Source organism: Anomaloglossus baeobatrachus, chromosome 9 (genome assembly GCF_048569485.1).
Source record: "Anomaloglossus baeobatrachus isolate aAnoBae1 chromosome 9, aAnoBae1.hap1, whole genome shotgun sequence".
NCBI lineage: Eukaryota > Metazoa > Chordata > Amphibia > Anura > Aromobatidae > Anomaloglossus > Anomaloglossus baeobatrachus.
The window spans coordinates 43,660,901-43,805,079 of record NC_134361.1 but is presented as its reverse complement, the minus strand read 5'-3'; the positions used below and the strand labels follow the sequence as shown (position 1 = coordinate 43,805,079).

Below are 144,179 nucleotides of genomic sequence, written 5' to 3'. Positions count from 1 at the left end.
TCTCCTGACTGGCAGGTCCGGGGGCGGGAACGAACGGAAGCAGGCCGCAAAAGCCGGGGACTCGAGTTATCAGCGCGGCCGCCGTAAAAGCGCGGGCCGCGCTGAAGTCCCCGGCGCACCACAAGTGCCAGCCGCGCCGCAGTCCCAGCGGCCGGCGCGACCGTTTCCCGCTAGTGTGCCTGCTTCAGCGAAGCTGAATGAGGCCTGGCACAAGCGCCGTAGCGCTGATGTCCCCCGGCGCACTACAACACCCAGCAAGCTGCGGTGTGAGCGCCTGCACGGGGACACAGAGTACCTTGAGGATGCAGGGCCATGTCCCTGATGTACTCCGCTCCATCCAGCATCTTCTCCAGGGGCTGTAGATGGAGCACGGTCTCAGTGCCTGGAGACCGGTAAATCCCACTTCACCCAGAGCCCTGTAAAAAGGGATGGGGAAGGAATCAGCATGTGGGCTCCTGCCGCCGTACCCGCAATGGGTACCTCAACCTTACAAACACCTCCGACATACAGTGGGGTGAGAAGGGAGCATGCTGGGGACACTATATGTGTCCTCTTTTCTTCCATCCGATATAGTCAGCAGCTGCTGCTGACTAAAAACAATGGAGCTATGCGTGCGTGTCTGACCTCCTTGCGCACAAAGCTAAAACTGAGGAATCTGTACTCCTACGGGAGGGTGTATAGCCAGAAGGGGAGGGGCCTTACACTTTTAAGTGTAGTTCTTTGTGCGGCCTCCAGAGGGCAGTAGCTATACACCCACTGTCTGGGTCTCCCAATTAGGAGCGAAAAAGAAAAGGAATTTACGGTAAGTAAACAAAATTCCCTTCTTCTTTGTCGCTCCTTATTGGGAGACCCAGACAATTGGGACGTCCAAAAGCAGTCCCTGGGTGGGTAAATAATACCTAATAGAGCCGTAACGGCTCCGTCCTACAGGTGGGCAACTGCCGCCTGAAGGACTCGCCTACCTAGGCTGGCATCTGCCGAAGCATAGGTATGCACCTGATAGTGCTTCGTGAAAGTGTGCAGGCTTGACCAGGTAGCTGCCTGACACACCTGCTGAGCCGTAGCCTGGTGTCGCAAGGCCCAGGACGCTCCCACGGCCCTGGTAGAATGGGCCTTCAGTCCTGAGGGAACCGGAAGCCCCGAGGAACGGTAAGCTTCGAGAATTGGTTCCTTGATCCACCGAGCCAGGGTTGACTTGGAAGCTTGTGTCCCTTTACGCTGACCAGCGACAAGGACAAAGAGTGCATCCGAGCGGCGCAGGGGCGCCGTTCGAGAAATGTAGATCTTGGCGGACGTAGGTTTCCTAGCCTGTCTCATAGTGGCAATGACCTCTTGAGATAATCCTGAAGACGCTAGGATCCAGGACTCAATGGCCACACAGTCAGGTTGAGGGACGCAGAATTCAGATGGAAAAACGGCCCTTGAGACAGCAAATCTGGTCGGTCTGGCAGTGCCCACGGTTGGCCGACCGTGAGATGCCACAGATCCGGGTACCACGACCTCCTCGGCCAGTCTGGAGCGACGAGGATGACGCGGCGGCAGTCGGCCCTGATCTTGCGTAACACTCTGGGCAACAGTGCCAGAGGAGGAACACATAAGGAAGCCGAAACTGCGACCAATCCTGAACTAAGGCGTCTGCCGCCAGAGCTCTGTGATCTTGAGATCGAGCCATGAATGTTGGGACCTTGTTGTTGTGCCGTGACGCCATTAGGTCGACGTCCGGCATCCCCCAGCGGCAACAGATCTCCTGAAACACGTCCGGGTGAATGGACCATTCCCCTGCGTCCATGCCCTGGCGACTGAGAAAGTCTGCTTCCCAGTTTTCTACGCCCGGGATGTGAACTGCGGATATGGTGGATGCTGTGCCTTCCACCCACAGCAGAATCCGCCGGACTTCCTGGAAGGCTTGCCGACTGCGTGTCCCTCCTTGGTGGTTGATGTAAGCCACCGCTGTGGAGTTGTCCGACTGAATTCGGATCTGCTTGCCTTCCAGCCACTGCTGGAACGCTTTTAGGGCAAGATACACTGTCCTGATCTCCAGAACATTGATCTGAAGTGAGGACTCTTGCTGAGTCCACGTACCCTGAGCCCTGTGGTGGAGAAAAACTGCTCCCCACCCTGACAGACTCGCGTCCGTCGTGACCACCGCCCAGGATGGGGGTAGGAAGGATTTCCCCTTCGATAATGAAGTGGGAAGAAGCCACCACCGAAGGGAAGCTTTGGTTGCCTGAGAGAGGGAAACGTTCCTGTCTAGGGACGTCGGCATCCTGTCCCACTTGCGTAGGATGTCCCATTGAATTGGACGCAGGTGAAACTGCGCGAAAGGGACTGCTTCCATTGCTGCCGCCATCTTCCCCAGGAAGTGCATGAGGCGCCTCAAGGGGTGTGACCGACCTTGAAGGAGAGATTGCACCCCTGTCTGTAGTGAACGCTGTTTGTCCAGCGGAAGCTTCACTATTGCTGGAAGAGTATGAAACTCCATGCCAAGATATGTCAGCGATTGGACCGGTGTCAGATTTGACTTTGGAAAATTGATAATCCACCCGAAACTCTGGAGAATCTCCAGAGTAACGTTGAGGCTGTGTTGGCATGCCTCTTGAGAGGGTGCCTTGACCAGCAGATCGTCTAAGTAAGGTATCACTGAGTGACCCTGAGAGGGGAGGACCGCAACTACTGTAGCCATGACCTTGGTGAAAACCCTTGGGGCTGTCGCCAGGCCGAACGGCAGTGCCGCGAACTGAAGGTGTTCGTCTCCTATGGCGAAGCGCAAGAAGCGCTGATGCTCTGGAGCAATTGGTACGTGGAGATAAGCATCCTTGATATCGATCGATGCTAGGAAATCTCCTTGGGACATTGAGGCGATGACGGAGCGGAGGGATTCCATCCGGAACCGCCTGGTCCTTACGTGTTTGTTGAGCAGTTTTAGGTCCAAAACAGGACGGAAGGACCCGTCCTTCTTTGGAACCACAAACAGGTTGGAGTAGAAACCGTGGCCCTGTTGCTGAAGAGGAACCGGGACCACCACTCCTTCTGCCTTCAGAATGCCCACCGCCTGCAGAAGAGCCTCGGCTCGCTCGGGAGGCGGAGATGTTCTGAAGAATCGAGACGGAGGACGAAAGCTGAACTCTATCCTGTAACCGTGAGACAAAATGTCTCTCACCCAACGGTCTTTTACTTGTGGCAGCCAGGTGTCGCAAAAGCGGGAGAGCCTGCCACCGACCGAGGATGCGGTGTGAGGAGGCCGTAAGTCATGAGGAAGCCGCCTTAGTAGCGGCACCTCCGGCGGTCTTTTTAGGGCGTGATTTAGACCGCCATGCGTCGGAATTCCTCTGATCCTTCTGAGGCCTTTTGGACGAGGAGAATTGGGACCTGCCCGCACCCCGAAGGACCGAAACCTCGACTGTCCCCTCCTCTGTTGGGGTGTTTTTGGTTTGGCCTGGGGTAAGGATGTTTCCTTTCCCTTGGATTGTTTGATGATTTCATCCAATCTCTCACCAAACAAACGGTCGCCAGAAAATGGCAATCCAGTTAAGCACTTTTTGGAAGCCGAATCTGCCTTCCATTCCCGCAGCCACAAGGCCCTGCGTATTGCCACCGAATTGTCGGCTGCAACCGCCGTACGGCTCGCAGAGTCCAGGACAGCATTAATAGCGTAGGACGCAAATGCCGACGTTTGAGAGGTTATAGACGCCACCTGCGGCACAGACGTACGTGTGAGTGCGTCGATTTGCGCCTGACCAGCTGAGATAGCTTGGAGTGCCCATACGGCTGCGAATGCTGGAGCAAAAGACGCGCCGATAGCTTCATAGATGGATTTCAACCAGAGCTCCATCTGTCTGTCAGTGGCATCCTTGAGTGAAGCTCCATCTTCCACTGCAACTATGGATCTAGCCGCAAGTCTGGAGATTGGAGGATCCACCTTGGGACACTGAGTCCAGCCCTTGACCACGTCAGGGGGGAAAGGGTAACGTGTATCCTTAAGGCGCTTGGAAAAACGCTTATCTGGACAAGCTCGGTGTTTCTGGACTGCCTCTCTGAAGTCAGAGTGGTCCAGAAACATACTCTTTGTACGCTTGGGAAACCTGAAACGGAATTTCTCCTGCTGAGAAGCTGACTCCTCCACTGGAGGAGCTGAGGGAGAAATATCCAACATTTCAATGATGGACGCAATAAGATCATTCACTATGGCGTCCCCATCAGGAGTATCAAGGTTGAGAGCGGCTTCAGGATCAGAATCCTGATCAGCTACCTCCGCTTCATCATACAGAGAGTCCTCTCGCTGAGACCCTGAACATTGTGATGATGTCGAGGGGATATCATAGCGAGCTCGCTTAATCGGTCTGGGGCTGCGGTCCGTGTCAGAGACCTCACCCTGGGATCCATGAGACACCCCGGGAGGACATTGCTGTTCCAACTGAGGGGGACCAGGGGGCAATGATTCCACAGTGCCCCTGGCTTGAGATGCCGGCCTGGACTGCAAGGCTTCTAATATCTTAGCCATAGTATCAGAAAGTCTTTCAGTAAAAACTGCAAACTCCGTCCCTGTCACCTGGACAGTGTTAACAGGTGGTTCTCCCTGGGCCGCCCTTAGCAGAGGCTCCGGCAGAGAAAGTGCCACAGGGGCCGAGCATTGCACACAATGAGGGTCAGTGGAACCTGCCGGCAGTATAGCCGTACATGCTGCACAGGCAGCATAGTAAGTCTGTGCTTTGGCACCCTTGCTATTTGTGGACGACATGCTGTTGTCTCCTCTGAGCAATACAGGAGGGTATATAGACAAAAATCAACAGTGCACCATACAGTGTAAAGTATAGTCTATAATCATGTAATCTATAAGTACACTTCTGCACTAGTGGGGCCAGCACCACAGGTGCTGCTTACCACCTTCGCAAATCGGTTGTGTGGGCACCAGAAATCCTGCCTGGGTCTCCCTGAGCTTGTCTCTCCTCTCCAGCGTTAGCAGAGCTGAGAGGAATGGCTGCCGGCGTCCTGAGGAGAGGAGGGAGCCGTGGGCGTGACCCAGAAAAGTGCGGGAACTGGTGCCCCACTGTGCAGAGTGAGGGGGGTGGAGTATGCAAAGCTGCCGTCCTGTACAGCATTCCGCCCTTCCCCTGACTGGCAGGGCTGGGGGCGGGAAGAAAACGAGACTAGGCCGCAAAAGCCGGGGACTCGAGTTATAAGCGCGGCCGCCGTATAAGCGCGGTCGGCGCGGAAGTCCCCGGCGCACTAACAGTCCCAGCCGCGCCGTAGTGATAACCATGGCAGCGGCGGTCAGCGCGGCAGTCCCCCTACACGAACACACTCAGCGACGCTGAAGTGTGTAATGGCACAAACGCAGTCAGCGCTGCTGTCCCCGGTGCACTAGCACACCCAGCAATGCTGGAGTGTTGCTGTGCGCGGTCCCCACGGGGACACAGAGTACCTCAAAGTAGCAGGGCCATGTCCCTGAACGATACTCGGCTCCTATCCAGCATGGTCCTCAGGAGCTGTGGATGGAGCACGGTCTCCTGTGCCTGGAGACCGAAAGGATCCCACTTCACCCAGAGCCCTAAATGAGGGATGGGGAAGGAAAGCAGCATGTGGGCTCCAGCCTCCGTACCCGCAATGGATACCTCAACCTTAACAACACCGCCGACAAGAGTGGGGTGAGAAGGGAGCATGCTGGGGGCCCTGTTATGGGCCCTCTTTTCTTCCATCCGACATAGTCAGCAGCTGCTGCTGACTAAGCTGTGGAGCTATGCGTGTATGTCTGACCTCCTTCGCACAAAGCATAAAAACTGATGAGCCCGTAGCAGTACGGGGGGTGTATAGGCTGAAGGGGAGGGGCTTTACACTTTTAGTGTAATACTTTGTGTGGCCTCCGGAGGCATAAGCTATACACCCAATTGTCTGGGTCTCCCAATAAGGAGCGACAAAGAAAGTTAGCATAAACCACAGATTCGGGGAGGAGGGGACCTGTACCTGACCTCAGGAGGGGTGGTGCCTCCTCCCCGGACCTACGGAGGCTGTGTAATGTTCCAGCCATTTAAAATGACTGAAACATTGAAATCCAGCCCTGGCCAGTGCAGCTATAGCACTGGCCATTGGCTGGAGCTGGGTGACCTCACTGGATCACCCTCCCCCAGCTCCAGTAGCTCTGATTGGAGAGATCGGCCTTGTGACCGCTCTCTCCAATCACAGTTGACCTGTTGCCGGTGACCGCCCCATCAGCTTCACTTGTCGGCCCTGCAGCACGCCAGCACAGTGAGTGTATACAGTGCAATGGCAGGGCGACAAGATCCGGTCCCATGCTGTTATGTGACCGGAGCATGGGACTCGGAAGTTGCCGCGCTGTCATTGCACTGTATGAAACCGGCCTCCCGATCCGCCGCTGCCCTCCGCGATCTGCCACCCGATCTGCTGCCCGCACCCCCACCCCTAGTATCTGGTGCCCTCACCCTCACCCCCACACCTCCCGATCCGCCGCCGCCGCCCTCCATCTGCCACAGTGCCACCACGCCCCCCGATCTGCTGCCCGGCCCCTTTCCCTCGTGATCGGCTGCTCGTCCCCTCACCTCCGTGATGTGCTGCCAGCCCCCTCCACTCGAGATCGGCTGCCCGCTTCCTCCTCCGTTATGTGCTGCCCGGCCCCGCCCCCTCTCCGTTATGTGCTGCCCGGCCCCGCCCCCTCTCCGTTATGTGCTGCCCGGCCCCGCCCCCTCTCCGTTATGTGCTGCCCGGCCCCGCCCCCTCTCCGTTATGTGCTGCCCGGCCCCTCTCCGTTATGTGCTGCCCGGCCCCGCCCCCTCTCCGTTATGTGCTGCCCGGCCCCGCCCCCTCTCCTCCGTTATGTGCTGCCCGGCACTGCCCCCTCTCCTCCGTTATGTGCTGCGCGCCCCCTCTCAGTTATGTGCTGCCCGTCCCCTCCCCTCCGTTATATGCTGCGCGCCCCCTCTCCTTTGTTATGTGCTGCTCGCCCCCTCACCTCCGTGATGTGCTGCCCACTCCCCCCCACCTCTCACCCCCGTGATCGGCTACTTGCCCCCTCCCCTGTCACCCCCGTGATGTGCGCTCCCTCCCCTGTCACCCCCGTGATGTGCGCTCCCTCCCCTGTCACCCCCGTGATGTGCGCTCCCTCCCCTGTCACCCCCGTGATGTGCGCTCCCTCCCCTGTCACCCCCGTGATGTGCGCTCCCTCCCCTGTCACCCCCGTGATGTGCGCTCCCTCCCCTGTCACCCCCGTGATGTGCGCTCCCTCCCCTGTCACCCCCGTGATGTGCGCTCCCTCCCCTGTCACCCCCGTGATGTGCGCTCCCTCACCTGTCACCGCCGTGATCTGTGCTCCCTCACCTGTCACCCCCGTGATCTGTACTTCCTCACCTGTCACCCCCGTGATGTGCGCTCCCTCACCTGTCACCCCCGTGATGTGCGCTCCCTCACCTGTCACCCCCGTGATGTGCGCTCCCTCACCTGTCACCCCCGTGATCTGCTGTCCGCTCTCCCTCACCTCTCACCCCCGTGATCTTTGCTCTGCTCACCTGTCTCCTCCGTGATCTGCGCTGCGCTCCCTCGCCCACCTCTCACCCTCCCCGATCTGCTGCCTCCTTCATCTCCTGTGATCCAGCTGCCTAGATCCATCCTGTAGGGTAACTATCCCCAATCTCACCTCCCACTCCCCTTCCCCCCCATCCCCCCATCCTCTGCAGCTCCTGCATCCACTGCGCCCTCTCCCATCCGCCCCCACCCTATCCCAGCCGCCGTCTCACAATCACAGATGCTCCCTTTATATGCCGCTTCCCCCCCCATCTGCCGCCGCCCCATCTGCCGCCCCCCCCCCCCCCCCCATCTGCCGCTGTTTTTTTTTTCTATGCCATGGGGGTCTAGTTTCCAAAATGGGGTCACATGTGGGGGAGCTCCACTGTTTTGGCACCACAGGGGGTCTCCAAGCACAGCATGGAATACGCTAATTATCCCAGACAATTTTGCGTTTGAAACGTCAAATGACGCTCCTTGCCTTCCGAGCCCTGCTGCGCGCCCAAACATTTGAATTCCACCACATATGAGGTGTCTGTGTACTCAGGAGAAATTGCACAATACATTTTATGGTGCAATTTTTCCTGATACCCTTGTGAAAAAAAAAGCTACCTGGTTGAAGTAACAATTTTGTGGTAAAATTTTTTTTTTATTATTTTCACGGCTCAATACTATTAACTTTTGTGAAGCCCCCAGAGGTTCAAAGTGCTCAATAAACATCTAGATAAATTCCATGAGGGGTCTAGTTTCCAAAATGGGGTCACATGTGGGGGAGCTCCACTGTTTCGGCACCTCAGGGGCTCTCCAAACGCAACATGGTGCAGCTAACGATTCCAGCTAATTTTCTGTTCAAATCCGGGCTGAGAGTCTAGACACCGGGGGGTCTACCTTTGGGGAAAGAGCCCACTCCTTGACCACCTCTGGTGGAAAGGGAAAACGGTCATCAGAACCACGCTTTGGGAAGCGTTTGTCAGGACAGGCCCTGGGCTTAGTCACAGTGGCCTGAAAACTGGAGTGGTTAAAGAACACACTCCTTGCTCTCTTAGGTGAGGTAAACTGGTGTTTTTCTACCAGAGAGGGTTGTTCCTCTGATACTGGTGGATTGAGGTCCAGTACGGAATTAATGGACGCAATCAAATCACTAACATCTGCATCACCTTTGGTTAGATCAATGGGGCACATGGAGGTAGCGTCCGAGCCCACAGTAAAGGCATCCTCCTCGCCCTGCGATTCAGCTCGTGAATCAGAGCCGTGGGACGAGGAAGGAGAGGAGTCCCTGCGTCTCCGTTTAGGAGGACGGGGTCTAAGCTCTGTGAGCTCTGCTGAGCGAGCCGTAGCAGCAGGGGCACCCTGTGACGGGGGCTGATGCATGCTCAGCAGAGTCCGGGACAACTGTCCCATGGAGTCGGCAAAGGACTGGGAGATAGACTTAGAGAAGGATTCTACCCAAGCCGGGGGTTCAGCCACCGGAGCCGGAGCAGCCGGAGGGGTCACTGGGAGTGAGACTCCAGGCTGAGGCACCACCATGTTAGAGCAGGCATCACAATGTGGATATGTGCTCGGTTCAGGCAGTACGAGCTTACATGCAGTGCATATTGAGTACAGCCTTGCTCCTTGTGTGAGACATGCTGCTGAAGTGGGGATTCTGAGCTAGAAGGGGCCCCAGAGAGTATATAAGCAGGTCCACAACCGGAGGTTGTGGCTTACCAGACCGTTTGTGTGCCCTCCAGATCCCACAGGCCGGACCCCCAGAGAGATGCTGCAGGCAGCTCCGATCAGTGTGAGAACGCTGATAAAATGGCGCCGGAGCGAGGAGAGGGGGCGGGGCCAGCTCTAAGAGCGGGAACTGGAGGGCAAATGAGGTATACAGGGGAGGGAATCTTTCCTCAGAGAGGAGTGTCCCTTCCCTGTGCCGAACAGCCGCTGGGCGGAGCCGCACTGTCCCTCTGCCTGATTGGCATGCAGGGGCAGTGAAAACGAAAGTAGGCCTCAGATGAAGCCGGGGCCTAAATTTAACAATGCGGCCGGCGCGCAGGCACCATCGGCGCGGTTCTCCGGTGAAAACCAGAGAACCGGCCGGAAATGTCAGCATAGTTACACAGCACACTCTCCCCAACAATAAAGTATAAGGGACCCCCCGATAACCACGTCTCATATACTTAGATTGTGAGACGCAGGGCCAGGTCCCTGAGGGATGAGTGCTCCGTCCGGCAGGATCCAAAAGGGGCTGCGGATGGAGACCGGTCTCCTGCAAGGCAGGAAGAACCGTGCTGGCTCCCACTTCAAGCCAGAGCCCGAGGGGATGGTGAAGGAGCGCGGCATGAAGGGCTCCAGCCCTGAAATCAACCTTAACAACACCGCCGACACAGTGGGGTGAGAAGGGACATGCCGGGAGTCCAGGCTTGGACCCGCTTTTCTTCAAACTCTTTCCAAAAATCAAAATCAGATGAGAATGCATGTGTGGATGTGTGCCTCCTGAACACAAAGCATTGAACTGGCTATATTTGGTTATCCAGGGGGTGTATATGCTCGGAGGGAGGAGCTACACTTTTTAGTGTAGTACTTTGTGTGTCCTCCGGAGGCAGAAGCTATACACCCATGGTCTGGGTCTCCCATAAGGAACGATGAAGAAAGTCAAATGGCGCTCCTTCCCTTCCGAGTCCTGCCGTGCGCCCAAACAGTGGTTTTTCGCCACATATAAGGTATCTGCGTGCTCAGTAGAAATTGCCCAACAAATTTTGGGGGTTCATTTAATCCTGCTACCCTTGTGAATATGCAATATTTGAGGCTAAATTAACATTTTTGTTGCAAAAAGTAAAATGTTCATTTTTTCCTTCCACATTGCTTTAGTCACTGTGAAGCACCTGAAGGGTTAATAAGCATCTTGAATGTGGTTTTGAGTAGCCTGAGGGGTGCCGTTTTTGGAATGGTGTCACTTTTGGGTGTTTTGTGTCATGTAGACCTTTCAAAATCGCTTCAAATGTGATGTGGTCCCTAAAAAAAGTGGCTTTGTAAATTTTGTTGTAAAAATGAGAAATTGCTCATAAACTTTGAACCCCTATAACTTCCTTAAATTTTTTTTTTTTCCCCCAAAATTGTTGTGATGTAAAGTAGACATGTGGGAAATGTTATTTATTAATTATTTTGTGTCATATGTCTCGTTGGTTTTAGAGCATAAAAATTCAAAGTTTGAAAATTACAAAATTTTCAAAATTTTCGCGAAATTTCCGTTTTTTTCACAAAGAAACGCAAAAAATATCGGCCTAAATTTACCACTAACATAAAGCCCAATATGTCACGAAAAAACAATCTGAGAATCACCGGGATCCGCTGAAGCGTTCCAGAGTTATAACCTCATAAAGTGACACTGGTCAAAATTGCAAAAAATGGCCTGGTCTTTAGGGTCAAAATAGGCTTGGGGCTGAAGGGGTTAAAGGATTATTCTCATCTTCATAGATGGATATTGTAAAAAAAGAGAATTTTGTTTACTTACCGTAAATTCTTTTTCTTATAGTTCCGACATGGGAGACCCAGACCATGGGTGTATAGCTTCTGCCTCCGGAGGACACACAAAGTACTACACTAAAAGTGTAGCTCCTCCCTCCGAGCATATACACCCCCCCTGATGACAAATCCAACCAGTTTAGTGCAAAAGCTGAAGGAGGACATCCACCCATAAGTAGAGATAGAGTCAAACCCGGAAGAACCGGAACCTCTGTCTACAACAACAGCCGGTGAAAAACACACGGAACAAGAAAGCTGCCAACAGGCAACAGGGAGGGTGCTGGGTCTCCCATGTCGGAACTATAAGAAAAAGAATTTACGGTAAGTAAACAAAATTCTCTTTTTCTTCATCGTTCCTTATGGGAGACCCAGACCATGGGACGTCTCAAAGCAGTCCATGGGTGGGAAATAAACAGAAACTAAGAAGTAGGCAAAACCTAACTTCACAAATGGGCGACAGCCGCCCGAAGGACGCGTCTGCCCAAGCTCGCATCTGCCGAAGCATGAGCATGCACTTGGTAGTGCTTCGAAAAGGTGTGCAGACTAGACCAAGTGGCAGCCTGACAGACCAGCTGAGCCGTAGCCTGGTGCCTGAAGGCCCAAGAGGCACCGACAGCTCTGGTCGAGTGCGCCTTAATCCCCGGCGGGGGAGGCACCTGAGAACATTGGTAGACATCGGATATGGCCGACCTAATCCAACGAGCTAGGGTCGGTTTAGAAGCCGAGAGACCCTTGCGCTGACCTGTGGTCAGCACCAAAAGAGAGGTGCACCGCCTAAGAACAGCGGTGCGTGACACATAGATTCGGAGCGTCCGCACCAGATCCAGAGTAAGCAACGCTTTCTCAAAGCGATGCACAGGGGCCGGACAAAGGGAAGGCAATGAAATGTCCTGGTTAAGGTGGAAAGGAGACACCACCTTAGGGAGAAAGTCCGGAGTCGGACGGAGAACCACCTTGTCTTGGTGAAAAACCAAAAAGGGTGATCCCGAAGAGAGCGCAGCCAAATCAGAGACTCTTCTGAGAGAAATTATGGCCACCAGAAAGACCACTTTCTGTGAAAGACGAAACAACGAAACCTCCCTAAGAGGCTCAAAGGGGGGTTTCTGTAAGGCCGTGAGGACCAGATTAAGGTCTCAGGGATCCAGAGGCCGCCGGTAAGGCGGATGATGTGAGATGCGCCCTGCATGAAGGTGCGCACCTGAGCCAGCCGAGCGAGACGCCGCTGGAACAACACTGACAGAGCCGGGACCTGTCCCTTGAGGGAATAGAGGGACAGTCCTAGCTGCAGACAGGACTGTAGAAAGGACAGGATGGTCGGCAAGGAAAAACGGCCAAGGAGCATGGCCGGAAGAACGACACCAGGACAGGAAAATTCTCCAAGTCCTGTGGTAAATCCTGGCCGAGGAAGACTTCCGAACCTGAGTCATAGTGAAGATGACCTCGGAAGGAATGCCTGAAGCCGTAAGGATCCAGGGCTCAAGAGCCACGCCGTCAATCTGAGAGCCGCAGAATTCTGGCGGAAAACGGACCCTGTGAGAGAAGGTCTGGGCGGTCCGGGAGATGCCACGGCACCTCTACGGACAGACGGAGCAGGTCTGGGAACCAAGCTCGCCTGGGCCAGTCTGGGGCGATGAGTACGACCCGACGGCCCTCCATTCTGATCTTGCGCAGGACTCTGGGCAAGAGAGCTAGAGGGGGACCATTAGATCCACTTCCGAAGTGCCCCATTTGCGGCAGATTGACCGGAACACTGCCGGATGCAGGGCCCACTCGCCGCTGTACACGGTTTGAGGCTGAGATAATCTGCCTCCCAGTTTTCTACGCCTGGGATGTGGACTGCGGATATGGCGGACTTGGAGTCCTCCATCCACTGAAGGATGCGTTGAATTTTCAACAGGGCTAGGCGGCTGCGAGTCCCACCCTGGGGATTGATGTAGGCAACTGCTGTCGCGTTGTCTGACTGGACTCGAATGTGCTTGCCCGCCGACAGGTGGTGAAAAACTACGAGAGCTAGGAGTACAGCCCTGATTTCCAGCACATTGATCGAGAGGGCTGATTCGGACGGAGTCCAAGTGCCCTGTGCTCGGTGGTGGAGAAACACTGCTCCCCAGCCGGATAGACTGGCATCCGTGGTGAGAATCACCCAGGACGGGGCCAGAAAGGAGCGTCCCTGGGACAGAGAGAGGGGCCGAAACCACCACTAAAGAGAGCTCCTGGTCTGTGGCGACAGAGCCACCAGCCTGTGCAAGGAAGAGGTCCCTTGTCCCAACAGCGGAGAATGTCCAGCTGCAGGGGACGCAGATGGAACTGGCAAAGGGAACCGCTTCCATTGACGCCACCATCTGACCCAGCACCTGCATGAGGTGCCTGATGGAATGACGGCGGAGCCTCAGCAGAGAGCGAACCGCCAGATGAAAGGACTGCTGTTTGACTAAGGGCAACTTCACAAGTGCCAGCAGAGTCTCGAATTGCATCCCTAGGTACGTAAGTTCCTGGGTCGGGGTCAGAGTGGACTTGCAAGCGTGGCGAGAGTGAGCGAGACACTCCGCTGAGAGTGAGCGAGACACTCCGCTGACAGTCTGCACTGGATGAAGCCTTGACTAGAAGGTCGTCCAGGTAAGGAATCACTACCAACCCCTGGAGGTGCAGAACCGCAACCACTGCTGCCATGACCTTGGCGAATACACGAGGGGCCGTGGCTAACCCGAAGGGGAGAGCCACGAATTGGAAATGTTCCTCTCCGATTACAAAACGTAGCCAACGCTGGTGTGAAACTGCGATTGGCACATGCAGATAGACATCTCTGATGTCGATGGATGCTAAGAAATCTCCTTGGGTCATTGACTGATCGCAGAGATTCCATGCAAAAATGCCGCACCTGAACATGCTTGTTGAGAAGCTTGAGAACCAGGTCGGAAAGTACCGCCCTTTTCGGGGACTAAGAAGAGATTTGAGTAGAAATCTCAGAACCGTTCCCAGTCGGGAACTGGTACAATTACTCCAGTGGCCTGCAAGAATGCCACGGCCTGTGAGAAGGCGGCGGCCTTGGAGCAGGGGGGAGTTAACAGAAAAAATCTGTTTGGCGGGCTGGATAGAATGCTATTCTGTAGCCGTGGGAGATGGTAACCCACACCCACTGATCGAAGACGTGTTGAAACCACACGTCGCCCAAGAGGGAGAGCCTGCCACCGACCAAGGACGTTACTGGCGCGGCCAGATAATCAAGAGGCTGCCTTGGTGGCAGCAGCTCCAGCGGACTTCTGAGGACGCGGCTTCATGCGCCAGTTGGTTTACGGACCTTGGCTGAGTTAGTGGACGAGGCCGAGGGCTTAGAGGACGACCAGTTAGAGGAACGAAAGGAACGAAACCTCGACTGGTTCCTGCCCTGGACAGGTTTCCTGGGTTTGTGGCATGGAAGTACTCTTCCTGCCAAAAGCTTCCTTAATAATTTCATCCAGTTGTTCACCGAATAGACTGGTCCCCGAAAGGGAGTCCAGCAAGGAACTTCTTAAGAAGCATCTGCCTTCCACTCTCGAAGCCACAGGAGCCTGCGGATAGCGAGGGAAGTAGCCGAGGCCACCGCAGTGCGGTGACAGTCTCCAGCATGGCAGACATGGCATAGGATGAAAAAACTGAAGCCTGGAAGTTAAGGCAACCATTTCGGGCATAAAGTCCCTAGTGAGGGAATGCATCTCCTCCAGAGAAGCAGAGATGGCTTTGAGAGCCCGCACTGCTGCAAAAGATGGGGAGAACGAGGCCCCTGCCGCCTCATATATAGATTTGGCCAGAAGGACAACCTGGCGGACAGTGGGATCCTTAGAGAGGTGCCGTCAGCCACTGATACAACTGTCCGGGCTGAAAGTCCAGACAACGGAGGGTCCACCCTTGGTGAATGAGCCCACTCCTTAACCACCACTGGTGGAAGGGGGAAACAGTCATCAGAACCACGCTTTGGGAAGCGTCTGTCAGGACAGGCTCTGGGCTTGGTCACAGTGGCCTGAAAACTGGAGTGGATAAGGAACACACTGCTTGTTTTCTTAGGCAAGGTATACTGATGCTTTTCTGCCAGAGAGGGGAGCTCCCCTGATACAGGCGGATTGAGGTCCAGTACAAATATAATGGACGCAATCAAATCATTAGCATCTGCGTCACTTTCGGACAGATCAATGGGGTACATGGAGAAGCGTCCGAGCCCCCAGTAAAGGCATCCTCCTTGTCCTGCGAGTCGGCTCGTGAACCAGAGCCGCGGGGCGAGGAAGGAAAGGGGACCCTGCGTCTCCATTTTAGGAGGACGGGGTCTGAGACCAGATGAAGAATCCTCTGTGAGCTTTGCTGAGCGAGTCGTAGCAGCAGAAGCGCCCTGGGAAGGGGGCTGATGCATGCTCAGCAGTGTACGGGACAGCTGTCCCCTGGAGAGAGGGATTCTACCCAAGCCGGGGGTTCAGCCACCAGAGCCGGAGCAGCCGGAGGGACCACTGGGGATGAGCCTCCAGGCTGAGGCACCACTATGTTAGAGCAGGCATCACAATGTGGTTATGTGCTCGGTACAGACAGTACGAGTCTACATGCGGTGCATATTAAAAACAGCCTTGCAGCTTTGCTCTGATGTGAGACATGCTGCAGAAGTGGGGGCTCTGTCCAGAATGACCCCCAGCAGTGTATATAAACAGAGTATATAAGCAGCAGCACAACCAGAGGTTGTGGCTTGCCAGACCGTTTAACATAGGGACATCTCTGTGCCCTCCAGATCCCCCAGCCCAGGCCCCCATTTGTCACAATATGGTTATGCATACATTGAGAACGCTGAGAAAATGGCACCGTGAGCGAGGAGAGGGGGCGGGGCCTACTCTGAGAGCTGGATCCGGAGGGCCAATGAGGTATACAGGGGAGGGAAGCTTTCCTCAGTGAGGAGTGTCCGTTCCCTGTGCTGAACAGCCGCTGGGCGGAGCCACACTGTCCCTCTGCATGACTGACATGCAGGGGCAGTGAAATCGAAACTAGGCCTCAGGCGAAGCCGGGGCCTAGATTTAAACATGCGGCCAGCGCGCAGGCACCATCGGCGCGGTTCTCCAGTGAAAACTGGAGAACCGGCCGGAAATGTTAACACAGACATATAACACACTCTCCCCCACAAATAAAGTACAAGGGACCCCTGGAAAGACCACTTTCTGTGGTAATAACGTCTCAGTACTTAGCTTGTGAGACGCAGGTGCCAGGTCCCTGGGGGGTGATCGCTCCGTCCGGCAGGATCCTGAAAGGGCTGCGGATGGAGACCGGTCTCCTGCAAAGCAGTGAGAACCGTGATGGCTCCCACTTCAACCCAGAGCCTCAGGGGATGGTGAAGGAGCGCGGCACGAAAGGGCTCCAGCCCTGAAATCAACCTTAACAGCACCGCCGACACAGTGGGGTGAGAAGGGACATGCCGGGAGTCCAGATTGGACCCGCTTTTCTTCCAAATCTTTGAAATCAAAAATCAAAATTCAGAGAATGCATGTGTGTGTGTGACCTCCTGAACACAAAGCATTGAACTGGTTGGATTTGTCATCCGGGGGGGTGTATATGCTCGGAGGGAGGAGCTACACTTTTAGTGTAGTACTTTGTGTGTCCTCCGGAGGCAGAAGCTATACACCCATGGTCTGGGTCTCCCATAAGGAATGATGAAGAAACAAGCATTTTTGCAATTTACTGCTTAAGCCTAAGACACACGGCATGAAAATCGGTGCGAGTGGAGTGCGATAAAACATCACATTCCACTCGGACCAATATTAGCCTATGTGCCCGCACCCATGAGCAATTATTTTCTCAGCCCTAATCGGACCGAGAAAACAATTGCAGCATGCTGCGGGTGCAATGCGATCCAGGTTTCTCTCACACCCATTCAAGTCTATGGGGCGCGAGAAAAAAAACAAAAAAACGCACTGCACTCGCAGAACACCAGTGTACCGTGAGTGCAGGGCAAGAATAGCCAGCAACGAAGGAGAGAGGGCGGGAAATCCCTCCCTCCCCTCCTCAGTGCTGGTCCGCCCCTCTGCAGCGCCTGCCCATCCCTCCTCAGTGTTGACCCGCCCCCCGCAGCTGAGGTCCGCTCGCACGATCGAACCTCAGTTGTAGTGACACTCACATGACACTCGGCTCCCGCTGTGCTGCCAGTGTGAGCCGGGTGTCATGCGAGGGGATCGCAGTAATCCCCGTGCGTCCCCGGCCTTATTGAAGTTTTCGGTTGTTCTTGAGATATTAACATTTTTTCAGTTTGTTGCCTTGGAGACCGACCACCGCTGCTGCCTTGTTTGTAAGCACTGTGCTGAAGCTGGACAGGGTTACAAGGTAACAGTGATGTCCATTTTCAAAATAGTGCTTATAAGCGCAATAGAAAAGAGCTTTGTAAATACGGCGCATGTTCTACTGTCTAGCAGCAGTGGTCGGTCTCCAAGGCAACGAGATGTAAACAAAAGAAAAAAGTGAATATCTCAAGAACGGCTGAAAATTTTAATAAACAGTAAATTGCAAAAGTGCTTGTATTTACAAGTACTATCCAATAATAATTTATAAAAATGGGAAAAAAAAACCTTTAAAAGCATGCGATATAAGAATTGAAAAAATAAGTCAACTTACCCAGACCAAGCGTACTTAGCCAAACCCAACCAGGGGCTGTCAGTGGACGCCACAGTCCTCGGGATGACCAGCATCTCTCGTCCACTCTCATAACATCGCTGTGGGAAAGTAACCAGAATCTATGAGACCCCCATTCTCATTCTAAAGGGTCTGTTACTATGTTTCTGTATAGCTCGATCCCATAAAGCTCAGAAGACCGTGACCTTGTTACTCCTACTGAGCAGTCACAGATGTCTCTCTCCTCCGCGCTGCCCACACTTTCCTGTATTTCGCTTTACGCTCTCCTGCACTCACCTTGCATATTAAAACTTTGTTGTTATACTCATGGGCGTAATGACACAGGCCATCTGCTTGGTGGGGAAGGCCGTCCTTCAGATGGTTCATCCTGTTCTTGCATCGAGACCTGTGGGATATAAATAATATAATATATTTGCCATGAACGGAGGAGGCAGCGATGAGACCCGAGATGTTTAATCGTTTTGTCTTGTTAATTAGAAACAGCGGCTTCCGTGTCTGCGGGTGGGATGAGATACAAAGCGGAAAAGTGTCGTATAATCATTAAGAAAAGATAAACTAATTAATTATCTGTCTTACAAACTTATACCTTGAATTAAAGCCCCTCATACAGTGGTCCAGCCCACAATTCTCACCAAAACCCTGCAGTGCTCGCTCTGCCTCTCTGCCCAGTGCTTCTGGATCCTCCTATGGGAGAGCCGCTACCAGACATTAAAAAAGGATCTAAAATTGGACATTGTGGATCCTAAAAGTGAACCTGTCTCCAGATTTGGCCCCTATAAGCTGCGGCCACCACCAGTGGATTCTTATATACAGCTTTCCAGAATACTGTATATAAGAGCCCAGGCCAATATGTATAACCAAAATAATACTCACCTAGGGGGCAGTCCGGTCCGATGGGGTCACTGCTCTCCGGTCCGTTGCCTCCTCTCTGCGGCGATTGAAGTCTTCCTCCTTTTGAGGCCCATGTGCATGATGCATCCTACGTCATCCACACAGGCCGGCATTGCAGTCCAGTGTAGGTGCACTATGATCAAAATACTGCAATGTGCTTGCACCAGGAAAGGTTACAGACCACCTATGCGCACTACAATACTTTGACCAACCCTAAGCAGGGCAGATCAAAGTGCACCTGCGCGGGACCGCAATGCCGGCCTGTGTGGAGGACGTTGGACATGTCATCCACACTGGGCTCGGTAAAAAGAAGACAGCGATTGCAGAAGAGAGGAGGTGCCGGTCCAGAGAGCAGCAACACCTATCGGACCGGAGAGAGGAGGACCAGAGAGCAGCAACACCCATCGGACTGGAGAGAGGATGTGTCGGACCAGAGAGCACCAACCCCCATCAGACCGGAGAGAGGAGGTGCCAGACCAGAAAGCACCAACACCCATCGGACCGGAGAGAGGAGGTGCCAGACCAGAAAGCACCAACACCCATCGGACCGGAGAGAGGAGGTGCCAGACCAGAAAGCACCAACACCCATCGGACCGGAGAGAGGAGGTGCCAGACCAGAAAGCACCAACACCCATCGGACCGGAGAGAGGAGGTGCCAGACCAGAGAGCACCAACACCTATCGGACCGGAGAGAGCATGCACCGGACCAGAGAGCAGCGACACTCATCGAACCTAACATAGGAGGCGCCGGATCTGACCACCCCTTAGATGAGTATTATAAAAGTGTTTTTTTACGTTCTACAGAGCGACCTGGGCTCTTATATACAGTATTCTAGAACGCTGGAAATAAGACCTCACTGGTGGTGGCCACATCTTATAGGGGCCAAATCTCGTGACAGGTTCACTTTAACCCCTGACAATTAATAGTCCGATGCCCCCGCATACATTACACTGTCAGCCGTCTCGCCTATACATAGAAGCATTCGCTCTGCCCAGAGCTTGTATTCTCTATGAGAGCCGCTCTCTGGGGGCGACTTATTTCTAGAGAACGAAAGGATTGTAAATCCAAAAACAGACTTGTTGGATCCTTATCTACCCCGTTATCATCTGCTTCTGTCAGGAGGAGACGTCCCACCCAACAACACTCAACCTCACCTACAGACCTTAAAAGGGGTTTTCTGCAAGGAATTGAACTACTAGAAAATAAATAATTTAGTATATTACTTGCCTATTAAAGGGTTTTTTTGCACTTTAAAAGAAAGCAAAAAAAAAAAAAAAACACAAAAAAACAACCTACCCCCTACGATAACTTGCAGATGAGCGGGGGTCTCATGATCCTGAGAACAGGGTTCTGAAATGCACCATGTGAGCCACCATGCCATTCATTCTCTATAGGACTCTGTTCAAGTTTTTTCTAGGAGTCCTATAGAGAATGAATGAATGAATGAATGAATGAATAGGGGGTGCACATGAACTCCACTACAATGGGGCAGTTCAGAGCCCATGATGGATAGGGAATAACAGCTGCAATGTCGCTTTGATAGGGGTTAATACAGCCTGTGGTTCGCTGCTGGTGGTTTTTGCACAGTTTTGACAGCTCGTTTCTTTGGCTTCATGTTATTATCCCTGGTGTTCTACGTTGCTTAAAATGGCCCATTATATTTGGACCATGCGCTCAAAACTATGCACAGATTTCTTTTTGCAATATCAGAGTGCGTTTTTGGACTACAGACGAGCCAGCTGCATTCACACGTTTTGATGATTATTAACAATTGTTGCAAAAATATTGTAGTTTAATTGCAAAAAAAATAAAAAAAGCACCACGGCCGCAACGTGTGAATGCAGGCTTAGGGGTACTTTACACACTACGACATCGCAGGTGCGATGTCTGTGGGGTCATATCGAAAGTGACGCACATCCAGCGTCGCAGTCGATATCGTAGTGTGTGAACCCTTTTTGATACGATTAACAAGCGCAAAAGCGTCGTAATCGTATCATCGGTGTATTCTCCGACATTTCCATAATGCCGCTGCAGCGACGGTACGATGTTGTTCCTCGTTCCTGCGGCAGCACACATCGCTGTGTGAGAAGCCGCAGGAGCGAGGAACATCTCCTACCTGCGTCACCGCGGCTCACGCCAGCTATGCGGAAGGAAGGAGGTGGGCAGGATGTTTACGTCCCGCTTATCTCCGCCCCTCTGTTTCTATTGGCTGCCTGCCGTGTGACGTCACTGTGACGCCGCACGACCCGCCCCCTTAGGAAGGAGGCGGGTCGCCGGCCAGAGCGACGTCACAGGGAAGGTGAGTGCACGTGAAGCTGCCGTAGCGATAATGTTCCCTACGGCAGCTATCACAAGATATCGCATCTGCGACGGGGGCGGGGACTATCGCGCTCAGCATCGTAAGCATCGGCTAGCGATGTTGCAGCGTGCAAAGTACCCCTGAGTGTCATACACAAATCAATTAAAATTAACAACAGTAAAACTAGATATTAATGATACGTCAGGGTCTTAGCTGGACACATAGAAGGATCATCATAGGCTAATCTGTGTCCTAATACATATATAATAATATTCCCAGCTGATGCATAGAATTACCGGCAGCTCAGACAACGCAAAGAACATGTGAAGTATTCATCTGGGAAGAAAGAGGTGATATGAACCTGCTCGTCTGGAATATCTCCTGAGAAACGCTCACTGAGACTCTGCAAAGAAAACACACAGGTGTTACCATCCTAGACATATACACAAAATATGCTGGAAATATGTGGATACACCACCAAGTGTCCCGACCCATGCCCTGCCTGGTGATGGGCCCATGGCTGCTGCATAGAGAAGGGCAGGTAGATTTGTGGTCTATCAGGAGGGTTAGTAGTCTCCGGCGTCCCGACCCATGCCCTGCCTGGTGAGGGGCCCATGGCGGCTGCATTGAGCTGAGCAGGTAGATTTGTGGTCTATCAAGCAGGTTAGTAGTCTCCGGCGTCCCGACCCATGCCCTGCCTGGTGACGGGCCCATGGCCGCTGCATAGAGATGGGCAGGTAGATTTGTGGTCTATCAGGCAGGTTAGTAGCCTCCGGCATCCCGACCCATGCCCTGCCTGGTGACGGGCCTATGGCCGCTGCATAGAGCTGGGCAGGTTGATTTGTGGTCTATCAAGCAGGTTAGTAGTCTCTGGCGTCCCGACCCATGCCCTGCCTGGTGACGGGCCTATGGCCGCTGCATAGAGCTGGGCAGGTAGATTTGTGGTCTATCAGGCAGGTTAGTAGTCTCCGGCGTCCCGACCCATGCCCTGCCTGGTGACGGGCCCATGGCGGCTGCATAGAGCTGAGCAGGTAGATTTGTGGTCTATCAGGCAGGTTAGTAGTCTCTGGCATCCCAACCCATGCTCTGCCTGGTGACGGGCCCATGGCCGCTGCATAGAGATGGGCAGGTAGATTTGTAGTCTATCAGGCAGGTTAGTAGTCTCCAGCCGCTGGGCAGGAGGCTTACAAACGTCTTACCTTCCAGGATCCCTTGTGCGGCTTTTTATCAGCCACGACGCCATCTTCATGGCATGTCACATAGATGTAAAGCACCAACCTGGCTAATCGAAAGACGCCCCGGGGGATCAAAGAAGGTAACAGATTAGCGAGCCCCCCAGCCGGTGGCTACTGACCTGACTGGTACACCGGAGTACTATAAATTGATCCGGCCATCTCTGCCACCGCAGCCAATTTAAGAATGAATGAAGTGGTTGCCACACAGGAGAATGGTTCTCTCCATTCACTTCTATGTGAGTTATGAAAACAGTCATGCACATTTGGTCAACTAATTCCCGTAGAAGCCAAAGGAGAAAGTGCACAAAAAAACCTCTCAGGCATCCACTATCCATTTTGATGCACCCTTGGTGCGGAGATGGAAGCAGGTGCCAGGAATGCACCCATATTGTACCACCACAATAATCTGGGGAAGCACACAGGGTCTTTTTTTCTCACAGATTGCTATTGAATATCCCTAACCACGGCATTGTTAATTGTAAACTAGGATGTCAACGTGTGATATCAAGATGTATAAAACAAATGGAAAATAATAGGATTGTATGATCAGACTACACAAGTAGACTGTAGTCTGTAACCATGGAAACAGATAACTCTGCAGAGGAGCTGTAAACAAAAAAGGCAGATTTTCAATTACCGTATTTTGTGGTTTAAAAGACGGACTTTTTTCCCCCAAAAACTGGAGGAAAAATGGGGGTGCGTCTTACAAACGGCTTACTGGGGCGGCAGTGGTGGCGCAGGGTTGGCGATACTGCGGGCTCGGAGGGAATGTCACTGCAGTGGAGCAGCTCAGGAGGGTCAGTGTGCGGCAGCGGAGGGTCGCCGATACTGCGGGCTCGTGGGGTGTTGTGGCGGCAGGCACCATTCATCTGCCGGCGGACTGCAGGCTGCTTTGAATCGCCGGCTGTTGACACGATGGACTTCAAGAAAATTGCCGTAGAGGCCAATCTGTGAACGCACCGCCCCATTTTCTTGCAGTCCATCGTGTCAACAGCCGGTGATTCAATGGATCCTGCAGTCCGCCGGCAGATCAACAGTGCTCGCCTCCGCGACACTCCATGAGCGCGCAGTATCGCCGACCCTCCACTGCCGCACACGGACCCTCTTGAGCCGCAACATCTCTCCTCCGAGCCCAGCGGCAGATCAATGGCGCCCACTGCTGTCACACCCCACAAGCCCGCACTATCACTGACCTTCCTGAGCCGCGACATCGCCTACCCTGCCTCCTATAACCTTCCTGAGCTGCTCCACAACCGCCGCTCCCCCCTGGTGAGCTAATATAAGAGGCACTAGGATCAAATTTGGGGTGCGTCTTATAAAACGGAAAATATGGTAATAGTATACTATACAGTATTTTATTTTGGATATTTTTGAAATTGATAGTTGCAGAGTTGGAATAGGCCGTGACCACATCATCAGGCATTACTACCACATTATACCTGCAAGGCCGTGAACACGTGGGCCAGGGGCCTGGATGAACGCGTCGATGTATCCAACACCTGCTTCTTGATGGTTTCTTTTAACTGGGAGAAGTCAGTAGGCGGAACCACAGTCTTCAATCCCACATAGTGGATTGAGCTGAAGGCCTCCGGAGGGGTCCCCAGATCGTGGAATCTCTTCAGAAGGTCGGCCTCCGCCTGTCCATGGACTTTGCTTCCTTTGGAAAACAATATAAATATATATAAGTCACCGGTCTAAACTACAGATAGTAGATCGCCAATAAAAAGTACAGAAGCTTCTCACCGTGACCCAGCACATTTGTCCGTATCGTCTCATGGAAAATAAGAAGAGCTGGGCCAAGACTAGACAAAGTGACTTCCAGACCGCAGCGACTCGATAAGGCTTTCAGCTCCGGGGTAAAGAACTTCAGGTAAGCCTTGGAAGCATTCCCGAGAAACTGGAACATATCATTGTGTAGCCTCTCGGCCCGCGTTCTGTAGATCACCAGATCGGACACGGCCAGGACCTTCAGAAGAAGACGCAGCCTTTGGTTCTGTTTATCAGTGGCCCCAAGAAGACCCTCAGTGTCCAGCAGGACCAGAGACAAGGCCGGGTAATATGCAGCCCACACGCCGATGGTGCACGAGTCCTGAGACGGGGACGTTCTGAAGACCTCCAGACCCCCAAAAAACATGTGGTTGAGTGTGTGGGATTTCCCATCTCCAGTGTTGCCAAAAATACTGAGAACTTTTACAGGTTCTTGAGGACTACACCCAAGTTTGGAGATCAGGTCCGACACATCTTTTACCTTAAAGGCAGAAAAAAAAGACAACATTCCAATTATATTACCGGAGACAACAGCAGACGTACGTCCTGTTGACGGATCCAATTATCGGCACATGTAATGCATCATATCATTCAGTGACAGAGGCGAAACTTGAAGCTCCTGGGCTGGAATACCACCAAGCTGTAAAACCAGGGCCTTCCTATCTTCCCCTAAAGCACCAGCACCTCTAATTATTGGATCCATTTATTTATTTTTTGTATGAAGGCTATTTTCAATGAAACCTTTCATTTAATGGGGTCACTGTCCGAAGCTGCAATTAAAAAAAACAAACAGTGCTTAACTCCCTCTCCCCGGGTCCAGCGGCACTGAGCTTTACTCCGGCTCCCAATACAGCTTTGACAGCACTGCAGCCAATCAGTGAGCTCAGCGGCGCTACCCGAAATGACGGCACAAGCCACCCAACCGCTGAGCTCAATGATTGGCTGCAGCACTGTCGAGGTGACATCAGCGCTTCAGACAGTAAAAGACACCAGGAACAGTGGCGGAGTTTCAGTACTGGACCTGGGGAGTGTGAGTAGGGCACAGATAGTCCAGAGAGTTTGATTGTCTGTTCTCTATGGGTGAGGGCTCGTTACAATCTAGTTTTCGGTATCGGGGCAGTAGATCTCTGGGTATGATATGAGTATTAATCAGCGCTGATATGCTGTGGGATACCTCTAACCCCAGACAGTTTTCCCGCAGGCTCAGCCCAAATGAGTCACAAGAATAAAAATAACCAATATCCTAATTGTGAGCTATAATCAGACAGGAACAAAAAAAAAAAAAAAACTGTCCTATTTTCTTAATGACACACTTAGAGGTTTCTGCGCCAATCCTTTTTCTCCATATAGCATTACAGGGGCGTGATTTTCGCTTTTCGAAAACTGAGCTCCAAATCCCCAACAGAGGAGTAAATGATAAAATCCTGGCTGCCTGCAGCGGCCACTAGAGGGAGCAGTTTACTGCCCATGAGGCTATAATTCTATTTAACCCCTTCAGGTGACACAGTTTCGGTGGTGCTGTTCTGGTTCTGTACACTGCGCACAGCTGATCAGTGGGAGCAAAAGAGGTCAATCCAGCAGCGGTCCAACACTGATGACCACATAGGTCATCAATATCTAAAATCTGCTAAACTATTTTAATCTCATAGAAAACCTTTATTAATTACCTCTGCGGTGTCATTTAAAAAATAAAAACCACCACACTACAATTTTTAAAAATTTTAGGGTTTTGAAGCTTTGGGGGTTATTTGCAGGCAGTGGGGGCTGTGGATGAACTTTATCAGGAAAAGAAGAGGGCATAGTAGAAGTACAGAAGAAAGTACAGGGGCGGGGGAGGGGATGCTGGGGCAGGTACGGGGATAGGGGGAGGGAGAGCTGTGGCAGGAATGGAAGGTGCTGCATGGCAAGTATGGGGGGTAGGGGCGCAGAAGAAGGTGCAGGAGGGCGCTTAAGAGGATGCGAGAGGGAGCTGAAGAGGGCGCTGAAGAGGGCACAAGGGGTGCTGTGGTAGGTATGGGGGGGGAATTTTGATAGCTACAGGGAGAAAGGGGGGGGAAAGACTGTGGTAGGTATACAGGGGAATTGTGTAGGTATACGGGGGTGCGCTGTGGCAGGTATACGGGAGGGGGGCGGGGGGGTTGGACGCTGCGGCAGGTACGGGGGGCGCTGCGGCAGGTACGGGGGGGGCGCTGTGGCAGGTACGGGGGGGGCGCTGTGGCAGGTATAGGGGGGGGGGCGCTGTGGCAGGTATAGGGGGGGACGCTGTGGCAGGTATAGGGGGGGCGCTGTGGCAGGTATAGGGGGGACGCTGTGGCAGGTATAGGGGGACGCTGTGGCAGGTATAGGGGGACGCTGTGGCAGGTATAGGGGGACGCTGTGGCAGGTATAGGGGGACGCTGTGGCAGGTATAGGGGGGGCGCTGTAGCAGGTATAGGGGGGGCGCTGTGGCAGGTATAGGGGGGCGCTGTGGTAGGTATAGGGGGGCGCTGTGGCAGGTACGGGGGGGGCGCTGTGGCAGGTACGGGGGGGGCGCTGTGGCAGGTACGGGGGGGGCGCTGTGGCAGGTATAGGGGGGGGGGCGCTGTGGCAGGTATAGGGGGGGACGCTGTGGCAGGTATAGGGGGGGGCGCTGTGGCAGGTATAGGGGGGGGCGCTGTGGCAGGTATAGGGGGGGGCGCTGTGGCAGGTATAGGGGGGGGCGCTGTGGCAGGTATAGGGGGACGCTGTGGCAGGTATAGGGGGACGCTGTGGCAGGTATAGGGGGACGCTGTGGCAGGTATAGGGGGGGCGCTGTGGCAGGTATAGGGGGGGCGATGTGGCAGGTATGGGGGGGGCGCTGTGGTAGGTATAGGGGGGGCGCTGTGGCAGGTATGGGGGGGGCGCTGTGGTAGGTATAGGGGGGGCGCTGTGGCAGGTATGGGGGGGGCGCTGTGGCAGGTATGGGGGGGGGGGGGCGCTGTGGCAGGTACAGGGGGCGCTGTCTCGTGACTGCCGCTGCTGACTGCTCTGCCCTGTGGCCTCTGTTCTATGTATACACAATGATCACACAGAAGTCTCCTCCTACCTGCAAGTTCTCGTTGTCGTCTACCAGTAAGACGCTGCCGTCCTCCTCCTCAGCTCGGTCACTCTTTATGGTCAGGGGATTCTCCAGGAGAACGGCAGACATGATCCTGACCGGCAGAGACGAGACACTACCCGGCGCGGCCCGCGGACATTGCACCGGGGACTTTCACTTTCAGTGTTTACAAAACATAACAGAGCGCTGCAGTGCCACCCAGCGGCCCGGCCGCGGTACTGCAAGACGGGCGCTCACGTGGTGCAGGAAGCTCCGGCCTGCGGGGAGTGATTTCTTGTAGAGCTTTATTATATATTTTACAAATACTGAATATTGTCTGCAGTGTAATGTCTGTGTCTGACCCTCAGCTGCAGTGTTAATGTCTGTGTCTGACCCTCAGCTGCAGTGTTAATGTCTGTGTCTGACCCTCAGCTGCAGTGTAATGTCTGTGTCTGACCCTCAGCTGCAGTGTAATGTCTATGTCTGACCCTCAGCTGCTGTGTAATGTCTGTGTCTGACCCTCAGCTGCAGTGTAATGTCTGTGTCTGACCCTCAGCTGCAGTGTAATGTCTGTGTCTGACCCTCAGCTGCAGTGTAATGTCTATGTCTGACCCTCAGCTGCTGTGTAATGTCTGTGTCTGACCCTCAGCTGCAGTGTAATGTCTGTGTCTGACCCTCAGCTGCAGTGTAATGTCTGTGTCTGACCCTCAGCCACGTCCTGTGAGGCTTTTATCTGTAAATACAGTGACAAGAAATAGTAGAGAATGTCTCCAGACAGTAGGGGGCACAAGAGAGACCATTTTATACTTTCTGTTTTCAGACAGCTGTAAAATGCGATAATGACAGGCCAATATCTTATTATTATTATTATTATTATTATTGATCATAATTGAAATTTTTTTTTTTTTACATTTATCACAAACTTTGGGCATAAAGAGGTCGCACAATTACAACTTATTACCTATCCTGTGGATCTGGTCAGCGGGGGTCCGACTTCTCAGACCACATGCGCATTCTGTTTGGTTTATGTACATTTTCCAAAAGAAATAAATGCGAAGAATTACATGAAGAACACCAATTATTTATTTATTTGTTTTAGGTATGCTGCATTTTTTGGGGAGAGGAAAATAATAATTATATATATATATATATATATATATATATATAGATATACATATATATATGCACATATATAAAGCTGAGTGTATGTATGTGCGTGTCCACTAATGAAATCCACACCGTCGCATTTACAATCACAAAATTTTGCACAGACGCCCCATGTGACTCAGGAATGTCATAGACTATGTTTTAATGGGATAATTTAACCCCGCGCTTTACATTTATTCTCAAAAAAACCTGCCTCAATTAAAGTGAATGAGCTGGGAGCTACAGGTCATTAATAGGAGCTGTTATTGGTTGCAATAGGAAGAAAGGAAATTGTTAGTATAAGAAGCTTATGTGTGAGGTAATATGATGTCGGTGGAGAGACAGACAGACAGCTCTTTGGTCTTCCCCATAGTGGAGTTTGGAGTGTGACTGTTTTGAGGTTGTGGACAGGTGTCTTTTATACTGATAACAAGTTCAAACAGGTGCCATTACTACAGGTAATGAGTGGAGGACAGAGGAGCTTCTTAAGGGCTCGTTCGCACGTTATGTAATTGCATGCATTTATGCTGCGTATTGCACTGCAGCATAAATGCATGCGTCCTGCGTCCCCTGTACAATCTATGTATATTGTGCATGAGACGTGCGCACAATGCTTTTTTGAACGCAGCGATTTGGATGGCAAAATTTTGACCCAAATCCGTGTGTACAAAAACGCAGCATGTCAATTAATTTGTGCGCTTTGGATGCTGCTCCCACTCTGTCTATGGTGGGGGCAGCAGCCATAGCGCATGAAATCGGCATTTATTCTGCTGAAACACTGCATCCATTATGCAGTGTTTCTGCGGAGATTTGAAGCGCACATGTGCTGTCAAATTGCTGCAGAAATTTCAGCAGGTACGTGCAAACATAGCCTAAAGAAGAAGTTACAGGTCTGTGAGAGCCAGAAATCTTGCATGTTTTTAGGTGACTAAATACTTATTTTTCACCATAATTTGCAAAAAAAATCTTGCCAAATCAGACACGGTGATTTTCTGGATTTGTTTTCTCATTTTGTCTCTCATAGTTCTGGTCACCTATGATGTCAATTACGGGCCAATCTCATCTTTATAAGTGTGAGAACTTGCACAATTGGTGGCTGACTTGCACATAGCTGCCCTCACTTGCGCCGGTGAGCTAAACGCGCAGGCGCAAGATTATGGGCGGGTACGAGCATGGCGCTGGTGACGTCGGCGCTGTGCATGACCTCACCAGCGCCATGCTTGTACCCGCCCATAATCTCGGGCCTGCGCATTTAGCTTACTGGCGCAAGCGAGGACAGCTGTGTTTTCTGCTCTGGCCGCGATATGGCAGAGCGAACTGCGCCTGCGCGAGCCGACCTAACTGCACAGGCGCGAGATTTGAAAATGCGACGAGGAGGATGACAGAGGGCGTCATCCCGTCAATTAAGGAAGGAGGACGTCGATCAGCGGCAGGAGGGGGGAAAGGAGCAGAAAATGAGCCCGCCCATCTGACCAACCAAGGTAATTAGCATACCTAACGGCCAAGATTAAGGCCATGTGCCCACAGGACGCTCGTACCTGTGGATATATTCGCAGGTACGGCCGCATGTTTCCCGCAGCTGCCCGCCGGCAGCCGCAGCTATTTTTAGCTGTGGGTTTCCAGCGGAATAGCTGCGGGAAACATGCGGAGTTTCACGCGATTTACCTGCAGACGTCCCGGCCTCTATCTCCATAGCGGAGGGCCGGGATCTCCGCAAGTAAATCCGCATGAATAATTGACATGCAGTTAGGTGCGGCTGAGGGATCTCCGCAGGAGATTCCGCAGCTGCACTTTCCGCAGTGTGGACACAGACACTCCACATGTCCCATAGGGTAACATGGGGAGTGCCTGTACATGCTAGAACCTGCGGATTTATCTGGAAAATCCAGAAAAATCCGCAGGTTTTCCGCGGCAAACTCCGCAGCAAAAAGCTCCCGTGGGCACATGGCCTTATAAAGTTATTTTTGGGGTCTGGAAGGGGAGTCAGGGCCAAGGTGCAGCTTCATACAATGCAGCCCAGGAGCTGCAGAAGGGGATGCTTTTAGTTTAATAGGGAAAAATCTGGTGACAGGTTCCCTTTAAGGTCTGGTTATTAAGGTGTTAAAATTTTAATTCATTTAAAAAAAATAAATAAATAAAATATATATAATAAATATATATATATATATAATCTATATACGGTGTATATATATATACTAGAAGGTGGCCCGATTCTACGCATCGGGTATTCTAGAATTTACGTATTGTGTAGTTCATGTATGATTTTTGTTATATATATATAGAGATGTTGTTGTGTGTAGTTACCAAGTGTTTGTGTAGGCGCTGTACATGTTCTGGGTGTTGTCTGGGGGGGGGAGTACAGTACTCACCTCCGTGACAGCCGTGTCAGTTCGGGGAATGCGCGGGGGGGGAAAGTACAGTACTCACCTCCGTGACAGCCGTGTCAGTTCGGGGAATGCGCGGGGGGAGGGAGGGGGCGGGGCCAGAGCTAGCGTGCATTGCGTGAGGGGGGCGGGGCGTGGCGTGGCCGAATTGCCAATGCCTGCAGGGTGCCGGGGCGAGAGGCCAATCTGTGGGGGAGGCGGAGCCTGGGCGAGCGGCTGGCCAATCCGTGTGGATGCGCAGCCTGGGCGAGCGGCCAATCGGTGTGGGGGGGCGGGGCCATGGCGAGCCCAGCGGCCAATCATCTTTGTGTCACCGTAAGGACACAATTTTGGAGCATGACAGACAGACAGATAGACAGACAGACAGACAGACAGACAGACAGAATAATCTATATACGGTGTATATATATATATATGTATACAGTATATATGCCTTTCTAAAATATCATTTGTTGGAAGTTATTCTTTGTATTCCGCCTTATGGAATCGTTCTATTTTTTCCTTTGCACCAGAACTTACAAATGTTCACATTTATGTAGAAATGATAAAAAACAACCCTCCGGCATTGTGCGCAGTGCAGCAGCCGGATCACGGATTGTTCCTGCAGATTTATGAAATAGACAGGTCTCAGCTACCCAGGGAGGAGAGGCGGCGGGAGGAGAGGGGATATTTATTATTACTGTACAGGTATCTGCGAACAAAAGCTTCCGTCCTCCCCGACCACCAATCAGACTCATGATTTCTGCGAACAAGAAATATGATGGGGTTCTGATTGGTCGCTGCCGGCCCCAGCACCCGCCGTTATCTGAGAATCCGTTGATATATAAGGATACCTGAAAGCGAAATGTGCGGCGCAATATGAGAATATCGTGTAGCCCAGACGTGACGGATGATTTACTAAACCCTGCACCTTCTGTCCATTATTAGCCGGTTCCTATTCTGATGAATTTGGTCCCGCCATGTCGTTTTTTGGGCAGTGGCATAACTTGAAGCTCATTGGTCCCAATGCAAAATCCAACTATCATGCAATAGTGTTGGTCTTCTAATACGGGCCGAAAGGAAACATTTGATCTCCTCAGGCTCCACGGCGTGGGTGCAGCTTCAACCCTTGCACCTACAGTATTATATTAACGCCCCTGATTGGGAAGATTTGTTGTCCTATATCTCCATCAGCATATTCTGAGGTATGGCACTGTGTATATACATATATATTGCATTGTGTGTTGCCTATGGGGTCCTGCTGTAAAAAAAATAATATTTATTTTTACTGTATACAGTGTGTTCACCCATATCCAGTCCACCTCCATTAACTAGAGAACGGCGGCAGCTATAGGCATAGAAGTGGTGTCTAGGTATAGTAAAGTAGCCATGCGCTACGCAATGAAACCACCTATAGCGCCACCTGGTGGAAAACAACGGAGTTAGCATTTTTATTTAAAAAACGGAATGAGATAGAGAATAAAAGGGAATTACAAAGTTGTAGGGCATCATCAATTCAATACGAATCGACACCTTGCATACAGAAATGCTATGATTAGAACGTGTAAAACTCACAAGGCTGTGGACATGAAGCGATACCTCATGGAGACCTTCCTACAAGTCATTGGGTATGGTGGCTGTGTGGACTGGCCTCCACTCACCTGACCTGACCCCATTGGACTTCTTTCTGTGAGGTCACATCAAACAGCAGGTGTATGCGACCCCTCCAGCAACATTGCAGGGCCTACAACGACGTATCACAGATGCTTGTGCAAACGTGTCACCTACCATATTGCACAACGTGCAGCAAGATGCAGTATGCTGTGCAGAGTCCAGATGTGCATTGCAGCTGACGGGGGCCACTATGAGCATCAAAGTTAAATGAGCGCCATATGCATGACCAGCATTCAATGTTTTGGGGGAGTCATGGGTTTCATATCATAGCATTTCTGTATGCAAGGTGTCGATTCGTATTGAATTGATGATGCCCTACAATTTTTTTAATTCACTTTATTTCTCTATCTTGTTCCGTTTTCGAGATAAAAATGCTAACTCCGTTGTTTTCCACCAGGTGGCGCTATAGGTGGTTTCATTGCGTAGTGCATTGCTACTTTACTATACCTAGACACCACTTCTATGACTATAGCTGCCGCCGTTCTCAAGTTAATGTTGGTGGACAGGATATGGGTGGACACACTGTATATAAGCAATCCAGTCTGAATCACCTGAATTTAACTGAATTTGTCAAAAACTGAACTTCTTGTGTCTCCTTCCTAAACCCAATATTACCATTTCCATGTGTGGCTCTACCATTACTCCACAGCAGCACGCCCGCTGTCTTGGGATTATGTTTGACTCAGATCTCTCCTCTATTTCCTACATCTGATCACTCGCTCGTGTCACCTGCACCTCAAAAACATCTCTAGAATTCGACCTTTTCTTACTGTTGATTCTGCATTCCAATCTGGATTACTGCAACTCTCTACTAATTGGTCTCCAACTTATTAAATACTCACACCTCTCCAAATCCGTCCTGAATGCAGCAGCTAGGATCATATTCTTCTCCAGCTGCTACACTGATGCCTCCACCCTGTGCCAGTCATTACACTGGTTGCCCATCAGCTACAGCGTACAATGTAAACTTATCACTTTCACCCACACACAAAACTAACCACAGTTCTGCACCGTCATACATCTCCTCCCTCATCTCTATCACCCTACCGTGCCCTCCGTTCCGCTAGTGACCCAAGATTGTCGTCCTCTGTTATCCGACCTCCCACTCCCGTCTCCAAGACTTTTCATGTGCTGAACAATTCTCTAGAATGCACTACCCGGGACAATTCCCTTAATTCACAATACCCATAGTGTGAAGAATGCCTTAAAACTCATTTCTTCAGACTGCCCTATCACTTCACTTCTCCAACTACTCCCGCTTTGCCCTTACAAATATTTCTTCAAAATCTGGTCCCTTGTATCATCTATTTACACCCTCCACACACTTAATAGCTTTCTCTCTTAGGCTCCTTTCACATTGCGTTTTTCTCTACATCCACAGGTCCCATCGGAGCATCCGTGCGAACCGCCCCTCCCCCACTCTGCAAAGCGTGTTCCGAACGCATGCGCCCGACAGGACCATTCACTGTTATGGAGCGCACTGCGTTAGCGTGTGCTCTGTTTTGTGCCATTTTCTGCACATATAGGTTTTTGCAGACGGACACCCGAACATAGACCACCTACGGTCGGGTGTCCGTCTGCAGAAACGTATATGTGCAAAAAATGGCACAAAACAGAGCACACGCTAACGCAGTGCGCTCCATAACAGTGAATGGCCCTGTCGGGCGCATGCGTCCGGAACACGCTTTGCAGAGTGGGGGAGGGGCGGTTCGCACGGATGCTCCGACGGAACCTGTGAGCGGAAGGTAAAATGCAATGTGAAAGGGGCCTTACAGTGGGTCACTGGGGTGAGGATGCTTTGTTACAGCTGAGATGTAACAATGGTCCCAATGGCTGCCATATTGTTTCTCGTGTCAGACGCAGCCAAAAGATTAAAGTAGAAAGGATAAAAAAGGTAATAGAAAAGGGGAAATTATTGAGTGATTCCATATTTTTCCCCCTGTTTGGTCTTGAAAAGTAACCGTTACTGGCTCGTACATTATGTTTTCATGATTTTTTTTGGTTTCTTAAAGCCAGAAACTTGCGATTTGAAATGACGTTAGTTTTGTGCTGTCTTTGATCTGCTTTTTTTAAACAAAAGTAATCAACTGAATGAACATCCTCAGAGCCAGGGGAGGCCAGAATTTTTGCCAGGGGTTGTAGTTAAATGATTGGCCCTACTATGATACACAAGCACCTGTACTTGGTTTGCACATTCATCCTGTGCTGTCAGACTCCCTTTAATAATCGCGTACACAAATTAAGCAATTCTCACACCATATTTTATATAGATTGGTCAAAAGGTTTTGATTGAAAAAAATAAACTTAAATATACTTTAAAAGGAAACTCAGTGTACATATGACCTTAATGGGTTTGTCACGATGTTTCAGAAAAGTCTGCAGTCTTTCTATGCATTTGCAGACAATCCTTACATTGTGCACAGTGTGCACTGTCAGGATTCTAGTGAAACCACGCGGTCATGTGATCACAAGCGTGTGATATACATACTACCAGCCATATCGCAACTAGACCTGGGCGGCCTCTCACATTTTACTTGTATTGAGTGAATCTGAGTCACAAGCCAAGCTTTACTGATAAATCTGGACAACCCCTTTAAAGCAGGATTGCGACAGCTGTATTGAAAATTGGGCAAGTTCTCTACCACAAATTGACTGATTCTGTGTGCATGCATTATTCTGGTCCATAAAACTGACTTTTTGTCATGCATACCATTGGACCGCGTGGAATGTTGGCCATGTGCCTTGGCCTTTTGGCTATAACGGGTCCATGTGCTCTCAGCGTGCACTCCGTGTTGCATACGGTCCGATCATTTGCTCCTGTGAACGAGTCGTAAAACTGTAAAAGGTAAGAGCAGAGGGGAACAGAAAGTGGATGTCACAAATGCACCCGATAGGAACTTTTCACTATGGCTGAAAATCCACAGCAGCAAAATCTGCACCAAATCTCATAGATAATGGAAAGATTACTTTATGGAAATACTGTGGATTTTCAGATTTCACACTTTTGCATTGCATTTCATATTTACAATGCCAGTTATTTCCCATTGTGGATTTTCTCTGCAGATTTTGTACAATCTCATCTACAATGGTATTGTAAAGTGTAAAATCTGTTGCATGTGTGAACCTAATCTTTATCATTAGAGTTTTACTATTTGACGTCTAATTATAACATTGCCCCCAGGGACAGAATTTCACAACTGAATAAGGCCTTGTGCATACGCTGCTTGTTTTTCTTGCTTTTTGTGGTGCAGTTTTGGGTGCAGTTTGTGGTCCTAAACTGCATGTATGACCTTCCCCAGCAAAGTCTATGAAAAATCTGAAAGGCTGTGCCCACGTTGCTTCTCTTTTGCCTGTAGTTTTGGTTGCAGAAAAACAAAGCAGCTTGTCACTTCTTTTTTGCGTATTTCCCTGTGTTTTGCCAATTTTAAAAAATGCACCAAAACGCAGCAAAAACGGACCAAAAAACATGCTTCTTTTTATGCATTTATTTTATGCCAGAGGGTGCGTTTTTCGTTGGAGAAACAAAAATGCAGTGTGCGCACATACGCTCAGGGGTGGGAGTCAGCCGGTTCTGTCCGATTCGGGCGAACCGGTTGTTAAAATAGCAGCCGGTTCTCCGAACCGGCAAGAAACAGCTCCGGCGATCCGATTCCCTGTATTCACTTGCGTTAGTGTCTTTAAGACACCAGCACAAATGAATCCACGTACTTCCATACGCGCCACACTTCCGGGTTCAGTGTCTGCTCCCTGACCCGGCGTGCAGTGACGTGCTGACGCTACAGAGGTTACGGCAGTGTTAGGAGGTTGCTCCTCCTCCTGCTGCCTGTCAGCGTCAGAGTGCAGAGTGCCGCGGAGGACAGAAAACGGAAGACAGAGGAGAGGCCGTCGGTGCTTGGAGCAGGTAAGCACTCAGTGAGCCGAAGATGCAGGGAGAGGGGCCGCATAAGATGGGAGCAATATGGGGAGAGGAGGCCACATAAGATGGGAGCTATATGGGCAGTGGAGGCCGCATAAGATGGGAGCTATATGGGAAAAGGAGCACATGGGATAAGATCTCCTGGGAAAAGAAGCCATGATGGGATCTGCAGGGGAAAGAGGCCATAATGAGATGGGATTTGTAGGGGGAAAGGAGCCACATGGGATGGGATCTGTAGGGGGAAAGAGGCCATAATGGGATGGGATCTGTAGAGGAAAGAGGCCATAATGGGAAGGGATCTGTAGGGGGAAAGGAGACACATGGGATGGGATCTGTATGGGGAAGCTCGTCCGTTCCAATTTTAGCAGGGCTCCTTTAGTAATAATTTTTAAAAATTGTAGAAAAAACGTTTAATACAATAAGACTGACAGTGACTGGAACAACTGGTGCTGGACAGGAGAGTGACGGTATAGGAGGGGAAGAGGGGGAAAGAGATTTTACTTTAAACTACTTGTATTTTTTGGTTGAGGAAAGTGCGTGTAAATGGGTGTGGCTAACAAAATAGGTGTGGTAACAGAATGGGTGTGGTTTTCAACTGGGCGGGGTTTACAGAGAACCTGTTGTTAAAAATTTGAATCCCACCCCTGCTGCATACACTTAAATAGTACAGAATTTAGCTGCAATTTCCAGTTACATGTAGTTCCTATTTGCAGCCACTAGATGTCACTGTGGCTCTACTCTTGTCCTTTATTGCCATGTGGGTCAGTTCTAAGAGGATCAAATCACAGGTCTAGTGTTAACTCTTTAGCTCCTGGAATATTTCAAAAATCTTATATGAGGATGAACATACCAACATATTTATGTAGGGCGGACCATCGCCATTCATACTGATGCAATCAGAAGATAAAATACACTTGGAAGAACAAAAACAATACAGGAACTATAAATACACCTAGATCATACAGATCAGTAAATCTGCTATTGCAATCCAAATAGGGATCACCAGTTATTTCGCCTGACACACGCACACCTGGATAGCATACTCCGGGGCTAAAACATTTCCATGTGTAACACACTTATGCCTTCAGGCAACCAGGACTATTACTTCTGGCCTAATGCCAAAATCATTCCTGACTTCATCAGTTCACGAATGGAGCTGCACTATAGTCTCATGCCGGAGGCTACGTGCACATGGGAGGGGTTTTTTTTTTGTTTTTTTTTTTTAGTGTGTCCGGTTTAAACAAAACAAAACAAAAAAGTCTGCAAAATCACTTGACTCATCCTATTCAACTCCCCAAATCCATCTCCAAACTCTTCAAAAACTTTAAGTATCTGCTCAGTTTCTGCTCTGAAAACTCTGAAAAGGCTCAAAAAACATTTTGCTCGTCATATGTTTGGTTTTTTTTTTAGTTTTTTCAGGTTTTGATGGGAAAAAGGTGAAGTGAACGTCACTTCTTTGAAGCAGATTTTCAGGGATCCAAAAAATACACTAACCAATGAGAAGGTTACAAAAAAACCAAAACATTTTGGGGGGAAAAAAACTCTCCAAAAATCGCTTCAGGAAATGCAAAAACTCCTCTATAAATTCTTCCCCCAAAAAAGTAGTTTTAATTTAATTTTTATTGTTTTGACCTCCTCAAAAAAAACCCTCAAAAACCTGTGCACATAATCGAAATGTGAAGGTCATCGGCTGATTGGGCCCCTTTCTATGGGAATATGGCTGAATTTACTGATGGAGACGACACAAGTGGATTTCTGACTTGAAAGTGTCAAAATATTTTCTGCATTTATTCACGTGTTTTCTTGCAGAAATAACCAATGGTAGGCCAGGGGTTTAATCTCCGGATTTAAGGTTCCCTCTTAAAATGAATGGGTAAAATCCGCTTCAAGGAGGAGGGTTCCCGCAACATTAAAGGGAACCTGTCACCAGTTTTTTCCATATTAAACCAAAAATATCACCTTCTGCAGCTCCTGGGCTGCATTCTTGGAAGGTGCACCTTGTTGCTGCCCCCCCCCCCCCTTGCAGACCCCTAAAAGAACTTTATAAAATCTTACCGTTTCCTATGCAAATTAGTTTGGTTGGCCAGATGGGCGGGCTCTAATTTGGCTCCTGTCCCCCCTCCTGCCGCTGTTCGCCATCCCCCAGTCATGATTTACATGGATGACGCCGCCCCCGTCATCATCCATGCTGCTGGAGTCTCGCACAGGCGCATTTCGCTGTGCCCCTATCGCGGGACTGAGCATAAAGTTGCCCTCGCGCGAGCGCCGGTGATGTAGTTGCGCAGGCGCGAGATTATGGGCGGCGCTGTATATGATCTCACCAGCGTCATCCTCATACCCGCTCATAATCTCGCGCCTGCGCAACTACATGACCGGCGCTCGTGCGAGGGCAACTTTATGCTCAGCCCCGCGATAGGGGCACAGCGAAATGCGCCTGCGCGAGACTCCAGCAGCATGGATGATGACGGGGGCGGCGACATCCATGTAAATCATGACTGGGGGACGGCGAACAGCGGCAGGAGGCGGGACAGGAGCCAAATTAGAGCCCGCCCATCTGGCCAACCAAACTCATTTGCATAGGAAACTGTAAGATTTTATATAGTTCTTTTAGGGGTCTGCAAGGGGGGCCAGCAACAAGGTGCACCTTCCTAGAATGCAGACAGGGAGCTGCAGAAGGTGATATTTTTGGTTTAATAGTCAAAAAACTGGTGACAGGTTCCCTTTAAGATAAAAGATCAAATATTTAACATGTGAACACAGCCAACGAAGTTCCATATTATGTGCTTACGAGCAAAGCAATATCATATCTTTGCATAGAATTACCACCGATGCTTCTAAATGTAGTAATCCCCATAAATGCAAATTTAATCCCAGCCATATATCATCAACTGAGATTGTGTAAGTGAATGGGGATTTGCTACAATATCAAATACAGCCATGTTTATGGGGGGCGCTTTTTAATAATAATCCTTTTGGGATTTTTTTAATTCCTGGACAAACTTTCATGTAAGGCTGGGATTACGCAAGAGTATACCTGAAAACATCGGATGCTACATGCAAATGACGGTCGGCTCAAACTGTGCTGCAAGCGCAAGCCGATTGTCATTTGCTGCGAGCGTGAGCCGAGTGTCATTTACTGCGAGCGTGAGCCGAGTGTCATTTGCTGCGAGCGTGAGCCGAGTGTCATTTGCTGCGAGCCTGAGCCGAGTGTCATTTACTGCGAGCGTGAGCCGAGTGTCATTTACTGCGAGCGCAAGCCGAGTGTCATTTGCTGCGAGCCTGAGCCGAGTGTCATTTACTGCGAGCGTGAGCCGAGTGTCATTTACTGCGAGCGCGAGCCGAGTGTCATTTACTGCGAGCGCGAGCTGAGTGTCATTTACTGCGAGCGTGAGCGTCATTTACTGAGAGCATGAGCCAAGTGTCATTTACTGCGAGCGCGAGCCGAGTGTCATTTACTGCGAGCGTGAGCGTCATTTACTGCGAGCGTGAGCCGAGTGTCATTTACTGCGAGCGTGAGCCGAGTGTCATTTACTGCGAGCGTGAACAAAATGTCATTTACTGCGACCGTGAGCCGAGTGTCATTTACTGCGAGCGTGAGCCGAGTGTCATTTACTGCGAGCGCGAGCCGAGTGTCATTTACTGCGAGCGTGAGCGTCATTTACTGAGCGCATGAGCCGAGTGTCATTTACTGCGAGCGTGAGCCGAGTGTCATTTACTGCGAGCGTGAGCCGAGTGTCATTTACTGCGAGCGTGAACAAAATGTCATTTACTGCGAGCGTGAGCCGAGTGTCATTTACTGCGAGCGTGAGCCGAGTGTCATTTACTGCGAGCGTGAGCCGAGTGTCATTTACTGCGAGCGCGAGCCGAGTGTCAAGCATGAGCCAAGTGTCATTTACTGCGAGCGCGAGCGTCATTTACTGCGAGCGCGAGCCGAGTGTCATTTACTGCGAGCGCGAGCCGAGTGTCATTTACTGCGAGCGTGAGCCGAGTGTCATTTACTGCGAGCGCGAGCCGAGTGTCATTTACTGCGAGCGCGAGCCGAGTGTCATTTACTGCGAGCGTGAGCCGAGTATCATTTACTGCGAGCGCGAGCCGAGTGTCGAGCATGAGCCGAGTGTCATTTACTGCGAGCGCGAGCGTCATTTACTGCGAGCGCGAGCCGAGTGTCATTTACTGCGAGCGTGAGCCGAGTGTCATTTACTGCGAGCGTGAGCCGAGTGTCATTTACTGCGAGCGTGAACAAAATGTCATTTACTGCGAGCGTGAGCCGAGTGTCATTTACTGCGAGCGTGAGCCGGGTGTCATTTACTGCGAGCGTGAGCCGAGTGTCATTTACTGAGAGCATGAGCCGAGTGTCATTTACTGAGAGCATGAGCCGGGTGTCATTTACTGCGAGCGTGAGCCGAGTGTCATTTACTGCGAGCGTGAGCCGAGTGTCATTTACTACGAGCGTGAGCCAAGTGTCATTTACTGCGAGCGTGAGCCGAGTGTCATTTGCTGCGAGCGTGAGCCGAGTGTCATTTGCTGCGAGCGTGAGCCGGGTGTCATTTACTGCGAGCGTGAGCCGAGTGTCATTTACTGCGAGCGTGAGCCGAGTGTCATTTGCTGCGAGCGTGAGCCGAGTGTCATTTGCTGCGAGCGTGAGCCGGGTGTCATTTACTGCGCGCGTGAGCCGAGTGTCATTTACTGCGAGCGTGAGCCGAGTGTCATTTGCTGCGAGCGTGAGCCGAGTGTCATTTCCTGCGAGCGTGAGCCGGGTGTCATTTGCTGCGAGCGTGAGCCGAGTGTCATTTGCTGCGAGCGTGAGCCGAGTGTCATTTGCTGCGAGCGTGAGCCGAGTGTCATTTACTGCGAGCGTGAGCCAAGTGTCATTTACTGCGAGCGTGAGCCGAGTGTCATTTACTGCGAGCGTGAGCCCGGTGTCATTTACTGCGAGCGTGAGCCGGGTGTCATTTACTGCGAGCGTGAGCCGGGTGTCATTTACTGCGAGCGTGATCCCGGTGTCATTTGCTGCGAGCGTGAGCCGAGTGTCATTTGCTGCGAGCGTGAGCCGAGTGTCATTTACTGCGAGCGTGAGCGTCATTTACTGCGAGCGTGAGCCGAGTGTCATTTACTGCGAGCGTGAGCCGAGTGTCATTTGCTGCGAGCGTGAGCCGAGTGTCATTTGCTGCGAGCATGAGCTGAGCATCATCTACTAAGAGCGTGAGCTGAGTGTCATTTGCTGCGAGCATGAGCTGGGCGTCATCTGCTAAGAGCGTGAGCTGAGTGTCATTTGCTGCGAGCGTGAACCGAGCGTCATTTGCTACAAGCGTGAGCCAAGCGTCATCTGCTGCGAGCGTGAGACAGGGGTCAATTGCTGCGAGCGTGAGCCGAGTGTCGGCTGTGACCTGGTTCTCTTGCATGCGAGAATCAGAGCACAGGTGAGGAGAAAATGGATGATTAATTTCTCCATTGCTGATTTCTGCGTATATTGGGCTAATGATGTCCGAGTGCAGTCCGATGTCTCATGCACTCATAGACTTGCATGTGTGCATGCTGTCCAATATACACTGCCAGTCCCAGCATGTAGCGATTTTTTTCTCAGTCTGAATTGGTGTGAGAAAAAAAATTGCAGATCTGCTCTGCATCATTGACTAATATTAGTCAGAGTGCAATGTGAGATTTTCTCGCATTGCACTCGTCCGATTCATATGCTTGTGTTACCCCAGCCTTAAGCGGGCTTTACACACTGCGATATCGGTCCCGATATCGCTAGCGTGTGTACCCGCCCCCATCTGTTGTGCGACACGGGCAAATCGCTGCCCGTGCCGCACAACATCGCCCAAACCCGTCACACATACTTACCTGCCCGGTGACGTCGCTGTGACCGGCGAACCACCTCCTTTCTAAGGGGGTGATCCGTGCGGCGTCACAGCGACGTCACTAAGCGGCCACACAATAGAAGCGGAGGGGTGGAGATGAGCGGCCGGACTATCCCGCCCACATCCTTCCTTCCTCATTGCCGGCGGCCGCAGGTACGGTGATGTTCGTCGTTCTTGCGATGTCACATATAGCGATGTGTGCTGCCGCAGGAATGACGAACAACATCGTACCTGCAACAGCAACGATATTTGAGATTAGAACGACGTGTCAACGGTCAACGATATGGTATTTTTGATTGTTAGTGGTCGTTCGTACGGGTCACACGCAACGACGCCACTAATGAGGCCGGATGTGCGTCACGAATTCCCTGACCCCAATGACATCTTGTTAGCGATGTCGTGTGTAATGGGGCCTTAAGTGTAGTGTCCTGTAGTGTCTACTAGTCAACTAACAGGGATTGTGCTCATATTGTGGCCCACAAATTATCAGCAGAAACCTGACCCTACCAGAGTGTGACAGGAGGATCTTAAGATGGGCATCTTAATGGGTTATTACAGTAGAAAGAAGTTATGACATTATCCAGAGGTTAGGTGGTAAATTCTAGCTTTATAGGGGTCCGACCACTGGGAGCCCCACTGATTGCCAGAACAGGGCACTTTTAGAAAGCTTTATCAGTGTGCACAACCACCACTCCATACATACTGTACAGCACTGCTATAGCACGCCAAAAGCGATGAACTGTTCTGCCAATCAGTGCTAGTCACCTCTAGTGATGAGCGGGCACTACCATGCTCCGGTGCCTGGTACTCGTAACTAGTGATGAGCGGGCACTACCATGCTCAGGACTCGTAACTAGTGATGAATGGGCACTACCATGCTCGGGGGCTCTGTACTCGTAACTAGTGATGAGCGGGCACTACCATGCTCCGGTGCCTGGTACTCGTAACTAGTGATAAGCGAGCACTACCATGCTCGGGTGCTCAGTACTCGTAACTAGTGATGAGCGAGCACTACCATGCTCGGGTGCTCAGTACTCGTAACTAGTGATGAGCGGGCACTACCATGCTCGGGTGCTCAGTACTCGTAACTAGGGATGAGCGGGCACTACCATGCTCGGGTGCTCGGTACTTGTAACTAGTGATGAGCGGGCACTACCATGCTCAGTACTGGTAACTAGTGATAAGCGGGCACTACCATGCTCGGGTCCTCAGTACTCGTAACTAGTGATGAGCGGGCACCACCATGCTCGGGTGCTCAGTACTCGTAACTAGTGATGAGCGGGCACTACCATGCTCGGGTGCTCAGTACTCGTAACTAGTGATGAGCGGGCACCACCATGCTCGGGTGCTCAGTACTCGTAACTAGTGATGAGTGGGCACTACCATGCTCAGGTGCTCAGTACTCGTAACTAGTGATGAGCGGGCACTACCATGCTCGGGTCCTCAGTACTCGTAACTAGTGATGAGTGGGCACTACCATGCTCGGGTGCTCGTTACTCATAACTAGTGATGAGCGGGCACTACCATGCTCGGGTGCTCTGTACTCGTAACTAGTGATGAGCGGGCACCACCATGCTCGGGTGCTCAGTACTCGTAACTAGTGATGAGTGGGCACTACCATGCTCGGGACTCGTAACTAGTGATGAGTGAGCACTACCATGCTCGGGACTCGTAACTAGTGATGAGAGGGCACTACCATGCTCGGGGGCTCAGTACTCGTAACTAGTGATGAGCGGGCACTACCATGCTCAGTACTCGTATCCAGCAGTTCATGCTCGGACGCCACAACTCGAGTACTGAGTATAATGGAAGTCAATCGGGAACTCAAGCATTTTTCCAGGAAATCTTAAGTTCCCCATTGACTTCCATAATACTCGGTACAAGAGTCTGACTGCTGGTTACAAGTAGTGAGCACAGCCAGTGTCCTCTCTGCTGGTGCTTAGTGCGTCATTTCATCACATCCAGTCTGTCTCTTTCCTTCCACCTGTCTCATTCCCTTACATCCCCTGTCTGTCTCATTCCCTCATATCCCCTGTCTCTTTCCTTCCACCTGTCTGTCTCATTCCCTTACATTCCCTGCCTCTTTCCTTCCACCTGTCTCATTCCCTCATATCCCGTCTCTTTCCTTCCACCTGTCTGTCTCATTCCTTCACATCCCCTGTCTCTTTCCTTCCACCTGTCTGTCTCATTCCCTCACATCCCGTCTCTTTCCTTCCACCTGTCTGTCTCATTCCCTCACATCCCCTGTCTCTTTCCTTCCACCTGTCTCATTCCCTCACATCCCCTGTCTCTTTCCTTCCACCTGTCTCATTCCCCCACATTCCCTGTCTCTTTCCTTCCACCTGTCTGTCTCATTCCCCCACATCTCCTGTCTCTTTCCTTCCACCTGTCTGTCTCATTCCCTCACATCCCCTGTCTCTTTCCTTCCACCTGTCTCATTCCCTCACATCCCCTGTCTGTCTCATTCCCTCACATCCCCTGTCTCTTTCCTTCCACCTGTCTCATTCCCTCACATCCCCTGTCTGTCTCATTCCCTGTCTCTTTTCTTCCACCTGGCTGTCTCATTCCCTCACATCCCCTGTCTCATTCCCTCACATCCCCTGTCTCTTTCCTTCCACCTGTCTCATTCCCTCACATCCCCTGTCTCTTTCCTTCCACCTGTCTCATTCCCTCACATCCCCTGTCTCTTTCCTTCCACCTGTCTCATTCCCTCACATCGCCTGTCTCATTCCTTCCACCTGTCTGTCTCATTCCCTCACATCCCCTGTCTCATTCCTTCCACCTGGCTGTCTCATTCCCTCACATCCCCTGTCTGTCTCATTCCCTCACATCCCCTATCTCTTTCCTTCCACCTGTCTGTCTCATTCCCTCACATCGCCTGTCTCATTCCTTCCACCTGTCTGTCTCATTCCCTCACATCCCCTGTCTCTTTCCTTCCACCTGTCTCATTCCCTCACATCGCCTGTCTCATTCCTTCCACCTGTCTCATTCCCTCACATCCCCTGTCTCTTTCCTTCTACCTGTCTCATTCCCTCACATCCCCTGTCTCTTTCCTTCCACCTGTCTCATTCCCTCACATCCCCTGTCTCTTTCCTTCCACCTGTCTGTCTCATTCCCTCACATCCCCTGTCTCTTTCCTTCCACCTGTCTCATTCCCTCACATCGCCTGTCTCATTCCTTCCACCTGGCTGTCTCACTCCCTCACATCCCCTGTCTCTTTCCTTCCACCTGTCTGTCTCATTCCCTCACATCGCCTGTCTCATTCCTTCCACCTGTCTGTCTCATTCCCTCACATCCCCTGTCTCTTTCCTTCCACCTGTCTCATTCCCTCACATCGCCTGTCTCATTCCTTCCACCTGTCTGTCTCATTCCCTCACATCCCCTGTCTCTTTCCTTCCACCTGTCTGTCTCATTCCCTCACATCGCCTGTCTCATTCCTTCCACCTGGCTGTCTCATTCCCTCACATCCCCTGTCTCTTTCCTTCCACCTGTCTGTCTCATTCCCTTACATCCCCTGTCTCTTTCCTCCACCTGTCTCATTCCCTCACATCCCCTGTCTCATTCCCTCACATCCCCTGTCTCTTTCCTTCCACCTGTCTCATTCCCTGTCTCTTTCCTTCCACCTGTCTCATTCCCTCACATCCCCTGTCTCATTGCTACCTGTGCCCAGACACCCCCTCCCTCAGTCTGTCTCCCCTGCACACCTCCTGCCTGCTGTAATCACTCCCCTTCCTCCTGCCCCCTCCACTCCTGTCTCCTCTCCCTCCTCCCCGCAGCCTGTACCCCTTCTCGTCCCCCCACCCCTCCTTCCTGTCTTTCCCCTCTCTTTGTCACCCACCTCCCCCCTCTTACAGTACCCTAACCCTCACTACCAATCAGCGCCCTTCTCGGCCTCCCAGACCTGTCTGTCGCGCGGCACTCTGGGACACGTAGTTCCTCCCCGTTCCCCTGACAGTCCATGGCTCGTTGCTTCTGAACTACAACTCCCGACTCCCCCCGCGGCCGGCTTCCCTGAGCTTGGCCTGTGATTGGCTGCTGTGTGCAGAATGAATGAAATTGTACAGTATTGTGATATTAGAGGGGCTGCAGTGTTCCTGCTTAATACCCAGCAGCACCATGAACACAGCCCTGCACAATCCCCTCAAATCGTGAGTAAATTGTGTGTGGCATGGCTGGAGCCCACGTCCTGCATGTGTGTGAGTGCAGGCATGCAGGCAGGCATGACTAATATGTGTATGTGCAGAGCAGGCTCTCATCATGTAGAATGTGTAGGTAATGTGCTGCCTGTGTCTGCATCTATAGGTGCATCCTGCATGTGTGGAGCTGCCTGCATGGCTGTGATCTGTGCTGTGGGCACACATGTGCATGTCATCCATAGGCTTCCTGTGCACATACATGTACCAGGCACCTGGCTGCCATTAGTCAGCACTTCTCTGCCTGTCTGCACTGGCTGTGCATTGGGGGGTCCCTGCAGAAAGGTCACATGGATTGCACAGCAGCCTGTGTGCAGATGTGCCCCCCCTCCTGTACAGACTGGGCACATCTGGGGGGACTGAGCCCCATGTGACTGTCTGCCTGCACCCCTTCACTGCTGGAGTGTGTGCTCTACACTCATTCACATTTCCCCAGATTCTACCTAATGCACGGATGATATAACCTGGGCTCTTCCCCTCTGACTGTGCCAAACCCTATATGTTGCCTTATTACCCTACGTCTCCTATAGCATGATTACTTTTTGCATCTTTCTGTGCAATTTTTAGTTTTATTATTAGTATATTTTACATTTTTTTTTTTATTATTATTATTATTTTTTTTTTTTTTTTTTTTTTTTTTTGGGGGGGGAGAGTTGGTAAAAAGTCAGACGGCTAAATTGTCTTCATTTTTGGCGATATTACTGTTGCATTGGTTATCGTATGTCGTGAGCGCTGATTTGCTGTTCTGCAATATTGGGATCCATGTATCTAACAGAAAGCAGCGCTGTCTGTGACCTGTCTGCGACTGCGGAGGATGGAAGCATTGGCTTTCTATAAATGTATGGGGATATTATATGTGCTGAAGTGTGTGTGCATATATATATATATATATATATATATATATATATACTGACATAGATCATATGATTTATTTATCTATTTTATATTTTAAATATTTGTTATTTTATATATATTTTTCTTTTTATCTATTTGCTTTGTACTATTTACTAATTTATGTCATCTTATTTCGCCTGACATTTCAGTTTTTCATCTATGCAGCTGTTCCTTACTAGTGTATTGAGATTTCTACTTACCTTTAAGTTACACAAAATTGTAGATGGATGGATAGAAGGATGGATAGATAGATAGATAGATAGATAGATAGGATAGATAGAAAGATGGTTTGATAGAAGAATGGATACAAGGCTAGATAGAAGGATAGATGGCTAGAAGGATGGATAGAAGAATGGATAGAAGGATGGATAGATAGATGGATGGATTGATGGATGGATAGATGGCTAGAAGGATGACTAGAAGGATGGATGCATAGATGGATGGATAGAAGGATGGATAGAAGCATGGATAGATAGACAGAACGATGAATAGATAGATAGGATGGATAGAAGGATGGATAGAAGGAAGGATGGCTAGAAGGATGGCTAGAAGGATGGCTAGAAAGATGGATAGATGGATGGATGGATGGATGGATGGATTGATGGATAGATGGATGGATGGATGGATAAAAGGATGGATAGATAGAAAAAAGCTGTACATTAATGGAATACCTGATGCAGCAAATCCCCCTGGAAAACATCCATTCGCTCCATAAATAGTAATCAAAAAAATAATACTGCTGCTTTCTTGATGGATAGATATTTTTGTTAATATTTATTTTTTAATATATATTTTTTTTTTTTGCTGCTTTTATTTATTTGTTATTTTTAAAGAAACCCCCCCCATAAACATCTTGTTGTTACTTGCATATCATCAACAAAATGCTTTTGACTGATCCTTTTTTTTTATTGCGGTAGTCTACCTTTAAAGGGAATCTGTCACCAGGTTTTTGCCAGCTCATCTGAGAGCAGCCTAACTTAGGGGCAGAGATCCTGATTCCAGCGATGTCACTTACTGGGCTGCTTACTGTAGTTTTGATACAATCACTGTTTAATCAGCAGTAAATCATCATTACAGGACTACTTGGCATGCTGCAGGTAGTCCAGCATATTTATTAGCTCTGTATAACTGCTAGATCTGCAGCAGAAAAAACATTGATTTTATCAAAATGACAGCAAACAGCTCAATAAGTGACACATCGCTAGAATCAGGGTCTCTGACCCTACATTATGCTGTTCTCAGATGATAGATTCCCTTTAAGGCAATTTTTTTATTTAAATGCATGTACCATATTTTGGGCTAAAACAAATAATTTTTGTGGCACGGTGGCTCAGTGGTTAGCATTGTATGGTGGCTCAGTGGTTAGCACTGCAGTCTTACAGCGCTGGGGTCCTGGGTTCAATTCCCACCAAGGACAACATCTGCAAGGAGTTTGTATGTTCTCCCCGTGTTTGCGTGGGTTTTCTCCGGGTTCTCCGGTTTCCTCCCACATTCCAAAGACATACAGATAGGGAATTTAGATTGTAAGCCCCAATGGGGACAGTGTTGCCAATGTATGTAAAGCGCTGTGGAAGTAATAGCGCTATATAAATGAATAAATATTATTATTATATTAAAAATGTTGCACCATTTTCCTGCTATAGTCTCTGTGTTGCACTGTCTGCAGCTGGCTGCAGAAAGAGTTAACTGAGGAACTGTCAGCGAGCTCATTCTCTCAATGGGAGAGTTTTTACCTCTCTTATCTGCCTTTTTTATCTCCTTTCAGCTGATTTATGACCACAGACCACATCAGAGTTCAATGTGCAGGGACTATAAAAGTCAAATGGTGCAAAATTTTGAATAAAACCCAATCGCAAAAAAAATATTTTTAGCCCCAAATATATGTTTTTAAACAAAAAAAAAATCCCAGGAGATGGACAATCCAAAGGCACACAATAGTGCCTTGCTATGAAAGGAGTGATCTCCAAATGTTTAACCCTGGACTTTGAATTTATTATTTTTCATCCTGTCTGAACAGTTACATGGTGGAAATGACTGTCACAGACTCTTGCGATTGTTCAGATCTGAATGATAATTGCTTTTAATTGAACCATATGGAGTCTCATGGAATAATATACTGAGTAAAGTAAAGCTGAGTAGACTGCTTGCTGATGGTTTCCAGAGATATGTTTTCTGAAATTTACACAGTGAAGGGTAATGATGAACACATTATGTAAAAAAAAATGTTCATCTATGGTAGTCCAAGTATTTGGGGCAGTTCTACTCATAATTACTGCTCTTATATCCTGACCATCCGTTTTCTTACTATGACAATCCCACCATACAAAATTTAAACTGGTGTCCGGCTCAGATAAGAGCCCACTTGCAGTCATTCTCACTTGCAGGCTATAAGTGACTTTGAAGAGCAACATCATGAGCTTATGAACCGAAACCAATCCTTCCAATGTGCCTAAGCCTCCCAACCCCTCCATCTATTGCCCACCCATGCATCGTAGCAGTGTTGACTATATATATATATATATATATATATATATATATATATATAGTACCTTCCCTTCTGCTTTTAAACATGCCATGATCACGCCTATCCTGAGAAAGCCATCCCTTGACCCAACTTCTACGTCCGGTTATCACCCCATATTGCTGCTCCCTTTTGCCTCCGAACTCCTCGAACAGCACATCCTTACTGAACCGTCCTCCCACCTCTCATCTGACTCACTCTTTGACCATCTACAATGTGGCTTCCATCCCCCACCACTCCACCGAAACTGTCCTGACCAAAGTTACTAACAACTTACCATCAAAGCTAACAGATAATTCTATATACTCCTCATAGACCTGTCCTCTGCCTTTGACACAGTCAACCACTCCCTCCTACTACAGATCCTCACTTCCCTCGGCATCAAAGACCCTGCCCTCTCCTGGATCTTGGGAAACCTACTCTTCTCCATCTATGCCTTTGGCCTAGGATAATTCATAAAGTCTCATGTCTTCCATTACCACCTATATGCTGATGACACTCAGATCTACCTCTCTGGCACAGACGTCACCTCCAGAATCCCACAGTGTCTATTAGCCATATCCTCCGTCTCCTCTCGCTTCCTAAAGCTATATGTGGACCAAACTCAACTCATCATCTTTCCTCCATCTCACCTAACTCCACTACCTGATCAATCCATCACAATAAATGACATCACGCTCTTCCCTGTATTGGAAGTCCTCTGCCTCAGAGTAACCTTCAACTCTACCTTGTCTTTCAAACCATAAATCCAAGCTCTCACCATCTCCTACCTTCTCCAACTCAAAAATATTTCCAGAATCCGTCCTTTCCTCAACCATCAATCTACTAAATTATTAGTGCATGCCCTCATCATCTCCTACCTCGATTACTGCAATATCCTCCTCTGTGGCCTTCCAGCTAATACGCTCGCATTTCTCCAGTCTGTCCTTCACTCTGCTGTTCAACTAATCCACTTCTACTCCTCCACTTATTCCTTCATTGGCTCCCAATTCTCCAATGTTATAGGTACTAGCATTGACCTACAAAGCTGTCCACTGTCTCCCCAGTATATCTCCAAACTCATCTCCCGATATTTTCCCACACGTAATCTCCCGTCCTCCCAAGACCTCCTTCTCTCCTCCACACTCGTACGTTCCTCACCCAATCACCTCTAAGCCTTCTCCCAAGTATCTCCCATTCTCTGGAATTCTGTGCCCAAACACATACAATTATTATCTGCCACACTTGAAATTTTCAGACGGAACTTGAAAACCCATCTCTTCAACATATCTTTCAGCTTGCAATATTCCTACTGCCACCTCCCCACCACCGGAGCTGCCGCAAATCTCCCCAATCTAGTGTTGACGGTGCGTCTATAATGTTCTCGATTAAAATGGATTAGTAGTAGTATTGCGAATATATACTCTTACATGAGATATATATATATATATATATATATATATATATAGTGGGTGAAATAAGTATTGAACACATCACCCATTTTCTAAATGTTGACAACTCATCCAATCTACGCAGGCAAAGAAATCAAACCATAGATGTCCATACATTAAGGATATGAGTAATAGTGAGAAATGAAAAAAAAGGGAAAAAGTATTGAACATTGGAAAAAAGAGAGGTGCAAAAAGCCATGGAAAGTCATGATACCAGCGGAAAAGTATCAGTAATTAGAGAGCAATCCTGCCACTTAGTGAAAAATATTACCAGCTGGTTCAACTGGTAGACTATAAAAAGGTGTCTCATTACTAAGGTGCCACACAAGAAACATCTCATGATGGGTAAAACCAGTGAAATGTCTCAAGACTTCTGCAACCTTATTGTTGCAAACTATACTGGTGGAATTGGTTAAAGAAAAAATTCTAAACTAGTGAGCACTGTTGGGGCCATAATCCAGAAGTGGAAAGAACATATTTTTGCCATAAACTGGCCACGACCAGGTGCTTCCCGCAAGATTTCAGACAGTGGAGTGAAAATTATCAGAAGAGTTTTCCAAGAGCCAGGGGCCACCTGTGGAGAGCTACAGATAGACTTGGAATCAGCAGGTACAATTGTTTCAAAGAAAATAAGAAGTAATGCACTCCCCCTCCATGGCCTTTATGCACGCTCCTGTATGCACGCTCACCACACAAGACTCCATTGCTGATCAGAAAGCAGGTTCAAATGTGTTTGAAGTCTGCTCAACAACATTTAGACAAGTCTTTGAAATACTGGGAGAATATAGTTTGGTCAGATGAGACCAAAAATTGAACTCTTTGGAAGTCATACATGTTAGGTGATCAAAAGGCACTGCATTTCGCCCCAAAACACCATATCAATAGTGAAGTCTGGAGGTGGGAACATCATGGTGTAGGGCTGTTTTTGAGCATACGGCACTGGAGACGTCATATAATTGAAGAAGGGATGAATGGACAAATGTACAGAGACATTCTTGATAAAATTCTGCTGCCATCTACCAGGATGATGAAAATGAAACGAAGGTCAACATTTCAGCAAGAAAATAATCGCAAACACACAGCCAAGGAAACTCTCACTGGTGTCAGATAAAGAAAATAAAGCTTCTAGAATGGCCGAGCCGCTCACCAGACCTGAATCCAATAGAAAATGTATGGAAGGAAATAAAGCTTAGAGTTCACAGAAGGAGCTTGGAACTGCAGGATTTGAAGAGTTTTTGGTAGAAGAAGAAGAATAATAATTTTTATTTACATAGCACCATCATATTCCGCAGTGCTTTACAATTCAGAGGGGACATGTACAGACAATATGAGACAATACAAAATACCAAAATTCAGATACCAAGAGGAGTGAGGGCCCTGCTCGTAAGATAACAGAATGGTCCAAAATCCCACCTGAGCAATGCATTCTACTAGTGTCTCCAGACAGGAGGCGTCTTGAAGCTTCATAACCAGCAAAGGCTTCTGTACAAAGTATTAAATAAGTTTCAGTAAGTGTGTTCAATACTTTTTCCCTGTGTCATTTCTCATTAGTACACCTAACCTAATTTATGGACAGCTATAGTTTGATTTCTTTCCCTGTGTGGGTTGGATGGATTGTAACAGACATCTGGTAAGAAATTCATGTCAATAGCACCTTTGGAAATATATTTACTTAGAAAACCTTTGACGTGTTTAATACTTATTTCACATGCTGTATACATACAATACGGGATCTGATCTCCTCTACACCATACAATACAGGATCTGATCTCCCCCATACTGTACAATACGGGATCTGATTTCCTCTACACCATACAATACGGGAGCTGATCTCCCCCATACTGTACAATACGGGATCTGATCTCCTCTACACCATACAATACGGGATCTTATCTCCCCCATACTGTACAATACGGGATCTGATCTCCTCTACACCATACAATACGGGATCTGATCTTCCCCATACTGTACAATACGGGATCTGATCTCCTCCATACTGTACAATACGGGATCTGATCTCCCCCATACTGTACAATACGGGATCTGATCTCCTCCATACTGTACAATACGGGATCTGATCTCCTCCATACTGTACAATACGGGATCTGATCTCCCCCACACTGTACAATATGAGATCAGATTTCCCCACACTGTACAATACGGGATCGGATCTCCCCCATAGTGTACAATATGGGATCTGATCTCCACCATAGTGTAAAATACGGGATCTGATCTCCTCCACACTGTACAATACGGGATCTAATCTCCTCCACACTGTACAATACGGGATCTGATCTCCTCCACACTGTACAATACGGGATCTGATCTCCCTCACACTGTACAATACGGAATCTGATCTCCTCAACACTGTACAATATGGGATCTAATCTCCTCCACACTGTACAATACGGAATCTGATCTCCTCAACACTGTACAATACGGGATCTGATCTCCTCCACACTGTACAATACGGGATCTGATCTCCTCAACACTGTACAATACGGGATCTGATCTCCTCCACACTGTACAATACGGGATCTGATCTCCCCCACACTGTACAATACGGGATCTGATCTCCCCCACACTGTACAATACGGGATCTGATCTCCCCCACACTGTACAATACGGGATCTGATCTCACACAGACAAAACAGGATCCGATTTACTTACTGTACTTACTTTATATGTTTGGGTTTTTTTTCCCCAATTCTGTGTACTTCTGGTTCTGATGTAATTTCCATTTTACAATGACAAGCATTGAGCTTGTAGATGCGTTTACTGGATCCATTAATCATAATGCTTACAGAAATATAGCTCATATTTATAAAGGATTATACATTTTTGGGGGGATGGAGGGTGACTTCTTGGTTTGTTTTCATTTAAAATACAGTTTTTTGTAGACTTATATTTGATTCCTCTTTTTTCCAATAAATATAGACCATGACCCACCCCCGTTACTTTTACGGACTGGTGTTGACAATATCATTGGTGGCAATTCGTGGACAGGGTTTGCTCCGCTACTAACATACGTGCATATGGTCCGTCCTATGTAATGCATGGCCTTAATCTCTGCAGACAGTATAATCTGCTGCTACCATGCACAGATTTTATAGTGGTAGATCTGCTTACCTTATACACTATGCAATACAAGATTTAACCCCCTGTTGTCTTTGCAAGTATTACAGAGTACAAAAATCGTAATGCAAATTAACAGTATCCCTTGTTATTTTTGATTTCTGTATTTCGTCTTGATTAATATGTAATATCCAAAATTGCGGTGAATTTTTCCAGTTGAGCTTTGCTTCCGGGATGCCCTTAAACACTTATTTCCTCCATAGTTATTTATTATTGACTTTCTGCTGGTAAAACGGTGGCTGCACCTATCAGATTCTGGTGTAAAACATGGATGCAATGGGTCTGTCTCTGAAAGAGCAGGGAAAAAAAACATATGTTAACTCTAGGTAAAGGGTTCTGGGCGATTAAAGGGGTCTTCTGGTTTTGAAAAAGTCCTATCCCTCGGCTGCAATTTGTTTTTGAAAAAGGAAAAAGAAATGTGCTGTACTCACCCTCCCCGGGTCCACACTTGTCCTGGCCCTGGGGAGGGTGAGTAAAGCAATTTTTATTTTTTATATATATATAATATATATATATATATATATATATATATATATATATATATATATGTGTGTATATATAACTTTTCCAAAAATGTAAAATCCCTATAAAGAGGTGAGCAGCAGAGGGAATGTGACGTGTCTACTGATACCTGACGTGATGCATACGCAATCAGTAGTTACCCTGCATCTGTCCCAACCGCAGTCACCATCATCCATTCTCTAAAAAATAAAAATCAATTGCTTTTGTTAGATCCTTGGACCATCTTCCTTTGTCCTTCCCGAGGTTTGAGCTATAGTAGAGTTCTCTCTATCCATGTTCTTCGTAGCTGAGCCCTAGTTTTATAATGTTGGGGGTTTCTGGTCCTATAGGTAAAGATATAATGATCCTCTAGGGGCAGGGGTCCCCAACCTGTGGCTCGGGAGCCACATGTTTTCTCGTGGGCCCATGATGTGTGGCATGTGGCTGACTTCCAGTATGGTGCATAAGCACAAGGTCTAGCAAACAGCTATGAAGAGCAGGTCTCCAGATGGTGACTTTTGTTAGTGGCCCCATATAGAAGAGCAGGTCGTAATGGGGTAAGGTAGGAACCTTTGGATCTTGGTATACTGCCTTGGTGTGATTTCAGCTTTTGCTGTCATTATACCGGTAATGGAGGCTCTTGGAGTCACTACTGTTTGGAAGGTGGGAGCTGGATGTGTCTCATGACCCTCTTTCAGAGTTGATTGTGGCTCTCAAGGTCAGAAAGGTTGGTGACCTCTGCTCTAGGACCACCTTTTCATACAACCAATTTTGGAACCTAAAGGCCGCTTTACACGCTACAATTTATCTGACGATATGTCGTCGGGGTCACGGTTTTCGTGACGCACTTCCGTCATTGTTAGCGACGTCGTTGCGTGTGTCACCTATGTGCGACTCCGAACGATCGCAAATAGGGTGAAAATTGTTGATCATTGACACGTCGTACAGTTTCAAAATATTGTTCGTCGTTTGGAACACAGCAGACATCTTGCTACGTTTGACACCCTGCCAACGACGAACAACATCCACACGACCGCCTTGGTCAAACAATATATCGGTGAACGATGTAGCGTCGTTTGTGAGATGTGTACATGTGACCGCTACAAAACGACCTATGAGCGATCTCGGCAAATCGTAACAACGATCTGGGCGAGTCACATTGCTAACGAGATCGCTAGCGATATCGTTGCGTATAAAGCGGCCTTTATATTATTGTTTTTTAATTATATCCACCCTATAAATTGTTTGTGAAAAATACCAAAAGATTGGTTGATAATCTAAAAGAATACAGGTTGTTTTTTTTTTTAAATATGCTTTGTAGTTGTGATGTTCTTCAGCCTAAAATCCTATTCATTTATGTTTTTATTTTATGTCTGCATTTAATTAGGCATTTTAGGGCTATTTTGTTTTCTGGGTTAATACTTCTTGCTATGGGGAGGGTTTTTCAGGGTCTATTCTTGAACTATGTTTAAGAAAAATGAGTGAGCCATCGATTAGAAATTTGGTGAAGTAATGAAACCTGTTTGGACCTGCTGTACAGGGCTGAATTTCAGGGATGTTCACACCAAAAAAATGCTGAGCAAGACATAACAATCATAGACTGCGTGTTCATTTTTTTTTTTATTTGTCAGAAACCTCATATACAACTTCAAAAATGTTGGCATAAATTAATGAAAAAAGAAAAAAGTTATATTTTATTATTATTATTATAATTATTATTAATGGAATAACTTGCAATTTTGGGAAAACCCCTATATCTCCTATCCATAGGATAGATAACTTGCTGATCTCTTGGGGGTCCGACCACTGAGGAATCGGTCTCAGTTGAGCAATTTCTTGAATGAAATGAAGATGGCTTCCTCTGAGCTCCCATAGAGAATTAAATGGACCGGAGGCTCAACATGAGCACCTCCTCTCCAGTCAAGACGGGGTTCTAAAGAACTCCATTCTCAGTATTCTAAGGCCCAGTCAGAACCTGAGCCATGATCAAGTTTCTCCTATAACTTGCCATTTTAGGAAAATCCCTTTATCTCCTATCGATGACATAGGGGATAATTTCCTGTTGTTTGGGGGTCCCACAACTGTAACCTTGGGAGTTGGACTCTGTCAAGCCCTTTGTTGAATGGAATGAAGGTGGCTTTCATAGACACTTCCATGGAAAAATAGATGGAATGGAGTCCCAATATGTGCACCTTTTCTTCAGTCAAAACAAGGCTCTGCGGAACCTCGTTCTCCGGGTTTCAGGGCTTTGTTTTTTGAATCGTTGGGGGCCCAGCAGTTAGAACCCCACCGATCATCATCTTTCCCCAATATTTAGCAATTTTGGGAAAATCATTTTATCTCCTGTCCATAAATTAGGAAATGACTTGCTGACTTCTGGAGGTCCAGCCACTAGGACCCGCAGATATCTTGAGAACGGAGCTCCGGAAGCCCGAGAATCAAGCTCTGTTGAGCCCTTTGTTGAATGCAGTGAAGGTGGCTTTCCTCTGCGCTCCCATAGAAAATTAATGAAAAGGAAGCCCAACATGTGCACCTTTTCTCTAGTCAAGCCAAGGCTCTTAGGAAACTTGTTCTCAGGATTTCAGGTCCTTGATTTTTTGAATTGTTGGTGGCCCAGTAGTCAGAACCCAGAATTAACAAATTTCTCCTATAACTTGCTATTTTAGGAAAATCCCTTTATCTCCTATCCATGAGATAGGGAACAATTTGCTGATCTTTGGGGGTCCCACCACTGGGTCCTGCAAATATCCTGAGAGCGGGTCTCTAGAACCATGAGGAGTTGGACTCCATTGCGCCCTTTGTTGAATGGAATGAAGGTGGATTTCATCGGCACTGCAATGGAAAAATATAAGGAATGGAGGCTCAATATGTGCACCTTTTCTCCAGTCAAGACAAGGCTCTGTGGAACCTAATGCACAAGGTTTTGATGCCCTGTTTTTGAATTTTTTTGGGGCCGAGGTATCAGAACCTAAGCAATCATCAATTTTTTTCCTATAATTTGCCATCTTAGTAAAATCTCTTTATCTTCTGTTAATAAGATGGGGGATAATTTGCTGTTCTTTGGGGGTCCCACCACTAGGACCTGCTCATATCCTGATGACAGGGCTCCGGAACCCTGGGAGTTGGACTCCATTGCGCCCTTTGTTGAATGGAATAAAGGTGGCTTGCATTGGCATGGAAAAATATATAGAATGGAGGCTCAATATGTACACCTTTTCTCCAGTCAAGACAAGGCACATCGGAACCTAATTGTCATGGTTTTGGTGCCCTGTTTTTGAATCATTGGGGGCCGAGCAGCCAGAACCCCAGTGATCATCAAGTTTCCCCAATAACTTACAATTTTTTTGGGAACATCCCTTTATCTCCTGTCCATAAGATAGCTGACTTCTTGGGGTTCAACCACTAGGACTTGCAGATATCTTGAAACCTGAGAATTCTGGCTCTGTTGAGCCCTTTTTTGAATGGAGTGAAGGTGGCTTTCCTCTACACACCCATGGATAATTAATGAACCGGAGGCCCAACATGTGCACCTTCTTTCCAGTCAATAGGGGCTTGTCAGAACCCCATTCTCAGAGTTCCGGGGCATTGTTCTCGGAATTTCTAGGAGCCCAGCAGTCAGAAACCCCGTGATCATCAAGTTAGCGATTTTTTTGGAAAGCTCCATTGATACAGCTAACGCCTCTTTCTCCTTTCATTCCTTATAACCCGATTTTGGGATTTTTCCTTTTTCTGAATTTCTAAGACTAGTATCTGGTGTTATTTCACATATTCCTCTTTCTTTTCCTTTATTATGGGGCTTCCGCATGAACCTTTCCTTCTTTATAACCCTGATCACCCTTCCTACCCGTATTCTATTAATCCTTGAAATCCCTAGAAGTCTCTACCTGCCGCACTATTATTCCGCGCTCCCCTCCCTATAATTTATCAGCTCTTCTCTCTGCGACCTCTCCTTGTAATTTCTCTTATTGTCTTACCATATTCCTTAGAGGTGCGCTTCTCACCATCCCCTTTATTATACACCTGTCCCCACATTTATCTCTGCTGCAAATAATTGTATTTTTGGTTAGGTGTCAATCTGCGGCTTCTCTTCCCCGATGCCAGGGCCTTTGAAATGTTAATGCACTTGTACTGCTGAATATATACATATATATTGGGATTTGATGCAGCAGGGTGTGCAAGTATTAATGTGTCAGCGCCCTGCCTCCCCCCGTACACCCACACAACGATACGCTAGAGTCTTCTGTCTGTTCTGCAGGTTGGCTGTCTGGGGGAATATGTGGGTGGGGGAGCAGAAAGAAAGGGGAGTAAGTACGTGTGTGAAGAAAAGGGAAGAGTAGACGAGGCTTCCATCACATAAATACTTCATGGGGTATGGAAATTAACTAGTTATTTAGATAGATTCTTTGCCATTCTTGTTAGTAATGCATAGACTGCAAAGACCAGACCCCCAATTCCGTCATTAAGTCCTAATATTTATTTTTCGGCACTAATTAAAAAGATTCCTAGACCTTCACTCGATATAAATCATTTGATTTCTTAATTTTTTTACCCATTTTTTTTCTATTTTTTGCCCAACAGTTATAGTATCCATCGTAGATTTCATTCAGACTAATTAGATAAAATGGGCGATTTCGACGATGACTAAAAATCATCAACGGAATCGAAAGATTCTGCATTTTGGCTAATTTCCAACCCAAAAATGTTCGCTATTGTTCAAAAACCTGGCCGAGTACTTTGGATTTTTTGGGGGCTGATGATAAGAACTGACTGCATCAAATCCAACACGGCCGATGCCGTCTGAAATAGTTTTTTTTTTTCCTCTGACAAACAACCAATCGACCATCATATTATTTTTGTCTAATCTGTATGGGTTTTTTAGGGGTTAAATTATTGCGTGTGCATCATAGGAACTATAAAGGTTTACAGATATAACAAAAATGGATGATTTTGAAAAGATAAATGAAAAAATCTTATTTACAGGTGATTTTATATATAAGTGTTGCCAATGTATGTAAAGCGCTATAGAATTAATAGCGCTATATAAATGAATAAATATTATTATTAGTATTATATAAATATATATATATATATATGTGTGTGTATATATATATATATATATATAATATTTATTTATATATTATTATTATATTTTTTTTTCTGAAGAATAAAAGCAGCAACCAGATGGATTTATAATTCAATGGGTTATAAGAGAATGTGCACACAACAACGTCTTTTTCAGGTGGATTCCACCTGGAACCCACCTGAAAAAGCGCTTAAAAAGCTAGTTGATGTGCAGGTGACCCTTCTTTTGTAATTTCTTTTAACCGATTCAGACTTCGAAAGTCGCCAGGTGGCTAAAAAAAAAAAAGTCACCTATCCATTTTTCTGTCATACATAAAAAAACAACAAAAAAACACCAAAGCTACCTCAAAAAATGTTAGCAAAGATGCTTCAATGAAAACATTTATGGTTTTTAAGCACCTAAAAAAAACCAAACCTCCATATTCACATAGCTTAACTAGTGATGGTGGTGTCGTACTGCTTTTTGTGGACCCCTGGAGGCTTTAGATACCATTTTTCCCCTAAAATAGGACAGGGTCTTATGTTATTTTTTTGGTCTGAAAGATGGGTTAGGACTTATTTTTAGGGGATGTCTTTTTTCCCATAAACATCTATTCTTGAACAAACAAAAAAAACCCAAAATGTATTCAAATTTAATCATGTCATCACATTCTGGAACATCATCAAAAGTCTCCAACCTGAATTACTTCATGAATTTCTTGAGATCCCATTTCCTTTTTCCATGTACAACAATCTACCAATATTCAGGAGCAAAAAGGGTCCAGTCAGCTCCCAGAAAACATGTAAAAAACACCTATTAACAAATATATAGCCTTGAATAAATTCTAAACTATATGTCCTCTATTGAACGGTAACTAGGGCTTATTTTTTGAGTAGGTCTTATATTTCAAGCTTAGTCCCAAAATCTTGAAAAATTAAACTAGGTTTATATTCGGGGTAGGGCTTATTTTCAGGAAAACAGTGGGTAGATTGCATATCTATTAAAAGGAACCTGACAGATGCAATATGCACCCAGTACCACAAGCAGTTCTGGGTGCATATTGCTAATCCCTGCCTAACCGTCCTTGTATACACTAGCATAGATAAAGGGATCTATAGAAAGAGTATTTCTAAAGATCTTTTATCCTTTGCTAATGAGGCCAGGGACTAGTCCCAAGGGCGTTATATTCCCTGACTAGTCCAGCCTCTTAGCATGTTAGCATGACCACAGGGGTGTACAAACATGCTATTCAATGCAGCATCACCGGCAGTGATGCGTGTACCTGTGTGACCGCTCTTCTGAATGCTAAACACTTCCGATATTCAGATCAGCATGGAATAACATTAGTACACCCTTGTGGGCGTGCTAACATGCAAAGAGAATAGTCTAGTCGGGGGATATAACGCCCTTAAGGCCGCTTTACACGCGGCGATTTATCATGCGATCGCATGTGCGATCGTACCCGCCCCCATCGTTTGTGCGTCACAGGCAATTTGTTGCCCGTGTCGCACAAAGTCAGTAACCCCCTGTCACACGCACTTACCTTCCAAACGACCTCGCTGTGGACGGCGAACATCCTCTTTCTGAAGGGGGAGGGACCTTCGGCGTCACAGCGACGTCACAGAGCGGCCAGCAAATAGAAGCGGAGGGGCGGAGATGAGCGGGATGTAACATTCCCCCCACCTCCTTCCTTCCTACCGCATTGCCGGCGGGACACAGGTAAGCTGTAGTTCGTCGTTTCCGGGGTGTCACACGGAGTGATGTGTGCAGCCTCGGGAACGACGAACAACCTGCATCCAGGAAATTGATCGATATTTTGAAAATGAACGACGTGTCAACGAGCAATGGTAAGGTGAGTATTTTTGCTCGTTAACAGTCGCTCGTAGCTGTCACACGCTACGATATATCAAATGATGCCGGATGTGCGTCACTAACGACGTGACCCCGACGAGATATCGTTAGATATATTGTAGGTAGAGTTGAGCGGATTGTCAATAATCGGGGTCCGGCGGATCAGCCGCGGGTTGTCAAAGAAGTCCGGATCCGATCCGGAGTTCGGACCTATATAAGTCAATGGGGGAGCGGATCTGGGGACGAGAGGGAGAGGGAGGGAAAAAAAAACCCGAACCCGGATCGTGCAGCCGGATTCCCGGACCCGGATCGGACCCTGAAACCGCGCGACAGTTCGGGGTCCGCTCAACACTAATCGTAGCGTGTAACGTCGCCTTTAGGACTAGTCCCTGTGCTCATTAGCATACGATAAAAGATCTTTAGAAATACTTTTTCTCTAGATCTCTTTATGTATGCTACTGTATACAGGGACGGTTAGGCAGTGATTAGCAATATACACCCAGAACTGCTCGTGGGTCTGGGTGCATATTGGAGCGGACAGGTTCACTATAACATTCTAATGCTCAAAATTGGGACTTCTAATTTCTGCCTCAAATTTACCCTTAAACTCTAATTTTTAGGTGGGGTCCATTTTTGCGGTTTGGTTTCCTTACGGCTGTACTTTCTTCAAGTGGTCCAAGGTACCTAGGTATTCATTAGGTGATGCTGATCACCAACTGATATCTTCACTTTTTGGCTTGGCATAAATACATAGTAGTCCTTCCTATACCAGGCACTTCTCGGCCTAGTAGGACAGCAGCATGAGAACTCCACTTGTTCTCCGAAACGTCACAATCAAGCAAATCAGTCCTTGTTTTGTAGTATTGTTGGCTATGCCCCCCCCCACACCCCACCAAAAAGACTGATTTTCGGCAGTGTTCTGGATTAGATTTTCCCTTCAGTTAGTGTGTCAGTTTTTATCATCAGTCTTTCATCAGTGATTTTTTTCATATGATTGAAAAAGAGAACAAAATTGCAAAGCTTCTCCTAATCTATTACAATCTTAAAACCGGAGGACAACGCATACTTGATTGGGTGATTTTGATCCGCGGCTCAGATAAAAAATTAACGTGTGAAATGATGCTAAAATAAATAAGTGCAACATCAAAAACTACTATGTATATTATTTTGTATGGCCTCCGGGATTTTTAAAGACAACGCTAAGTTTTCTAGGCATGGAATTAACAAGTTTGCAACATATTGAAACATCTATCTTTCTCCATTCTTCAAGAACGTCCTGTTTTAGAGGCTGGATGGAGACTGATGACAAGTTATCTCTTCAGAATTCCCCATAGGTGCTCGATTGGGTTCAGATCAGGAGATAATTGGCCACTGAATCATTTTCACCCTGTTCTTCAGAAATGCAACAGATGTGTGTTATGGATCATTCTCATGTTAGAAAAGTGCACGTCTACTCAATAGGACAAGAGACCATAGTAATGCAAATGTGTTTTATTGATAGACTATCTGCAAAAGGGAAAAGAAATACCTCAACCAGAAATAGAGCCAAGCCAACGTTTCGGCCAGACTCGGCCTTTGTCACGGTTTTGCATATCATAGAGTGGTGAACGAGATGAATTTGACGCCTAAAGACCGTATCATAGAGGAGGCGTTGATTTTCGTGGATACTTTGCAATACCCAAGGAGGCACGGAAGATAAGTAGAGAGAGAGAGGAGATGCCTTGACTGCAGGAGGAATGGGGACAGGGACCCAGAAGTCAGTGATGGCAGCAGGGGAAGGCAGCGGGTAGCGAAAATCGACGCATCCTCTATGATACGGTCTTTAGACGTCCAATTCGTCTCGTTCACCGCTCTACGATACGCAAAACCTTGACAAAGGCCGAGTCTGGCCGAAACGTTGGCTTTGCTCTATTTCTGGTTGAGGCGTTTCTTTTCCCATTTGCAGATAGTCTATCAATAAAACACGTTTGCATTACTATGGTCTCTTGTCCTATTGAGTGCTTGGGATTTACCATATTGTAGTTTTATTTTCCCTTAATCACCTATGCAGCGCCATACAGTCTCTTGAATCCATCAGTTCCAAAAAATATTTTTCTTATTCACATCATTTCAGATTTTAGAGTTCCAGTTGTCTTCATATTTGAGCATGGATGCTGACAAATTGTAGGCGACTTTTTTTGCATAAGCTTCAACAGAGGCTTCCTTCATAGACGAAACTTGTACATGCAGTGTACGCCATATTGTGTCATGGGAATCACTCACCATGGTTTGGCATTCTACGTCTTCAGCTAACTGCAGTGAATTTGCATTTAGACTTTATTTAAGCCTTCTCATGAGAAGACGCTCGTGTTAAGGTGGTAACGTCCGTGATTGGCCTGTACGTCTCTGTGAGATGTTTACAGTTCCATTGTTCTTGCATTTTTGTATCACTTGTTCTACAGTATTCTGACTGATAAATTAATCCTTGGTGATCTTCTAACCTTCACATTTCTTGTGTTAAGAAATTATTTTCTTTCTCAGGTCTCGTGACATTTCTCTTCCATGTGGTGCCATTGCTGACAGCATGAAATGGGATGTTTTCTTTGTTAAGTGCACTGTCTGCTGGACACCTGATTAATTACTAATTAAACTTACCTGTGGTTGAATTCTTGTTAAAGGGAACCTGTCAGGTCCAATATGCACCCAGAACAACCGGGGCATGCTAACATGCTAAGGGGCCGACAGGTTCCCTTTAATTAGAACTGTGAAGTCTAAAGTTTAGCTTTGTTCCTAAGGGGTACTTTGCACACTACAATATCGCAGGTGCGATGTCGGTGGGGTCAAATCGAAAGTGACGCACATCCGGCGCCGCTGTCGACATCGCAGTATGTGAATCCTTTTACATACGATTGACGAGCGCAAAAGCGTCGTTATCGTATGATCGGTGTAGGGTCCGACATTTCCATAATTTCGCAGCAGCGACAGGTACGATGTTGTTCCTCGTTCCAGCAGGCAGCACAGATCGCTGTGTGTGAAGCCATAGGAGCGAGGAACATCACCTTACCTGCGACCACCGGCTATGCGGAAGTAAGGAGGTGGGCGGGATGTTTACGTCCCGCTCATCTCCGCCCCTCTGCTTCTATTGGCCGCCTGCCGTGTGACGTCTCTGTGACGCCGCACGACCCGTGAAGGAGGCAAGACGCCGGCCACAGCGACCTCGCAGGGCAGGTAAGTGCGTGTGAAGCTGCCGTAGCGATAATGGTCGCTACGGCAGCAATCACAAGATATCGCTGCTGCGACGGGGGCGGGGACTATCGCGCACGACATCGCAGCATCGGCTTGCGATGTCGTAGTGTGCAAAGTACCCCTAAGAATTTCATTGGGATGTGCACATTTTTGCAACAGGGTATTGAATGAATTTGTTAAGAAAAGTACTTTTTTAGATGTGCAAAGTAACAAATCTTATTTGCAATCAGTGGCCCACATGTTTGCGAGTATTAGGTAGTATGGTGTCTCATAGAAAATGTTGAATCTGTTGGGGGTGTACTCATTTATGGTGAGCACTATAAATGGTCCGTATGAAAAAGACAAGTTGGAATGTTTTTTTTAGATCCCGCAGAGATCCTGTGGTCACTGCTTGTGAGTAAAGTAAATGTGATTTCATATTTCAAAATGCAGTATTTGCTATTGGCTGAACGTGTGCATAGATGTGAGTGCGGGTTAAGCAATTTTATTAAGAAATACAATATACAGGATTAGGTGAGTTTGATGCGACGCTCTTCTAGTCTGTGTTTTTGCATTAGTATTTGTAAGAACCCATTTTTATGGGTCAATAATTGGCTGAACGTTTGTACCTGATCATTGAATCATTTGTTATTGCTGCGCTTCGTGCCATGTATACAGGAGTGCACTGCCGAAAACCTGCAAACAATATGGAGAATGGATCGTTTGCCCCATACAGTCTGTATCAGCCCGTGTAAAAGAGCAGAACAACTTGTTATATCTCTCAATCAATACTTGTTATGAGAGATATCTGCCCGTGTTAAAGGAACCCAAACGAAAGCCAGCAATGGAACATTTTTTTTTACCTTTAGGCTTCATTTGGATATTTTGTTGTTTTTTTTTTACGTCTAGAACACATACCCTGTCACGGGTATGTCATGTGTGACAGATATTCATGTGGTTTCTGGCCATAGAAGGTCACAGTATCTGGTTGCACAGAATGTTCCCTGACTTTCTATTGTTCCTGCTGTCAGTCTTCATTGGTATAGGCAGCTTTCCTGCTGGATTCATCTGTCCCCTTTTGGAACCAGCAGCAGCTCGCCTTCCTCCCAGCTGCTGATCATTAGTATTCCCTCTGTGCTTATACCCCTTCCTTCCTTGGACTGGTGCTGGTGATATTCTTCAGTTTATTCAAGCCTTGGTTGCAAGCAGGTGGCTTGTACTCATCTGTCTTATTATTTTGCTGAAAACTTTGCTGAACTTCTACCTGTGTCATCTGTAGATAAGTAGTCCATGCTCCCCCCCCCCCCCCCCATGTGTCCTCCTTGTGTCTTCTATAGTGTTTAGTGGGGTTGGTGAAGAGCTCATCCCACCTGTTCCCTATTTAGCGCATAGGTCTGGAACCTATCTAGGGTGGTGAGGACCCCCAAGGACCAGCAGTAGTTTTGATCAGAGGGTCATCACCTTCCCTTTCCCTAGACACAGGGTTTCCCTTCCCTTTCGCCAGGCGCTTGGTACTTCCCCGTATCTAGCGTGACATACCCATTATAGTCTATGGAGTTGTTCACACACAAGTCTATGTTTTCTTTCACGGATTGAAAAAAAATATCACAACGATGACTGGTTTTGATCCAAGTCACAGATTTCAATTGGATTTTTTGAGATTTGCTTGTCATATTACTTTGCAGGTTGCAATGTGACCTTATTCATCTGCATTATGCTATAATTTAGGAATGGTTTCGAGCGTTTTGTGGCTATATGACATGTGTGACAGCCAAAATTTGCCATGTACCTCCAGACTAAAAGTTTATCTTTAGCAATATTTTGCCAACCCACTGAGGATAAATTGGTCAGAAAGTGTTCCCTCAAGGTTGGGTTGACATCACTTTTTACCCATTTGTGCATCCCGGTTTTACCCAAACATGAAAGGTGGAATCATTGGTTTCTTCATTACTTTGCATCCCCTCCCCAACAAAAATGGAATAAAAAGAAGTCAGAAAGTCATATGTACCCCCAAATTACCAATAAAATCTGCAAAAAACAAGGTCTCATATCGACCAAACAAAAGAGTTATGACTCTTAAGGGGGCTTTACACGCTACGACATCGCTCAAGTGATCTCATTGGGGGCACGGAATTGGTGACGCACATCCGGCCGCATTAGCGATGCCGTTGCGTGTGACACCTATGAGCGATTTTTCATCGGCGCAAAAACGTGAAAAATTGCTCATCGGTGACATGGGGGTCCATTCACAAATATCGTTACTGCAGCAGTAACAAAGTTGTTCCTCGTTCCTGTGGCAGCACACATCGCTCCGTGTGACACCGCAGGAATGAGGAACCTCTCATTACCTGCCTCCCGCCCACAATGCGGAAGGAAGGAGGTGGGCGGGATGTTACGTACCGCTCATCTCCGCCCCTCCGCTTCTATTGGGCGGCGGTTCAGTGACGCTGCTGTGACGTCGCTGTGACGCTGAACGAACCGCCCCCTTAGAAAGGAGGCGGTTCGCCGGTCACAGCTACATCGCAGGGAAGGTAAGTCCGTGTGACGGGTCCGGGCGATGTTGTGTGACACAAGCAGCGATTAGCCCGTGTCGCACAACCCATGGGGGTGGGTACGCACGCTGGCGATATCGGTACCGATATCGCAGTGTGTAAAGCGGCCTTTATAGTACAGTTGACCGAAGCAAAAATAACCCACAATTTTTCTATGTAAATTTGGTATTACCATAACTGTACTTGACCATTAGGCTACATTCACACATCCGTTTCTAGATTTACATCCGTCAAAAGCGTAAGGGGGTGATTTGACCTTTTTTTACCCACTGACTCTTCTGACTCTTATGATTCCCATAGACTTTAATGGCCGAGTCTGATCCACGAAACAGTTGAGAATAGATCCTACTTTGAGTCTCACCAGCCGAAGACTCGGATCTATTTTAAAATGCATGTATGTATGGCCCAATAAAACTCTGGGAGTCAGTGCGGTGTCCGAACCCCTGGCGTTTGCTAATGAAGTTATCATAACTGGTGGTTGCACGAGGCGGCACTTGCAACCAATTCAGGTTGCACAATTAGCCCAAATCCTCCAGGATAGCACAGACATAAGTGCCTTTAGAAGAAGGACTGTTACTCCGAGCACAGGCTCAAGTGCGTGGAGAAGATACCAGGATGCGGGCCTTTACACAAGGACAGCCAGAAATGGTCGTAAAAGGTCATCAACCGAGCATCAGGACCAATGTCTGTTCCTCTGTGTGAGGAAAAACAGGAGAAGTACTGTTAGAGAGCCCTACAAAATTACCTCTAGTGGTGTGGTCCAAGGGGAAAACGTTTCTCCATGCGGAGACTGACAAACCAATCTGGCTGCCAGTGAGGAGTCTTATACCTGCAATGCTCCTCTGGGAAATACTCAGATTGTCTCTTCAGTGAGGAAGGAGATGAACTGTAGTGCCACCTATTGGAAGTAGCAATCCCAAAAGTCAAAAGTGACCCTTTACGAGCCTTTTCAATCGACTTAGGATTTATGCCAGATCAGAACCTCAATTTGCAGACACAGTGTTTCTGGTTGATTGCCCCTCGTCAGTGCAAAGTATGAGATCTGATCTGGCTGTATGAGAAGCTATAGTGGGGTCTAAGGGGAAATCTTTTCTAGTGGTGTGTACGTTTCTGACCAAATTATCAGTAACAGAATCCATGAGAGTCTGACCTGGGGACCATGCAGGTCATTGGAATTCCCAAATTGGTAAGTCCAGCACCAAGATCCAGTTCTCTTCGCAGATGAGAGCAGGTTCACACTGAGCACATGTGACGGACGTGAAAGAGTCTGGAAACGCCTTGGCACATATTTTGTTGTTTTCCACATGGTCCAGCATGGTGGTTTGGTGGTAGATCACAGAGGCATATCTTTGGAGGATGTCACAAGCCTCCATGTGATAGCCAGCAATGGCCTGTCTGTTGTGGCCAGAGTGTGTGTAGGTGGTCCCTGGATGACAAAAGCATTAATGCTATTGACCGGTCCGCACACTTCCATAGATTTGAATACAGTTGAGAACCTCTGGGACATTTTTGTCACATAGTTTTTGAAGGAAATCAGCAGTTAGGGTGTTCCAAACATCTTGTATAACTAACCACAGATCTTCTGTGGATGTAGGCTCGATCAAATCCTTCAAGTATCCCAGATAGACTGGATGATGGTGATGATGCTCTGTGGGGACCATATCATCACTCCCAGGCCTCTTTGTTTTTCTGTACACTGATTGTTTTTAATGACGTTGGCTGTATGTGTGGGATCGTTGTTCTTGGTTATTTTGCGGACCGTGGACAAAGGAACTTGAAGATCTGTGGTTATGGACTTGTAACTTTGAGATCGTTCATATTTTTCAACAATGTTGGTTCTCAAGTCCTCAAACAGTGCTCTTCTCTTTCTGTTCTTCATGCTCAGTGTGGCACACAATGCAAAGACTGAGTCAACTTCTCCCCTTTTTATCTGGTTTCTGGTGTGATTTTCATATGGCCCACACATGTCACTTGCCACAGGTGAGTCTGAACGAACCAGCATCACATGCTTAAAACAAATTTGTTTATCCACAATTTTGGACAGGTGGCAACAATTTTGTCCTGCCCATTGTGGGGGTTTCGTATGAAATTATATCCAATTTGTCTTTTTTTTCTGTTTCTTTTTTTGTTTTTTGTTTTTTTGTGTTTGTGTTGTTCCAATACACACAAAGGGAATAACCATGGGTATGACACAACTTGTAATTGCAATAATTTTCAGAGAAATGCTCAATTTTCTGGAACAATTTAAGGATGCCAATACTTTTGGCCGTGACTCTATGTCCATAATATATATATATATATATATATATATATATATATATATATATATATATATATATATATATGTATATATATATATATATATATATAATAAACATACCGTATGTACTTTTTTAATTAAAGCCTTGCTTTGTTGCCATAGTTTTGCTTTGTTGCCATACATAACCTAAGTGGTAGAAGACTAAGTGGTCGCTTGTACATGTGATCCATGAATAGCCAGTGGTCAGTGAGTACATCCTGATCATGGCATTGAGACTTACCGCCCATAAGTCAATCAATCACAATACACAGAGGTCTGTTGTAAATGAGGAGTGATCTTCTAAACAAAATTGGTGCTTTGGACAGGTATATTTTTTTGTGCACGAGACGTACTTGGACGTTCCATCATGACAACGATCCAAAACACAAGGCCAAGTCGACCTGTCATTGGCTACAGCAGAACAAAGTGAAGGTTCTGGAGTGGCCATCTCAGTCCATATCCATATCCAAGCAAGCATTGTTGATCTTAGGGTGATCAACATATCCACTGCGGAGACACCATCACGTGTTTCTCAACGCAGTGATTCTAGAGCAATGCCCCCTAGGAAGTATGCAAATAAGAAAGCCGCGGAGACACCATCACGTGTTTCTCAACGCTGCCAGGAAACTAGCCAGGTCTTTCACCGGGAAGGAACAACCACGGGAAGGGCAGTCTCCAGTCAAGGAGACCACCTATACCAAACATGGTATCCATCCACAGACAGCCGTTTCCGGCTATTTGCCCCTCATCAGTGTGGAGTAGGAATCTGGCTAGTGGGGGCAATGCCTAGTAAAAGACTACTTAAGCAAGCATTGTTGTTGACCTTAGGGAGATCAACATATCCACTGCGGAGACACAATCACGTGTTTCTCAACGCAGTGATTCTAGAGCAATGCCCCCTGGGAAGTATGCAAATAAGAAAGCCGCGGAGACACCATCACGTGTTTCTCAACGCTGCCAGGAAACTAGCCAGGTCTTTCACCGGGAAGGAACAACCACAGGAAGGGCAGTCTCCAGTCAAGGAGACCACCTATACCAAACATGGTATCCATCCACAGACAGCCGTTTCGGGGTATTTGCCCCTCATCAGTGTGGAGTAGGAATCTGGCTAGTGGGGGCAATGCCTAGTAAAAGACTACTTAAGCAAGCATTGTTGACCTTAGGGAGATCAACATATCCACTGCGGAGACACCATCACGTGTTTCTCAACGCAGGAGACCACCTATACCAAACATGGTATCCATCCACAGACAGATTCCTGCTCCACACTGATGAGGGGCAAATACCCCGAAACGGCTGTCTGTGGATGGATACCATGTTTGGTATAGGTGGTCTCCTTTACTGGAGACTGCCCTTCCCGTGGTTGTTCCTTCCCGGTGAAAGACCTGGCTAGTTTCCTGGCAGCGTTGAGAAACACGTGATGGTGTCTCCGTGGCTTTCTTATTTGCATACTTCCCAGGGGGCATTGCTCTAGAATCACTGCGTTGAGAAACACGTGATGGTGTCTCCGCAGTGGATATGTTGATCTCCCTAAGGTCAACAATGCTTGCTTAAGTAGTCTTTTACTAGGCATTGCCCCCACTAGCCAGATTCCTACTCCACACTGATGAGGGGCAAATACCCCGAAACGGCTGTCTGTGGATGGATACCATGTTTGGTATAGGTGGTCTCCTTGACTGGAGACTGCCCTTCCCGTGGTTGTTCCTTCCCAGTGAAAGACCTGGCTAGTTTCCTTGCAGCATTGAGAAACACGTGATGGTGTCTCCGCGGCTTTCTTATTTGCATACTTCCCAGGGGGCATTGCTCTAGAATCACTGCGTTGAGAAACACGTGATGGTGTCTCCGCAGTGGATATGTTGATCTCCCTAAGGTCAACAATGCTTGCTTAAGTAGTCTTTTACTAGGCATTGCCCCCACTAGCCAGATTCCTACTCCACACTGATGAGGGGCAAATACCCCGAAACGGCTGTCTGTGGATGGATACCATGTTTGGTATAGGTGGTCTCCTTGACTGGAGACTGCCCTTCCCGTGGTTGTTCCTTCCCAGTGAAAGACCTGGCTAGTTTCCTGGCAGCGTTGAGAAACACGTGATGGTGTCTCCGCGGCTTTCTTATTTGCATATCCATATCCAGTCATATCATTGAGCCACTCATGCCCAGGAATTTACATGAACTGGAGGCTTTTTGCCAAGAAGAATGGGCAGCTTTACCATCTGAGAAAATAAAGAGAAAATAAAGAGCCTCATCCACAACTACCACAAAAGTCTTCAAACTGCCATTGATGTTAGAGGGGGCAATACACGGTATTAAGAACTGGGGTGTGTGAACTTTTGATCACGGTCATTTGGATATTTTTGGTTGTCATTATAATTTAAAAAGAGAAAACACAGTAGGGTGACAATAAATGGCTTCACCCGACCACTAACCTTGAGTGGAAAAAAAAAAGTGATATTATTCATATTCTCTGAAAAAAGGCCAAGAAAGCAAAATATCTGCCGGGGTATGTAAACTTTTGAACACAACTATATTTGTTTTAGGAAGATCAGATTTTTTTTTTAATGAATTTGCATATTTATCGTTTTAGTTCTTCTACCTCCAGATTTTCAATCGGGGGTACCCCAAGGAGTACATGGGTACTTGCGTAGTCCCCTTGCCTTGTTTTTCGAAGGTGCAGCACTGTGTATGATCATATCCTTAGGAATTGCTTTCATGTAGGGGTATTTGTCTTAGGAATAATGAGAACTACCATTCTAGAAGACATCAATATTAAATAATAGTCTTAAAAGGGTTCATGTGCATAATAGTCTCGGGGCAGTTTTGTAAATTAGTCCATTTTTTATTTTCCAATACATTCTTAACATTAAATTTAGAAAAGCTGGTTTTATTCCAAATATGAAATCATGTCAACTAATTTATTGGTACTTTATGATCTGCTGTATATTTCTGCATTGTGAAGGCAGTAAACTGTAGTGTAATATCTCAGCATGAGGGATGAGGCCTACTTCAGGGGGTGCTGGACGCAAGGACGGATATCGCAGGTCAAGAACAGAGGGAGGATCTGAAAAAAAAAGGAGATATACGTGAAGAGAACGTGCAGGCCTCAGAAGGAAGGGTGAGATGGGGTGAGGGGGAGGCGTGTGCTTTAATACCGTAGAAATCCTGACACATACCACCCCCACCGCTCGCCCCCGTACACCTAGTATTATACGGTATTATTTGGATATTACAACTGTTCTCCATGGTGACAGATCACTGGATGGTAGCAGCCTCAGATTGGGGAATTGCAGCCACCCCTGGCTTCAGGCCTGGCTGCTCCAGAGCACGCGGGTGGGGGGGTGTATAAGGGATGTTAGGGGGGAATCCAGATCCTGATTGATAAGGGGGGGGGAATGGGGAGAGACGACGAGTGCTGACTAAGAGAGACCTAGAAGAGCTGAAACCAATACATTTTTTTTGTATAGAAAAAAAGAAAATCAGTGGATGTAAGTTAAAAAAATATATTGTTATTAAAAAATAACATTTTATCATTTGAATAAGAGGAATACTCCTGTATAAAAAAAGGAATAGGGGCCACATTAATTCGTTATTAGGGATAATTAATTTTCCAAAATTAATTGCACAATTTAAATTCATCCAAATCAAAAATTGCCATGAAAGGACTTTATTAAAGGGGTTGTCCACTTACTTTGACATTGATGGCCTATCCTTAAGGGGGCTTTACACACAGCGATATCGCTAGCGAGCGTACCCGCCCCCCCGTCGTTTGTGCATCACGGGCAAATCGCTGCCCGGGGCGCATAATATCGTTCGGAGACGTCACACGGACTTACCTGCCTAGCGACGTCACTGTGGCTGGCAAACTGCCTCCTTTCTAAGGAGGCGGTACGTGCGGTGTCACTATGCGGCCGCCCAATAGAAGTGGAGGGGCGGAGATGAGCGGCCGTAGCATCCCGCCCACCTCCTTCCTTCCACATTACCGGCGGCTGCAGGTAAGCTGTACTTCGTTGTTCCCGAGGTGTCACACGTAGCGATGTGTGCTGCCTCGGGAACGACGAACAACCCGCATCCTCAACATTCAACTTTTTTTTGAAAATGAACGACGTGACAACGATGGACGATTTGGTATTTTCCATTGGTAATGGCCGCACGTTGGTGTCACACGCAACGACGTCGCTAACGATGGATGTGCGTCACGGGGCCTTTAGGATAGGTCATCAATGTCTGATTGGCTTTGATCCGACACGGCACATCCCCGCTGATCAGCTGTTCTCAGTCCCGGCGGCGGTAGCAGCAGGCGGACGGAAATGCTCTGTTCCGGAGCTGCTCCGTCTTCTGATAGCGGATGCGACCGGGTACAGCACATCCACCTCTCATTCTAATCAATAGATGGTGGATGCGCAGTACCCAGCCGGGCCGCTATCAGAAGATGGAGCAGCGCCAAAACTGAGCATTTCCGGCTGCTTGCTGCCGGGATCAAGAACAGCTGATCCACGAGGGTGCAGCGTGTCGGTCCCAGGCCGATCAGACATTGATGACCAGGCCATCAATGTCAAAGTAGTTGACAACCCCTTTAAGCTGTGAGATCTCTGCCGACCCCAAAGAATAATAAACGTAGGGCCATGAATGGGTTAAAAATAAGTGTATATTATACCTGTTTTAGGCTCGCCCCTGTTTTTGCTGCCTTTGCAGATCCTTCCATAAACTTTTTGCTTTTCGGGACTAGCTAGGCCTGACTAGTGGCGGTGGTAGTAGGGCAGGTGATTATAAACCTTTATTATTTTTTATCCTCTTTTTGATGCTACGCAGAACCTAAAAAAAGAATACAACTTTAAGATACTAGCTATAAAAAAGTGGTCTCATTAAGGCAATTCCTTCCCTAAAGGCAGCCATCTTTAAAAACCACTTTATTAGGACCCCCTAGTATTTTATGCTCCATAGTATAGGAAAGTATAAAATACCGTATATATGACGTAAAGTTTCACCATGTTGGATGCAGGGGATCTAAACATTCTGTGCAAAATGTAAGGACATGTTAACCTTTAATTCCACCCAGGGGCAATGTATTTGGCTGTCTGGCTTTAACTCTCCTACATCCTGGGTGCATTTGCTCCCCGGATAAGGATGGGAGTAGTTAATGGTGATTTTTCAGACTTTACCCAATGAATAATTCATTTCATACCTGAATCTCTTTATGCAGCAAATGCAATTTTATGTTCCCTCAAAGCTCCAATCAGTCCTCCCAGAGGAATTCATTGAGAATGCAAAGCGCAAGCTTATATAACAGAGCTGGAATCTGCATACATATTTGTGTATACTTATAAATGCATAGGTCTGTGTACACTACTTTGCATTCACCTTATGGCATGTCAAAAGTGATATTTAAATGGTCTCATATTCACCCATGATGGGTCCTGATTTTGCAGATTTGTCCTTGAAGCCTTTGTGACAATGAAAAATTAAGTAACAATTGTAATGCGTTGGAGAGATGAGGATATGACAGTGGTGCACAAAGAAAGACGAAGATATGACAGCAGTGCACTAGGAGGCATGAGGATATGACAGCAGTGCACTAGGAGGGGTGAGGATATGACAGCAGTGCACTAGGAGGGGTGAGGATATGACAGCAGTGCACTAGGAGGGATGAGGATATGACAGCAGTGCACTAGGAGGGATGAGGATATGACAGCAGTGCACTAGGAGGGGTGAGGGTATGACAGCAGTGCACTAGGAGGGGTGAGGATATGACAGCAGTGCACTAGGAGGGATGAGGATATGACAGCAGTGCACTAGGAGGGATGAGGATATGACAGCAGTGCACTAGGAGGGGTGAGGATATGACAGCAGTGCACTAGGAGGGGTGAGGATATGACAGCAGTGCACTAGGAGGGATGAGGATATGACAGCAGTGCACTAGGAGGGATGAGGATATGACAGCAGTGCACTAGGAGGGGTGAGGATATGACAGCAGTGCACTAGGAGGGATGAGGATATGACAGCAGTGCACTAGGAGGGATGAGGATATGACAGCAGTGCACTAGGAGGGGTGAGGATATGACAGCAGTGCACTAGGAGGGGTGAGGATATGACAGCAGTGCACTAGGAGGGATGAGGATATGACAGCAGTGCACTAGGAGGGGTGAGGATATGACAGCAGTGCACTAGGAGGGATGAGGATATGACAGCAGTGCACTAGGAGGGATGAGGATATGACAGCAGTGCACTAGGAGGGGTGAGGATATGACAGCAGTGCACTAGGAGGGGTGAGGATATGACAGCAGTGCACTAGGAGGGATGAGGATATGACAGCAGTGCACTAGGAGGGATGAGGATATGACAGCAGTGCACTAGGAGGGGTGAGGATATGACAGCAGTGCACTAGGAGGGGTGAGGATATGACAGCAGTGCACTAGGAGGGATGAGGATATGACAGCAGTGCACTAGGAGGGATGAGGATATGACAGCAGTGCACTAGGAGGGGTGAGGATATGACAGCAGTGCACTAGGAGGGGTGAGGATATGACAGCAGTGCACTAGGAGGGATGAGGATATGACAGCAGTGCACTAGGAGGGATGAGGATATGACAGCAGTGCACTAGGAGGGGTGAGGATATGACAGCAGTGCACTAGGAGGGATGAGGATATGACAGCAGTGCACTAGGAGGGATGAGGATATGACAGCAGTGCACTAGGAGGGGCGAGGGTATGACAGCAGTGCACTAGGAGGGGTGAGGATATGACAGCAGTGCACTAGGAGGGATGAGGATATGACAGCAGTGCACTAGGAGGGATGAGGATATGACAGCAGTGCACTAGGAGGGATGAGGATGTGACAGCAGTGCACTAGGAGGGGTGAGGATATGACAGCAGTTCACTAGGAGGCATGAGGATATGACAGCAGTGCACTAGGAGGGGTGAGGATATGACAGCAGTGCACTAGGAGGGGTGAGGATATGACAGCAGTGCACTAAGAGAGGTGAAGATATGACAGCAGTGCACTAAGAGAGGTGAAGATATGACAGCAGTGCACTAAGAGAGATGAGGATATGACAGCAGTGCACTAAGAGATGTTAGGATATGACAACAGTGCACTAAGAGAGATGAGGATATGACAGCAGTGCACTAAGAGAGGTGAGGATATGACAGCAGTGCACTAAGAGAGGTGAGGATATGACAGCAGTTCACTAAGAGAGGTGAGGATATGGCAGCAGTGCACTAAGAGAGATGAGGGTATGATGGCAGTGCACGAGGAGAGATTGCTATATAAAGGCAGTGCACTAGGAGAGATGAAGATATGAAGGCAGTGCACTAGGTGACATAACTATATGAAGGCAGTGCACTAGGGTAGATGAAAAAGGAAAGGCAGTGCACTAAGAGAGGTTATGATATGACAGCAGTGCACTAAGAAATGTAAGGATATGACAGCAGTGCACTAAGAGAGATGAGGATATGACAGCAGTGCACTAAGAGAGATGAGGATATGACAGCAGTGCACTAAGAGAGAAGAGGATATGATAGCGGTGCACTAAGAAATGTAAGGATATGACAGCAGTGCACTAAGAGAGGTGATGATATGACAGCAGTGCACTAAGAAATGTAAGGATATGACAGCAGTGCACTAAGAGAGGTGATGATATGACAGCAGTGCACTAAGAAATGTAAGGATATGACAGCAGTGCACTAAGAGAGATGAGGATATGACAGCAGTGCACTAAGAGAGGTGAGGATATGACAGAAGTGCACTAAGAGAGGTGAGGATATGACAGCAGTGCACTAAGAGAGATGAAGATATAGCAGCAGTGCACTAAGAGAGAAGAGGATATGATAGCGGTGCACTAACAGAGATGAAGATATGATAGCAGTGCACTAAGAGAGATGAGGGTGTGGCAGCAGTGCACTAACAGAGATGAAGATATGATAGCAGTGCACTAAGAGATATGAGGGTATGACAGCAGTGCACTAAGAGAGGTGATGATATGACAGCAGTGCACTAAGAAATGTAAGGATATGACAGCAGTGCACTAAGAGAGATGAGGATATGACAGCAGTGCACTAAGATAGGTGAGGATATGACAGCAGTGCACTAAGAGAGGTGATGATATGACAGCAGTGCACTAAGAAATGTAAGGATATGACAGCAGTGCACTAAGAGAGATGAGGATATGACAGCAGTGCACTAAGAGAGATGAGGATATGACAGCAGTGCACTAAGATAGGTGAGGATATGACAGCAGTGTACTAAGAGAGATGAGGATATGACGCGTCAGCATTGCACTAGGAGAGACGAAGATATGACGGCAGTGCACGAGGAAGATTACTATATAAAGACTGCACTAGGAGAGATGAAGATATGACGGCAGTGCATTAAGAGAGATGACTATATGATGGCAGTGCACGAGGAGAGGTTGAGATATAGCCGCCGTGCACTAGGAAGGATGACTGGATATTAATGACCTATTGAAATACACTATGACCATTAAAGAGGACCAGCTACCAGGTCAAAAGTGATCAGCTCCTATTTTATTTCCACTGCTCTCTTCAGTATTCGGGGTTGTTTTTTTAAAACTTTGCCATACGGATGCAGAGATGTGGGCTTTTTTATTCACTATAAATTTTTGTGGACTTTACAAAGGAGCTGTTATTCACATGGTAATTTTGTGGAGGAGCCAAAAGAAGAGGTAATACCTGTAGTCTAGGAGAGATGAAGAGGTGATACCTGTAGGAGATGAAGAGACGATGCCTGTAGTATAGGAGAGATGAAGAGGTGATACTTGTAGTCTCGAAGATATTAAGAGATGATACCTGTAGTCTCGGAGAGATGAAAAGGTGATACCTTAGGTCTAGGAGAAATGAAGAGATGATACTGTACCTGTAGTCTCGGAGAGATGAGGTGGTACTTTTGGTTTAGGAAAGATGAAGAAGTGATACCTGTAGTCTAGGAGAGATGAAAAGGTGATACCTGTAGTCTAGGAGAGATGAAAAGGTGATACCTGTAGTCTAGGAGAGATGAAGAGGTGATACCTGTAGTCTAGGAGAGATGAAGAGGTGATACCTGTAGTCTAGGAGAGATGAAGAGGTGATACCTGTAGTCTAGGAGAGATGAAGAGGTGATACCTGTAGTCTAGGAGAAATGAAGAGATGATACCTGTAGGAGATGAAGAGACGATACCTGTAGTCTAAGAGACAAGAAGAGGTTATACGTGTAGTCTAGGAGAGATGAAGAGACGATACTTGTAGTCTCGAAGATAATAAGAGATGATACCTGTAGTGTCGGAGAGATGAAAAGGTGATACCTTAGGTCTAGGAGAAATGAAGAGATGATACTGTACCTGTAGTCTCGGAGAGATGAGGGGGTACTTTTGGTTTAGGAAAGATGAAGAAGTGATACCTGTAGTCTAGGAGAGATGAAAAGGTGATACCTGTAGTCTAGGAGACCAGAAGAGGTAATACCTGTAGTCTAGGAGAGATGAAGAGACGATACCTGTAGTCTAGGAGAGATGAAGAGGTGATACCTGTAGTCTAGGAGAGATGAAGAGACGATACCTGTAGTCTAGGAGAGATGAAGAGGTGATACCTGTAGTCTAGGAGAGATGAAGAGGTGATACCTGTAGTCTAGGAGAGATGAAGAGGTGATACCTGTAGTCTAGGAGAAATGAAGAGATGATACCTGTAGTCTCGGAGAGATGAAAAGGTGATACCTTAGGTCTAGGAGAAATGAAGAGATGATTCTGTACCTGTAGTCTCGGAGAGATGAGGTGGTACTTTTGGTTTAGGAAAGATGAAGAAGTGATACCTGTAGTCTAGGAGACCAGAAGAGGTGATACCTGTAGTCTAGGAGACCAGAAGAGGTGATACCTGTAGTCTAGGAGACCAGAAGAGGTGATACCTGTAGTCTAGGAGAGATGAAGAGACGATACCTGTAGTCTAGGAGACCAGAAGAGGTGATACCTGTAGTCTAGGAGACCAGAAGAGGTGATACCTGTAGTCTAGGAGAGATGAAGAGGTGATACCTGTAGTCTAGGAGAAATGAAGAGGTGATACCTGTAGTCTAGGAGAAATGAAGAGGTGATACCTGTAGTCTAGGAGAAATGAAGAGGTGATACCTGTAGTCTAGGAGAAATGAAGAGGTGATACCTGTAGTCTAGGAGAAATGAAGAGGTGATACCTGTAGTCTAGGAGAAATGAAGAGGTGATACCTGTAGTCTAGGAGAAATGAAGAGGTGATACCTGTAGTCTAGGAGAATTGAAGAGATGATACCTGTAGTCTAGGAGAAATGAAGAGGTGATACCTCTAGGAGATGAAGAGACGATACCTGTAGTCTCGGAGAGACGATACCTGTAGTCTCGGAGAGACGATACCTGTAGTCTAGGAGAGACGATACCTGTAGTCTCGGAGAGATGATACCTGTAGTCTCGGAGAAATGAAGAGATGATACCTGTAGGAGAAGAAGAGATGATACCTGTAGGAGAAGAAGAGATGATACCTGTAGTCTCGGAGAAATGAAGAGATGATACCTGTAGGAGATGAAGAGACGATACCTGTAGTCTCGGAGAGACGATACCTGTAGTCTCGGAGAAATGAAGAGATGATACCTGTAGGAGAAGAAGAGATGATACCTGTAGGAGAAGAAGAGATGATACTTGTAGTCTCGGAGAAATGAAGAGATGATACCTGTAGGAGATGAAGAGACGATACCTGTGGTCTAGGAGACAAGAAGAGGTTATACGTGTAGTCTAGGAGAGATGAAGAGGTGATACTTGTAGTCTCGAAGATATTAAGAGATGATACCTGTAGTCTCGGAGAGATGAAAAGGTGATACCTTAGGTCTAGGAGAAATGAAGAGATGATACTGTACCTGTAGTCTCGGAGAGATGAGGTGGTACTTTTGGTTTAGGAAAGATGAAGAAGTGATACCTGTAGTCTAGGAGAGATGAAGAGGTGATACCTCTAGTCTAGGAGACCAGAAGAGGTGATACCTGTAGTCTAGGAGAAATGAAGAGGTGATACCTGTAGGAGAAATGAAGAGGTGATACCTGTACTCTAGGAGAAATGAAGAGATGATACCTGTAGTCTCGGAGAAATGTAGAGATGATACCTGTAGTCTAGGAGAAATGAAGAGGTGATACCTGTAGGAGATGAGGAGACGATACCTGTAGTCTCGGAGAGACGATACCTGTAGTCTAGGAGAGACGATACCTGTAGTCTAGGAGAGACGATACCTGTAGTCTCGGAGAGACGATACCTGTAGTCTAGGAGAGATGATACCTGTAGTCTCGGAGAGACGATACCTGTAGTCTAGGAGAGATGATACCTGTAGTCTCGGAGAGACGATACCTGTAGTCTAGGAGAGACGATACCTGTAGTCTAGGAGAGACGATACCTGTAGTCTCGGAGAGACGATACCTGTAGTCTAGGAGAGATGATACCTGTAGTCTAGGAGAGACGATACCTGTAGTCTAGGAGAGATGATACCTGTAGTCTCGGAGAGACGATACCTGTAGTCTCGGAGAGACGATACCTGTAGTCTAGGAGAGATGATACCTGTAGTCTCGGAGAGACGATACCTGTAGTCTCGGAGAGACGATACCTGTAGTCTAGGAGAGACGATACCTGTAGTCTAGGAGAGACGATACCTGTAGTCTAGGAGAGACGATACCTGTAGTCTCGGAGAGACGATACCTGTAGTCTCGGAGAGACGATACCTGTAGTCTAGGAGAGATGATACCTGTAGTCTCGGAGAGACGATACCTGTAGTCTCGGAGAGACGATACCTGTAGTCTAGGAGAGATGATACCTGTAGTCTCGGAGAGACGATACCTGTAGTCTCGGAGAGACGATACCTGTAGTCTAGGAGAGATGATACCTGTAGTCTCGGAGAAATGAAAAGATGATACCTGTAGTAGAAGAAGAGATGATACCTGTAGGAGATGAAGAGATGATACCTGTAGGAGATGAAGAGACGATACCTTTAGTCTCGGAGAGACGATACCTGTAGTCTCGGAGAGACGATACCTGTAGTCTAGGAGAGATGATACCTGTAGTCTCGGAGAAATGAAGAGACGATACCTGTAGGAGATGAAGAGACGATACCTGTAGGAGATGAAGAGACGATACCTGTAGGAGATGAAGAGACGATACCTGTAGGAGATGAAGAGACGATACCTGTAGGAGATGAAGAGATGATACCTGTAGGAGATGAGGAGACGATACCTGTAGGAGATGAAGAGATGATACCTGTGGTCTCGAAGAAATGAAGAGACGATACCTGTAGTAAGAATGTTTTTAAAAAAAAATAGAAGTATCAAGAGTTCATTTTTTATCAATTAACAAAATGCAAAAGTAATCATATCTCTATATTTAGTACTGTAGATATCACAGCAATGGAATAGGAGAGATAACGAGATGATAACTGTTTTCTAGAAGAGTTGAAGAGGTGATACCAATGGTCTGAAAAAATAAAGCATTGACACAAGTGGTTTAGGAGAGAAACAGCTATCACTAGTGGACAGGAGAGATGAAGAGTAGACACAAGTGATCTTATAATGATGAAGTGTTCATGTAAGTGGTTTAGGAAATATACAAGTTACACCACCTGTCCAGGAAAAATGATGCGGTGACACAATTGGTCTGGAGGATACATGAAGAGATGACACTAATTTGTCTGTAAAAGATGAAGGGGTGATACCAGTGATCAAGAAAGATTAAGTGTTGACGCAAATGGTTTCGGAGAGCTGTAGAAGTTACACTACAGGTCCAGGAGGGATGAAGAGGTTACTGTCCTAGGAAAGGTGAGGAGGTGAACGGGCTGTAGGAGAGATTCAGGATTTCCCTCATTGATGAGCAGAGGGTGAGAACAGACATTTTAGTTTTGCAATAATATTGAGGTGGGTAACACAAAATGTGAGACAACCAAATTATAGTGTCATGAAAATCTTAAATTGAACTAGGGCTCTTATGCTGTCCCTTATGCTAGGCTATCCCTGACCTCCGGATTACCCCTGAAGGGGGAGACGCTGGAGTCCCGTGCCTTACTATTCTCCTGACAATATCTCATCTGTTACCCACTCTTCCCTAGGGAAGGAAGGGGGCAAGAGTGTGATTGAAACACAGATTAATGCAGACAGGGGAAAATCAAAACTCAGACACACTGTAAACTCACAGGAACAAACTAAGTGACTATGGGTATGTGCGCACTAGGCGTTTTTTTCACGCTGTGTTTTTATGTGCGTTTTTGTCTCAAAAAACGCACCCGCGGCTAAAAAACGCGACAAAAACGCATGCGTGCGTTTGGTGCGTTTTTGCTGCGTTTTTGCTCACTGCGTTTTTAATCAGTGCACAATGCCATTAAAGATTGTTGATGAAAAAAAAAAAAAAGGTCTGATGTCATTTCCTTCTTCAAAATGTTCATTTCATTGTATGCAGGAGAGCAGACAGCTGCAGTGTATGCAGGAGAGCAGACAGCAGCTGCAGAACTACAAGGCTCAGCATCCTCCATTCACTACTGTATGCAGGAGAGCAGACAGCAGCTGCAAAACTACAAGGCTCAGAATCCTCCATTCACTAGTGTATGCAGGAGAGCAGACAGCAGCTGCAGAACTACAAAGCTCAGCATCCTCCATCCAGGACTGTATGCAGTTTTTTGCCCAAAAAGAAAAAAAAATGACATGGGCTTCGCCATATTTTTGTATGCTAGCCGGGTACAGCAGGCAGGTACGGGCTGCCCCCAACCCCCAGCTGCCTATTTGTACCCGGCTGGGAACCAAAAATATAGAGAAGCCCTTTTTTTTTAATTATTTCATGAATTTCATGAAATAATTAAAAAAACAAAAATGACGTGGGCTTCGCCTAATTTTTGAGTCCAGCCGGGTACAACTAGGCAGCTGGGGATTGGAATCCACAGTGCAGGGTGCCCAAGATTTCTGGGCACCCCCACTGCGAATTGCAGTCCGCAGCCACCCCAGAAAATGGCGCTTTCATAGAAGCGCCATCTTCTGGCGCTGTATCCAACTCTTCCAGCTGCCCTGATGCCGGGTGGCTAGCTGGGTAATAATGGAGTTAGGGCTAGCTGTATATTATCAGCTGGCCCTAAGCCCGAAATTCATGGTGTCACGCCAATATTAGACATGGCCACCATGAATTTCTAGTAATGATAAAAAAAAAAAAACACAACACACAGAAAAATATTTTTATTAGAAATAAAACACAACACAATTAGTGACTCCATCTTTATTGAAATAAAGAACCCCCCTCCGCAGTAATCCTGGGTCAAGGGTCCCGCGCCGTCCAATCCGGATCCAATATCATCTGATCGGTTTGCTGGAAGGCAGAGCGATCAGATGATGTGTGAGCTTCAAGTGCCTGAATCACATGACACAGCAGCTGATTGTATAAAAGCCGGTTATACAATCAGCTGATGCATCAGTAGAAAAAAAAAAATAATACTCACTTATGTGCTGTGCTGATTACCGGCAGCTCCTGGAGCGATCGATTGGACAGGAGTCTGATCCCGTCCGATCGCTGCAGGAGCTGCTGGTAATCAGCTGATGAAGTCCCCTGATGGCAGGATCAGCTGATAGCCGGCCGGGCGCGAAAAAGCCGGCGAGACTACGATCAGCTGATGCGTCAGGTGATCCACCGCCAGGTCCTGCAAGCAAGGTCCTGCCCCGGGGAGACTGCACACAGCCAGAGCGGCGGTACCGAGACAGGGGCTGGGAGCGGGCATGACACCGGGACCCTGCAGACAGGTGAGTATATGACATTTTTTTTTTTTTCTACTGTTCACTTTGGTTTTCGCCGCTGCCTCCACCTCCCGCCCAGACATGGTGCCGCACGGAGATGACATGCACAGGACTGGAGGTGGACGCAGCGGTGACGGTACCGGGAGGATTCATGCTTCTGTGTTTACCAACAGAAGGAATCCTCTTCCTGTACACGTCACTGTAGTACCCACCCCTTGCGTTTATAGCTGCGTTTTTAGTCATAGAAACGCGGCTATATGCGTTTTTCATTGCGTTGTTGAACATCTCATTGAACTCGATGGGTGAAAAACGCAGAAATAATTGACATGCTGCATTTTTGTGGTCACCACAAAAACGCAGCTACAAAAAAACGCTGTGTGCGGACAGCACTTATGAAAACCCATAGACATTGCTGGGGAAGCAATGTCACTGCGTTTTCAGCACAAAAACGCGGTAAAAAACGCCGCTAAAAACGCGGCAAAAACGCCTAGTGCGCACAAGGCCTAAGGAGAAATGCAAGAGAAGGAAGGCAGCAACAAAAAATAGACAAGAGTTAACACCACAACCGCTTACAGCAACAATGCACAACAACCACCAGTAAGTTTGGATCACAACACCTCAGCAGACCAGTATAGGAAAGCTATAGCTGGCATTAATGGAATAGTCCAGCCAACATACAGTCATATGAAAAAGTTTGGGCACCCCTATTAATGTTAACCTTTTTTCTTTATAACAATTTGGGTTTTTGCAGCAGCTATTTCAGTTTCATATATCTAATAACTGATGGACTGAGTAATATTTCTGGATAGAAATGAGGTTTCTTGTACTAACAGAAAATGTGCAATCCGCATTTAAACAAAATTTGACCACTGCAAAAGTATGGGCACCTCAACATAAAAGTGACATTAATATTTTGTAGATCCTCCTTTTGCAAAAATCACAGCCTCTAGTCGCTTTCTGTAGCTTTTAATGGATTCCTGGATCCTGGATGAAGGTATATTTGACCATTCCTGTTTACAAAACAATTCCAGTTCAGTTAAGTTTGATGGTCGCCGAGCATGGACAGCCGCTTCACATCATCCCACAGATGTTCAATGATATTCAGGTCTGGGGACTGGGATGGCCATTCCAGAACATTGTAATTGTTCCTCTGCATGAATGCCTGAGTAGATTTGGAGCGGTGTTTTGGATCATTGTCTTGCTGAAATATCCATCCCCTGCGTAACTTCAACTTCGTCACTGATTCTTGCACATTATTGTCAAGAATCTGCTGATACTGAGTTGAATCCATGCGACCCTCAACTTTAACAAGATTCCTGGTGCCGGCATTGGCCACACAGCCCCAAAGCATGATGGAACCTCCACCAAATTTTACTGTGGGTAGCAAGTGCTTTTCTTGTAATGCCGGGTTCTTTTTGCCTCCATGCATAACGCCTTTTTGTATGACCAAACAACTCAATCTTTGTTTCATCAGTCCACAGGACCTTCTTCCAAAATATAACTGGCTTGTCCAAATGTGCTTTTGCATACCTCAGGCGACTCTGTTTGTGGCGTGCTTGCAGAAACGGCTTCTTTCGAATCACTCTCCCATACAGCTTCTCCTTGTGCAACGTGCGCTGTATTGTTGACCGATGCACATTGACACCATCTGCAGCAAGATGATGCTGCAGGTCTTTGGAGGTGGTCTGTGGATTGTCTTTGACTATTCTCACCATTCTTCTTCTCTGCCTTTCTGATATTTTTCTTGGCCTGCCACTTCTGGGCTTAACACGAACTGTACCTGTGTTCTTCCATTTCCTTACTATGTTCCTCACAGTGGAAACTCAACAGAAGAAAAAAGACAGGTATTTTGCCGCGCTTGAAGACCATAGACTATGATGTCAGGCAAATGATTCTTTTTATTAAAAATAATAATAAAAAGAATCATTTGCCTGACATCATAGTCTATGGTCTTCAAGCGCGGCAAAATACCTGTCTTTTTTCTTCTGTTGATATTCTACTTGTGCAACAGGGCTGCTGCTGGACCTTTTTGGCGCTCACGTTATGCTGTTAAAGGAGTTGTGACTGGCACAACTCGATCAGGTGAGTGCATCACTTTTACATGATCTTTCCCACCCAATATATCGGGTAAGACCCTATTGCGCCTTCTCTCTCCTATTTAGATTCACAGTGGAAACTGACAGTTTAAATCTCTGAGACAACCTTTTGTATCCTTCCCCTGAACAACTAGGTTGAATAATCTTTGTTTTCAGATCATTTGAAAGTTGTTTTGAGGAGCCCATGATGCCACTCTTCATAGGAGATTCAAATAGGAGAACAACTTGCAAGTGGCCACCTTAAATACCTTTTCTCATGATTGGATACACCGGCCTATGAAGTTCAAAGCTCAATGAGGTTACAAAACCAATTTAGTGCTTTAGTAAGTCATTAAAAAGTAGTTAGGAGTGTTCAAATCAAGAAATTAATAAGGGTGCTCATACTTTTGTATCGGTCAAATTTTGTTTAAATGCGGATTGCACATTTTCTGTTAGTACAATAAACCTCATTTCAATCCAGAAATATTACTCAGTCCATCAGTTATTAGATAAATGAAACTGAAATAGCTGCTGCAAAAACCCAAATTGTTATAAAGAAAAAAGGTTAACATTAATAGGGGTGCCCAAACTTTTTCACATGACTGTATATAGGAGGGGACCGTGCATGTGACCAAAAGAGATTAACAAGCAGCCCAGTAAAAATTAACTCTTGCTAGGCTGCCTATATCTGTGGGTCGATGGCCGCATCTCCCTGCGCTGATCACAGACATCAGAGCAGTTAGCAGGCAGAGTGCCAGAATCGGTAGTTTGCATAGATCCTGACACCGCCATGACAGTTGGCGATGGCTGCAAAAATCTCCTTGTGATAGGAAGATGCTGAATTTGACTGCTCTAAGTATCTGGGGATACGTTTTGCAGTTTCAGTGCTCATTGAAAGTCTCTTTTTTTGTTCTTAGAAGCTGCTAATAGGCACGATAATTATTCAAGAAATATTTCACACCCGAATATTTTATCACTACATAATCTGCACCTGGGCTAAGTAAACCAAAACGTTCACACCAGCAGATGTGACCAGAGCGCTGTAGTAGAAGCTTTACAATTATACTCCAGATAATGTCTGCAGATTGGAAGCAAAGGAAAATAATCTGTTCTTGTTCGTAGTTGTTATAAATCACTACTAGAACTAGGAGGAATCTGAAAAAATGGGGTAGTAATAAGGGGGAAAAACATATATATATTTAGACAGATCTGCTACATACATTAGTAAAGAAATCTCTTACACCTGATGAGGCTGGTGTATTGACTTAGAAAATGAGGGAAGCATTATAAAGCCATTCTAGATTTTCAAAGTTCATCTCTAGCTCATTTTAACATTGGGATTATACAGAGGTTCTGTCATGGATTGCCAAAGTAATAGCAGAGGAGGGGCGGAGATGAGCGGCCGGAACATGCCGCCCACCTCCTTCCTTCCTCATTGCCGGTGGACGCAGGTAAGGAGATGGTCGTCGTTCCTGCGGTGTCACACATAGCGATGTGTGACGCCGCAGAAACGACGAACAACCAGCGGCATGCACCACCACCGATATTATGAAAAGGAGCGACATGTCAACGATCAACGATTTTTGCCGTTTTTCCGATCGTTGACCATCACTCCTTGGTGTCACACGCTGCAATGTCGTTAACGGCGCCGTATGTGCGTCACTAACGACATGACCCCGACGATATATCGTTAGCGATGTCGCAGCGTGTAAAGCACCCTTTAGTTATAGAAGATCTAGTCTAACCTGGCTCCCATGCATTTCATTGCACATTTATGTAGACATGTCTATAGCAATTACTACTCTGAGGACACTTTTGTGTGGCACTGCTCTGTGGGGTAACAGATCTGTGATCCACCAGTGCCTGTTAGCTGCAGGTCGTCTGATCAGGTCATTGATTACCCTGCAGAGATTAGTATTGTCTGCAAATATTGAAATTCTACTCTGTATGCCCTCCTACAAGGTAATTAATAAATATGTTAAAAAGAAGAGGGCCCAATTCAGACCCATGTGGTACCCCACTGTTAATCGTGACTCAGTGCGAGTGTGATTCATTCATAACCACCCTTTGTTTCTTATTATTGAGCCAGTTCTTAACCCACTTACACATTCTCAATTTGTTTACAACCTTTCTAATGGAGTAGAAAGAATATGAGTATGGTAGAGGCAAATAAAACCCAAATAAAAAAAATCCATTTAATTTAAAAAAAGGAACTCCTTTAGTACTTTTTGAAAAATAGGTTATATGGTAATCCAGCAGGCAAACACCAAAGAGGACATATTCTGACTAACATTGAGGGTCTTTTGTCTGCGCAGGCTGGGAGAGGACTTCTACCGGGAAGCCATAGAACATTGCCGCAGTTATAACGCCCGTCTGTGCGCAGAGAGAAGTATGAGACTGCCATTCCTGGACTCCCAGACCGGTGTGGCCCAGAACAACTGCTATATCTGGATGGAGAAAACACACAGAGGACCAGGTATGAATGGAATAAAACACATATGAAATAAGAATAGGGCCCCTAACAAAAGTGCAAGGGTATAAAAGGACTCACATATAGTATGTAACTCTTCTAGAGAGTTATATAGCTAGGCACAGAAATTAGATGGTGCAGTAATCATAGGAAACCTCTAGTGATGAGTGAGCAACACCATGCTCAGGTGCTTGATACTCGTAATGAGCAGTTGGATGGTCTGACGGGCTCGACTTTTTTGGAAGATCTGGAAAAATGCTTCAGTTCCCCATTGACTTCTATTACAGTGTTTTTTTTTCAAAAATAAGACACTGTCTTATACTTTGTTTTGCCCCCCAAAAAGCGCTAGGGCTTATTTTTGGAGTAGGTCTTATTCTTGGAAAACATGGTTGAGGGTAAGTTGTCCCCCCCAAAAAAAAGCTGACCCCTTCCATCCTAAGAGACCCCGGACATCTGTGTGGGTCCGAGGCCCTCCCTGTGATCTCCGGTGGGCCCTCTCAGCAGGTATGCTGCACTCCGTCCTCCCCTGCTTCTGGCCGACACACTCACATCAGATAGCGCACACCCACTCATACTCATACACATACATACACACACAATCACCGATCAGATCGCGCGCACACACACACTCACTAATCACTCACCACATCCAGTGGTGCAGAATGACTCCGGCTGCAGGGAAAGATGGAAGGAAGTTACGCATTGCAGGTTCTGTAAGCATTGCATTTGCAGCCACAGGTCCCTGCGTTTCACCGCTCTGCGTGTCAGGATTCTGCTGGCGAGAGGAAATCGGTATCGCTGGATGTGGTGAGTGTGTGTTTGCGACCTGATGTGTCGGGTGTGAGATCTGATGTCTGTGGGTGGGTGAGCCCCTGCAGGGCCTCCCACTCGGTGTCTGCTGAGAATGATTGCGGGGTGCCCGCTTTCTATAATGAAGTGTCCTGCAGTGTCCTTTATCTTTTTTATCTGCATGGACACTTCATTATTGAAATGGGATTTAAGTATTATTTTTGGGGTATGGATTATATTTAAGCCTTGCTCCGAAAATGCTGAAAATCCCTGCTACGACTTATTTTTTGGGGAGGTCTTTTTTTTGGAAAAACATGGCATGCTCTGTCCATGAGTTGCCCTCGTCCAAGTGTCCGACTGCTGGTTACGAGTACCGAGCACCCGAGCATGGTATTACTCGCTCATCACTAGAACCCTCCATTTTTCTAAATTAATATCTATCTTATATACAGGTGCATCTCAATAAATTAAAATGTCATCAAAAAGTTAATTTATTTTAGTAATTCAATACAAAAAGTGAAACATATTATATAGAGTCATTACACACAGAGGGATCTATCCCTACATATTATATAGAGTCATTACACACAGAGGGATCTATTCCTACATATTATATAGAGTCATTACACACAGAGGGATCTATTTCTACATATTATATAGAGTCATTACACACAGGGATCTATTCCTATATATTATATAGAGTCATTACACACAGAGGGATCTATTCCTATATATTATATAGTCATTACACACAGAGGGACCTATTCCTATATATTATATATAGTCATTACACATAGAGGGATCTATTCCTACATATTATATAGAGTCATTACACACAGGGATCTATTCCTATATATTATATAGAGTCATTACACACAGAGGGACCTATTCCTATATATTATATATAGTCATTACACACAGAGGGATCTATTCCTACATATTATATAGAGTCAGTACACACAGGGATCTATTCCTATATATTATATAGAGTCATTACGCACAGAGGGATCTATTCCTATATATTATATAGTCATTACACACAGAGGGACCTATTCCTATATATTATATATAGTCATTACACATAGAGGGATCTATTCCTACATATTATATAGTCATTACACACAGAGGGATCTATTTCTATATTTTAAATAGAGTCAGTACACACAGAGGGATCTATTCCTACATATTATATAGAGTCATTACACACAGAGGGATCTATTTCTATATATTATATAGAGTCATTACACACAGAGGGATCTATTCCTATATATTATATAGAGTCATTACACACAGAGGGATCTATTCCTATATATTATATAGAGTCATTACACAAAGAGGGATCTATTCCTATATATTATATAAAGTATATAAAGTCATTATACACAGAGGGATCTATTTCAAGTGTTTATTTCTGTTAATGTTGATGATTATGGCTTACAGCCAATGAAAACCCAAAAGTCATTATCCCAGAAAATTAGAATATTATATAAAACCAACTGAAATAATGAGTTTAAACTCCGAAATGTTGGCGCCTACTGAAAAGTCTGTACAGGTAATGCACTCAATAATTACCATAAAACACCTGCGAAGGCTTCCTAAGCATTTAAAATGGTTCCTTAGTCTGGTTCAGTAGGCTACACAATCATGGGGAAGACTGCTGACTTGACAGATGTCCATTAGTCAGTCATTGACACACTCCACAAGGAGGGTAAGTCACAAAAGGTCATTGTTAAAGAAGCTGGCTGTTCACAGAGTGCTGTATCCAAGCACATTAATGGAAAGTTGATTGGAAGGAAAAAGTGTGGTAGAAAAAGGTTTAAATGTCCACAGGAGGAAAGAAGTATGATGCCGAGTTAAGGCCTTTCACACACAGAGATAAATCTTTGGCAGATAGAAAGGATAGAAGAAAGGAGGTGGGCGGGATGTTTACGTCCCGCTCATCTCCGCCCCTCCGCTTCTATTGGCCGCCTGCCGTGTGACGTCGCTGTGACGCCGCACGACCCGCTTCCTTAGGAAGGAGGCGGGTCACCGGCCAGAGCGACGTTGCAGGGCAGGTAAGTGCGTGTGAAGCTGCCGTAGCGATAATGTTCGCTACGGCAGCTATCACAAGATATCGCATGTGCGACGGGGGCGGGTACTATCGCGCTCGGCATCGCTAGCCGATGCTAGCGATGTCGCAACGTGCAAAGTACCCCTAAGAGTTATTAACTACTGGAAGATGAAGCTCACTGATGCATTGTTAATTGAGTCAGTGAGCAATACACATGAAAATAAAAAGTCTGTAAATGCAAACCATGCAACACTTGTAATGTTCTTGTTTTTTGCCAGTATCTCCATTGGCTCACCTGATTTTTCAGCTGTTCCTTCCATCGTTCCCTGCTCTTCTCTTCTTCTTTTGTAGCATATCACTCTAAGATGACAAAACAACTATTATATTAACACCCGGAATGTCTTCTGTCTCATATGTAGGATTGTCGCCTGGTCAGATCTATACATATCCTGCTCGATGCTGGAGGAAGAAGAGGCGGCTGGACATATTAGAGGATCCTCGTCTGAGGCCCTGTGAGTTTAAGCTTGGTAAGAAGTTAGTTTGGGGGGCCCAGGTGTTATCATGTTCTGCCATCGTGGGACCTGCAACACATTGGCCATCAGGTATGAAGAGACTACGAAGAGCGAGTATGAGTCAAACGTTACTTCTTATTTTAGAGTTTCCATATAGTAGACAAAAATGTCCATGTCATAGTTCAGCTGGACAAAATAAGATTAAAACAATAGTCCATGGTAGGGGAGGTTGAGGCGCAGCAAATATATTCAGTATGTCATGTTGAAATACCATAAAAAGAGGATAGAGGTCATTAAAGGGGTTGTATCAGGGTTGGAAGTTATCCCCTATCTACAGTATGCTGGTACACCCACCGATCTCGAGAACCGGTGCTCCGAAGAGCCCCATGTGAATTAAGTGGTTGTTGGTCATGTGCACTTCCACTCTATTCATTCTTAATGAGACCACTGTAGTTAAGTGTAGTGTTTGGTTGGTCTTAGGCAATCTTCTAAAATATGAATGGAGTGGAGGTCCTCCATTAACCAGGTTCTCGGGATTGGTGGAGGTCCAAATGATCAAACACCAGTGATTGAGAAGTTATCCCCGTGATTGAGAAGTTATCCCCTATCTACAATATGCCGGTACCCCCACTAATCTCGAGAACTGGTGCTCTGAAGAGCCCATGTGAATTAAGTGGTGGTTGACCATGTTCACCTCCACTCCATTCATTCTTAATGAGACCACCATAGTTTAGTGCAGCCTTTGGCCAATCTTAGGTAATCCTCTAAAGAATGAATGGCGCGGAGGTTTGCATGATCAACCACCACTCTGTTAACCAGATTCTCAGGATTGGTGGGAGTCCAAACCCCAGTGATTGAGAAGTTATCCCCTATCCTGTTGATAGAGGATAATTACTAAACTTGTGACTTGAGTGATGGTTGATCATGTACACCTTCACTCCATTAATTGTTAATCTGACCGCAGGTGATAGCCGAGTGCAGCGTTCAGCCACTTTCTAGTAGTCCCATTAAGAATGAATGAAGCGGAGTTGCGCATGATCAACCACCTCTCCATTAACAAGGTTCTTGGGATTATTGGGTGGCCAAACGATCGAACCCTAGAAATCGAGACGTTATTCCCTGTCCCATTGATAAAGGATAATTTCTAAACTTGTGAATTGAGCGGTGCTTGATCATATATGCCTCCACTCCGTTAATTGTTAATGTGAGTACAGGTGATAGCCAACTTCAGCGTTCGGTAATCTCATTAAGAATAAGTGTGTTGGAGGTGCACATGATCAACCACCTCTTGGGATGGGTTGGAGATCCCAACGATCAAACCCCAGTGATCAGGATAGTGGATCTCTTTCAAGCTTCGTACAACTCCTTTAAGCAGTCTGTTCTTCCCGCTGAATCATAATGAAGTTTTACTAAATGTTTGACCAGGAGAATAAAAGATGGAGATTGGACAGAAGATAAAGCAGAATCGAGGTTTTAGAAGGTTCTTAGCGTCCATATAGAGGCACGCTGAAGGTCGATAATGAGAGGATACACAGTCAGAGGGTGCAGTTGGTAGCTAGATATGGAGGATGTTTGATGGTGGCTTGGCAAAGATTATAAAGTGTAGGCTAACTATGGAAGGATGAAGATTGGCCATAGTGATTGTAAGCTGGTATGGTTATTTGGGGCCAGTAACATTGAGTTTATGCTTGTAGTTTGGTCATTGTCATTGTTAGCTTGGAGATTCGCCAATGAAGTTGCATGCTTGGAGGGTGGTCAGTGTAGATGGAGGCCGGCCAGGGACAGTGCCAGCTGGGAAGCAGCCAATTTTAGAGTCAATGGGAGGACAGGCAATAAAGGCTGGGATGGTTTGTGAGGAACATGTAAGGTACAGCTGTTGTCTGTAAGGAATCATGGGCCCAAAAAAATGTATGGATTCAATTTCATGTAGATTTTAGTCTCACGTTTCTTTGTCTTATTAAGACATTAATGCACCTATAACCATTTCATAGTATTCTCTGCTAGAGAAACCCCTCTTTCAAATGCAGCTTTATGGGGTTTTGAGTTAATAGAGGAGATTCCTCATTTCAGACCCTTCGTCCATTGGAGAATGGCATGTCTGTGTATTATAAAGTCTATCCATTGATTCTAATGGTCACTTTGTAATACTCCACATGCCCTGTGGGGGCACTGCTGGGGGAAAACCCCCCATTTTTTTATATTTCATTAATTTATTTATTTTTATTACATTTCACTTATTTTAAGGTCTTCAGTCAGTTGATTGGTGCCTGTGTACGATCCTTAATATTAGAGTAGTACAATGCCTTGCAGGTCTCTCTGAGCGCAAATCCTTTTAACACCGAGGGCAGATATGAGGCGAATACTGTGGTAGGATATGTATTTTTTGGGAATTGGATATATTTTTCAGTAACTGACCCCCTTCTCAGTGTATTATATTTTTAAGCTCTTTCATCCGAGTCCTATTTGCACAAACAGCTGCAAGTTTGAATCCTTTTGTATTAATGGGAGATTGTCTGACATATTATTTCATTATTTTTTGGTATTTATATGGTGCAGCTCAGCACACCGCATCAATCTTACCGTATATTATCCCAAGTTTAAGTTAAGGTTTAATTCCCAATCTTATACGCTAAGTCGTACATTTTTATATAAACTGTTCCCAAATGTAAGATGACTCACTTTATGAAAAAGAAATCCTGAAAACATTGCAAATATATTCCTGCAAATGCATCCAAATTAATTTGTAGCATGTTAGTTTTAATATATATTTGACAATTCATCTAAGGGTTTGTTCAGACTAACGTATCAAATGTGTTAGTGCTGTTCATATAGATACATAGGTTAAAAAAAGACCTAGGTCCATCTAGTTTAACCTTCCTCCACCAATTCTACATTTTGTCCCTAAAGGCTGCTTTACACGCTGTGATATCGTTACTGATATCGTTAGTGTGGGTACCCGCCCCCATCGGTTGTGCGACACAGGCAAATCGCTGCCCGTGGCGCACAACATCGCCCGGACCCGTCACACTACTTACCTGCCTAGCGACGTCGCTGTGACCGGCGATCCGCCTCCTTTCTAAGGGGGCGGTCCGTGCGGCATCACAGCGACGTCACTAAGCGGCCGCCCAATAGAAGCGGAGGGGCGGAGATGAGCGGGATGAACGTTTCCTCATTCCTGCGGTGTCACACGTAGCGATGTGTGCTGCCGCAGCAACGATAATTGAGAATGGACCCCCATGTCACCGATGAGCGATTTTGCACGTTTTTGCGACGATGCAAAAACGCTCATAGGTGTCACACGCAACAACATCAATAAAACGACCGGATGTGCGTCACAAATTCCGTGACCCCAACTTTAGCGATGTCGTAGCGTGTAAAGCGGACTTAAGTCACTTATAACCGACAATGTTGTGTACTGAGGAAATCATCCAGCGTTTTTTACAAGCTATTATAGGCCTCTTTCACACGTCCTTGCCTCCGGTACATGTTTGGTCAGTTTTCTCCCTTCCCGGGGACCTTGTGTACGTGTGGAGCATACGTGTGCCCATGTGCTCCACACGTAGACATGTCCCCGTTTTCTCCGGCATCACGGGTGTCACACAGAACGCAAAGGGGTCACAGGTAACATAAACGGACCACACGGATGTGTCCCGTGTGACACGCACCAGAGAAAACACACATATATCTGCGAGAAAAAAACAAAACTTTACTCACCTTCTCCAGTCCTGCAGTCTCTGCCGCTGCTGTCACTTGCTTCCGACCGCCAGTCATTATGCTCATTGAATATTCACTTCACTGCGGCCGGAAGCAGCAGCAGCGGGGAGTCGGCAGGACCGGAGACCGTAGATCAGCACCACAGACAGCGAAGCCAGGGACAGGTGAGTAGAAAGTTCCCGTTCTCCGTGTGTTATCACGAATAACACACGGAGAACACACATGTGCCATAAACACGCCTCATGGAGGGCAAAACGCACCTTTAACACGTCCGTGAAAAACATGCGTGGTTTTTCACGGATGTGTGAAAGAGGCCATAGTGTCTGCCATTACTACCTCTTGTTGTAGGGCATTCCACAGTTTGACTTCTCTAACTGTAAAGAACCCTTTCCTATTTAGCTGTTGGAATCTCTTTTCTTCCACTCGCAGTGAGTGCCCCCTGGTCCTTAGTATTGTCTTTGGAAGAAATAAGTCATGTGCCAGTCCTTTATGTTGACCACACATGTATTTACACATATAAATGAGATCTCCTCTGAGACGTCTTTTTTTGTAAGCTAAACAAATCTATCTTTTTCAACCTGTCATCATACGGGCGGCCTCCATTCCTTGTAGTAGTCTAGTTTCCGCCTTTGAACTGACTCTAACTTCGGAATGTCCCTTTTAAAATGTGGAGCCCAAAACTGGATCCCATATTCCAGATGTGGCCTTACAAGTGATTTATAGAGGGGTAACAATACATTGGGATCATGGGATCTAATCTCTCTTTTTATGCACCCTAAAATCTTGTTTGCTTTAGCAGCTGCTTGACATTGAGAGCTGCTGCTCAGCTTATTTGTAATTAGAATACCCAAGTCTAAAGGGTGCTTTACACGCTGCAACGGTATCACCGTCTTACATGCGATATGTGTTGATCGCTGCCGTAGCAACATCGCTACGGCAGCGTCACACGCACATACCTGTTCAGCGACGTCGCTGGAGACACCGAACAATCCCTCCTTCAAGGGGGAGGTGCGTTTGGCGTCACAGCGACATCACAGCAGCGTCACTAAATGGCCGCCCAATAGCAGAGGAGGGGCGGAGATGAGCGGCCAGAACATCCCGCCCACCTTCTTCCTTCTTCATTGCCGGTGGACGCAGGTAAGGAGATGTTCGTCGTTCCTGCGGTGTCACACACAGCGATGCAGGAACGACGAACAACCAGCGGCATGCACCACCAACGACATTATGAAAAGGAGCAATGTATCAACGATTTTTGCCGTTTTTGCGATCGTTGATCGTCGCTCTTAGCTGTCACATGCTGCGATGTCGCTAACGACGCCAGATGTGCGTCACAAACACCGTGACCCCGACGATATATCATTAGCGATGTCGCAGTGTGTAAAGCCCCCTTAACCGATAGCATACGATCAGCACGAAGACCAATGCAAATCAATGTGGTAGTTCACGTTAACATTTGTACATTTGGCGGATAAAATCTGCCCCTGAAAAAAAAATAGGAGGCTGCGCTGATTTCTTCCATATGACAGATGTGATTCACCTATTCAAGTCTATGGGTGCGCAGAAAAAAAAATGGATTTGATACGGATACTCTTTCCAGCATCCGTTTTTTTACGGATTCATTGCAATTTTTAAAGTGAACTTGTGTGGTTTGTTTTTATGCAGTTTCTGTATTGTTCTTTTTTTTTTTTACTTTGTCTCATTTGCAATTTAGAACCGTAAGAACTAAAGGCCCAGTCACACACAACGACTTACCAGCGATCCCGACAACGATTCCACCTGATAAGGATCGCTGGTAAGTCGCTGGGAGGTCGCTGGTGAGATGTCAAACAGTCAGACCTTACCAACGACACAGTAACGATACAGGTCGCAGTAGCGACCTGTATAACGATCTCGGCAGTCACTGGGACCCTGTCACACAGTGTCAAACACAGCGATGTGTCCTGCCCAGAATATGGTCCTGACCATTTGGCAATGACTAGAGATCTCACAGCAGGGACCTGATTGCTGGTAGGTGTCACACATAACGAGATCGCTAACGGGATCGTTACTGCGTCACCAAAACTGTGACTCAGCAGCGATCTCGTTAGCGATCTCGTTATGTGTAACGCAGCCTTAAGGCCCAGTCACACTAAACAACTTACCAGCGATCCCAACAACGATCAAACCTGATAGGGATCGCTGGTAAGTTGCTAGGAGGTTGCTGGTGAGGTGTCACACTGCGACGCTCCAGCGATCCCACCTGACCTGGCAGGGATCGCTGGAGTGTGGCTACACGAGTTGCTGGTGAGCTCACCAGCAACCAATGTCCCAGCCCCCAGCCAGCAGCGCCGCGTGGAAGATGCTTCGCTTGGTAACTAAGGTAAATATCGGGTAACCAACCCGATATTTACCTTGGTTACCAGCGCACGCAGCTACACGTGCAGAGAGCAGGGAGCAGTGCACAGCGCTTAGCGCTGGCTCCCTGCTCTCCTAGTTACAGCACACATTGGGTTAATTACCCGATGTGTGCTGCAGCTACACGTGCACAGAGCAGGGAGCAGCGCACAATGCTTAGCGCTGGCTCCCTGCTCTCCTAGTTACAGCACACATCGGGTTAATTACCCGATGTGTGCTGCAGCTACACGTGCACAGAGCAGGAAGCAGCGCACAATGCTTAGCGCTGGCTCCCTGCTCTCCTAGCTACAGTACACATGGGGTTAATTACCCGATGTGTACTGCAGCTACATGTGCACAGAGCAGGGAGCAGCGCACAATGCTTAGCGCTGGCTCCCTGCTCTCCTAGTTACAGCACACATTGGGTTAATTACCCGATGTGTGCTGTAGCTACATGTGCAAGAAGCAGGAGCCGGCACTGACAGTGAGAGCAGAGGAGGCTGGTAACAAAGGTAAATATCGGGTAACCAAGGACAGGGCTTCTTGGTTACCCGATGTTTACTGTGGTTACCAGCCTCCGCAGAAGCCGGCTCCTGCTGCCTGCACATTTAGTTGTTGCTGTCTCGCTGTCACACACAGCAATCTGTGCTTCACAGCGGGACAGCAACAACTAAAAAATGGCCCAGGACATTCAGCAACAACCAACGACCTCACAGCAGGGGCCAGGTTGTTGCTGGATGTCACACACAGCGACATCACTAGCAACATCGCTGCTACGTCACAAAAGTTGTTCGTTAGCAGCGATGTTGCTAGCGATGTTGCTTAGTGTGACGGGGCCTTTAATTGCAGCCATTGCTGGAAACCTGCATGTAGGTGCAAATGCCTTTCTGCCACACTCCTTACTATTGTATGCAAATCTACCCTAATAGCCCTGTTGCAATTACATTGAAAGCCTGGAATGTGGATGCAGAAAATAACACGTGGCTCTGGTCAGAGTTCTTTTGCAGCCTCTAGACATTAAAGATACTGTCTCTGATCCACCATGCCACTCAGTACTATTGCTATGATTTTGATTGGCCATATATCATGTTTATGCATTTGTCCTTAGGGTCATTCCATGGTAACTTACGTTACATTCACAAGCCAAAAATTGAGTTAATAATGGCTACAGACTGTTCTCTGAAGGCAAAACAAGAATGCCGCGGAGACACCATCACATGTTTCTCAACGCTGGCAGGAAACTAGCCAGGTCTTTCACCGGGAAGGAACAACCACGGGAAGGGCAGTCTCCAGTCAAGGAAACCGTCTATACCAAAACATGGTATCCATCCACAGACAGCTGTTTCAGGGTATTTGCCCCTCATCAATGTTGAGTAGGAATCTGGCTATTGGGAGCAATGCCTAGTAGAAGACTACATAGGTAAGGATGGTTGACCGCGGGGAGATCAACATCCAACACCGCGGAGACACCTTCACGTGTTTCTCAACGCAGTGACACTAGAACAAGGCCCCCTGGAAAAATATGCAAAACAAGAATGCCGCCGAGACACCATCACATGTTTCTCAACGCTGGCAGGAAACTAGCCATGTCTTTCACCGGGAAGGAACAACCACGGGTAGGGCAGTCTCCAGTCAAGGAAACCGCCTATACCAAAACATGGTATCCATCCACAGACAGCTGTTTCAGGGTATTTGCCCCTCATCAATGTTGAGTAGGAAACTGGCTAGTGGGAGCAATGCCTAGTAGAAGACTACATAGGTAAAGATGGTTGACCTTGGGGAGATCAACATCCAACACCGCGGAGCACCATCACGTGTTTCTCAACACAGTGACACTAGAACAAGGCCCCCTGGAAAAATATGCAAAACAAGAATGCCGCGGAGACACCATCACATGTTTCTCAACGCTGGCAGTAAACTATCCAGGTCTTTCACCGGGAAGGAACAACCACGGGAAGGGCAGTCTCCAGTCAAGGAAACCGCCTATACCAAAACATGGTATCCATCCACAGGCAGCTGTTTCGGAGTATTTGCCCCTCATCAGTGTGGAGTAGGAAACTGGCTAGTGGGAGCAATGCCTAGTAGAAGACTACATAGGTAAGGATGGTTGACCTCGGGGAGATCAACATCCAACACCGCGGAGACACCTTCACGTGTTCATCTTTACGCAGTGACACTAGAACAAGGCCCCCTGGGAAAATATGCAAAACAAGAATGCCGCGGACCGGAGACACCATCACATGTTTCTCAATGCTGGCATTGACTTTCATCATACTCAGGTGCTCGAGTCGCGCCCATTCGAGCATCCAGCTGCTCCTTACGACGACCGATCACTTGAGCATGGGAGTGCTCGCTTATCACTAGTGACAATACTAGAAATTGTAAGCAGATATTATTTTAAAGGGTTACTCCCAACAGTGCAAGTTATTACTTATCCACCCAACTGAGAGCCTTCCCCACCGATCCCAAAGACAAGGCTCAGAAAAACCCCAACAAAATTGAGAGGTTGCCGATGGTGTGCATTTCATCTCTTATTCATTGGACAGCTTTCATCTATCTCCAGCGGTCCGAGACTATGACTATAGCGGTGGTAAGTGGGCTCGGCCAGCTCTCCATTACGTTGCAGCATTTTGGATTCTTGTCTGCTGGATCGTTGGAGATTCCGTGAATGGGGGGATAGGTAATAATTTGCAATTTGCACCTAGAGTAACTGCTACGATAGGAGCTAGCTGAGATGTATATTGTGACAACAGCAAGGTAGGAACCGGGCAGGTGAGGTTTAGGGTCCCGATGTTATTGCGGGGTACTGATGGATGGTCATTGCCGCTGGGGGCCATATTACAGCTCCTATGCAGAAATTTACCATTTTAAATCACCCCCATTTTTTTCCAAAATGCAGATAGCGAAAAAATGAAGATATTTTGTATTTCCACTGTTGTAATCCTCCAAACTAATAAAAAAAATAAATATATTTTTACAATAGGGATAACTCTGAACCATAAAAATATAGTAAAGCGTCATAATCTCTATTTTCTGGACTTTGTCACCTCTCAGAAAACAAAGAGATGAAAAAGTAATATGGACCCCAAAAACTACAGCTCGACTTACAAAAAAAAAGATTTTACACAACTCGCACAAAAAATAGCAATGTCTCCCTGAATATGGCGACTGAAGCCAAATGTTATTTTGCAACTTTTTCTTTTAACTAGTGAACCAAAATAAAAACAAAAAACCCTATACGGGTAGGTTTATAAAAAAAGGGGGTAACATTTGGTCCCTGTCATGACAGATGTGCAGACACTAAAGTTATAGTTTAGTTAACAGTGTATCTATGAAAACAATCAAAAAGAAATCCAGTCACTGTCACCCATAGCAACCAATCACAGCGCAGCTTTCATTTTTTCAGAGCAGAATACAGAATGTAAGCTGCGCTGTGATTGGTTGCTATGGGTGACAATGGCTGGTTTTCTTTTTGGCTGTTTTCATACATCTCCCCTGATAACTGGAAATGACCAGAGCGAGCTATCAGTCACTACTGTTTCACCATTTTGAAGGCTGTCAATCACAAAATCATGAGGCTGCCGATGGGTTGCCATGGCAGCTGGGGCCTACTGAAAGCCCCGTCACCGCCAAGTTTGTACTTCTATAACGCCCAGACTGTTTTTCTGCTTGATAGGAAAATGTCAAATCCATTATATACCACAGTATATAGAACAAGCTAATAAACAGTTGCAGGTACTAAAGAATAATGTGGGAAAAAATAAATGTAAAAATATGTTTCAAAAAAATAATAAAAGATATACAAATTTAAATCATTCCTCTTTTTCCAGTGAAATAAAAAAAAAACAAAACACAACACATATTTGGTATTTTCTTATCAGTGCTATCAAAATCCATATACAGTTAGGTCCAGAAATATTTGGACAGTGACACAAGTTTTGTTATTTTAGCTGTTTACAAAAACATGTTCAGAAATACAATTATATATATAATATGGGCTGAAAGTGCACACTCCCAGCTGCAATATGAGAGTTTTCACATCCAAATCGGAGAAAGGGTTTAGGAATCATAGCTCTGTAATGCATAGCCTCCTCTTTTTCAAGGGACCAAAAGTAATTGGACAAGGGACTCTAAGGGCTGCAATTAACTCTGAAGGCGTCTCCCTCGTTAACCTGTAATCAATGAAGTAGTTAAAAGGTCTGGGGTTGATTACAGGTGTGTGGTTTGCATTTGGAAGCTGTTGCTGTGACCAGACAACATGCGGTCTAAGGAACTCTCAATTGAGGTGAAGCAGAACATCCTGAGACTGAAAAAAAAGAAAAAATCCATCAGAGAGATAGCAGACATGCTTGGAGTAGCAAAATCAACAGTCGGGTACATTCTGAGAAAAAAGGAATTGACTGGTGAGCTTGGGAACTCAAAAAGGCCTGGGCGTCCACGGATGACAACAGTGGTGGATGATCGCCGCATACTTTCTTTGGTGAAGAAGAACCCGTTCACAACATCAACTGAAGTCCAGAACACTCTCAGTGAAGTAGGTGTATCTGTCTCTAAGTCAACAGTAAAGAGAAGACTCCATGAAAGTAAATACAAAGGGTTCACATCTAGATGCAAACCATTCATCAATTCCAAAAATAGACAGGCCAGAGTTAAATTTGCTGAAAAACACCTCATGAAGCCAGCTCAGTTCTGGAAAAGTATTCTATGGACAGATGAGACCAAGATCAACCTGTATCAGAATGATGGGAAGAAAAAAGTTTGGAGAAGAAAGGGAACGGCACATGATCCAAGGCACACCACATCCTCTGTAAAACATGGTGGAGGCAACGTGATGGCATGGGCATGCATGGCTTTCAATGGCACTGGGTCACTTGTGTTTATTGATGACATAACAGCAGACAAGAGTAGCCGGATGAATTCTGAAGTGTACCGGGATATACTTTCAGCCCAGATTCAGCCAAATGCCGCAAAGTTGATCGGACGGCGCTTCATAGTACAGATGGACAATGACCCCAAGCATACAGCCAAAGCTACCCAGGAGTTCATGAGTGCAAAAAAGTGGAACATTCTGCAATGGCCAAGTCAATCACCAGATCTTAACCCAATTGAGCATGCATTTCACTTGCTCAAATGCAGACTTAAGACGGAAAGACCCACAAACAAGCAAGACCTGAAGGCTGCGGCTGTAAAGGCCTGGCAAAGCATTAAGAAGGAGGAAACCCAGCGTTTGGTGATGTCCATGGGTTCCAGACTTAAGGCAGTGATTGCCTCCAAAGGATTCGCAACAAAATATTGAAAATAAAAATATTTTGTTTGGGTTTGGTTTATTTGTCCAATTACTTTTGACCTCCTAAAATATGGAGTGTTTGTAAAGAAATGTGTACAATTCCTACAATTTCTATCAGATATTTTTGTTCAAACCTTCAAATTAAACGTTACAATCTGCACTTGAATTCTGTTGTAGAGATTTCATTTCAAATCCAATGTGGTGGCATGCAGAGCCCAACTCGCGAAAATTGTGTCACTGTCCAAATATTTCTGGACCTAACTGTACATAAAATAAAAATAAAATAAAATGTAAAAATGTGTTTAAAAAATGTAAAAAAATAAATAAAAGATATACAAATATTAATCATCCCTTGTTTTTCCAGTGAAAGAAATAATAATAATAGTAATAAAAATAATAATGAAAAAAATATTTGTTATATTCTTATCAGTAAATCCATATACATAAAATAAGTAATAAAATAAAGAAAAGTGCAAAATATGTTTAAAAAATTAATAAAAGATATAAAAATTGTAATCATTCCTTTTTTTTCAGTGAAAGAAATAATAACAAAATAAACATATTTTGTATTTTCTTATCAGTTTTATCAAAATCCATATACATAATATAAATAAAATAAATAAATAAATGTAAATATATGTTTAAAAAATGTAAATAAATCATAAAAGATGTAAAAAATTTAATCATTTCTCTTTTTCCAGTGAAATAAATAATAGTAAAAGAGAAAACATATTTGGTATAAAATAAATAATAAAATAAAAAAAAGAAAATTAAATAAATTCAAAAATATGTTTACAAAAATGTAAAAAATAATAAAAGATATAAAAATTTGAATCATTCCTCTTTTCCAGTGAAATAAATAAAAGAAAGAGACATATGTGGTATTTTCTTATCTATTATTATTATCTAATCTTATTTCTTAGTTCTATCAAAATCCATGTACATAAAGTAATAAAATAAAAAAAATAACTAAATTCAAAAACATGTTTAAAAAGTGTAAAAGAATTAATAAAAGTTATAGAAATTTTAATCATTGCTTTTTTCCAGTGAAAGAAATATACAGAAAGAAACATATTTAGTATTTTCTTATCAGTTCTATCAAAATCCATATACATAAAATAAATAATAAAATAAATGTAAAAATATGGTTAAAAAATGAAAAAATAAATAAATAAATAAATAAAAGATATAAAAATTGTAATCATTCTTCTTTTTCCAGGGAAATAAATAAAAAAAAAACAACAAAAAATATATTTTGTATTTACCTATCAGTTCTATCAAAATTCATATACATAAAATAAATCATAAAAAAATAAAAAATGAAATAAATGTAAAAAATAAGTTTAAAAATGTATAAAAATTAATAAAGTATATAAAAAATGTAATAATTCCTCTTTTTCCAATTAAAGAAATAATAAAAAAAACATATTTGGTATTTTCTTATCAGTTCTATCAAAATCCAAAATGATAGAAAAAGGAGATTGAAACACCTTAATTGCAGTTTGTGAGGCACCGCTGCAGCCAATCACTGACCACAGCAGTGATCAATATATATATTGTTTGGTGTTTTTTTTTATATTTTAGAGCATTTTGGAATTTAGCATCACTAGGGTATATACATACATAAAGAATATGTAGATTTTTGGGATTTGTATGATCAGAGTCGATCACCTACGTTACATCGCGAGGCTCTCACCGCAGTCTTAATAGAGCCGATATTGGAGTGTTAAGTTTTAGGGTTGACACAAGGGCAATGTCAGAGATTCTCTGCTAGAATATAACTAGAAATTCCCTGCAGGGTATTACTAAAGCGGCTGCTAGACATCACATCCACAGACTGCCTTTGGAGGATTTCCTTTGTGCACTACTGGGAATACTATGTGATTATTTTTGTCGTTTTTGTCAGATCATTACTATTTTTATAGGCGTTTTGGTATTTCCTATTATTCGCCATTACTATTATTAAATTAGGACGCTAATTGCGCCATAACTAATCTAGATATTACTGGCACTGTTCTTGGGGATGAGAACACTCTGACAATTTAATCAGGTAAATGCATAAGGTGTAATAGAGCAGCCTTAGGAAATGAGACCCCATATATTTGGTAATGATCCCACCATGCGGTCCTCTCAGCAGTATGATCTCTGCTCCTGCCTTAAAATATTCTCAGCCTAATTTATTTTCACCCCCTCCTTCTCCCCACCACTCTTACTAACTAAATACCTCCACCAAGTAATTCCGATTGCTCCCTCGCCCTCCATTGCTGATTATCATTTATTTCCCCTTATATACCCCTTTATTTTATTCTTTTTTTCTTTTACAGATTTTTTTTTTATATCCCATATCACCCTTTCTATTGCTCCCTCTATTTCTTCCATTCCTTACTCTTCCTCTTCCCTCCTCCCTTTCTCTTCCTCCCTTCCCCCGTTTTTTCCTCTCACATTTTTCTTCAGTTTTTTTTTTTTTTTAATTCAGCTATTCGGTAAATGAAAAAAGCAGTTGCCATGGAAACTATCAAACCACATGACCAGACGTATTAATGCTCTTTTTTTTTGTATACTTGTCTGGAAAGAAAATGCAATTTCACTTCTCATAAAAAAAGCAGTCCTACTGATCAGAGTAAAATAATTACAGAAGTATGGAAAATAGAAGGCAAAACATAAAAAAAGAAAAGAAAAAAAAATGATACAGTGTGTGTATATATATACACACACACATATACATACACATACATTAAATACCATCACCATGGCATCTATCTGTCTATCTAATCTATCTATGATCTATTTATCTATCTATCTCTGTCCCTCCGTCTATCTATCTATCTATCTATCTATCTACCTATCTATCCCTCTATCTATCTATCTATCTATCTATCCATCTATCTATCCCTCTATCTATCTATCTATCTATCTATCTATCTATCCATCCATCTAACTGTTCCGCCATCTATCTGTCCCTCAGTTTATCTATCTGTCCCTCTGTCTATGTATCTGTTCCTCTGTCTATCTATCCCTCTATCTATCTATCTATCTATCTATCTTTCTATCTATCTCTGTACCTCCGTCTATCTGTCCCCTGTCTATTTATGTCTATCTATCTATTGTTTTATCTATCTATCTATCTATCTATCTATCTTTCTATCTATCTCTCTATCTATCTATCTATCTATCTATCTATCTATCTATCCATCCATCCATCTAACTGTTCCTCCATCTATCTGTCCCTCAGTTTATCTATCTGTCCCTCTGTCTATGTATCTGTTCCTCTGTCTATCTATCTATCTATCTATCTATCTATCTATCTATCTATCTATCTATCTATCTATCTATCTATCTATCTATCCCTCTATCTATCTATCTATCTATCTATCTATCTATCTATCTATCTATCTATCTATCTATCTATCTATCTATCTATCCATCCATCTAACTGTTCCTCCATCTATCTGTCCCTCAGTTTATCTATCTGTTCCTCTGTCTATCTATCTATCTATCTATCTATCTATCCCTCTATCTATCAATCTATCTATCCCTCTATCTATCTATCCCTCTATCTATGCCTCCATCTATCTATCTATCTATCTATCTATCTATCTATCTATCTATCTATCTATCTATCTATCCCTCTATCTATCTATCCCTCTATCTATGCCTCCATCTATCTATCTATCTTTCTATCCATCTATCTATGCCTCCATCTATCTATCTATCTTTCTATCCCTCTATCTATGCCTCCATCTATCTAGTGATCCATCCCTACATATATAATGTTCACATATTACATCATAAAAATTATTCATACCTTAGTACAAAATGTCTGTCATATTTATTGGATCTGTATACTATAGCGTAAGAACTAATAAAAACTGTTATTTGGAATTTCACAGAATCTAGGCCACACTGTGGTCCATGAGCCATCTGATAAGGCCTCTGTCTCATTTTTGGCCAAAGATAATTTCAAGGTCAAACATTAATTCACGAAATGTGATACTTGACCCAAATTTGCGTTAGTAGCTCATAAAGATTCATTTACACATCATACATAGAACAAAGATAAAGTCCCATACTAAGGTGGGCTTTGCACGTTGCGACATCGCAAGCCGATGCTGCGATGTCGCATGCGATAGTCCCCGCCCCCGTCGCAGGTACGATATCGTGTGATAGCTGGCGTAGCGAAAATTATCACTACGCCAGCTTCACATGCACTCACCTGCCCTGCGACCGTCGCTCTGGCCGGCGACCCGCCTCCTTCCTAAGGGGGCGGGTCGTGTGGCGTAATAGCGATGTCACACGGCAGGCGCCCAATAGCGGCGGAGGGGCGGAGATGAGCAGGATGTAAACATCCCGCCCACCTCCTTCCTTCCGCATAGCCGCCGGCGGCAGGTAAGGTGAAGTTCCTCGCTCCTGCGGTGTAACACACAGCGATCTGTGCAGCCGCAGGAGCGAGGAACTACATCGAACCATCGCTGCAGCAAAATTATGGAAAAGTCGGAGCTTGCAACGATGATACGATAACGACGCTTTTGCGCTCGTTTATCGTATCATCTAGGATTTACACACTACGACATCGCAAGTAACGCCGGATGTGCGTCACTTTCGATTTGACCCCACCGACATCGACCCTGCGATGTAGTGTGCAAAGCCGCCCTAAGAGCCAATAGAACCACCATCCACCAACATTTAAATCCCCATTTTTGGAACTAGTTAAACCCCACCGCTGGTTTTCTAGAAACACCCAAATATCATCACAAAACCACCCATTTTGGAGCATTTTTGCCTAAACCCTGTGTCATTACAGTCAATTCATCAAGACAGTCCCATGAAAGACTTAAAAGCTTAAAAGTAATTATAACCGATTCGTCAATAGATGGAAGATTGGTTACAGGTATGGTCATGGGTGCAGTGTGTAAAGAAGACCTTTGACAAAATAAGCCATTGTTTGTTCCTATTATATTCCTGCTGCTTCCCTCAGTATTCCTTTTTTTTTTTAAATCTAAATAATCAGAGATATGGGTAATTTATTTGATGCTCATTTTTATGTTTTTTTCCCTAAAGGGGTGTGGCACACAAGGTAATAATACTGAGCAGCCTAAAGACACCCCCCCAAGGATCCTATGAGCCACACTCTTTTGTAAAAAGCGTTAAAAAAAAGGCCCATATCTCCGAATCTATACAGCAGATTTAAAAAGGCAAAAGAAACCCAAACATTTAGGGGAACACAGACCAAAAACTGGACACTTTTGACCTGCTGACTGCTCCTCTTTAACTAAGCCACCCAAAAGACACACCCCCGAGGATCCTGTGAGCCACACTTTTGTAAAGAGCATTAAAAAAGGCCCATATCTCCGAATCTATACAGCAGATTTAAAAAGACAAAAGAAACCCAAACATTTAGGGGAGCACAGACCAAAACTGGACACTTTTGACCTGCTGACTGCTCCTCTTTAACTAAGCCACCCAAAAGACACCCCCCCGAGGAACCTGTAAACACTCTTTTGTAAAGAGCATTAAAAAAGGCCCATATCTACGAATCTATAGAGCAGATTTAAAAAGACAAAAGAAACCCAAACATTTAGGGGAGCACAGACCAAAACTGGACACTTTTGACCTGCTGACTGCTCCTCTTTAACTAAGCCACCCAAAAGACACACCCCCGAGGAACCTGTAAACACTCTTTTGTAAAGAGCATTAAAAAAGGCCCATATCTACGAATCTATACAGCAGATTTAAAAAGACAAAAGAAACCCAAACATTTAGGGGAGCACAGACCAAAAAGTGGACACTTTTGACCTGCTGACAGCTCCTCTCTAACTAATCCACCCATGACTAGTTATAACGATCTAAATATGAATGAGATATATTCCTGATGCACACCAATTGCAATAAACTGTATTTCCAAACCGAAGTATGAACCAGGGGTACAGATGCTCTAATTTTCTCAATTTTAGTTTCATTGAGACACACATCGGTTCTTCCTTCGCTGGCCATTAAAATAAATCAAGAAATCTAGATTTGGATTTGTCAAATAGGAAGGCGAGCCTGATAACAAAATTACAAGCATCGATCTTTCTTCTATGCTCTTTATCCTACTAATGTGTATTATTAAAATGTAGGTGGCAGATGAAAGAGACTGCGCGATCAGACTACACAAGATTTATTTGTAGTCTGTTACCATGGAAACATATAGGAGCTGTAGATAAAAAACAATACATTTAATAATAATTTTAATTACAATTATGTAGTGTTGACTTTTTTTATTTTGGTGCATTGGAATAATGAAAAAAACGTGATAACAGAGGTTGCAGTAGCAATTTGGGTCAGAGTTTTTGTAATTCTGAACAGTATTAATAGCAAGCTATGGAACCGCGCTGGCAATAAAACCCTATTTTCGCTACGTCAAGGTCATGTTTAGGATTTTACGAATACAGAAATTAGCATAGTGCAGGAAAAACATCCCAAGGTCAAACGAAGAACCCCGAATAACAAAGAAAGCTAAAGGGTTTTTACAAATTTCTTCTGCTGTGTCTTGGGTCAGCTGCTGTTACTAAAAACTGCAGATTCCATGCCAGTCTCACAAGGAGCCCGCACTCCCTCCTCCTACACTGATTATTTGCCGCCTACACCATGATTGGCTTTTTATGGCTAATTGCAGTACAGAAGTGTCTTTTTATGGCTTTAACTGTGCTAATGACAGTTAATGGATCTCCAAGCTTATTGTGTATAATACCGAGGGAGGGAGACCTTCCTGTATTGTACGAAGACACACATAAGAGGTATATATGTACAATACAGTTTTCACTCTTCCCCTTTCCCATTTGATAAACCTCTAATTTTTAGTTGTAGGATTTTTTTATATTTTTTTTTATATATGTGTATTACTTTTTTGAAAATAAAAAAAAAATTCTTATAGTCCTAATACAAGATGATTTTTGGGAAATAATGATAAAAAAAGTTAAAAAAGTTTATATGTTAGTGCTCAGCAGCCCCATGGAGAATAAATGGAGCAGTGATTGACTATGTGCAGTGTCACAGCATTCTAATGCCGGTTCCAGATCACCTATTCTTTGGATAGGTGAAAACTTGTATCCACCGAACAACTCCTGTGCGTCCAAGGCCGTGTCTGTCCCTTTTAATGCGGGCGCACGCCGTGAGCCCACATATCCCCCGCACATATTTGCTAATCTGAACAGCCGACGTGCAGCTAACAAGCGTGGGTAGATCTCTGATCCTCCCACGCCTCTTAACTATTTAGATTGCGCTGTCAATCTCTGACAATGCAATTTAACACGTGCCAGCAGGAAGCACACCATTCCCCGCCGCCTTCGGCGTCCCCGTGACTAGCTCACAGTGTGCCAATTGATCGTCATGACAGACAAGGGTCATCTGATGTCCCCTGTCGCTGTCATGACGTAGTTCCTGTGAACACCAGCCGAGCACTAGCATTCACAGGAGAGCAGCATTTCTTCTGGTCAGAGGGATGCTGAAGCATCGCTCTGAACAGCAGAAACGATCGGACAGTGCAAATTTCAAGTCTCCTACGGGGTCTAAAAAAATCAATAAAAAGCAGATTTTTTAAAAAAAAAAAGATAAAAAAATTTAAAAGATGAAAAAAATAAAAAAAAAAAACAAGTTCAAATCACCCCCCCTTTTGCCCTATTGAAAATAAAACAATAATAAAAAATACACATATTTGGTATCACTGAATTCAGAAATGCCTGATCAATCAAAATCAAAAAATATGAATCTGATTAGTAAAGGGCGTAACGAGAAAAACAAAAATCAAAATGCCAGAAATACATTTTTTGTCACAGGAACACTGTAATAAAATGCAATAAGAGGCGATCAAAACATCTAATCAGCCCAAAAATGGTATAATTAAAAAATGGTAGCTCAAGACAGCCCCAGATCCCGAAAAATGAGAACGTAACAAGTCTCGGAAATGGCAACAAAAGCGCAATTCTGTGTTGTTTTTTTTACAAATTTATGATTTTTTTTTCACCACCTAAATAAAAATAAAAACTATACATGTCTGGTATCTACGAACTCGTACTGACCTGGGGACTCATATTGCTAGGTCAGTTTTACCATCTAGTGAATATTGCAAATAAAATATCCAAAAAACCATTGTGGAATTGCACTTTTTTGGAAATTTCACTGCACTTCGAATTTGTTTTCTTTTTCAAGTAAAATATGGAGAAGAATGAATCGTGTCATTCAAAAGTACAACTCGTCCCTCAAATAACAAGCTCTCGTGGCTATATTGACAGAAAAGTAAAAAATGTCTGGCTTTTGGAAGAAGAGGAGGAAAAAACAAAAAATGGAAAATCGTTGGGTGGTGAAGGGGTTCATATATAAAGAGTTTTACAGTTTATTGATGTATTGGCCTCCTGCCCAGAGTATTGGGGCCTTATTGGCTTACTAAATACTGTACTGTTTTTACAGCAAATATGCTATGCTGGTGATTTGGAGCTCCGTATTAAAAAATGGAGCTGTAACTCGAATGATAAATTAAGAAATTAATCAGCACAAAATTGTTGACCAAAAATGACCTGATTTTTTTTCTCTTTTAACCAGCCATACGCAATAAAGTGCCTCCCCCATACAGTCAAACAGCTTATCCATATTTCAGTAGACAAAATTGTGACATTTAGTTCAAGTCCGTCCCCAAGAATGACCCAAATTGCACAAGAATGCTCACTTTTGGGCATTATGTGCCTATTTGAGCACCAGTTTCGAGGACTGTCCGGACAAAATTGGCATTATTGCCAAGTATACCTTCCTCTGGTTGTTCCGGTAATAAATCACCTGTCCCTGTGGAAACTTTTTTGGTAACCATTACTAATTTGACTTCTTAAAAAAATGAGTTCCATACTTGGCTGTTCACAGTACAATTAATACAGATTCAAACCAGTTCATAGTATCATAGTTTTTAAGGTTGAAGGGAGACTCTAAGTCCATCTAGTTCAACCCGTAGCCTAACGTGTTGATCCAGAGGAAGGCAAAAAAAAAGTTCAATAATGTAAGAATTAATATGGAAGCACAATGGACAAGAATTAACTATTCAACTAGGTCAACATGTTGGATTTTCGAAGTTGTCCCAAAGCTTGCAAGGGTTTTCTCCAGATTTTTCACTATCCGCCACCAACCCAATAACAATGAAATTTCCCCCAGGTTGTGTTATATAAACTAGATTAAGATACTTACTTGTGAGGTTAAAAGTTGACTACTCGTCACGGCTCAAGATTATCGTGAGTATCAATTTCTTTTCAGCTTCTAAACAGACCCAAACCTATTCACTTTGGTGCTAAATCACTTTTTATTTTTGTCTTAGACTATGAGGTTCCTATGAAAAAGGAAAGCAGTTTACCCGAGGGACCCGTGTTAGAAGCCTTACTGTGTGCGGAGACAGTGGACAAAAAGTTAGAACTCAAAGAGGAGGAGATAATTAGTGACTGTCAGGTGAGGTCAACATGCCGGATAGTCGTTGTTTGGTTCTTCTGTCATCAAAGTCATGGTATCATAGAGCCATCTGTCATTTAATGTCCATTTATCCATCCGTTCTACATAATTATTGACACAGCGTCTTCTTTCTCTCTTCCGGGATTCCCAATTACAGTCATCTATACGATCACACCAATGTAAAATAATGACCAGTAGAAATATGGAAGTTCTAATTCCAGACAGAAGTATGGTTTTCTTCTAGTGTTTGGCATCTACACTGTCCTCAATTTCGGTTCTTTTTCCATCCACTTGTCCAACACCAATCTTTCTCCATCTATGGACATGTACAGTGAATTTTAGGGGAGGGAAATTTTAAGTTTGGTTCCCATGTTTCCAGAAGACACAGGTGGGAGATATCCCACACGAACTGGAGGGTGATGACCTAGAAGATGACACTCCGAAACGCAAGATCAGAGCGAAAGGAAAGGTAAGAAAACTTTCAGAGAAATCTAAGGTTTACAGAAAGCCAAAAACTTTAATTTGAAGATAGAAAAAAATATCATGAAAATTGTTGGGAGACAAGGGTGGTGTAACTGCAGATCAGAAAGGAAAAAGGGTCTTTATTTGGGCCTACCTAAAGGGAATCTGCATGACTTGTACGGATAGTCCTGGAATAGATTAATAGAATTGGAAATTGTAAAACTGGAGTTGGAAAATTGGAAAACTTCAATTGATGAAGGTTCCATCGTTAATTATCTACTTTTTCTATTTGTCTTTTAAATGTGACCTAGGACTTGTAGAAAATGCAACTAGAAACTAACTGTGGCCATAGGTGATTTTCCCCAAGTATGACCAATATTTATTCTTATTATTTATTATTATAGCACCATTTATTCCATGGCATTTTACATGTGAAAGTGGTACACATAATAGGGACAAGTACAATAATCATAAACAATACAAGACACAGACAGGTACAGGAGGATAGAGGTCCCTGCCCGCGAGGGCTCACAGTCTACAAGGAATAGGTGAGGATACAGTAGGCTAGGGTAGAGCTGGTTGTTCGACGTTAGACCAATAGTAACTCTTTGTGGGCTTAATGGCAGCAGCAATAAATTGAAGTTAATGGACAGAGAATTTCATAGATCAAATTGGAATAGTATTATTTTGAATGCAGGAGAGTATCATTGACTCGCCTAGCCTAAAAAAATGACGAGATGACTCTGCCGATCTTGTCCAGTTCTAAAAGGCAAAGCTGAGAATTGAGCTGTAGAACAGAAAATCTAAACAGTCTTGACAAGTCTGAAAACTGAAGAGATTAATATTTTTTTTCTGCTAAATAAAGACACAAAAAGACGTTTTCCCAACATTGATCGTAAAACTGATGTGTTTGGGTATTTTATCTGTCAAGTTGAGAACAATAAGTTGCTATGAGGCTCATTGAGCCTTGTGGTGGAGGAGTTTGACTAGAAGATAATAGGAGCGTAAAAGCAATTTTTTTGGCCACAGGAAAAAAAAAATTCTACATTTTCTGTTCATATATTTTTTTAACCACATTTTTATTGATTTAGTGTATATAGAGATAAAAAAACATAATCTTACAGGAAGAGTTGAATGGTAACAAAGGAGTACATGGCTTTGCATCGAGGTACAATGAGAATGACAACATGTCATCATTTGGTACTTTAACAAGATAGAATAATATACGGTAACCCATAATGAGGAGTGAGAAGATGTTATAGAAAGGAAAGAAGGAAAAGAAAGGGAAGAACAAAAAAATGGGAGAAGAGGGTTTATAATGCCAAAGCTTCGGGTTGTGAGTTGCACATGGGCATATGCGATCAACGGCAACCAAATTTTGGTGATTTTACTATGTGTATCTGTTAGGCTACTGATTAGTTTGTAATTACGGTAATTAAAAATCCAATCTGGATTTTAGTTAATGAAATGGGATAAAGGTTTTTTTTTTCTCGCTTTTGCAATCGCAACCAAACTATTTTGATGTGCTTTAGTTAGATTAGAAAATCTAGCCATATATTTCTAGTCCAGCTCAATGTACACTATATGGACCCAAGTATTGAACACACCTCTTCACCAATGAATTCAGGTTTCTCCATCAGTCCCATTGCCTCCGTGCCCTCGGTGTACGTATAACATCCGGCTCCCCATGCCACCAAGTCCGTTCATGACATTTATTTTCTCCTAAATCTTCCACCATCCCCTGTTAGTGATATTATTGAGAAGAGAAAGGATCTGCAGAAACTTGGTCACAAAGTGGAGACCATGTAGCGTTACAGAGCGGGGGGCCGAGTGCTGAGGAGCAGAGGGCAGAAAAGTCACCAATGCTCTGGTGACCCCATAACTGCAGAGTCTTCCAGACATCTTGTGGTTAGATCAGCACAAATACTTCGTCCGCCGGGAGCTTCAAGGCCGAGCAGCTGCAGCCGTTCATCACCAAGCACAATGCCGAGCCATACATTACCAAGCACAATGCCGAGCCATACATCACCAAGCACAATGCCGAGCCATACATCACCAAGCACAATGCCGAGCCATACATCATCAAGCACAATGCCGAGCCATACATTACCAAGCACAATGCCGAGCCATACAGCACCAAGCATAATGCCGAGCCGTACATCACCAAGCACAATGCCGAGCCATACATCACCAAGCACAATGCCGAGCCATACATTACCAAGCACAATGCCGAGCCATACAGCACCAAGCACAATGCCGAGCCGTACATCACCAAGCACAATGCCGAGCCGTACATCACCAAGCACAATTTCGAGCCATACATCACCAAACACAATGCCGAGCTGTACATCACCAAGCACAATGCCGAGCCGTACATCACCAAGCACAATGCCGAGCCATACATCACCAAGCACAATGCCGAGCCATACATCACCAAGCACAATGCCGAGCCTTATATCACCAAGCACAATGCCGAGCCGTACATCACCAAGCACAATGCCGAGCCTTATATCACCGAGCACAATGCCGAGCCATACATCACCAAGCATAATGCCGAGCCATACATCACCAAGCACAATGCCGAGCCGTACATCACCAAGCACAATGCTAAGCATGGGATGGAGTGGTGTAAAGCCACCACCGCTTGACTCTGGAGGAGACGTGTTCTGTGCAGTAATGGATCATGCTGATCTATCTGCATCTGATGGATGAGTCTGGGTTTGGAGAATACCAGGAGAACGTTGCCTTCTTGACTGCATTGTGCCTGCTGTAAGGTTTGGTGAAGGAGGGATAATGCTATGTGCTTGTTTTCACTGATTGATCTAGACCCCTTAGTTCCAGTGAAGGTAGATCTTAATCCTTCAACCTATAAGACATTTTAGATAATTGTTCCTTCCAGCTTTGTCAGAACAGTTTGGGAAAAGCCCCCTTCTGTTCCCGATGACTGTGCTCAGTGTACCAGGTCCATGAAGACATAGTTGAGGGAATTTGGTGAGGAAGAAGATGACTGGCCACACAGAGCCAGACTTCAGATGGAGATTGTGAGCCCGGCCTCTCCCACAACATCAGTCTCTGACCTCATGAATGCTCTTATTGGATGAATGGGCAAAAAGTACTACCGACACGTCCAAGATCTTGGAGAAAATCTTCCCAGAAGAGCAGAAGCTATTATATCTGCAAAGAGGGAACAACTACACATTAATGTATAAGGATGTAGAATGGGAGGTCATAAAATGTCTCATAGGAGCCAGGTATCCCAATACTTTTGTCCATATAGTGTATGTATGATGTCTCAATTTTAGAGCTGTGTTGGGTCGTGATGAGATAGCAAGTGGACTTTCTGTAATAGCCATTTCTTGACGTTTCTAGGCCTGTGGAATTGGGGGCATGAAAAAGAGACAGGATCCATCAACATTAGAAGATCGAGACAAACCCTATGTGTGTGACAGTAAGTGGCAGCCCAGTATTTTATATTCCAACTTTACGTGAATGGCCGCTGTCAGGAAAGTATCTTCACCAGAATTCTTGCGAACCTGCTGGGATCCACATTTGGAGGATGTTTTACACTTTGAGCCTCACTCAACAAGTGTGCTGATTCGTTCCGAAAAACTGGGGCTTAAGATTGGCCACCTTATACCAAAGTTAAAAAAATAGCTGAATGACTCCTTAGGATAGACCACCAATATAAGATCAGTCAGGGTCCGGCAGCCGGCACCAGTACTGATCAGCTGTTTGCAGCCTGACGTTAATAGTGTATGGAAATGAAACAGCTCTCTACACTGCGTGGTGGCCAATTTGGGTACTGCAGCTCAGCTCCCATTCACTTCAATAGGAGCTGAGCTGCGGCACTGAAGCAAGTTGATGTATGCATTAAAGATGTTTTGTTATGCTTAAGATACATAGGTTCTATGTCCATGTTAGCTATTGCCTTACTTTGGTGCTTATAATATAATTCCCATTTTTTTTCCTCTCCAGTCTGTGGGAAAAGATACAAGAATCGGCCTGGTCTCAGCTACCATTACACCCATACTCACCTCGCTGAGGAAGAGGGAGAGGAGAATGCGGAGCGATATCTAATCCCTTTCCATAGGAAAAATAACCACAAACGTGAGTACCATAGATTTCATAGGTTTTGTATGGGGGCACAATCTCATAGTCACATTTCAGGATGCGGTTACATTTAATGCCCCTTTTATACTTGCCAAAATATTCTTGCTAAAAACTAGGACCTCCCATGACCACCCTCAAAATGCCCACCACTAGCCTCACCCCTTGTGTGAATCGATCCTCAGAATTGTCCTGCCAAAATCAAGGCAGAAATGTTCTTCTTTCCTCTTTCCCTGACTTTCTCCAGGCAGGTTCTAAAACACATATTAGATGCGGTGCATGAACTTTTTTGGGCGCAGATTGACCCAGAATTTGGGGGCATTTAGCTTGATAAATCTTCCCCGGTGTGTGCTAGAGTAATTTTTCTTTATTTAGGGTACATAAAACAAACCTGGAAATGGGATGAAACCTTCACTTATCCAAAAGCTTGTTCCAAGCTCAAAAGTGATTTGGTCCATACTTTTACTAATCATAACTGGCGGGTTCACATGGCCTTCGATCAAATGACTAACGACGAAAAAAAAGGGTGATCTGTTGTTGATCATTAGTGACGAGCGAGCACTACCATGCTCTGGAGCTCCATACTCATAACGAGCACTTTGACATACGGACAGCCCCCTGCTGCTGCCACCGGTACAGAGAACAGTTGATCGGCGGAGGTGCTCTGTGTCGGACCCCGGCCGATCAGACATTGATGACCCATCTTAAGAAGAGGCCATCAACGTAAAAGTAGTGGACAACCTTTTTAAAGAGGTTGTTCAGGGATTGTCAGAGATTGTCAGTAGGATAAAGCGGGCTTTACGCGCAGCGATATCGCTAGCGAGCGTAGCCGCCCCATGTCGGTTGTGCGTCACGGACAAATCGCTGCCCGTGGCGCACAACTTTGCTTACACCCGTCACACATACTTACCTGCTTAGCGACGTCGCTCTGGCCGGCCAACCGCCTCCTTTCTAAGGGGGCGGTTTGTGCAGCGCCACAGCGGCGTCACTAAGCGGCCGCCCAATAGAAGCGGAGGGGCGGAGATGAGCGGCCGTAACATCCCGCCCACCTCCTTGCTTCCTCATTGCGGGCGGCCGCAGGTACGGTGATGTTCCCTGTTCCTGCGGTGTCACACATAGCGATGTGTGCTGCCGCAAGAACGACGAACAACCTGCGTCCTGCAACAGCAAGTAAATAGAACGACGTGTCAACGATCAACGATTAGGTAAGTAATTTTGATCGTTAACGGTCGTTCCTGCGTTTCACACGCAACGACGTCGCTAACGAGGCCGGATGTGCGTCTCGAATTCCGTGACCCCAACGACATCTCGTTAGTGATGTCGTTGCGTGTAAAGCTCGCTTTAGCTTACTGATTGATTGAGATCTGACTGCTGCGAGCTACACCAATCAGCAGAACGGAGAATTTTTATCCCGACATGGCACTTATTTCTGTTACAAAATGGAGTGATAAGTACGGTAGGTTGCCGGTTTATTCTCTATGGGGCTGTAGAAAAAAGCAGAGGATATCACTTGGCAGCCCCATAGGGAATGAATGGAGCAGCGGTGGAGCATGTGCACAGCTACTTCATTCTGCTGATCGGTGCGGGTCCAATCAGTTGTGCCTCCATCAATCTTATGGATAGATGATCATTTGATTTCATTGGACAAACCCTTTAAATAATTCTAGTTCTCCATAAACTAACATAGCCTTACTATATACCACCTAGTTTCAAACCTAAAGTCCTGTTATCTCTACCATTGTGACCCTCAAAACTTGCATTTTCAGTGTTCTTTTTAAGTTTTGACACCACTATCTCTCTTAGGCCTCATTCAGACATCTGTTTTTAACGTACATGTTCTATCCATTATTATTGGATAGTAAACGTACCCATTATAGTCACTGGGTATGTTCATGTTCACATCCGTTTTTTTGTGCATACTGATTGTCCGAAAAATTCTGCGCTATGTCTTCTTTTGATCCAATATGTCTATTTAAAAACTTGTGTAGCACGCAGATTCTGTCCGTATGTCCATTTTGTACTGTTTCATGGGTGAGTGAGGCCGGTCAGCATGCTGGATGTTGTAGTTCCCCAATATTCACCGAGCTACAGGTTGCAGGTCATCAAAGCAAAGAAAAGTATTTCAACACAGTATACGGTTTCTTTTATACCCTGTTTATGACTTTTATGCTTTTTTATTGTACCGCTTTATAAATATTGTACCAACAAGGGTACTGTTATATAGGCTACCAACTTCACCAATGTGAATTTTTACCTCCTGAACACCATTGGACCTACACGAGCGAATGGTATCGGTGCGATTTGCTAATGACCCCCGACTCCCGATCTGCTGCGAGCGTGAGCCGAGTGTCATTATACTGTGAACCGATCACAGCTGCGGAGGAGAGGGAGGGATTAATCTCCCTATCTCCTCTATTATCAGCTGATGCGATTATCGCACTGCACTCCGGTGTCATAGGTGTGCAGTGCGATGTTTCACTCACACCCATTGACACTTGCACCCATAGACTTGAATGCGTGTCCTTTTTTTGGGACACCTAATCTTTAGCTTTTAGCAACCAAGATTTTATAATTCGGTCCAATTTTTTGTGTTGTGTTTGTAAAATGAATGTTTTCAAAACAGGAAATCATGTCATTGTCATTTTTAATTGAATATTCTTCCACCCAGAGAGCTTTCAAAACACCAATTTTCGAGGTTGAAAATTGCTAATTTGGCAAGTAATAGGTTAATCAGTGATTACACTGTGGCGAGAGACCTAGGGGGATGCATTATACATGGAGGTCTAATTGGCTGCATTATACATGGAGGTCTAGGGGCTGCATTATATACATGGAGGTCTAGGGGCTGCATTATATACATGGAGGTCTAGGGGCTGCATTATATACATGGAGGTCTAGGGGCTGCATTATATACATGGAGCTCTATGGGGCTGCATTATAATACACATAGGACTATGGGGGCTGCATTATATACATGGTGGTCTAGGGGTTGCATTATATACATGTAGGTCTAGGGGTTGCATTATATACATGGAGGTCTAGCGGTTGCATTATATACATGGAGGTCTACGGGCTGCATTATATACATGGAGGTCTAGGGGCTGCATTATATACATGGAGGTCTAGGGGTTGCATTATATACATGGAGCTCTATGGGGCTGCATTATAATACACATAGGACTATGGGGGCTGCATTATAATATACGGAGGACTATGGGGGCTTCCTTATACATGGACTATGGGGGTGCAATTTAATATATGGAGGACTACGTGGACAGTATAATATATGGAGTACTATGGGATGCATTATATTATATGAAGGTCTATGGGAGTTGCATTATAATAATTGGAGGGCTATGAGGGCTACTTTATACATGGAGGACTATGGGAAAGGCATTATAATACATGGAGGACTATGGGGGTGCATTCTAATATATGAAGGGTTATGTGGGACCCTTTATACTATATGGAAAGCTATGTGGGGTCCATTATTGTATTTGGAGAACTATATACGAGGGGGGGCAAAGATACAAGCATGGAATGGGAAAGTTTTGTGCTGAGGGAAAAAAAGGCTCTTTCCCTCAGCACTCAGCTTTCCCATGCTCTGATATGGGAAAGCTGGGTACTAAGGGAAAGATGTAGAACAGAGTTTGGGTAAGCTGTGTGCCGAGAACAAGATGGATATTAGAACATAGGAAAGCTGGGTGCTGAGGGAAAGAACCCAGTCTCTGCGTCCTTGTCCTGTACCCTGAGTGTCGGCATCATTATCCCATACCCCGAGTGTCAGTGTACGTGGGGGGTCCAGGTACAAACTTTGCATCGGAGCCAATCAAATTCTGGTTACGCCACTGCATACATAAGTTTTCATGTAAGGAAAAAAATGGTACGAGTGTCCTCAGCGTTTTGGATTCATGTTTCATCAGTATTTGGTCCGTGTTTCAGTCTTTATCATTAATGTTTCATTAGTATTTTTCACGTATGGATAAATAAATGAATGAGAAAGCGTCTCTTATACTTTGCAATGTTAAAAACAGACATCTTTGCACACTGATGCCATACGTTCTCTGGCCGGGATTTACACAGACACATAAACTGTTGTTAAAAAAAAAACAAACAAAAAAAAACGGACATGTCCCCGTTATTTTTGCGCAGATGCATTGTCCGCAAAAACACATGGTCATGTGAACAGCCCCATAGACTACAACGGGTACATTTTCTATCAGTGAAAATCACATATGTGAACCATGGATGTCTGAATGAGGGTTTATGCAGTTAGACTCCAATTAATCTTTTGCATTTTCTTTAAGTATTTTTTTTGTACTGGGGAATTTTGCAACAAAGTTGTCAAAATAAGGCGCAAAAAATGAATTGGCACAAAATCAAAAATGGTTCTGTCATTTTTGCATTTTTTTTTCGAGTAAAAAGTTGCAAGATTCTTTCGATTGTTGCATTGTTAGTCTATAACTGTACAAAAGAAAATAATTACACTGACATTGTATTAATAATAATAATAATTTTATTCATTTATATAGCGCTATTAATTCCTCAGCGCTTTACATACATTGGCAGCACTGTCCCCATTGGGGCTCACAATCTAGAGTCCCTATCTGTATGTTTTTGGATTCTATCTATTCTAAAGCTGGGGTCACACTAAGCGACAGCGACAACGACGTCGCTGTTACGTCACCATTTTCTGTGACGTAGCAGCGACCTTGTAAGTCGCTGTTATGATCGCTGCTTAGCTGTCAAACACAGCGACGCAGCAGCGATCATAACGTCGCTGTGCTACATGTGCAGAGAGCAGGGAGCCGCGCTTAGCGCTGGCTCCTTGCTCTCCTAGGTACAGTACACATTGGGTTAATTAACCCGATGTGTACTGCAGCTACATGTCACAGTGCAGAGAGCAGGGAGCCGCGCACACTGCTTAGCGCTGGCTCCTTGCTCTCCTTGCCACAGTACACATAGGGTTAATTACCCGATGTGTACTGCAGCTACATGTGCACAGAGCAGGAGCCAGCACTGGCAGCAAGGGCGGAGGCTGGTAACGAAGGTAAATATCGGGTAACCAGGGAAAGGTCTTCCCTTGGTTACCCGATGTTTGCGCTGGTTACAGCTTACCGCAGCTGTCAGACGCCGGCTCCTGCTCCCTGCTCGCTTCATTTCGTCGCTCTCTCGCTGTCACACACAGCGATGTGTGTCACAGCGGGAGAGTGACGACCAAAAAATGAAGCTGGACATTCAGCAACGACCGGCGACCTCACAGCAGGGGCCAGGTCGTTGCTGGATGTCACACACAGCGACAGCGACAGGACGTCGCTGTAACGTCACAGAAAATGGTGACGTAGCAGCGACGTCGTTGTCGTTGTCGCTGTGTGTGACACCAGCTTAACTAGACTGATTAATTAGGTTAAAACATCAGGGCCCCAGAGGAACTATGGGGCTGTGGTGTTAATCCTGGCACAGATCCATGCAGACAAGTGTGGGGCTGTGGTGTTTATCCCGGCACAGCTCCATCCAGACAAGTATGGGTTGTGGTGTTTATCCCGGTACATCTCTATCCAGACGAGTGTGGGGCACGGCTCCATCTAGACGAGTGTGGGGCTGTGGCATTTATCCCAGAACAGCTCCATCCAGACGAGTCTGGGGCTATGGTGTTTATCCCAGTACAACTCTATCCAGACAAGTATGGGGTTTTGGTGTTTATCCCGATACAGCTCCATCTAGACGACTGTGGGGCTATGGTGTTTATCCCGGTACAACTCTATCCAGACAAGTATAGGGTTTTGGTGTTTATCCCGGTACAGCTCCATCCAGACGAGTGTGGGGTTGTGGTGTTTATCCTGGTACAACTCTATCCAGACAAGTATGGGGTTGTGGTGTTTATCCCGGTACAGCTCCATCTAGACGAGTGTGGGGCTATGGTGTTTATCCCGGTACAACTCTATCCAGACAAGTATGGGGTTGTGGTGTTTATCCCGGTACAGCTCCATCCAGACAAGTATGGGTTGTGGTGTTTATCCCGGTACAGCTCCATCCAGACAAGTATGGGTTGTGGTGTTTATCCCGGTACAGCTCCATCTAGATGAGTGTGGGGTTGTGGTGTTTATCCCGGTACAACTCTATCCAGACAAGTATGGGGTTGTGGTGTTTATCCCGGTACAGCTCCATCCAGACGAGTGTGGGGTTGTGGTGTTTATCCTGGTACAACTCTATCCAGACAAGTATGGGGTTTTGGTGTTTATCCCGGTACAGCTCCATCCAGACGAGTGTGGGGTTGTGGTGTTTATCCCGGTACAACTCTATCCAGACAAGTATGGGGTTGTGGTGTTTATCCCGGTACAGCTCCATCTAGACGAGTGTGGGGCTATGGTGTTTATCCCGGTACAACTCTATCCAGACAAGTATGGGGTTGTGGTGTTTATCCCGGTACAGCTCCATCCAGACAAGTATGGGTTGTGGTGTTTATCCCGGTACAGCTGCATCCAGACAAGTGTGGATTGTGTTTATCCCAGTACAACTCTATCCAGACAAGTATGGGGTTGTGGTGTTTATCCCGGTACAGCTCCATCCAGACAAGTATGGGTTGTGGTGTTTATCCCGGTACAGCTCTATCCAGACGAGTGTGGGGCTGTGGTGTTTATCCCGGTATAACTCCATCCTGAAGAGTGTGGGGCTATGGTGTTTATCCCGTCACATCTCCATCCAGACGAGTGTGGAGCTGTGGTGTTTATCCCGGCACAGCTCCATCCAGACGAGTGTGGGGCTGTGGTGTTTATCCCGGCACAGCTCCATCCAGACGAGTGTGGGGCTATGGTGTTTATCCCGGTATAACTCCATCCTGAAGAGTGTGGGGCTGTGGTGTTTATCCCGGTATAACTCCATCCAGACGAGTGTGGGGCTGTGGTGTTTATCCCGGTATAACTCCATCCAGACGAGTGTGGGGCTGTGGTGTTTATCCCGGTATAACTCCATCCAGACGAGTGTGGGGCTGTGGTGTTTATCCCGGTATAACTCCATCCAGACGAGTGTGGGGCTGTGGTGTTTATCCCGGTATAACTCCATCCAGACGAGTGTGGGGCTCTGGTGTTTATCTTAATAGTGTGAGGGGTGAAATACTGCTGATAGTTTCCCTTTAAAATAAATATAAGCATTGTCGCTAAAACTCCCTTACTGATTCTCACTGGAACCTAATGTGATTGGATTTTGTTGATCATCCCTAAAGGGTAATTTACACACAACGATATCGCTAACGAAATATCATCGTGGTCACGGTGTTCGTGATGCACATCCGGCGCCTTTAGCGATATCATTGTGTGTGACTAAAAGGAGCGACAATCAACGATCGCAAAATTGTCAAAAATCGTTGATCGTTGACACGTCGCTCCTTATCATAATATCATTGGTGGCGCATGCCGCTGGTTGTTGGTCGTTCCTGAGGCAACACACATCGCTATGAGTGACACCGCAGGAACAACGAACATCATCCTACCTGCGTCCACCGGCAATGAAGAAGGAAGGAGATGGGCGGCATGATCTGGACGCTCATCTCCGCCCCTCCTCTGCTATTGGGCGGCCGCTTAGTGATGCCGAACGCACCTCCCCCTTAAAGGAGAGATTGTTCGGTGTCTCCAGTGACGTCGCTAACCAGGTATGCGTGTGTGACGCTGCCGTAGCGATATTGTTCATTATGGCAGCAATCACCCCCATGACGAAACAGCGACGTAGGCGGGTGCTATCGCGCATGACATCGCTAGCGATGTCACAGCGTGTAAAGCACCCTTTATGGTCAGAGATCTAAGGGTATATTCACATTGCATCTTTTTACTTCATTTTTTTGAGCAGCTCCATTCATAAAAATATTGAAAAAAAACTTTCACAGGGAATAAAAGGATGGGAAAACCAAACCCACATGTTCAGTCTTTTGAGCGTCTTTTAAATGCTTCAGGCTGTCAAAGACGCCATGCGGTTAAAAGAAGAAACATGTCCATTTCCCAAATGTTTTCCAATAGGAAGAAGGACAATACTTTACGATACATGAGAATTGGAAGTGCGTTTTTAAGTAACATGTCAATTTTATCATTATTATTATTATTATTACTTATATTTATTATTACAGCACCATTTATTCCATGGCGCTTTACAAGTGAAAAGGGTATACATAAAAACAATCATGAACAATACAAGGCACATTCTGGTACAGGAGGAGAGAGGACCCTGCCCACGAGGGCTCACAGTCTACAGGGAATGGGTGAGGATACAGGAGGAGAGAGGACCCTGCCCACGAGGGCTCACAGTCTACAGGGAATGGGTGAGGATACAGGAGGAGAGAGGACCCTGCCCGCGTGGGCTCACAGTCTACAGGGAATGGGTGAGGATACAGGAGGAGAGAGGACCCTGCCCGCGAGGGCTCACAGTCTACAGGGTATGGGTGAGGATACAGGAGGAGAGAGGACCCTGCCCGCGAGGGCTCACAGTCTACAGGGTATGGGTGAGGATACAGGAGGAGAGAGGACCCTGCCCGCGAGGGCTCACAGTCTACAGGGAATGGGTGAGGCTACAGGAGGAGAGAGGACCCTGCCCGCGAGGGCTCACAGTCTACAGGGAATGGGTGAGGATACAGGAGGAGAGAGGACCCTGCCCGCGTGGGCTCACAGTCTACAGGGAATGGGTGAGGATACAGGAGGAGAGAGGACCCTGCCCGCGAGGGCTCACAGTCTACAGGGTATGGGTGAGGATACAGGAGGAGAGAGGACCCTGCCCGCGAGGGCTCACAGTCTACAGGGTATGGGTGAGGATACAGGAGGAGAGAGGACCCTGCCCGCGAGGGCTCACAGTCTACAGGGTATGGGTGAGGATACAGGAGGAGAGAGGACCCTGCCCGCGAGGGCTCACAGTCTACAGGGGATGGGTGGGGATACAGGAGGAGAGAGGACCCTGCCTGCGAGGGCTCACAGTCTACTAGGGATGGGTGAGGATAGGTGTGCACAGACCAATTGTTTTTAATGGGTCTGCGTTTGTCCTTATCTCCGGTACGTATAAAAACAGGCGTCATACGTAGTAGTATCACGGACGTGTGAAGGGGGCCTAAGGCTGTGTGCACACAGTGCGTGTGTATTGCATTTTTTTGATGCGTTTTTGAGTGCAGATTTATCACAAAACTGCAAGCAAATCCTGATGGCAGCAAATGAGAATCCTGAAGTGTTCTGCACACGTTGAGTATTTTCTCCTTGCTGATTTGGTGCAGAAAATAATCGACAGCATGTCAATTCTTTTTACCCAATGAATTCAATTTGAAAAACACCGGGAAAAAAACACACTAAAACCCGCATGTTTTTACACTTTTTTTTTTTTTCGTTCTAAGGCTTTGTACACACATTGCAGAATTGGTTGCAGACAATCTGCACCCAAATCTCCATGTTCTGGTGGGAAAAATAATGCATGTTTTTTTTGCAGCAATTTGATGCATTTTTTATGCCTTTTTTTCATTGCTTTCAATGGTGAAAATGCATGAAAAAACTGCAGATTTTTTTTCTGCAACAAATTCTGCAAGGGAAAATATCCTGAACGTGTGCACAGCACTTCAGAATTCCAACAGACTTTGCTGGCACTAGGATTTTCTTGCAGATTTCTGAAAATCTGTAAAAAAAATTTGTTGCAAAAACGCATTGTGTGCACAGAATTTAAGGGTTTGTGCGCACACTGTAGATTTGTTTCTCCAGCGAAAAACGCACCCTCTGGCAGAAAAATGCACCCAAAAGACCAATGTGTTTTTACCATGTTTTGGTGCTGTTTTGGTGCATTTTTGCCTACGTTTTTTAACATTATCAATGGCAAAACACAGGGACCTTCAGAAAAAAAGTCACAAGCTGCAGAAAATCTGCAGTAAAACCTGTAAGGAAAAAAAGAAGCAATGTACGCACAGCATTTTGGATTTCTCAGAGATTTTGCTGGGGAAGGACTGCATGAAGCTTATGAACAAAAACCGCACCAGTTCTGCACCCAAAACCGCAGCAGATCTGCAGCAAAAATGCAGTGTGCGCACAGGGCCTAAGAGGTGCAGAAATTTCTGCAACCAAATACTCAATGTGTGCACATGCCCTAAGGCCGAGGCCACACGGGGATTACTGCGAGTCCTTGCATGACACTCGGCTCACGCTCGCAGCACAGCGGGAGCTGAGTGTCATTGCGACTGTGGTCCGATTGTGCGATCAGACCACAGCTGTGGAGGGGAGGGCCGGCGCTGTGGAGGGGGGGTGGCGGCGCTGTGGAGGGGTGGACCGGAGCTGCGGAGGGGAGGGCTAGGGCTGCGGAGGGGAGGGCCGTCGCAGAGGAGGGGGGGGCAGCGCTGTGGAGGGGAGGGCCGGGTCTATGGTTAGGGGTAGGGCCGGCGCTGCGGAGGGGGGCGACGACGCTGTTGAGGGGAGGGCCGGGGCTGTGGAGGGGAGGGCCAGGAGGGATTTATCACCCACTCTCCTTTGTTGCCGGCCATTGTGATTCTCGCACTGCACTCACTTTACACTGGTGTACCGCAAGTGCAGTGCGATGTTTCTCTCGCCCTATAGACGTGAATGGGTGCGGGTGAAACAGTTTCGCATTACACCCGCAGCTGCGACTGTTTTCTCGGTCCGATTAGGGCTGAGAAAATAATCGCTCATGGGAGCGGGCCCATAGAGTAATATTGGTACAAGTGGAATGCGATTTTTTTTTTTTATCGCATTCCACTTGCTCCGTTTTTCTCGTCGTGTGTCCTAGGCCTAAGATTACGCCCGGGCATCTTTTTGGACCGTTTTGTAGACATTTTTGCCTGGAAAAAAAAATTGCTATTGATTCATGTATTCTGGAAAACGCCAGTAAAAAGCTGCAGAATGAAAAAAAAAACCATGTAGGGTATAAAAAAAGTCAAAAAAGCGCTTAGAAAAAGGACAATAAAAATGTAGAAAAAAAAAAGGCTCGTTTCTGCTTGAAAAAGGGATGTATTTGACCACTGGAAACAGACGCAGTGTGAATATACGCTAACAGGTTATATATCCCCTCCAGTGAGGGGATATAAGGATGTGCAGAGTATCAGATGTGTTTTTCTAGACGTTTGTGGAATGGTGGCGGGTGCGGACCCCGCTCCAGACGTCTGTACATCATTATGCGGCTCTGATGCCTGTGCTGGAGAAGTTTCTGCAGTATTGCAGGGATGGTTGCTGGCTTTCTATAATCACAGATTCTTCCATCCCCCATTTCTACGTCTGTTTCTCTAATTGAAACAATAAATCAGGGAGAGATATATTAAATCCATTGCTGCATGTTTTTTTTTTGGCGGTCCCACCGATGCAGACAGTTGCTATGGAAACAAAGGAGTGACAGGGGTAGGTTATCAGTTTGGGTGATGGCAATGCCCCCCCCTCCCCTCCCTCCCTGTTTTCTTAAAATAATCATACCACCCACTTAACCCCTTCGGTGCCTGTCTCTGTATCAGCTGTGGCATTTTCCGCACAGTTCTGATTTCAACCGTTTTTCCCCCTCTCAGACTTCTACAGAGAGCTGAACTGGGTGCCCGAGATGCAACCGCGACATACAGGTGAGAACTTGGGCTCCTCCGCTGGGCCAAAAAATACAAAAATAAAAAGTTCTTTTTGCATTAAGCAAGTGATCATTATTCTTATTTTTACAGTTCAGGCAAATAAAAAAGGTGTTCATTGCATGAGAAAAAGTTCTACAATTTCCTAATATATTATCTGTATTAATTCTGAACAGTCTTCTAGATCTCTGCTTGCTGTAATATAATGGACGCACAGATACTGTAAAGAGCCGTGCATCTATGTGTCCATTATATAACCAGGACAGGTCTATACACTATATACTGACTGCAAAGAATCTACACACTGACTGCAAAGAATCTATACACTGACTGCAAAGAATCTATACGCTGACTGCAAAGAATCTATACGCTGACTGCAAAGAATCTATACACTGACTGCAAAGAATATTCCAATACACTGACCGCAAAAATATTCCGATACACTGACCGCAGGGAATATTCCGATACACTGACCGCAAAAATATTCCGATACACTGACCGAAAGGAATATTCCGATACACTGACTGCAAGGAATATTCCGATACACTGCAAGGGATATTCCGATACACTGACCGATATACTGACTGCAAGGAATATTGCGATACAGTGACTGCAAGGAATATTTCTACACACTGACTGCAAAGAATATTCTGACACACTGACCGCAAGGAATATTCTGATACACTGACTGCAAAGAATATTCCGACACACTGACTGCAAAGAATATTCCGACACACTAACTGCAAAGAATATTTTGACACACTGACTGCAAAGAATATTCCGACACACTGACTGCAAAGAATATTCCGACACACTGACTGCAAGGAACATTCCGACACACTGACTGCAAAGAATATTCCGACACACTGACTGCAAAGAATATTCCGACACACTGACTGCAAAGAATATTTTGACACACTGACTGCAAAGAATATTCCGACACACTGACTGCAAAGAATATTCTGACACACTGACTGCAAAGAATATTCCGACACACTGACTGCAAAGAATATTCTGACACACTGACTGCAAAGAATATTCCGACACACTGACTGCAAAGAATAGTCTGAGACACTGACTGCAAAGAGTATTACGATACACTGACTTCAAGGAATATTACGACACACTGACTGCAAGGAGATGTTTGAGGATTAGATACAGAGTAGGGCCTGTTCCAGCTTTTCTGCTGCCTTAGTTAAAAATTAAAATGATGCACCACCCAAAAAAATCATAACTAAAAAATCCACACAAAAAAAAAATCTAAAATTGTGCTTTTCAAGCTTGAGTATATAATAGGAAATACATACACAACTATATATACACCCATAGTGAATAAACTTCATAAATATATATATATATATATATATATATATATATATATATATATATATATATATGTATATATACACACATTTTATATATATATATATATATATATATATATATATACACACAATATTCCAGCAGTGAGTAAAGGACATAAACAATTACAAGCTGCATACATAAATGTATAATAGAGGTGAATTAACCACAAACAGGCACATATATATATATATATATATATATATATATATATATATATATATATACACACACACACTCATGCATAGATAACAGCGGTGAATTAAACACAGACACGTATATACAGTGGATAGACTGCATATATGATTATACAGTATACTGCATACATAAATATATGCCAGCAGTGAGTGAACTGTAACTATGACAGTTATTGAGATATGTTAGGGAATCAATCAGTTTACAGTATTTGGAATCAATACTCACCTCCTGGACCGGAGCCTCTCCGCTGCACTCCTTCGCCTGTTTTTTGGCATTAGTATACTCCAGAGTGGACAGAATGTGGAGTTTTACAGTCAATCAGCGGCCACTGATTGACTGCAGCGCTTACATAACATGCCCACTGGATGTTTATTGCAGGAGATCAGCAGAGGACACAGTGTTGAGTATGGGGGAACCGGGGTGGTCCTGGAATTGTTTTTCTCATCTCCCCAGGTGTATTAATAAAGGGTTGCCGAGTAATGGACAACCCCTTTAACACTAGAAGTCCCAGGAATTTCGAACTCCATAGGGTTCCAATGGTAGAAATGTCAAATGACCCCTCTCTGGGACTTGGGACTTCTAGTGTTAAAGCAGAGGTGCTTACTCGTGATGAGTGAACACTACCATGCTCCGGTGCTCGGGTGTCATTAAAAACAGTCAGGCACTCGGGTGAGCATGACTCGTGTATTGAGTATAATGGAAGATAATGGGGGACTTGATAATTTTTCCAGATTTTCTGGAAAAATTCTGGAGTTTCCCATTGGCTTCTATTACCCTCGGGTGCACGAATAGTGCCCCTCCAAGCGTCCAACTCATCTTAACGTGTACTGAGCACCCAAGCATGGTAGTCCTCGCTCATCACTAGTGGTCACATCTTGTCTTCCGAAATTTGTGCTGATTAACACTAGAAGTCCCAGAGAAGGGTCATTTAACATTTCTACCATTGGAACTCTATGGAGCTCGAAATTGCTGGGACTTCTAGTGTTAAGGGTATAACCACACAGGTCGGATATTGGACTCCTGCAGTCTATTACTATAACATCAATGTTGAGAAAATTTCATAAAATCTCAACTATACGCTGTAAATAAAATCTGCAGCAGTATATTGACCGGAACTGTGGATTTGACTTCTGCAATATGCCAATTTAAGTGGTGGTTATTAAACCACAATGCAGAGTGAAATTTGCAGTAAATTTGCAGCATTTCTGCACCAAAATTTGCACAGGTTTTTTTTAAGTTTAAATATAACTTTTTACTGGATTTTGTTTTCTACAATACAACATAAAAAGATTCCTCACAAGGCTTGTCCTGTAAGGTCTAAAGAGAGCAGCCCCAGATTCTCAAATTTTTTTATTTATTTTTTTGCAGTTGATTTATAAATTCCTGTATTGGATTTCTCTTGTAGCCACTTTTGAGCTATATTTTTTCTGGCCACTGTCACTTCCACATGTTCTGTCAAGGTAGAGATTTTGGGCAAAGATAGCTAATGGTATCTTCATACAGGGAATCCAGAGACCGGTGCCGTATTAGCTGTATATCAGTGTCGATATATCAATGTATCAGACAATGAACACACAGACATATTCTCTCCTTCAGCCAGCGTCATCAACTGAACTCGTGTATTTTGAAAAAAACTTAATTATACAAAATGCTACTTCGGCCTTGAAGCTAAACAGGGAGTAAGGAGTATTCTACTCCTTAATTTCTCTTAGCATATTATAAAACACATCTTTGTTCCTTGTACATTCTTTCTGTATGAACACTACTGATAAGACTTTTACTCATCATTAAAAGACTTCCATCGTTTGTACATCTGCTCACTTATTCTTGGTAACCCCTTCATGACTATACAGCTTTGAATTATATTATAGGTCTGTGCAATTGCTACATAGACATACAGATAATTATGCAACTACATCTATATTTTGATTATTTACATACACAGATATTCTTATTACGTTTAAACAAACAAGCTATAGCTCAGACCACCTTCACAGTTCCATACTGGATAAATCATCACTGTAACCCAGTACATGGACAAATGGCGCATGGACCTATGAAAGATCATATACTTTGTTCACCTAGTTGATTGCCCTTAACCAGAATCAATTCATTTTGGTGCACTCACAAAGTTGTGGCCATGATGCATACAAGATGGCATTTTGCACAAAGGGGTTATGGACATGCCGAACTAAGAGGTTTTTGTCCCTTTAACATATTTGGCTTATCTTAAACTGCAGTGCGCAGCTGTTAGAACTATACGCCACCAACAGTCTTGGTGTACAATTTTGTCATAATATACTCAAAATTGTGGCGTAAATTGTGATAAATTTCTTGGGGGCTTGACCACTTCCCGTTCAACTTGAGCGCTGACCACTTTTTAAAAAGTTGTCCGAGCTGGCCGGGACTGGTGCAGAAACAGAAAAGTCGTAAAATGTTGGACGACTTTGCGTTGCGAAATTTCAAGAAATGATCATCAAGGCGGAAACTGCTTTTTGTTTTCTATCTGTTGAACAAAAATATGCTTCAAAAATTTGGGGTCTTTTACACACCCTATGCATCATATATAATTTGGATGGACTTTCCGTGAGTCACACTAGGGGGGTCCTACTGAGTAACTCCTTGCCATTGATCATCCTCAATTGGCCCTGAGTGTGCGTCCCATTTTTCTTTAATGGTCAGTAGTGTTTTTCATTTACCTTTGTTTCCAAAATGTATTTATTTTAATTACTTAAATGACGCCATCATATTGTGCAGCACCTTACAGACATACGTGATCATCAGTGTCCCCATTGGGGCTCACAATCTAAAGTCCCTATCTGTATGTCTTTGGAGTGTGGGAGGAAACCGGAGAACCCGGAGGCTACCCATGCAAACATGGGAGGAACATACAAACTCCTCGCAGATTGACGTGGCTTGTGTACACCCCATAGTTCCCAAAACAACTATTATTTTCCACCATACCTAATGAATGTAGGTTTGCTTTTGAATTTCATTTTGAGCTTGTGTGGCTCAAGATCATTAAACAAACAGTCTCTTTCTAAATAATGTTGTATCAATTCTTTAAAAATTAAAAATCTCTTTCTTTCATACACCCTCCCATAGAGGTGCTGAAATTGGGCAAAAAAAAGTAAGCGTCTGGGACGACAAATCCACCCTCCTTCTGTATCCTCTGTAACGTGTTTAATTTGAATCTCCCTATACCCTCACTCCTTTTTCACACTGACCACTAGAGTTTGGTTTTTTTTTAGACTCATACATTATTATTCTTATTATTTATTATTATAGCTCCAATTATTCCATGGCACTTTACAAGTGAAAAAGGTATACATAAAAAACAAGTAGAACAATCATGAACATTACAAAAACAGACTGGTACAGGAGGAGAGAGGACCCTGCCCATGAGAGCTCACAGTCTATAGGGAATGGGTGATGATACAAAAGGAGAGAGGACCCTGCCCGCGAGGGCTCACAGTCTACAGGGGATGGGTGAGGATACAGGAGGAGAGAGGACCCTGCCCGCGAGGGCTCACAGTCTACAGGGGATGGGTGAGGATACAAAAGGAGAGAGGACCCTGCCCACGAGGGCTCACAGTCTACAGGGGATGGGTGAGGATACAGGAGGAGAGAGGAACTTGCCCGCGAGGGCTCACAGTCTACAGGGGATGGGTGAGGATACAGGAGAGAGGACCCTGCCCATGAGAGCTCACAGTCTACAGGGGATGGGTGAGGATACAAAAGGAGAGAGGACCCTGCCCACGAGGGCTCACAGTCTACAGGGGATGGGTGAGGATACAAAAGGAGAGAGGACCCTGCCCACGAGGGCTCACAGTCTACAGGGGATGGGTGAGGATACAGGAGGAGAGAGGACCCTGCCCGCGAGGGCTCACAGTCTACAGGGGATGGGTGAGGATACAAGAGGAGAGAGGACACTGCCCGTGAGGGCTCACAGTCTACAGGGGATGGGTGAGGATACAGGAGGAGAGAGGACCCTGCCCGCGAGGGCTCACAGTCTACAGGGGATGGGTGAGGATACAGGAGGAGAGAGGACCCTGCCCGTGAGGGCTCACAGTCTACAGGAGATGGGTGAGGTTACAGGAGGAGAGAGGACCCTGCCCGCGAGGACTCACAGTCTACTTTGTTTCAGGAAACAACACATGTACATTAGCCATTAGACTCTGAACCTATCTTTTGTATCGAAGCATCTAATGTGCAAGGGTGTCTTGGAGCTGAGATGACACGTGGTGTGACTCATGGATCCTCTGTTACCTGCCATTATAATCCTGCCTCTGATAATAATGAGACTTCTGAAAAGTGTTCTGTAAAGAACAGGTAGTTTGAATATAACAACATTTCTATTTTTTAACACAAAATGTGATATGAAAACAAATTAAAAAAAATCCAATTTTTTTTTACTGGTTTACCACAATATCCTAATTTTAAATAATAAGTAATTTTCTATTTATACATTCTCTTTAAACTATCCTCAGTGCCTTGAAGCATCAATTCTAAAATAGTTAATATTTTACATGCTAATCGTAGATGAGTGGATCGATTTGCGGGACTTCGGTCCAGGTCATTGGTAACTGGCGGTTAGACGAGAAGCCGGTGAATCCCTTGCCTTCAGCTGTCTCCGTCGCGGCATTTGACTTGTGAGGGCTGCCGCAACATCATCTGAGCGACCTAGACACTGGACTGGAGTCCTGCAAATCGATCTGCTCATCTCTAGCTAGTTGCAGGCCCGGACTGGCCCACAGGAGAACCGGAGAATCCTCCGGTGGGCCCCTATGCAGTACTAAATCACTTACCTCCCAACATGATTAGTAGTTGGCACAATACAATTGTTTCACTATGTACAGACAAAGGAACCATCTCATCATTCATTTTACAAACAACCCCGTATATTATTATATAGAAGCATAGGTACATTTGTGAATGTAATATTTGCTTGTAGTTAATCAGTGGCCCCCAGAGTCAATGTTACTGGTGGACCCTTGCCGCCCCAGTATATATTGGTATAGTCTTGTTCCACATTTTGCTCATGAATAGCCAATAATTCCGATTTATTCCAATTAATGGATAAACTGTAACACTTACTGCCCGAGGGTGTCAGTAGTAAAATTTGCAGTTTTTGTAGAATTTACCAATGCAAATTTGCTGCAGAATTTCCACTGCTAGAGACTCTACCGGAGATAAGTCCTGCAAGGACAAAGCTTGCATCTGTACTCAGTATCTGCAAACTCAAAAGAATTATTGAAAGTATTTGGATAGAGGAAGAAATATAGTGAAATCAATGCTTTGTATACATGCAGAGGTTTCCTACTGAGATTAACATTACGGATCTTCAAAATTCAAAATTCATGCTATATGCTCATTTACACATATGCGGTGAACTCTATAGTCAGGGTGAGAAATGAATCAGTAAATCCAGTGGCCGCAGCTGTCACAGGTATCAATAATGACAGCTGAGGCCAACGAAGGAAATCCAGGACGCCAGCCAGAATAAAACCAAACAGGCATAATACAAGCCATGGGGGATCTCCAGGCTGCCAGAAGCTGCCAGGGCACACCGGGGGGGCATAGAAAACAACACTCGGGTTAAAACAAGTCACTGAGTCCTTTTGGTGAAATTGTTACTATTGTGTTATGTGACTATATATAGTAGATATATATGTGCAGATAAGCCAGTGATACGGTATAATGAAATGTATACAAATAGTTCTAAACAATAAAAAAAGAAAATATCAGAAGTCAAAAACTGTTTAATCCATCTTCCAGGTCATTAAACTCATCCTCTATTTACTGTATTGCAGTAAAGAAAGCTCCCGACGGCTCCGTCATTGCCAATGGTTATTGTGACTTCTGTCTAGGAGGGGCCAAAAAGACCGGGTGTCCAGAAGACCTGATCTCCTGTGCCGACTGTGGTCGTTCTGGTAAGGTGAAGGCAGGCGAGTCCTGTGTCTTTCAGAGTATAATTGATCTTTATATTATCTTAAAGGGGTATTCTTAAGTTTAAAAGTTATCCAGTATCCATTGGGACCCCCACTGAAATGCCCTGTGGTAATGGAACTGTGGTTCATCATGTACGCATCCACTTAACTCATTAGTAGGACCCCCGTAGATAGCCTAATTCACCCGTTATTCGACCCACCCATCGAGAATGATTGGGGTGGATGTGCACATGATTGACCACCCCCATTCATATGGGGCTCTTCAGCTTCCCAGTTTTCAGGATCGGTGAGAGTGCAGTTGTTGGACCCGCAGCAATCGGCAAGTCATCCCCTATCCATTGGATAGAGGATAACTTCCTAACTTGAGACAACCCATTTAATGGGTTGGGTGAATTTCTTGAAAGGATGGATACTTTTGATGAAGATTTTAGACATCACGGAAACCTGGCAGACCTCAACATAGTCATTTTCTTGCGTCGGACAGCGTTTTTGTCAAGAAACGTAATGGAAAAGAAATAAAATATCTAGCTAACGCACATGTGAGCATAGCTGTAACACACTTAATTAAAAAGTTCCTACCATTTTACTGTTGTAGAGTTTGTGTACTTCCTGTACATAGCTGGCTGTGCTGCTGAATCTGTCATAGATCTGACAGGACATTGCTCCGTGCAGTGTCAACTCTTTCTGCCATCTCCTTCCCTTCTCTCAGTGTTGGAGATGGCAGACATTCAAAGAGTGAAGAAGGAGGAAAGTATTCAAGTCTTTAGGGAGGGAAGATCACATGTGCGGTACTGTATTAAAGTGAGGATAGAGTGGAAAGCACACTCAGCATTTTACTGGAAAGCTCTTACCATTTTCCCGTTGTAGAGTTTGTCTACCTCCTGTACATAGCAGGCTGTGCTGCTGAATCTGTCATAGATCTGATAGCACATTGCTCCGTGCGGTGTCAGCTCTTTCTGTCATCTCCTTCCCTTCTCTTAGTGTTGGAGATGGCAGACATTCAAAGAGTGAATAAGGAGGAAAGTATTCAAGTCTTTAGGGAGGGAAGATCACACGTGCGGTACTGGAAAGCACACTCAGCATTTTCCTGGAAAGTGCCTACCATTTTCCCGTTGTAGAGTTTGTGTACCTCTTGTACATAGCAGGCTGTGCTGCTGAATCTGTCATAGATCTGATAGCACATTGCTCCGTGCGGTGTCAGCTCTTTCTGATGTCTCCTTCCCTTCTCTCAGTGTTGGAGATAGCAGATGATCAAAGCGTGAAGAATGAGGAAAGTATTCAAGTCTTTAGGGAGGGAAGATCACTCGTACGGTACTGTATTAATGTGTAGATAGAGTGGAAAGCACACCCAACATTTTCCAATGAGAGGGAGGGAGTAATTAACGCAGGCAAGTATATCTGTATAGAGAGTAACACACCCACAGCAGATGCTATGGATGAATCACATATTGCTTAGCATAAATGTCTGGATGTGAACCTTCATGGGCTGTACGAGGGGAAATCTGTACAGTAATGAAGCTGTGCTGATTTATAAGAGCTAGCGAAGGCTGCTGCATCCGGAACTCACAGATCTCAAATCCAGCATGGATTATTGGGTGGGACACGTCCACGTGAAAAAAGTCAACAAGAAGCATTTTACAAATTACACATCAGGAGATCTGAAAATGAATAGAAGAGGGTGCTGGGCGGTGCGCCACCAAGCCAATCAAGAATCGGCTTACTACTTTCCCGGTATTGTACCATTACTCTAATTCTCTTCTCGTATAGGTCACCCCTCATGTCTACAGTTCACAGTCAATATGACGGCCGCTGTTAGGACTTACCGCTGGCAGTGCATTGAGTGCAAGTCGTGTATTCTCTGTGGAACTTCGGAAAATGATGTGAGTGGATAGAATATCATGTGATGTATGTGCAGCATTTCTATATGCATAGCATAGATGGCGGTGTTCTGGTCACGGATTACATTGCTACTTTCTTAGTTTTCTTCTGACGTCGTGAATATCTTTGTCGGATGCGAATGAATGTATGAAACCTCTAACTCTTCTCTTATCGTAGGACCAGCTGCTGTTTTGTGATGATTGTGATCGAGGTTATCACATGTATTGTCTGAGCCCACCAATGTCGGAGCCCCCTGAAGGTGAGTAGGATTTCCTAAAAAAAAGAAGCTTGCATGTTGAAAAGAAGCACTAGAGTTGGGAGTCTATTCTTGAAGTTAGGCTGGGGACGGACACATGAGCATATGGCATCCGACGGGAGAGCATTGGATGCGATATGCTCTGCTGTGAGCGTGGACCGAGTGTCATGCGACTGTGATCCGATCCTGCAATCAGATCACCGCTGTGGAATAGAAAAGGGATTAATCTCTCCTTCTCCTACATTGTCAGCTGATGCAATTATCGCACTGCACTCCGGTGTCATCCAAATGCAGTGCAATGTTTCAATTCACCCATAGACTTGTATAGGTACGAGGGAATACGGGTCAGATTACAGCCGCAGCATGCTGCGATTGTTATCTCGGTTCGATTAGGGCTGAGAAAAAAATTGCAGATGGGAACGGCCCCATATAGTAACATGTCTGAATGGAATGCGTTTTTTTTTTATCACATTCCACTCGGCCCGTTTTACTCGTCGTGTGTCCTAGCCTTTAGTAGATGAATAGTGGATAAAGATCCCGGTGATCAAAGAATCAAAGAATGTTGGAAGGGACCTCGAGGCCCATCGGGTCCATCCAACTCTTTACACCCTTAAGGGGGCTTTACATGCTACGATATCGTTAATGTTTTATCGTCGGGGTCACGTTGTTAGTGACGCACATCCCGCGTCATTAACGATATCGCAGCGTGTGACACTGACCAGCGACCTTAAGCGACCTCAAAAATGGTGAAAATCGTTCACCATGGAGAGGTCGTCCCAAACTCAAAAATCGGTAAGGGTTGTTTATCCATGTTGTTCATCGCTCATGCGGCAGCACACATCGCTATGTGTGACACCGCAGGAGCGAGGAACGTCTCCTTACCTGCCGCCGGCCACAATGCGGAAGGAAGGAGGTGGGCGGGATGTTACGTCCTGCTCATCTCCGCCCCTCCACTTTGATTGGCCGGCCACTTAGTGACGTTGCGGTGACGTCGCTGTGATGCCGAACGTCCCTCGGCCGTGAAGGAGGGATTGTTCGGCAGTCACAGCGACGACGACGACCAGGTAAGTATGTGTGACACTGCCGTAGCGATAATGTTCGCTACGGCAGCGATCACAAACAATCGCATGCGCGACGGGGGAGGGTACTTACACGCTCGCTATCGCTAGAAATTGCTAGCGATATCCCTACCGTGTTAAGCCCCCTTTACAGGTGATCTTTACACCTATTGGAATTTCCTTTAAATCCTAACTATACCTTGTACTAAGATTCCAGACTGTGAGGAACAGCTAATGATTGCATCCCTTATGTATAAACTGCGCTTCAATATCGACTGTCATGTTCTCAAATACTTCAAGATCCACATTAAAATGATAGTCAGGCTTTCAAATCTTGTTACCTAAACCTTTATTAAATGGTTTTTATTTTTGGTTTTGGAAAACTCCTTTCCCTAGGCTGCAGTTTGCTTTAAAAAAAAAAGAAAAAAATAAAATAAACTGCGCTATACTCACCCTCCCCGGGTGCAGCAGAGTTTCGGTGTTTTTTATTGTCTGCAGAGTTAACTTCACGTCGACAGCAATGGAGCCAAGAAGTTAAGTTAGCGGTTGACGGCACAAGCCGCTCCATATTGATTGGCTGCAGCGCTGTCGTGAAGTCAGCGCTGCAGACAATGACAGACAACAGGAACTGTGATGGAGACCAAGCACTGGACTGGGGGAGGGTGAGTAAAGCTCATTTTGGTTTTTTGGTTGTTTTTAACAAGTGGCAGCCGGGTAAGGCTGCTTTCACACCTCCGGTTTTAGCATAGCCGGCCAATCCGGCTCTAAAACCTATGCAACGAATGCGGCGACAAAACCGCATCCTTTGCATAAGTTTTTGACATGCGGCCCGTCCAGTTTTTGCCGCTTGCGGCACGGTACTGAGCATGCGCAGTGTAAAAAAACGCATGCGGCGTCCATAGGCATGCATTGCAAATCGCGCCGCATCGTCCGGATGCGGGCGCGATGTGTTTTTTTTGCCGGACAAAAAAACGTGCAAGGCAACGTTCCATCCGGCCGCCGCATCGGCTAAATCTGCCGCATGCGGCAAAAACCGGACCGAACGCAAGCCCATGCGGCACAATCCGGCACTAATGAAAGTCTATGCAAAAAAAACGCAAACGGCGGAAAAAAAAAACGGTTGCGGTTTTTCTGCAAAGAGCCGGATTGTGCCGCACAGGAAAAAACGGATGTGTGAAAGCAGCCTAACGGGTTTTCCAAAACCAGAAAATAATTTGAATCCCTGTTTTTTATACTTTTTTCTCTATAGTAAACTTTATAAAAATAAATAACACATCAGTAAAAAAAAAAAAAATAGAACCCCAAACTTTTTCTTTTCATTTTGCAGGTAGCTGGAGTTGTCACTTGTGCCTGAGACAACTGAAGGAGAAAGCATCGGCCTATATCACGTTGACCTAGACCCATCAGACTGGTCTCATTCCCGGAATCCTTTGCTTCTCTCATTTCAGCACTATGGTCCCGTCCTCTGCTCCGCGTCCCGAGCAGTCTATAGTAGTTTTATTGGTTCGGCTGTGAATACTATGGAGTACTTCCGTTCTGCTCCTATTTATTTCTCTGCTACTTTCTAAATCTTTCATAATCCTCCGGTCCGTCCTAACCCATGAGTCCTCTCCAGGCTGCGACTGAAAAATCGCTCAACCACTGATTTTCCCTGACACGTTCCACTCTAAGATATGATGAGATCTTGAGATATTTTGTTTTCTCCTTGCTCCATACTAATGAGAGATTCCTCTTCGCGATTGCTAAACCTGTTCACGTCAGCAATTCACGCCACCCTTCCTTTAATCTGGCATCAACTGCGTCCAACTATGAAATATTCCGTATTATTGTTCTTTGAGAAGACTTGTTGCTTATATAGCACCAACATATTCTGCAGCGCTGTACAGATTTTACAAAATCTTACTATAAAGAATGTTTTAACGTCTGCTCTCAGTTTTCTGCTTCCAGCCTTGTGAGGTTCCAGGTAATCTTGCAGTTTAAAGCCAGGAATAAGTGTCCAGATTATCAGTATTTCAGATACCAGATTAAAAGAATTCTGTCGTGTATATTAAAGGGAACCTGTCAGGTCCAAAATGCACCCAGAACCACGAGCAGTTCTGGGTGTATATTGCTAATCGCTGCCTATCCGTCCCTGTATCTAGTAGCATAGATAAAGAGATCTTTAGAAAAGTATTTCTAAAGATCTTATACCTTATGCTAATGAGCGCGGGGACTAGTCCTAAGGGCGTTGCTTCCCTTGCTAGTTGGCTCCATTAGCATGTTAGTACGCTCATGTGGGTGTGCTAACATGCTAATGAATGCGCAGCGTCAGAGGAGATCTCACTCACCTCTCCGCCGCCATCGCCACCCCAACGCTGGATTTCGGATCAGTGCGCATGACCCCGGACTTTCATGGGTACACCCAGCTTCTTAGTGCGCATGACCGAAACTCCGGGGTTATGCGCACTGAGCCGAAATCCAGCGTTGGGCCAAGATGGCAGCGGAGAGGTGAGTGAGATCATCCTCTGACACTGCACATTCATTAGCATGTTAGCACACACACAGGGGTGTACTAACATGCTAATGGGGCCGACTAGCCAGGGAAGCAACGCCCTTGGGACTAGTCCCATATATCATTAGCATACGATAAAAGATCTTTAGAAATAATTTTTCTACAGATCCCTTTATCTATGCTAGTGTATACAGGGATGATTAGGCAGGGATTAGCAATATCAATCCAGAACTGCTCGTGGTTCCGGGTGCTTATCGGACCTGACAGGTTCCCTTTAACTTTCAGAGTTCACCTCCATCATCATCGTCCTTGTATATTTTGGGCAGTGTCACCACTGGGGCACATGTATCAATATGTCAGCAGTTTAGGTCTCATTTTGGGCTTTTTTTTTTGTTATTTATGAGATTTATTCCAGCTGGTTTGGCAGGATTGTGACATGATTTCTACTTGTAAACATGGCGCACATTTCCCCTAAATAATATCAGTGGTGACATATGCCAATTTAACATTTTACATTGACCTGTATTGATACATGTGCCCTCTTGTCTCTGAAAAGTTTGGGGTCAGCGATAGCGTAAAGAGTTTTTCCCAACTTTTAAAGTTATCACCTATCCTAAGGAGTCTGATCACTGGGACCCCGACAGAACCCGAAAACGGGCTTTGAAAAGCCCCATCAGTGTAGCGCAGCAGCTGTAGATGATAGATACCGCTCCATTCATTCTTTAAACGAAAAGCCAAATGCTGTATTTAGTAGTCCCATAGAGTGTGAATGACGTGGGCGACGCGTTTTATTCCGATGGGTCGATTCCAAGCCCCGTAATCCAGTTCAACGAGGGACCCTGGTCTCAGTTTTCGATGGTCTTTTGGCCAACTTCAGATACAAGGACTTGGGTGTAACTGCTATTTCTGCACTCCATATAGTTAGTACCTTTCCCATTGGAGTGTTAATATTCGGGGCCAGACACGATGCTCACGTTTGGTGATGATTTGCGCTCCCTCCCAGCACAATTTGCTGCAGCGGTCAGAGCCATAATGGACTGCAGACTTTACAATAATCGTTTTTTTTAAGAGCAGTGCTTGTAAATATCAACATTCCTCCAACGCTTGTCAGATATATCAGTCCGGTATCCGTTTTATATGAAATATCCATAGACATTTTATTCTGCAGACAACCCCTGACCCGTATGTATATGTGCATCATAAAAGTCGCCCCCTGTAAATACACTCTCCCTGTCTGTAGCTTCCCCCTTTATATAAGTCTCCCTTCCTCCTTCTCAATGACATATTGTCATGCAGTACCGGGGAAAGGGAGATGCAGCCTGGAATATAGGACATTAGTCGTCCTTGACTATCAGAGGCACAATTTTTCTTTTTCATTGTTTCTTTTGAAGAAGAGGCTATGTTGTCTCCAAAGCTCGCAACGCAAATATATTCCATTAGCCGGTGAAAGGTATCACTTGAATTCCGTCTCTTATCGCTTTCTACAATGGCTGCTTGTAATTTAATGATCATGCATTCATGCCATGAGCATCCCTCCATTGTGATTCCTGAATACCCGATAACCTGGTTATACAACGCACAATGCTTCTTTTAACCGCGGACCCCAGATTTGCGCATGACTATGAACTGTACCTGGGGTCTAAAGGAATTCTTAACTCACCGGGGATCATGGGACCATGGCGTCCGAGTGACGGTGCTTAGACTTGGAGTGAATGCTAAGCATGTGTGCCGCTATATACTAATGAAAACACAAAGCACTTAGCTTACTGAGAGCCTGAATGAGGAACGTGGTTGTCTGCCCAGAGAAAGTATGTGCCCCCCTATTGCCCAACTGTTCACTGGGAGAAGTCCTAGTGACAGAAAGCCTTGCAATTTTTAAGGCAT

At 45.6% G+C, this 144,179-nt stretch overlaps 2 protein-coding genes across 4 annotated transcripts in view; one reads left to right on the top strand and one right to left on the bottom strand.

The window, feature by feature from the left end:
* Positions 1 to 27,082, bottom strand: part of LOC142251136 (zinc finger FYVE domain-containing protein 1-like) — a 95,259-nt gene extending 68,177 nt beyond the window's left edge. Inside the window, exons 1-6 of the mRNA XM_075323660.1 lie at positions 26,904 to 27,082; positions 23,816 to 24,320; positions 23,512 to 23,729; positions 21,134 to 21,240; positions 17,923 to 18,031; positions 17,629 to 17,726 (exon numbers count right to left, since the gene is read on the bottom strand). Of these exons, the coding sequence (XP_075179775.1) occupies positions 17,629 to 17,726; positions 17,923 to 18,031; positions 21,134 to 21,240; positions 23,512 to 23,729; positions 23,816 to 24,320; positions 26,904 to 27,005 (1,139 nt within the window). The 5' untranslated portion in view covers positions 27,006 to 27,082. The remainder of the gene's footprint in view (positions 1 to 17,628; positions 17,727 to 17,922; positions 18,032 to 21,133; positions 21,241 to 23,511; positions 23,730 to 23,815; positions 24,321 to 26,903) is intronic.
* Positions 27,083 to 45,882: 18,800 nt separating this feature from the next.
* DPF1 (double PHD fingers 1) lies at positions 45,883 to 141,866 on the top strand. Of its 3 annotated transcripts, XM_075322594.1 has the most exons (13): positions 45,942 to 46,002; positions 69,083 to 69,177; positions 88,622 to 88,782; positions 92,035 to 92,142; positions 112,836 to 112,963; positions 113,343 to 113,432; positions 116,795 to 116,873; positions 117,401 to 117,532; positions 129,051 to 129,101; positions 136,475 to 136,594; positions 138,380 to 138,492; positions 138,668 to 138,749; positions 141,132 to 141,866. In XM_075322594.1, exons 3-13 carry the CDS (start codon positions 88,698 to 88,700, stop codon positions 141,200 to 141,202), a joined length of 1,059 nt encoding a protein of 352 aa, XP_075178709.1. In that variant the 5' UTR covers positions 45,942 to 46,002; positions 69,083 to 69,177; positions 88,622 to 88,697; the 3' UTR covers positions 141,203 to 141,866. The 3 variants fall into 3 exon arrangements, with proteins under 3 accessions (XP_075178708.1, XP_075178707.1, XP_075178709.1); XM_075322593.1 differs by lacking the exon at positions 69,083 to 69,177 and having other exon boundaries at positions 45,883 to 46,002; positions 92,035 to 92,127; XM_075322592.1 differs by lacking the exon at positions 69,083 to 69,177 and having other exon boundaries at positions 45,883 to 46,002.
* Positions 141,867 to 144,179: the final 2,313 nt, after the last annotated feature.

Excerpts from the sequence above, each read along its gene's own strand:
- DPF1 (XM_075322592.1), top strand. The coding sequence starts at position 45,905 with ATGAAATTGTACAGTATTGTGATATTAGAGGGGCTGCAGTGTTCCTGC. Across the intron at positions 116,874-117,400 it reads CAAACCCTATGTGTGTGACA|TCTGTGGGAAAAGATACAAG; the intron begins GTAAGTGGCAGC and ends TTTCCTCTCCAG. Across the intron at positions 138,750-141,131 it reads AATGTCGGAGCCCCCTGAAG|GTAGCTGGAGTTGTCACTTG; the intron begins GTGAGTAGGATT and ends TTCATTTTGCAG.